Source organism: Spea bombifrons, chromosome 3, assembly GCF_027358695.1.
Source record: "Spea bombifrons isolate aSpeBom1 chromosome 3, aSpeBom1.2.pri, whole genome shotgun sequence".
NCBI classification, from domain to species: Eukaryota; Metazoa; Chordata; class Amphibia; order Anura; family Pelobatidae; genus Spea; species Spea bombifrons.
The window spans coordinates 98,827,166-98,971,344 of record NC_071089.1 but is presented as its reverse complement, the minus strand read 5'-3'; the positions used below and the strand labels follow the sequence as shown (position 1 = coordinate 98,971,344).

At 42.3% G+C, this 144,179-nt stretch overlaps 2 protein-coding genes and 1 long non-coding RNA gene across 5 annotated transcripts; all 3 read right to left on the bottom strand.

Annotated features, from left to right (window-relative positions):
* Positions 1-65,876: 65,876 nt before the first annotated feature.
* Positions 65,877-96,334, bottom strand: CUL3 (cullin 3). 2 transcript variants are annotated; one of them, XM_053460986.1, is made up of 16 exons: positions 95,980-96,334; positions 83,758-83,955; positions 81,096-81,209; positions 78,740-78,900; positions 78,275-78,389; positions 77,243-77,471; positions 75,527-75,672; positions 74,409-74,585; positions 72,542-72,712; positions 70,391-70,498; positions 70,175-70,299; positions 68,625-68,720; positions 67,736-67,877; positions 67,303-67,489; positions 66,825-66,970; positions 65,877-66,365 (listed from the first exon to the last, which is right to left on the bottom strand). In XM_053460986.1, exons 1-16 carry the CDS (start codon positions 96,043-96,045, stop codon positions 66,234-66,236), a joined length of 2,313 nt encoding a protein of 770 aa, XP_053316961.1. In that variant the 5' UTR covers positions 96,046-96,334; the 3' UTR covers positions 65,877-66,233. The 2 variants fall into 2 exon arrangements, with proteins under 2 accessions (XP_053316961.1, XP_053316962.1); XM_053460987.1 differs by having other exon boundaries at positions 67,736-67,870; positions 68,624-68,720; positions 95,980-96,332.
* A 9,263-nt stretch (positions 96,335-105,597) lies between these two features.
* Positions 105,598-106,475, bottom strand: LOC128484561 (uncharacterized). Its single transcript, XR_008351171.1, has 2 exons — positions 106,188-106,475; positions 105,598-106,130 (listed from the first exon to the last, which is right to left on the bottom strand). It is a non-coding gene; the product is annotated as an uncharacterized LOC128484561 (long non-coding RNA).
* Positions 106,476-108,253: 1,778 nt separating this feature from the next.
* PXYLP1 (2-phosphoxylose phosphatase 1) lies at positions 108,254-134,572 on the bottom strand. Of its 2 annotated transcripts, XM_053460988.1 has the most exons (7): positions 134,488-134,572; positions 119,586-119,718; positions 112,092-112,148; positions 111,260-111,430; positions 110,568-110,694; positions 110,291-110,433; positions 108,254-109,447 (listed from the first exon to the last, which is right to left on the bottom strand). In XM_053460988.1, the coding sequence occupies exons 2-7, from the start codon at positions 119,662-119,664 to the stop codon at positions 108,516-108,518; spliced, it is 1,509 nt and encodes a 502-aa protein (XP_053316963.1). In that variant the 5' UTR covers positions 119,665-119,718; positions 134,488-134,572; the 3' UTR covers positions 108,254-108,515. The 2 variants fall into 2 exon arrangements, with proteins under 2 accessions (XP_053316963.1, XP_053316964.1); XM_053460989.1 differs by lacking the exons at positions 119,586-119,718; positions 134,488-134,572 and adding an exon at positions 113,880-113,930.
* Between the last annotated feature and the right edge of the window lie 9,607 nt (positions 134,573-144,179).

Below are 144,179 nucleotides of genomic sequence, written 5' to 3'. Positions count from 1 at the left end.
CAAGGCACACCTGAGTTCTGAGTGCTCCAGAGGGCGGCCACTAGTGGTAGCAGATTTAAACACCACTTGTATAAAAAATGCCATGGTTCAGGCAGCGAAAAAGTGGTTCCTGCCACAGCATTAAACATGGACATAGCATTGCACATAGAGATAACATTAAACATGGAGATAGCATTAAACACTGACACTGCCTTACACATGGATAAAGCATTAAACATGGACATAGCATTTGTGACAGTGTAAACCCCAGGGAGATGCTTAGTGTGGCATTTGGGTACAGGTGCTATCCAGATCGTAAATATGGGTCCCTGGGGTGTGTGGTAACTTGTCTTGTCCCCATAAACAAAGGGATTAGGTTAAGGTGGGCGTTCTTAGAATCCTTCCCTCCCACAGTTCACTAAAGGAAGTGATGAAACAGGATGTGACGTCAAATGAAGGGTATATAATATAATACCACACATGGACTCTTTCAGTTCTTTTTCCTTTTCCTCCATGGTGGATGTGGTGAGAGTCAGCTCCCGGCAGTGAGCTATTATCGGATCTGGAGGCTTAACATTGGGTGAGATCAAATTGTGTTGAAGGGAATTGTTATATGTATAGAGAGAGAGATAAAAAGGGGGTTGTTGTCCTGTGGGGTTTGGCTATGCGTGTGTATATGAGATAAATGTGTTTGCTGTGTTGTTACCTTATAATAAATACCTTTTAATGTAGACGAACCTTTGTGAGATATATTTTTATATTTGGTTTAAACACCACAGGGTGGAGCAATTGGAGAGCAGGGTGGGCCAATGCTCCGTTTCCCCATGCTGTGGAAATTCCATGCCGAGTTTTCCAGGAGGCAAGAAATCTGCAGGATCCGGTCCGGGATTCCTATGGGGCCGGCATCAGACACAGGTGCTGGACATTAAAAGCCCCTGGAGCTTGATACTCAGAGAGACTGTTGGGGGAAGAGGAAGTTCCCTGTGCTCCTAGGGCAAGGAGAGGCCCTGAAGAAGACAATCCCTGAGCCAAGTGAGGCAATACCTGCCTGGACGTTTTGTGTGTTTTCTGGGGGAGGTTTTCCAGAGCCTGGCGTAGCTGGGTCTGGCTGGGAGGTTGAGGTAGTGGGTGATTAGGCTGGTCAGTCTGGACCAGCATAGTTCAGTTAGAGAGGGCTCCAATTGGGAGCTAGGTTTTCTTTTGCAGGTTTCACAAATATGCAATACTTTTATCCAGCAAAAAGAAACTTCACGTCCGGATCATCAATAAGTCAACACAAACACATCAAGGCCATCCTCCATAAGCATATGTATTTCAGCCAGCAATACACAAGGGCACATACCATGCAACAGTCAAACAGTGGTTTTTGGGGTTTAAGCGGTTAAAATAAAGCACATTTTTTTTTTCTCTCTCTCTTTTTTTTTTTTTTGGTTCCTGCTTTCTGCCCACAGACCATAGCAGTGCTTTGCCCGCATCCTCCACCATATGTGACAAACCCTATAGCATGAGGGCCATACATGTCACTTTTAGGGGTCCTAAGCACCTAAGTCCTCTAGGGCAATTAGAGCCAGGAACAGCAGCTCATTTTTTATTTTTGTTGGTTCCTGCTTTCTGCCCACAGACCATAGCAGTGCTTTGCCCGCATCCTCCACCATATGTGACAAACCCTATAGCATGAGGGCCATACATGTCACTTTTAGGGGTCCTAAGCACCTAAGTCCTCCAGGGCAATTAGAGCCAGGAACAGCAGCTCATTTTTTTTTTGTTTTTTTTTTTTTGTTTTTTTTTCCTCCTTATTTTAACCGCTTAAACCCCAAAAACCACTGTTTGACTGTTGCATGGTATGTGCCCTTGTGTATTGCTGGCTGAAATACATATGCTTATGGAGGATGGCCTTGATGTGTTTGTGACGACTTATTGATGATCCGGACGTGAAGTTTCTTTTTGCTGGATAAAAGTATTGCATATTTGTGAAACCTGCAAAAGAAAACCTAGCTCCCAATTGGAGCCCTCTCTAACTGAACTATGCTGGTGCAGACTGACCAGCCTAATCACCCACTACCTCAACCTCCCAGCCAGACCCAGCTACGCCAGGCTCTGGAAAACCTCCCCCAGACAACACACAAAACGTCCAGGCAGGGATTGTCTTCTTCAGGGCCTCTCCTTGCCCTGGGAGCACAGGGAACTTCCTCTTCCCCCAACAGTCTCTCTGAGTATCAAGCTCCAGGGGTTTTTAATGTCCAGCACCTGTGCCTGATGCCGGCCCCATTGGCATCCCGGACCGGATCCTGCAGATTTCTTGCCTCCTGGAAAACTCGGCATGGAATTTCCACAGCATGGGGAAACGGAGCATTGGCCCACCCTGCTCTCCAATTGCTCCACCCTAGGGACCCATATTTACGATCTGGCATGTCCTGAAGAGCGATGACATTTTAGGACCCCTCTTACCGGAAAAACCTCAAATCGTATACAAAAAAACAAATAATTTGAAAAAACGTTTTCCTCCCAACAAAGAAAACAGAAATTAATTTTAATACCTTTCTGGGCAAGAAACCCATTGTTTTTTTCCCATGCGGTAGGTGCAAGATGTGCACCTACCTACCAAGGAAAACAAACAGTTTTATCAGTAATAGGACAGGGACTACATACGAAATTAAGAAATTCATCACCTGCACCACCAAATCTGTAATTTATTTATTACAATGTCCATGTGGTGCACAGTATGGGGGAAGAACAACCAGACCACTTAAAGGAAGAATTTAGGAACATCTTGGGAGCATTATGAATTCAAGCATTAAACACGGTGTCCCGCGATACTGTAATTCATGTCCTGTTTTCTCAATTAATCAATTTTGAATCATGGGAATAGACATTGTACCCCCAAATTGGAGAGGAGGAAATAGTGCAGAAAACATTTCAAGAAAGGAAACTAAGTGGATCTTTAAATTAGGAACATATAAAAAAAGAAGGCTTGAACATAAACTTGGATATTCACGCTTTCACCTAAGGGATCCTAACCCCCATTTGAAATAAATAGACACAGACTACTTATTCATTCATGGCTTCTTCAATATTACTTTTTACTATACACAATTCCAATATTTCATATTTTGTATTATTGTTTGGCACTTTTCCACCCTTATTGCTCTCTTTTCCGTGGATTCATATAGACATTTATGTATAAACAAAACCCATAGTATGTTTAGTTATAGTTCATATATCCACGTTTAATGCAATCACATCCTTAAACGTTTACATCCTATAGCGTTTATACTTAGCGTTCATGTTAATCCGTCTTCAAATGTCATTTCTTAACATCTGCACTGCACAGCACAGCACAGCACAGCAGGACACTAGGAGCCGAAGCAACACCAAGAAAAGAAACAGCCCTACGGAGAAGGAGAAGCCGTTTCTATGGGGACGCGTATAAACAGAATGACGCCAGTACGCACATCCAGCCTCCAATACGTCCTCACGTATTGTGGAATGACGTAACAGCGCCACCTAGTGTACATGTGCGTACAACACGTCCTCATGTTCTGGGAAACAACGTTACACCGCCATCTAGCGTATATAGAAGAAAATACAACGAATTAACACATACAAAAAGAGTGGAAGAAGCGATCAAATCCATTTTTTTTCCTGAGGAAGCCATTAAAGCCGAAACGCGTTGAGGAAAGACTTTTTATTTAACTTAATCGTTTGACTTTTACATATTTATATTTTATATATCTTAAAGTACTTTTTTTAAAATTTAAATAACTATTTTAAAGGCATATTCCCATAATAAACCTATATTTTTAAATATAAGCAGCAGTTGTTTATTCTCTGGGGGTGGTTTTCCCGCTCCCTGGCTGGAAGAAGTTGCCGCACTGTATCACAGCGTTCGGGGGATTGGACCTGAAATTCCATGAGATTTGGAGAAGAGATCCTGGACACCGTGGTCTTCCCCTACCCCCCTCCCTGAGCGCACCTTGCACATAATTTTACGTGCATTGGATCCCGTGATTGCAACCATTTACTACCTTTTTCACAAGCTGCTATGAGAGGGGAATGAGAAACAGACACAAATCTTCAGCACTATTGTGAGTGCAACTAACGTAATATAATTAACACCGTATCGTCTGAACAGTCTACACTATTGTTGTTTCGTTTGTTTTTCTTACATGAGCGCCCCCTATTGAAATTGAACCTATACTTTACAACACCTGGAGAGAGTTGTTTTTAAGGAGGCAGCTGTGAGAAAACAAAAGGGAAGTATTTTTAAGAGATTTACTTATTTAGCACACACTATTTTTGGGGCACACCGGTTCTCCTCACAATCTTTTTACTAAAGCACACACACCCAGGGACTCACACTAACACAACCAGACAATCACCACTAATACACACACACCCAGACATTCACACTAACACAACCAGACCCATACATTAACACACACCCAGACACTAACACAACCAGACAATCAGCACTAATACACACACCCAGACATTCACACTAACACAACCAGACCCATACATTAACACACACCCTGACACTAACACAACCAATCAGCACTAATACACACACACTCACACTAACACAACCAGACCCATACATTAACACACACCCTGACACTAACACAACCAGACAATCAGCACTAATACACACACCCAGACATTCAGACTAACACAACCAGACCTATACATTAACACACACCCAGACACTAACACAACCAGACAATCAGCACTAATACACACACCCAGACATTCACACTAACACAACCAGACCCATACATTAACACACACCCAGACACTAACACAACCAGACAATCAGCACTAATACACACACCCAGACATTCACACTAACACACCCAGACCCATACATTAACACACACCCTGACACTAACACAACCAGACAATCAGCACTAATACACACACAGACACTCACACTAACACAACCAGACCCATACATTAACACACAGCCTGACACTAACACAACCAGACAATCAGCACTAATACACACACAGACACTCACACTAACACAACAAGGCCCATACATTAACACACATGCACAGACACTTAAACTAGCACAAATGCATGCTATCATACCCAGAGAGACACACATAGACAATATCATACCCAGACACACAGTAATAACATGCCTGCACACAAAGTCATAACATGCCTGCACACACACTAACATAAAACAATAGAAGAATTCCGCGCATATTCAGCGAATATCAATCACTGATCTGAGGAGTAAGTATTGGGGGTTGCATCACACTATATGGCTATATAACGCTCAGTTGCCACTACATCAAAATACCCCGAGTTGGACGTGTCTGTGCTCCTAGGGCAAGGAGAGGCCCTGAAGAAGACAATCCCTGAGCCAAGTGAGGCAATACCTGCCTGGACGTTTTGTGTGTTTTCTGGGGGAGGTTTTCCAGAGCCTGGCGTAGCTGGGTCTGGCTGGGAGGTTGAGGTAGTGGATGATTAGGCTGGTCAGTCTGGACCAGCATAGTTCAGTTAGAGAGGGCTCCAATTGGGAGCTAGGTTTTCTTTTGCAGGTTTCACAAATATGCAATACTTTTATCCAGCAAAAAGAAACTTCACGTCCGGATCATCAATAAGTCAACACAAACACATCAAGGCCATCCTCCATAAGCATATGTATTTCAGCCAGCAATACACAAGGGCACATACCATGCAACAGTCAAACAGTGGTTTTTGGGGTTTAAGCGGTTAAAATAAAGCACATTTTTTTTTCTCTCTCTTTTTTTTTTGGGTTCCTGCTTTCTGCCCACAGACCATAGCAGTGCTTTGCCCGCATCCTCCACCATATGTGACAAACCCTATAGCATGAGGGCCATACATGTCACTTTTAGGGGTCCTAAGCACCTAAGTCCTCTAGGGCAATTAGAGCCAGGAACAGCAGCTCATTTTTTATTTTTTTTGGTTCCTGCTTTCTGCCCACAGACCATAGCAGTGCTTTGCCCGCATCGTCCACCATATGTGACAAACCCTATAGCATGAGGGCCATACATGTCACTTTTAGGGGTCCTAAGCACCTAAGTCCTCCAGGGCAATTAGAGCCAGGAACAGAAGCTCATTTTTTTTTTGTTTTTTTTTTCGTTTTTTTTTTTCCTCCTTATTTTAACCGCTTAAACCCCAAAAAACACTGTTTGACTGTTGCATGGTATGTGCCCTTGTGTATTGCTGGCTGAAATACATATGCTTATGGAGGATGGCCTTGATGTGTTTGTGAGGACTTATTGATGATCCGGACGTGAAGTTTCTTTTTGCTGGATAAAAGTATTGCATATTTGTGAAACCTGCAAAAGAAAACCTAGCTCCCAATTGGAGCCCTCTCTAACTGAACTACGCTGGTGCAGACTGACCAGCCTAATCACCCACTACCTCAACCTCCCAGCCAGACCCAGCTACGCCAGGCTCTGGAAAACCTCCCCCAGAAAACACACAAAACGTCCAGGCAGGGATTGTCTTCTTCAGGGCCGCTCCTTGCCCTGGGAGCACAGGGAACTTCCTCTTCCCCCAACAGTCTCTCTGAGTATCAAGCTCCAGGGGCTTTTAATGTCCAGCACCTGTGCCTGATGCCGGCCCCATTGGCATCCCGGACCGGATCCTGCAGATTCAGTGCTTTCTCTTTCCATGTACCAGGGGTCACATAGCTGCCCTGTACCCAGGGCACTACTGGGGGCAGGGGGGTAGTAGCAGAACTGCACTGGTTCAAAACAGGAGAAGCAGACTTGGTATGGGAAGCACTGATGGAAGGTCCCTTCCTCCTCAGAGATGGAATAGGGTCATGTATCTTTGCTATCAGTCCAGAGGAGATATTAGGGGCTATGGTAGTCTCTGGTGTATCACACTTTGCTGAGGTAAGAGTGATAGGAGTTGCAATCATGGCTGAACAGAAAGCAATAGGAAGTTCATCCATATGGGAGCAACCCACACTGCCACAGACTGTAGAATCACAGAAGCTGCATTCCATCACAGAACAGTCATCAGGCTTCAGGCTTCAGCTGGACATACACTGGAGTTTGAGAAGCATTAGGAATCACCAGGGGTGGTATATACTCCCTGCGTTCACTGTCCTGGGGAATAAAGCTACTTCCCCTTTTAGGAGAGCTCTGTGCTTGTGACGTAGACTGTTCAATCAGTACAGAGGGTTTGGGAGGTTTCAGAGGACATTGGGTGATCCAGTGTCCCTTTTTGCCACAGTAAAAGCAAGCCTCATCATCACGCCTTTGTTGCAATTCGGTTGTGGTAAGGGGTTCACGTTTCCTAGAAGATTCCTTTTTCATACTGGTAACAGGCTTGTTGAATTTCTCAGGTGATGTAACAGATGTAGGTGAATGGTCTTCATGAGGACACAAAGCAGGGAGTCCGCTTGGAAGGACGCATAGCAGGGAGTCCGTTTGGAAGGACGCATAGCAGGGAGTCCGTTTGGAAGGACGCATAGCAGGGAGTCCGCTTGGAAGGACGCATAGCAGGGAGTCCGCTTGGAAGGACGCAAAGCAGGGAATCCGCTTGGAAGGACGCATAGCAGGGAGTCCGTTTGGAAGGACGCATAGCAGGGAGTCCGTTTGGAAGGACGCATAGCAGGGAGTCCGCTTGGAAGGACGCAAAGCAGGGAGTCCGCTTGGAAGGACGCAAAGCAGGGAGTCCGCTTGGAAGGACGCAAAGCAGGGAGTCCGCTTGGAAGGACGCAAAGCAGGGAGTCCGCTTGATCAGGACACAAAGCAGGGAGTCCGCTTGATCAGGACACAAAGCAGGGAGTCCGCTTGATCAGGACACAAAGCAGGGAGCCCGCTTGATCAGGACACAAAGCAGCGAGTCCGCTTGATCAGGACACAAAGCAGGGAGCCCGCTTGATCAGGACACAAAGCAGGGAGCCCGCTTGATCAGGACACAAAGCAGGGAGTCCGATTGATCAGGACACAAAACAGGGAGTCCGATTGATCAGGACACAAAACAGGGAGTCCGATTGATCAGGACACAAAACAGGGAGTCCGATTGATCAGGACACAAAGCAGGGAGTCCGCTTGATCAGCACACAAAGCAGGGAGTCCGCTTGATCAGCACACAAAGCAGGGAGTCCGCTTGATCAGCACACAAAGCAGGGAACCCGCTTGATCAGGACACAAAGCAGGGAGTCCGCTTGATCAGGACACAAAGCAGGGAACCAGGAACAGTACAGGTGCCGAGCCACAGCAGGAAGATCCATAGACTTCAATACAAAGGCCCTGACTGAAAGGCAGGGCAGGTTCATAAAGGCAGGGTAATCACAGGTAACAAGGGCCAGCTGGATGTATTGGCTAGGGCTCAACCCAGGTAACAAGGCACACCTGAGTTCTGAGTGCTCCAGAGGGCGGCCACTAGTGGTAGCAGATTTAAACACCACTTGTATAAAAAATGCCATGGTTCAGGCAGCGAAAAAGTGGTTCCTGCCACAGCATTAAACATGGACATAGCATTGCACATAGAGATAACATTAAACATGGAGATAGCATTAAACACTGACACTGCCTTACACATGGATAAAGCATTAAACATGGACATAGCATTTGTGACAGTGTAAACCCCAGGGAGATGCTTAGTGTGGCATTTGGGTACAGGTGCTATCCAGATCGTAAATATGGGTCCCTGGGGTGTGTGGTAACTTGTCTTGTCCCCATAAACAAAGGGATTAGGTTAAGGTGGGCGTTCTTAGAATCCTTCCCTCCCACAGTTCACTAAAGGAAGTGATGAAACAGGATGTGACGTCAAATGAAGGGTATATAATATAATACCACACATGGACTCTTTCAGTTCTTTTTCCTTTTCCTCCATGGTGGATGTGGTGAGAGTCAGCTCCCGGCAGTGAGCTATTATCGGATCTGGAGGCTTAACATTGGGTGAGATCAAATTGTGTTGAAGGGAATTGTTATATGTATAGAGAGAGAGATAAAAAGGGGGTTGTTGTCCTGTGGGGTTTGGCTATGCGTGTGTATATGAGATAAATGTGTTTGCTGTGTTGTTACCTTATAATAAATACCTTTTAATGTAGACGAACCTTTGTGAGATATATTTTTATATTTGGTTTAAACACCACAGGGTGGAGCAATTGGAGAGCAGGGTGGGCCAATGCTCCGTTTCCCCATGCTGTGGAAATTCCATGCCGAGTTTTCCAGGAGGCAAGAAATCTGCAGGATCCGGTCCGGGATTCCTATGGGGCCGGCGTCAGACACAGGTGCTGGACATTAAAAGCCCCTGGAGCTTGATACTCAGAGAGACTGTTGGGGGAAGAGGAAGTTCCCTGTGCTCCTAGGGCAAGGAGAGGCCCTGAAGAAGACAATCCCTGAGCCAAGTGAGGCAATACCTGCCTGGACGTTTTGTGTGTTTTCTGGGGGAGGTTTTCCAGAGCCTGGCGTAGCTGGGTCTGGCTGGGAGGTTGAGGTAGTGGGTGATTAGGCTGGTCAGTCTGGACCAGCATAGTTCAGTTAGAGAGGGCTCCAATTGGGAGCTAGGTTTTCTTTTGCAGGTTTCACAAATATGCAATACTTTTATCCAGCAAAAAGAAACTTCACGTCCGGATCATCAATAAGTCAACACAAACACATCAAGGCCATCCTCCATAAGCATATGTATTTCAGCCAGCAATACACAAGGGCACATACCATGCAACAGTCAAACAGTGGTTTTTGGGGTTTAAGCGGTTAAAATAAAGCACATTTTTTTTTTCTCTCTCTCTTTTTTTTTTTTTGGTTCCTGCTTTCTGCCCACAGACCATAGCAGTGCTTTGCCCGCATCCTCCACCATATGTGACAAACCCTATAGCATGAGGGCCATACATGTCACTTTTAGGGGTCCTAAGCACCTAAGTCCTCTAGGGCAATTAGAGCCAGGAACAGCAGCTCATTTTTTATTTTTGTTGGTTCCTGCTTTCTGCCCACAGACCATAGCAGTGCTTTGCCCGCATCCTCCACCATATGTGACAAACCCTATAGCATGAGGGCCATACATGTCACTTTTAGGGGTCCTAAGCACCTAAGTCCTCCAGGGCAATTAGAGCCAGGAACAGCAGCTCATTTTTTTTTTGTTTTTTTTTTTTTGTTTTTTTTTCCTCCTTATTTTAACCGCTTAAATCCCAAAAACCACTGTTTGACTGTTGCATGGTATGTGCCCTTGTGTATTGCTGGCTGAAATACATATGCTTATGGAGGATGGCCTTGATGTGTTTGTGACGACTTATTGATGATCCGGACGTGAAGTTTCTTTTTGCTGGATAAAAGTATTGCATATTTGTGAAACCTGCAAAAGAAAACCTAGCTCCCAATTGGAGCCCTCTCTAACTGAACTATGCTGGTGCAGACTGACCAGCCTAATCACCCACTACCTCAACCTCCCAGCCAGACCCAGCTACGCCAGGCTCTGGAAAACCTCCCCCAGACAACACACAAAACGTCCAGGCAGGGATTGTCTTCTTCAGGGCCTCTCCTTGCCCTGGGAGCACAGGGAACTTCCTCTTCCCCCAACAGTCTCTCTGAGTATCAAGCTCCAGGGGTTTTTAATGTCCAGCACCTGTGCCTGATGCCGGCCCCATTGGCATCCCGGACCGGATCCTGCAGATTTCTTGCCTCCTGGAAAACTCGGCATGGAATTTCCACAGCATGGGGAAACGGAGCATTGGCCCACCCTGCTCTCCAATTGCTCCACCCTAGGGACCCATATTTACGATCTGGCATGTCCTGAAGAGCGATGACATTTTAGGACCCCTCTTACCGGAAAAACCTCAAATCGTATACAAAAAAACAAATAATTTGAAAAAACGTTTTCCTCCCAACAAAGAAAACAGAAATTAATTTTAATACCTTTCTGGGCAAGAAACCCATTGTTTTTTTCCCATGCGGTAGGTGCAAGATGTGCACCTACCTACCAAGGAAAACAAACAGTTTTATCAGTAATAGGACAGGGACTACATACGAAATTAAGAAATTCATCACCTGCACCACCAAATCTGTAATTTATTTATTACAATGTCCATGTGGTGCACAGTATGGGGGAAGAACAACCAGACCACTTAAAGGAAGAATTTAGGAACATCTTGGGAGCATTATGAATTCAAGCATTAAACACGGTGTCCCGCGATACTGTAATTCATGTCCTGTTTTCTCAATTAATCAATTTTGAATCATGGGAATAGACATTGTACCCCCAAATTGGAGAGGAGGAAATAGTGCAGAAAACATTTCAAGAAAGGAAACTAAGTGGATCTTTAAATTAGGAACATATAAAAAAAGAAGGCTTGAACATAAACTTGGATATTCACGCTTTCACCTAAGGGATCCTAACCCCCATTTGAAATAAATAGACACAGACTACTTATTCATTCATGGCTTCTTCAATATTACTTTTTACTATACACAATTCCAATATTTCATATTTTGTATTATTGTTTGGCACTTTTCCACCCTTATTGCTCTCTTTTCCGTGGATTCATATAGACATTTATGTATAAACAAAACCCATAGTATGTTTAGTTATAGTTCATATATCCACGTTTAATGCAATCACATCCTTAAACGTTTACATCCTATAGCGTTTATACTTAGCGTTCATGTTAATCCGTCTTCAAATGTCATTTCTTAACATCTGCACTGCACAGCACAGCACAGCAGGACACTAGGAGCCGATGCAACACCAAGAAAAGAAACAGCCCTACGGAGAAGGAGAAGCCGTTTCTATGGGGACGCGTATAAACAGAATGACGCCAGTACGCACATCCAGCCTCCAATACGTCCTCACGTATTGTGGAATGACGTAACAGCGCCACCTAGTGTACATGTGCGTACAACACGTCCTCATGTTCTGGGAAACAACGTTACACCGCCATCTAGCGTATATAGAAGAAAATACAACGAATTAACACATACAAAAAGAGTGGAAGAAGCGATCAAATCCATTTTTTTTCCTGAGGAAGCCATTAAAGCCGAAACGCGTTGAGGAAAGACTTTTTATTTAACTTAATCGTTTGACTTTTACATATTTATATTTTATATATCTTAAAGTACTTTTTTTAAAATTTAAATAACTATTTTAAAGGCATATTCCCATAATAAACCTATATTTTTAAATATAAGCAGCAGTTGTTTATTCTCTGGGGGTGGTTTTCCCGCTCCCTGGCTGGAAGAAGTTGCCGCACTGTATCACAGCGTTCGGGGGATTGGACCTGAAATTCCATGAGATTTGGAGAAGAGATCCTGGACACCGTGGTCTTCCCCTACCCCCCTCCCTGAGCGCACCTTGCACATAATTTTACGTGCATTGGATCCCGTGATTGCAACCATTTACTACCTTTTTCACAAGCTGCTATGAGAGGGGAATGAGAAACAGACACAAATCTTCAGCACTATTGTGAGTGCAACTAACGTAATATAATTAACACCGTATCGTCTGAACAGTCTACACTATTGTTGTTTCGTTTGTTTTTCTTACATGAGCGCCCCCTATTGAAATTGAACCTATACTTTACAACACCTGGAGAGAGTTGTTTTTAAGGAGGCAGCTGTGAGAAAACAAAAGGGAAGTATTTTTAAGAGATTTACTTATTTAGCACACACTATTTTTGGGGCACACCGGTTCTCCTCACAATCTTTTTACTAAAGCACACACACCCAGGGACTCACACTAACACAACCAGACAATCACCACTAATACACACACACCCAGACATTCACACTAACACAACCAGACCCATACATTAACACACACCCAGACACTAACACAACCAGACAATCAGCACTAATACACACACCCAGACATTCACACTAACACAACCAGACCCATACATTAACACACACCCTGACACTAACACAACCAATCAGCACTAATACACACACACTCACACTAACACAACCAGACCCATACATTAACACACACCCTGACACTAACACAACCAGACAATCAGCACTAATACACACACCCAGACATTCAGACTAACACAACCAGACCTATACATTAACACACACCCAGACACTAACACAACCAGACAATCAGCACTAATACACACACCCAGACATTCACACTAACACAACCAGACCCATACATTAACACACACCCAGACACTAACACAACCAGACAATCAGCACTAATACACACACCCAGACATTCACACTAACACACCCAGACCCATACATTAACACACACCCTGACACTAACACAACCAGACAATCAGCACTAATACACACACAGACACTCACACTAACACAACCAGACCCATACATTAACACACAGCCTGACACTAACACAACCAGACAATCAGCACTAATACACACACAGACACTCACACTAACACAACAAGGCCCATACATTAACACACATGCACAGACACTTAAACTAGCACAAATGCATGCTATCATACCCAGAGAGACACACATAGACAATATCATACCCAGACACACAGTAATAACATGCCTGCACACAAAGTCATAACATGCCTGCACACACACTAACATAAAACAATAGAAGAATTCCGCGCATATTCAGCGAATATCAATCACTGATCTGAGGAGTAAGTATTGGGGGTTGCATCACACTATATGGCTATATAACGCTCAGTTGCCACTACATCAAAATACCCCGAGTTGGACGTGTCTGTGCTCCTAGGGCAAGGAGAGGCCCTGAAGAAGACAATCCCTGAGCCAAGTGAGGCAATACCTGCCTGGACGTTTTGTGTGTTTTCTGGGGGAGGTTTTCCAGAGCCTGGCGTAGCTGGGTCTGGCTGGGAGGTTGAGGTAGTGGATGATTAGGCTGGTCAGTCTGGACCAGCATAGTTCAGTTAGAGAGGGCTCCAATTGGGAGCTAGGTTTTCTTTTGCAGGTTTCACAAATATGCAATACTTTTATCCAGCAAAAAGAAACTTCACGTCCGGATCATCAATAAGTCAACACAAACACATCAAGGCCATCCTCCATAAGCATATGTATTTCAGCCAGCAATACACAAGGGCACATACCATGCAACAGTCAAACAGTGGTTTTTGGGGTTTAAGCGGTTAAAATAAAGCACTTTTTTTTTCTCTCTCTTTTTTTTTTGGGTTCCTGCTTTCTGCCCACAGACCATAGCAGTGCTTTGCCCGCATCCTCCACCATATGTGACAAACCCTATAGCATGAGGGCCATACATGTCACTTTTAGGGGTCCTAAGCACCTAAGTCCTCTAGGGCAATTAGAGCCAGGAACAGCAGCTCATTTTTTATTTTTTTTGGTTCCTGCTTTCTGCCCACAGACCATAGCAGTGCTTTGCCCGCATCGTCCACCATATGTGACAAACCCTATAGCATGAGGGCCATACATGTCACTTTTAGGGGTCCTAAGCACCTAAGTCCTCCAGGGCAATTAGAGCCAGGAACAGAAGCTCATTTTTTTTTTGTTTTTTTTTTTCCTCCTTATTTTAACCGCTTAAACCCCAAAAAACACTGTTTGACTGTTGCATGGTATGTGCCCTTGTGTATTGCTGGCTGAAATACATATGCTTATGGAGGATGGCCTTGATGTGTTTGTGAGGACTTATTGATGATCCGGACGTGAAGTTTCTTTTTGCTGGATAAAAGTATTGCATATTTGTGAAACCTGCAAAAGAAAACCTAGCTCCCAATTGGAGCCCTCTCTAACTGAACTACGCTGGTGCAGACTGACCAGCCTAATCACCCACTACCTCAACCTCCCAGCCAGACCCAGCTACGCCAGGCTCTGGAAAACCTCCCCCAGAAAACACACAAAACGTCCAGGCAGGGATTGTCTTCTTCAGGGCCGCTCCTTGCCATGGGAGCACAGGGAACTTCCTCTTCCCCCAACAGTCTCTCTGAGTATCAAGCTCCAGGGGCTTTTAATGTCCAGCACCTGTGCCTGATGCCGGCCCCATTGGCATCCCGGACCGGATCCTGCAGATTCAGTGCTTTCTCTTTCCATGTACCAGGGGTCACATAGCTGCCCTGTACCCAGGGCACTACTGGGGGCAGGGGGGTAGTAGCAGAACTGCACTGGTTCAAAACAGGAGAAGCAGACTTGGTATGGGAAGCACTGATGGAAAGTCCCTTCCTCCTCAGAGATGGAATAGGGTCATGTATCTTTGCTATCAGTCCAGAGGAGATATTAGGGGCTATGGTAGTCTCTGGTGTATCACACTTTGCTGAGGTAAGAGTGATAGGAGTTGCAATCATGGCTGAACAGAAAGCAATAGGAAGTTCATCCATATGGGAGCAACCCACACTGCCACAGACTGTAGAATCACAGAAGCTGCATTCCATCACAGAACAGTCATCAGGCTTCAGCTGGACATACACTGGAGTTTGAGAAGCATTAGGAATCACCAGGGGTGGTATATACTCCATGCGTTCACTGTCCTGGGGAATAAAGCTACTTCCCCTTTTAGGAGAGCTCTGTGCTTGTGACGTAGACTGCTCAATCAGTACAGAGGGTTTGGGAGGTTTCAGAGGACATTGGGTGATCCAGTGTCCCTTTTTGCCACAGTAAAAGCAAGCCTCATCATCACGCCTTTGTTGCAATTCGGTTGTGGTAAGGGGTTCACGTTTCCTAGAAGATTCCTTTTTCATACTGGTAACAGGCTTGTTGGATTTCTCAGGTGATGTAACAGATGTAGGTGAATGGTCTTCATGAGGACACAAAGCAGGGAGTCCGCTTGGAAGGACGCATAGCAGGGAGTCCGTTTGGAAGGACGCATAGCAGGGAGTCCGTTTGGAAGGACGCATAGCAGGGAGTCCGCTTGGAAGGACGCAAAGCAGGGAATCCGCTTGGAAGGACGCAAAGCAGGGAATCCGCTTGGAAGGACGCATAGCAGGGAGTCCGTTTGGAAGGACGCATAGCAGGGAGTCCGCTTGGAAGGACGCAAAGCAGGGAGTCCGCTTGATCAGGACACAAAGCAGGGAGTCCGCTTGATCAGGACACAAAGCAGGGAGTCCGCTTGATCAGGACACAAAGCAGGGAGCCCGCTTGATCAGGACACAAAGCAGCGAGTCCGCTTGATCAGGACACAAAGCAGGGAGCCCGCTTGATCAGGACACAAAGCAGGGAGCCCGCTTGATCAGGACACAAAGCAGGGAGTCCAATTGATCAGGACACAAAACAGGGAGTCCGATTGATCAGGACACAAAACAGGGAGTCCGATTGATCAGGACACAAAACAGGGAGTCCGCTTGATCAGCACACAAAGCAGGGAGTCCGCTTGATCAGCACACAAAGCAGGGAGTCCGCTTGATCAGCACACAAAGCAGGGAGTCCACTTGATCAGCACACAAAGCAGGGAGTCCGCTTGATCAGCACACAAAGCAGGGAGTCCGCTTGATCAGCACACAAAGCAGGGAACCCGCTTGATCAGGACACAAAGCAGGGAGTCCGCTTGATCAGGACACAAAGCAGGGAACCAGGAACAGTACAGGTGCCGAGCCACAGCAGGAAGATCCATAGACTTCAATACAAAGGCCCTGACTGAAGGGCAGGGCAGGTTCATAAAGGCAGGGTAATCACAGGTAACAAGGGCCAGCTGGATGTATTGGCTAGGGCTCAACCCAGGTAACAAGGCACACCTGAGTTCTGAGTGCTCCAGAGGGCGGCCACTAGTGGTAGCAGATTTAAACACCACTTGTATAAAAAATGCCATGGTTCAGGCAGCGAAAAAGTGGTTCCTGCCACAGCATTAAACATGGACATAGCATTGCACATAGAGATAACATTAAACATGGAGATAGCATTAAACACTGACACTGCCTTACACATGGATAAAGCATTAAACATGGACATAGCATTTGTGACAGTGTAAACCCCAGGGAGATGCTTAGTGTGGCATTTGGGTACAGGTGCTATCCAGATCGTAAATATGGGTCCCTGGGGTGTGTGGTAACTTGTCTTGTCCCCATAAACAAAGGGATTAGGTTAAGGTGGGCGTTCTTAGAATCCTTCCCTCCCACAGTTCACTAAAGGAAGTGATGAAACAGGATGTGACGTCAAATGAAGGGTATATAATATAATACCACACATGGACTCTTTCAGTTCTTTTTCCTTTTCCTCCATGGTGGATGTGGTGAGAGTCAGCTCCCGGCAGTGAGCTATTATCGGATCTGGAGGCTTAACATTGGGTGAGATCAAATTGTGTTGAAGGGAATTGTTATATGTATAGAGAGAGAGATAAAAAGGGGGTTGTTGTCCTGTGGGGTTTGGCTATGCGTGTGTATATGAGATAAATGTGTTTGCTGTGTTGTTACCTTATAATAAATACCTTTTAATGTAGACGAACCTTTGTGAGATATATTTTTATATTTGGTTTAAACACCACAGGGTGGAGCAATTGGAGAGCAGGGTGGGCCAATGCTCCGTTTCCCCATGCTGTGGAAATTCCATGCCGAGTTTTCCAGGAGGCAAGAAATCTGCAGGATCCGGTCCGGGATTCCTATGGGGCCGGCATCAGACACAGGTGCTGGACATTAAAAGCCCCTGGAGCTTGATACTCAGAGAGACTGTTGGGGGAAGAGGAAGTTCCCTGTGCTCCTAGGGCAAGGAGAGGCCCTGAAGAAGACAATCCCTGAGCCAAGTGAGGCAATACCTGCCTGGACGTTTTGTGTGTTTTCTGGGGGAGGTTTTCCAGAGCCTGGCGTAGCTGGGTCTGGCTGGGAGGTTGAGGTAGTGGGTGATTAGGCTGGTCAGTCTGGACCAGCATAGTTCAGTTAGAGAGGGCTCCAATTGGGAGCTAGGTTTTCTTTTGCAGGTTTCACAAATATGCAATACTTTTATCCAGCAAAAAGAAACTTCACGTCCGGATCATCAATAAGTCGTCACAAACACATCAAGGCCATCCTCCATAAGCATATGTATTTCAGCCAGCAATACACAAGGGCACATACCATGCAACAGTCAAACAGTGGTTTTTGGGGTTTAAGCGGTTAAAATAAAGCACATTTTTTTTTTCTCTCTCTCTTTTTTTTTTTTTGGTTCCTGCTTTCTGCCCACAGACCATAGCAGTGCTTTGCCCGCATCCTCCACCATATGTGACAAACCCTATAGCATGAGGGCCATACATGTCACTTTTAGGGGTCCTAAGCACCTAAGTCCTCTAGGGCAATTAGAGCCAGGAACAGCAGCTCATTTTTTATTTTTGTTGGTTCCTGCTTTCTGCCCACAGACCATAGCAGTGCTTTGCCCGCATCCTCCACCATATGTGACAAACCCTATAGCATGAGGGCCATACATGTCACTTTTAGGGGTCCTAAGCACCTAAGTCCTCCAGGGCAATTAGAGCCAGGAACAGCAGCTCATTTTTTTTTTGTTTTTTTTTCCTCCTTATTTTAACCGCTTAAACCCCAAAAACCACTGTTTGACTGTTGCATGGTATGTGCCCTTGTGTATTGCTGGCTGAAATACATATGCTTATGGAGGATGGCCTTGATGTGTTTGTGACGACTTATTGATGATCCGGACGTGAAGTTTCTTTTTGCTGGATAAAAGTATTGCATATTTGTGAAACCTGCAAAAGAAAACCTAGCTCCCAATTGGAGCCCTCTCTAACTGAACTATGCTGGTGCAGACTGACCAGCCTAATCACCCACTACCTCAACCTCCCAGCCAGACCCAGCTACGCCAGGCTCTGGAAAACCTCCCCCAGACAACACACAAAACGTCCAGGCAGGGATTGTCTTCTTCAGGGCCTCTCCTTGCCCTGGGAGCACAGGGAACTTCCTCTTCCCCCAACAGTCTCTCTGAGTATCAAGCTCCAGGGGTTTTTAATGTCCAGCACCTGTGCCTGATGCCGGCCCCATTGGCATCCCGGACCGGATCCTGCAGATTTCGTGCCTCCTGGAAAACTCGGCATGGAATTTCCACAGCATGGGGAAACGGAGCATTGGCCCACCCTGCTCTCCAATTGCTCCACCCTAGGGACCCATATTTACGATCTGGCATGTCCTGAAGAGCGATGACATTTTAGGACCCCTCTTACCGGAAAAACCTCAAATCGTATACAAAAAAACAAATAATTTGAAAAACGTTTTCCTCCCAACAAAGAAAACAGAAATTAATTTTAATACCTTTCTGGGCAAGAAACCCATTGTTTTTTTCCCATGCGGTAGGTGCAAGATGTGCACCTACCTACCAAGGAAAACAAACAGTTTTATCAGTAATAGGACAGGGACTACATACGAAATTAAGAAATTCATCACCTGCACCACCAAATCTGTAATTTATTTATTACAATGTCCATGTGGTGCACAGTATGGGGGAAGAACAACCAGACCACTTAAAGGAAGAATTTAGGGACATCTTGGGAACATTATGAATTCAAGCATTAAACACGGTATCCCGCGATACTGTAATTCATGTCCTGTTTTCTCAATTAATCAATTTTGAATCATGGGAATAGACATTGTACCCCCAAATTGGAGAGGAGGAAATAGTGCAGAAAACATTTCAAGAAAGGAAACTAAGTGGATCTTTAAATTAGGAACATATAAAAAAAGAAGGCTTGAACATAAACTTGGATATTCACGCTTTCACCTAAGGGATCCTAACCCCCATTTGAAATAAATAGACACAGACTACTTATTCATTCATGGCTTCTTCAATATTACTTTTTACTATACACAATTCCAATATTTCATATTTTGTATTATTGTTTGGCACTTTTCCACCCTTATTGCTCTCTTTTCCGTGGATTCATATAGACATTTATGTATAAACAAAACCCATAGTATGTTTAGTTATAGTTCATATATCCACGTTTAATGCAATCACATCCTTAAACGTTTACATCCTATAGCGTTTATACTTAGCGTTCATGTTAATCCGTCTTCAAATGTCATTTCTTAACATCTGCACTGCACAGCACAGCACAGCAGGACACTAGGAGCCGATGCAACACCAAGAAAAGAAACAGCCCTACGGAGAAGGAGAAGCCGTTTCTATGGGGACGCGTATAAACAGAATGACGCCAGTACGCACATCCAGCCTCCAATACGTCCTCACGTATTGTGGAATGACGTAACAGCGCCACCTAGTGTACATGTGCGTACAACACGTCCTCATGTTCTGGGAAACAACGTTACACCGCCATCTAGCGTATATAGAAGAAAATACAACGAATTAACACATACAAAAAGAGTGGAAGAAGCGATCAAATCCATTTTTTTTCCTGAGGAAGCCATTAAAGCCGAAACGCGTTGAGGAAAGACTTTTTATTTAACTTAATCGTTTGACTTTTACATATTTATATTTTATATATCTTAAAGTACTTTTTTTAAAATTTAAATAACTATTTTAAAGGCATATTCCCATAATAAACCTATATTTTTAAATATAAGCAGCAGTTGTTTATTCTCTGGGGGTGGTTTTCCCGCTCCCTGGCTGGAAGAAGTTGCCGCACTGTATCACAGCGTTCGGGGGATTGGACCTGAAATTCCATGAGATTTGGAGAAGAGATCCTGGACACCGTGGTCTTCCCCTACCCCCCTCCCTGAGCGCACCTTGCACATAATTTTACGTGCATTGGATCCCGTGATTGCAACCATTTACTACCTTTTTCACAAGCTGCTATGAGAGGGGAATGAGAAACAGACACAAATCTTCAGCACTATTGTGAGTGCAACTAACGTAATATAATTAACACCGTATCGTCTGAACAGTCTACACTATTGTTGTTTCGTTTGTTTTTCTTACATGAGCGCCCCCTATTGAAATTGAACCTATACTTTACAACACCTGGAGAGAGTTGTTTTTAAGGAGGCAGCTCTGAGAAAACAAAAGGGAAGTATTTTTAAGAGATTTACTTATTTAGCACACACTATTTTTGGGGCACACCGGTTCTCCTCACAATCTTTTTACTAAAGCACACACACCCAGGGACTCACACTAACACAACCAGACAATCACCACTAATACACACACACCCAGACATTCACACTAACACAACCAGACCCATACATTAACACACACCCAGACACTAACACAACCAGACAATCAGCACTAATACACACACCCAGACATTCACACTAACACAACCAGACCCATACATTAACACACACCCTGACACTAACACAACCAATCAGCACTAATACACACACACTCACACTAACACAACCAGACCCATACATTAACACACACCCTGACACTAACACAACCAGACAATCAGCACTAATACACACACCCAGACATTCAGACTAACACAACCAGACCTATACATTAACACACACCCAGACACTAACACAACCAATCAGCACTAATACACACACCCAGACATTCACACTAACACAACCAGACCCATACATTAACACACACCCAGACACTAACACAACCAGACAATCAGCACTAATACACACACCCAGACATTCACACTAACACACCCAGACCCATACATTAACACACACCCTGACACTAACACAACCAGACAATCAGCACTAATACACACACAGACACTCACACTAACACAACCAGACCCATACATTAACACACAGCCTGACACTAACACAACCAGACAATCAGCACTAATACACACACAGACACTCACACTAACACAACAAGGCCCATACATTAACACACATGCACAGACACTTAAACTAGCACAAATGCATGCTATCATACCCAGAGAGACACACATAGACAATATCATACCCAGACACACAGTAATAACATGCCTGCACACAAAGTCATAACATGCCTGCACACACACTAACATAAAACAATAGAAGAATTCCGCGCATATTCAGCGAATATCAATCACTGATCTGAGGAGTAAGTATTGGGGGTTGCATCACACTATATGGCTATATAACGCTCAGTTGCCACTACATCAAAATACCCCGAGTTGGACGTGTCTGTGCTCCTAGGGCAAGGAGAGGCCCTGAAGAAGACAATCCCTGAGCCAAGTGAGGCAATACCTGCCTGGACGTTTTGTGTGTTTTCTGGGGGTTTTCCAGAGCCTGGCGTAGCTGGGTCTGGCTGGGAGGTTGAGGTAGTGGATGATTAGGCTGGTCAGTCTGGACCAGCATAGTTCAGTTAGAGAGGGCTCCAATTGGGAGCTAGGTTTTCTTTTGCAGGTTTCACAAATATGCAATACTTTTATCCAGCAAAAAGAAACTTCACGTCCGGATCATCAATAAGTCAACACAAACACATCAAGGCCATCCTCCATAAGCATATGTATTTCAGCCAGCAATACACAAGGGCACATACCATGCAACAGTCAAACAGTGGTTTTTGGGGTTTAAGCGGTTAAAATAAAGCACATTTTTTTTTCTCTCTCTTTTTTTTTTGGGTTCCTGCTTTCTGCCCACAGACCATAGCAGTGCTTTGCCCGCATCCTCCACCATATGTGACAAACCCTATAGCATGAGGGTCATACATGTCACTTTTAGGGGTCCTAAGCACCTAAGTCCTCTAGGGCAATTAGAGCCAGGAACAGCAGCTCATTTTTTATTTTTTTTGGTTCCTGCTTTCTGCCCACAGACCATAGCAGTGCTTTGCCCGCATCGTCCACCATATGTGACAAACCCTATAGCATGAGGGCCATACATGTCACTTTTAGGGGTCCTAAGCACCTAAGTCCTCCAGGGCAATTAGAGCCAGGAACAGCAGCTCATTTTTTTTTTGTTTTTTTTTTTCCTCCTTATTTTAACCGCTTAAACCCCAAAAAACACTGTTTGACTGTTGCATGGTATGTGCCCTTGTGTATTGCTGGCTGAAATACATATGCTTATGGAGGATGGCCTTGATGTGTTTGTGAGGACTTATTGATGATCCGGACGTGAAGTTTCTTTTTGCTGGATAAACGTATTGCATATTTGTGAAACCTGCAAAAGAAAACCTAGCTCCCAATTGGAGCCCTCTCTAACTGAACTACGCTGGTGCAGACTGACCAGCCTAATCACCCACTACCTCAACCTCCCAGCCAGACCCAGCTACGCCAGGCTCTGGAAAACCTCCCCCAGAAAACACACAAAACGTCCAGGCAGGGATTGTCTTCTTCAGGGCCGCTCCTTGCCCTGGGAGCACAGGGAACTTCCTCTTCCCCCAACAGTCTCTCTGAGTATCAAGCTCCAGGGGCTTTTAATGTCCAGCACCTGTGCCTGATGCCGGCCCCATTGGCATCCCGGACCGGATCCTGCAGATTCAGTGCTTTCTCTTTCCATGTACCAGGGGTCACATAGCTGCCCTGTACCCAGGGCACTACTGGGGGCAGGGGGGTAGTAGCAGAACTGCACTGGTTCAAAACAGGAGAAGCAGACTTGGTATGGGAAGCACTGATGGAAGGTCCCTTCCTCCTCAGAGATGGAATAGGGTCATGTATCTTTGCTATCAGTCCAGAGGAGATATTAGGGGCTATGGTAGTCTCTGGTGTATCACACTTTGCTGAGGTAAGAGTGATAGGAGTTGCAATCATGGCTGAACAGAAAGCAATAGGAAGTTCATCCATATGGGAGCAACCCACACTGCCACAGACTGTAGAATCACAGAAGCTGCATTCCATCACAGAACAGTCATCAGGCTTCAGGCTTCAGCTGGACATACACTGGAGTTTGAGAAGCATTAGGAATCACCAGGGGTGGTATATACTCCATGCGTTCACTGTCCTGGGGAATAAAGCTACTTCCCCTTTTAGGAGAGCTCTGTGCTTGTGACGTAGACTGCTCAATCAGTACAGAGGGTTTGGGAGGTTTCAGAGGACATTGGGTGATCCAGTGTCCCTTTTTGCCACAGTAAAAGCAAGCCTCATCATCACGCCTTTGTTGCAATTCGGTTGTGGTAAGGGGTTCACGTTTCCTAGAAGATTCCTTTTTCATACTGGTAACAGGCTTGTTGGATTTCTCAGGTGATGTAACAGATGTAGGTGAATGGTCTTCATGAGGACACAAAGCAGGGAGTCCGCTTGGAAGGACGCATAGCAGGGAGTCCGTTTGGAAGGACGCATAGCAGGGAGTCCGTTTGGAAGGACGCATAGCAGGGAGTCCGTTTGGAAGGACGCATAGCAGGGAGTCCGTTTGGAAGGACGCATAGCAGGGAGTCCGCTTGGAAGGACGCAAAGCAGGGAGTCCGCTTGGAAGGACGCAAAGCAGGGAATCCGCTTGGAAGGACACATAGCAGGGAGTCCGCTTGGAAGGACGCATAGCAGGGAGTCCGCTTGGAAGGACGCAAAGCAGGGAGTCCGCTTGGAAGGACGCAAAGCAGGGAGTTCGCTTGGAAGGACGCAAAGCAGGGAGTCCGTTTGGAAGGACGCATAGCAGGGAGTCCGCTTGGAAGGACGCAAAGCAGCGAGTCCGCTTGATCAGGACGCAAAGCAGCGAGTCCGCTTGATCAGGACGCAAAGCAGCGAGTCCGCTTGATCAGGACGCAAAGCAGCGAGTCCGCTTGATCAGGACGCAAAGCAGCGAGTCCGCTTGATCAGGACGCACAGCAGCGAGTCCGCTTGATCAGGACGCAAAGCAGCGAGTCCGCTTGATCAGGACGCAAAGCAGCGAGTCCGCTTGATCAGGACGCAAAGCAGCGAGTCCGCTTGATCAGGACGCAAAGCAGCGAGTCCGCTTGATCAGGACGCAAAGCAGCGAGTCCGCTTGATCAGGACGCAAAGCAGCGAGTCCGCTTGATCAGGACGCAAAGCAGCGAGTCCGCTTGATCAGGACCCAAAGCAGCGAGTCCGCTTGATCAGGACCCAAAGCAGCGAGTCCGCTTGATCAGGACACAAAGCAGGGAGCCCGCTTGATCAGGACACAAAGCAGCGAGTCCGCTTGATCAGGACACAAAGCAGGGAGCCCGCTTGATCAGGACACAAAGCAGGGAGCCCGCTTGATCAGGACACAAAGCAGGGAGCCCGCTTGATCAGGACACAAAGCAGGGAGTCCGATTGATCAGGACACAAAACAGGGAGTCCGATTGATCAGGACACAAAACAGGGAGTCCGATTGATCAGGACACAAAGCAGGGAGTCCCCTTGATCAGCACACAAAGCAGGGAACCCGCTTGATCAGGACACAAAGCAGGGAGTCCGCTTGATCAGGACACAAAAGCAGGGAACCAGGAACAGTACAGGTGCCGAGCCACAGCAGGAAGATCCATAGACTTCAATACAAAGGCCCTGACTGAAGGGCAGGGCAGGTTCATAAAGGCAGGGTAATCACAGGTAACAAGGGCCAGCTGGATGTATTGGCTAGGGCTCAACCCAGGTAACAAGGCACACCTGAGTTCTGAGTGCTCCAGAGGGCGGCCACTAGTGGTAGCAGATTTAAACACCACTTGTATAAAAAATGCCATGGTTCAGGCAGCGAAAAAGTGGTTCCTGCCACAGCATTAAACATGGACATAGCATTGCACATAGAGATAACATTAAACATGGAGATAGCATTAAACACTGACACTGCCTTACACATGGATAAAGCATTAAACATGGACATAGCATTTGTGACAGTGTAAACCCCAGGGAGATGCTTAGTGTGGCATTTGGGTACAGGTGCTATCCAGATCGTAAATATGGGTCCCTGGGGTGTGTGGTAACTTGTCTTGTCCCCATAAACAAAGGGATTAGGTTAAGGTGGGCGTTCTTAGAATCCTTCCCTCCCACAGTTCACTAAAGGAAGTGATGAAACAGGATGTGACGTCAAATGAAGGGTATATAATATAATACCACACATGGACTCTTTCAGTTCTTTTTCCTTTTCCTCCATGGTGGATGTGGTGAGAGTCAGCTCCCGGCAGTGAGCTATTATCGGATCTGGAGGCTTAACATTGGGTGAGATCAAATTGTGTTGAAGGGAATTGTTATATGTATAGAGAGAGAGATAAAAAGGGGGTTGTTGTCCTGTGGGGTTTGGCTATGCGTGTGTATATGAGATAAATGTGTTTGCTGTGTTGTTACCTTATAATAAATACCTTTTAATGTAGACGAACCTTTGTGAGATATATTTTTATATTTGGTTTAAACACCACAGGGTGGAGCAATTGGAGAGCAGGGTGGGCCAATGCTCCGTTTCCCCATGCTGTGGAAATTCCATGCCGAGTTTTCCAGGAGGCAAGAAATCTGCAGGATCCGGTCCGGGATTCCTATGGGGCCGGCATCAGACACAGGTGCTGGACATTAAAAGCCCCTGGAGCTTGATACTCAGAGAGACTGTTGGGGGAAGAGGAAGTTCCCTGTGCTCCTAGGGCAAGGAGAGGCCCTGAAGAAGACAATCCCTGAGCCAAGTGAGGCAATACCTGCCTGGACGTTTTGTGTGTTTTCTGGGGGAGGTTTTCCAGAGCCTGGCGTAGCTGGGTCTGGCTGGGAGGTTGAGGTAGTGGGTGATTAGGCTGGTCAGTCTGGACCAGCATAGTTCAGTTAGAGAGGGCTCCAATTGGGAGCTAGGTTTTCTTTTGCAGGTTTCACAAATATGCAATACTTTTATCCAGCAAAAAGAAACTTCACGTCCGGATCATCAATAAGTCAACACAAACACATCAAGGCCATCCTCCATAAGCATATGTATTTCAGCCAGCAATACACAAGGGCACATACCATGCAACAGTCAAACAGTGGTTTTTGGGGTTTAAGCGGTTAAAATAAAGCACATTTTTTTTTTCTCTCTCTCTTTTTTTTTTTTTTGGTTCCTGCTTTCTGCCCACAGACCATAGCAGTGCTTTGCCCGCATCCTCCACCATATGTGACAAACCCTATAGCATGAGGGCCATACATGTCACTTTTAGGGGTCCTAAGCACCTAAGTCCTCTAGGGCAATTAGAGCCAGGAACAGCAGCTCATTTTTTATTTTTGTTGGTTCCTGCTTTCTGCCCACAGACCATAGCAGTGCTTTGCCCGCATCCTCCACCATATGTGACAAACCCTATAGCATGAGGGCCATACATGTCACTTTTAGGGGTCCTAAGCACCTAAGTCCTCCAGGGCAATTAGAGCCAGGAACAGCAGCTCATTTTTTTTTTGTTTTTTTTTTTCGTTTTTTTTTTCCTCCTTATTTTAACCGCTTAAACCCCAAAAACCACTGTTTGACTGTTGCATGGTATGTGCCCTTGTGTATTGCTGGCTGAAATACATATGCTTATGGAGGATGGCCTTGATGTGTTTGTGACGACTTATTGATGATCCGGACGTGAAGTTTCTTTTTGCTGGATAAAAGTATTGCATATTTGTGAAACCTGCAAAAGAAAACCTAGCTCCCAATTGGAGCCCCCTCTAACTGAACTATGCTGGTGCAGACTGACCAGCCTAATCACCCACTACCTCAACCTCCCAGCCAGACCCAGCTACGCCAGGCTCTGGAAAACCTCCCCCAGACAACACACAAAACGTCCAGGCAGGGATTGTCTTCTTCAGGGCCTCTCCTTGCCCTGGGAGCACAGGGAACTTCCTCTTCCCCCAACAGTCTCTCTGAGTATCAAGCTCCAGGGGTTTTTAATGTCCAGCACCTGTGCCTGATGCCGGCCCCATTGGCATCCCGGACCGGATCCTGCAGATTTCTTGCCTCCTGGAAAACTCGGCATGGAATTTCCACAGCATGGGGAAACGGAGCATTGGCCCACCCTGCTCTCCAATTGCTCCACCCTAGGGACCCATATTTACGATCTGGCATGTCCTGAAGAGCGATGACATTTTAGGACCCCTCTTACCGGAAAAACCTCAAATCGTATACAAAAAAACAAATAATTTGAAAAACGTTTTCCTCCCAACAAAGAAAACAGAAATTAATTTTAATACCTTTCTGGGCAAGAAACCCATTGTTTTTTTCCCATGCGGTAGGTGCAAGATGTGCACCTACCTACCAAGGAAAACAAACAGTTTTATCAGTAATAGGACAGGGACTACATACGAAATTAAGAAATTCATCACCTGCACCACCAAATCTGTAATTTATTTATTACAATGTCCATGTGGTGCACAGTATGGGGGAAGAACAACCAGACCACTTAAAGGAAGAATTTAGGAACATCTTGGGAACATTATGAATTCAAGCATTAAACACGGTGTCCCGCGATACTGTAATTCATGTCCTGTTTTCTCAATTAATCAATTTTGAATCATGGGAATAGACATTGTACCCCCAAATTGGAGAGGAGGAAATAGTGCAGAAAACATTTCAAGAAAGGAAACTAAGTGGATCTTTAAATTAGGAACATATAAAAAAAGAAGGCTTGAACATAAACTTGGATATTCACGCTTTCACCTAAGGGATCCTAACCCCCATTTGAAATAAATAGACACAGACTACTTATTCATTCATGGCTTCTTCAATATTACTTTTTACTATACACAATTCCAATATTTCATATTTTGTATTATTGTTTGGCACTTTTCCACCCTTATTGCTCTCTTTTCCGTGGATTCATATAGACATTTATGTATAAACAAAACCCATAGTATGTTTAGTTATAGTTCATATATCCACGTTTAATGCAATCACATCCTTAAACGTTTACATCCTATAGCGTTTATACTTAGCGTTCATGTTAATCCGTCTTCAAATGTCATTTCTTAACATCTGCACTGCACAGCACAGCACAGCAGGACACTAGGAGCCGATGCAACACCAAGAAAAGAAACAGCCCTACGGAGAAGGAGAAGCCGTTTCTATGGGGACGCGTATAAACAGAATGACGCCAGTACGCACATCCAGCCTCCAATACGTCCTCACGTATTGTGGAATGACGTAACAGCGCCACCTAGTGTACATGTGCGTACAACACGTCCTCATGTTCTGGGAAACAACGTTACACCGCCATCTAGCGTATATAGAAGAAAATACAACGAATTAACACATACAAAAAGAGTGGAAGAAGCGATCAAATCCATTTTTTTTCCTGAGGAAGCCATTAAAGCCGAAACGCGTTGAGGAAAGACTTTTTATTTAACTTAATCGTTTGACTTTTACATATTTATATTTTATATATCTTAAAGTACTTTTTTTAAAATTTAAATAACTATTTTAAAGGCATATTCCCATAATAAACCTATATTTTTAAATATAAGCAGCAGTTGTTTATTCTCTGGGGGTGGTTTTCCCGCTCCCTGGCTGGAAGAAGTTGCCGCACTGTATCACAGCGTTCGGGGGATTGGACCTGAAATTCCATGAGATTTGGAGAAGAGATCCTGGACACCGTGGTCTTCCCCTACCCCCCTCCCTGAGCGCACCTTGCACATAATTTTACGTGCATTGGATCCCGTGATTGCAACCATTTACTACCTTTTTCACAAGCTGCTATGAGAGGGGAATGAGAAACAGACACAAATCTTCAGCACTATTGTGAGTGCAACTAACGTAATATAATTAACACCGTATCGTCTGAACAGTCTACACTATTGTTGTTTCGTTTGTTTTTCTTACATGAGCGCCCCCTATTGAAATTGAACCTATACTTTACAACACCTGGAGAGAGTTGTTTTTAAGGAGGCAGCTGTGAGAAAACAAAAGGGAAGTATTTTTAAGAGATTTACTTATTTAGCACACACTATTTTTGGGGCACACCGGTTCTCCTCACAATCTTTTTACTAAAGCACACACACCCAGGGACTCACACTAACACAACCAGACAATCACCACTAATACACACACACCCAGACATTCACACTAACACAACCAGACCCATACATTAACACACACCCAGACACTAACACAACCAGACAATCAGCACTAATACACACACCCAGACATTCACACTAACACAACCAGACCCATACATTAACACACACCCTGACACTAACACAACCAATCAGCACTAATACACACACACTCACACTAACACAACCAGACCCATACATTAACACACACCCTGACACTAACACAACCAGACAATCAGCACTAATACACACACCCAGACATTCAGACTAACACAACCAGACCTATACATTAACACACACCCAGACACTAACACAACCAGACAATCAGCACTAATACACACACCCAGACATTCACACTAACACAACCAGACCCATACATTAACACACACCCAGACACTAACACAACCAGACAATCAGCACTAATACACACACCCAGACATTCACACTAACACACCCAGACCCATACATTAACACACACCCTGACACTAACACAACCAGACAATCAGCACTAATACACACACAGACACTCACACTAACACAACCAGACCCATACATTAACACACAGCCTGACACTAACACAACCAGACAATCAGCACTAATACACACACAGACACTCACACTAACACAACAAGGCCCATACATTAACACACATGCACAGACACTTAAACTAGCACAAATGCATGCTATCATACCCAGAGAGACACACATAGACAATATCATACCCAGACACACAGTAATAACATGCCTGCACACAAAGTCATAACATGCCTGCACACACACTAACATAAAACAATAGAAGAATTCCGCGCATATTCAGCGAATATCAATCACTGATCTGAGGAGTAAGTATTGGGGGTTGCATCACACTATATGGCTATATAACGCTCAGTTGCCACTACATCAAAATACCCCGAGTTGGACGTGTCTGTGCTCCTAGGGCAAGGAGAGGCCCTGAAGAAGACAATCCCTGAGCCAAGTGAGGCAATACCTGCCTGGACGTTTTGTGTGTTTTCTGGGGGAGGTTTTCCAGAGCCTGGCGTAGCTGGGTCTGGCTGGGAGGTTGAGGTAGTGGATGATTAGGCTGGTCAGTCTGGACCAGCATAGTTCAGTTAGAGAGGGCTCCAATTGGGAGCTAGGTTTTCTTTTGCAGGTTTCACAAATATGCAATACTTTTATCCAGCAAAAAGAAACTTCACGTCCGGATCATCAATAAGTCAACACAAACACATCAAGGCCATCCTCCATAAGCATATGTATTTCAGCCAGCAATACACAAGGGCACATACCATGCAACAGTCAAACAGTGGTTTTTGGGGTTTAAGCGGTTAAAATAAAGCACATTTTTTTTTCTCTCTCTTTTTTTTTTGGGTTCCTGCTTTCTGCCCACAGACCATAGCAGTGCTTTGCCCGCATCCTCCACCATATGTGACAAACCCTATAGCATGAGGGTCATACATGTCACTTTTAGGGGTCCTAAGCACCTAAGTCCTCTAGGGCAATTAGAGCCAGGAACAGCAGCTCATTTTTTATTTTTTTTGGTTCCTGCTTTCTGCCCACAGACCATAGCAGTGCTTTGCCCGCATCGTCCACCATATGTGACAAACCCTATAGCATGAGGGCCATACATGTCACTTTTAGGGGTCCTAAGCACCTAAGTCCTCCAGGGCAATTAGAGCCAGGAACAGCAGCTCATTTTTTTTTTGTTTTTTTTTTTCCTCCTTATTTTAACCGCTTAAACCCCAAAAAACACTGTTTGACTGTTGCATGGTATGTGCCCTTGTGTATTGCTGGCTGAAATACATATGCTTATGGAGGATGGCCTTGATGTGTTTGTGAGGACTTATTGATGATCCGGACGTGAAGTTTCTTTTTGCTGGATAAAAGTATTGCATATTTGTGAAACCTGCAAAAGAAAACCTAGCTCCCAATTGGAGCCCTCTCTAACTGAACTACGCTGGTGCAGACTGACCAGCCTAATCACCCACTACCTCAACCTCCCAGCCAGACCCAGCTACGCCAGGCTCTGGAAAACCTCCCCCAGAAAACACACAAAACGTCCAGGCAGGGATTGTCTTCTTCAGGGCCGCTCCTTGCCCTGGGAGCACAGGGAACTTCCTCTTCCCCCAACAGTCTCTCTGAGTATCAAGCTCCAGGGGCTTTTAATGTCCAGCACCTGTGCCTGATGCCGGCCCCATTGGCATCCCGGACCGGATCCTGCAGATTCAGTGCTTTCTCTTTCCATGTACCAGGGGTCACATAGCTGCCCTGTACCCAGGGCACTACTGGGGGCAGGGGGGTAGTAGCAGAACTGCACTGGTTCAAAACAGGAGAAGCAGACTTGGTATGGGAAGCACTGATGGAAGGTCCCTTCCTCCTCAGAGATGGAATAGGGTCATGTATCTTTGCTATCAGTCCAGAGGAGATATTAGGGGCTATGGTAGTCTCTGGTGTATCACACTTTGCTGAGGTAAGAGTGATAGGAGTTGCAATCATGGCTGAACAGAAAGCAATAGGAAGTTCATCCATATGGGAGCAACCCACACTGCCACAGACTGTAGAATCACAGAAGCTGCATTCCATCACAGAACAGTCATCAGGCTTCAGGCTTCAGCTGGACATACACTGGAGTTTGAGAAGCATTAGGAATCACCAGGGGTGGTATATACTCCATGCGTTCACTGTCCTGGGGAATAAAGCTACTTCCCCTTTTAGGAGAGCTCTGTGCTTGTGACGTAGACTGCTCAATCAGTACAGAGGGTTTGGGAGGTTTCAGAGGACATTGGGTGATCCAGTGTCCCTTTTTGCCACAGTAAAAGCAAGCCTCATCATCACGCCTTTGTTGCAATTCGGTTGTGGTAAGGGGTTCACGTTTCCTAGAAGATTCCTTTTTCATACTGGTAACAGGCTTGTTGGATTTCTCAGGTGATGTAACAGATGTAGGTGAATGGTCTTCATGAGGACACAAAGCAGGGAGTCCGCTTGGAAGGACGCATAGCAGGGAGTCCGTTTGGAAGGACGCATAGCAGGGAGTCCGTTTGGAAGGACGCATAGCAGGGAGTCCGTTTGGAAGGACGCATAGCAGGGAGTCCGTTTGGAAGGACGCATAGCAGGGAGTCCGCTTGGAAGGACGCAAAGCAGGGAGTCCGCTTGGAAGGACGCAAAGCAGGGAATCCGCTTGGAAGGACACATAGCAGGGAGTCCGCTTGGAAGGACGCATAGCAGGGAGTCCGCTTGGAAGGACGCAAAGCAGGGAGTCCGCTTGGAAGGACGCAAAGCAGGGAGTTCGCTTGGAAGGACGCAAAGCAGGGAGTCCGTTTGGAAGGACGCATAGCAGGGAGTCCGCTTGGAAGGACGCAAAGCAGCGAGTCCGCTTGATCAGGACGCAAAGCAGCGAGTCCGCTTGATCAGGACGCAAAGCAGCGAGTCCGCTTGATCAGGACGCAAAGCAGCGAGTCCGCTTGATCAGGACGCAAAGCAGCGAGTCCGCTTGATCAGGACGCAAAGCAGCGAGTCCGCTTGATCAGGACGCACAGCAGCGAGTCCGCTTGATCAGGACGCAAAGCAGCGAGTCCGCTTGATCAGGACGCAAAGCAGCGAGTCCGCTTGATCAGGACGCAAAGCAGCGAGTCCGCTTGATCAGGACGCAAAGCAGCGAGTCCGCTTGATCAGGACGCAAAGCAGCGAGTCCGCTTGATCAGGACGCAAAGCAGCGAGTCCGCTTGATCAGGACGCAAAGCAGCGAGTCCGCTTGATCAGGACGCAAAGCAGCGAGTCCGCTTGATCAGGACCCAAAGCAGCGAGTCCGCTTGATCAGGACCCAAAGCAGCGAGTCCGCTTGATCAGGACACAAAGCAGGGAGCCCGCTTGATCAGGACACAAAGCAGCGAGTCCGCTTGATCAGGACACAAAGCAGGGAGCCCGCTTGATCAGGACACAAAGCAGGGAGCCCGCTTGATCAGGACACAAAGCAGGGAGCCCGCTTGATCAGGACACAAAGCAGGGAGTCCGATTGATCAGGACACAAAACAGGGAGTCCGATTGATCAGGACAAAAAACAGGGAGTCCGATTGATCAGGACACAAAGCAGGGAGTCCGCTTGATCAGCACACAAAGCAGGGAACCCGCTTGATCAGGACACAAAGCAGGGAGTCCGCTTGATCAGGACACAAAAGCAGGGAACCAGGAACAGTACAGGTGCCGAGCCACAGCAGGAAGATCCATAGACTTCAATACAAAGGCCCTGACTGAAGGGCAGGGCAGGTTCATAAAGGCAGGGTAATCACAGGTAACAAGGGCCAGCTGGATGTATTGGCTAGGGCTCAACCCAGGTAACAAGGCACACCTGAGTTCTGAGTGCTCCAGAGGGCGGCCACTAGTGGTAGCAGATTTAAACACCACTTGTATAAAAAATGCCATGGTTCAGGCAGCGAAAAAGTGGTTCCTGCCACAGCATTAAACATGGACATAGCATTGCACATAGAGATAACATTAAACATGGAGATAGCATTAAACACTGACACTGCCTTACACATGGATAAAGCATTAAACATGGACATAGCATTTGTGACAGTGTAAACCCCAGGGAGATGCTTAGTGTGGCATTTGGGTACAGGTGCTATCCAGATCGTAAATATGGGTCCCTGGGGTGTGTGGTAACTTGTCTTGTCCCCATAAACAAAGGGATTAGGTTAAGGTGGGCGTTCTTAGAATCCTTCCCTCCCACAGTTCACTAAAGGAAGTGATGAAACAGGATGTGACGTCAAATGAAGGGTATATAATATAATACCACACATGGACTCTTTCAGTTCTTTTTCCTTTTCCTCCATGGTGGATGTGGTGAGAGTCAGCTCCCGGCAGTGAGCTATTATCGGATCTGGAGGCTTAACATTGGGTGAGATCAAATTGTGTTGAAGGGAATTGTTATATGTATAGAGAGAGAGATAAAAAGGGGGTTGTTGTCCTGTGGGGTTTGGCTATGCGTGTGTATATGAGATAAATGTGTTTGCTGTGTTGTTACCTTATAATAAATACCTTTTAATGTAGACAAACCTTTGTGAGATATATTTTTATATTTGGTTTAAACACCACAGGGTGGAGCAATTGGAGAGCAGGGTGGGCCAATGCTCCGTTTCCCCATGCTGTGGAAATTCCATGCCGAGTTTTCCAGGAGGCAAGAAATCTGCAGGATCCGGTCCGGGATTCCTATGGGGCCGGCATCAGACACAGGTGCTGGACATTAAAAGCCCCTGGAGCTTGATACTCAGAGAGACTGTTGGGGGAAGAGGAAGTTCCCTGTGCTCCTAGGGCAAGGAGAGGCCCTGAAGAAGACAATCCCTGAGCCAAGTGAGGCAATACCTGCCTGGACGTTTTGTGTGTTTTCTGGGGGAGGTTTTCCAGAGCCTGGCGTAGCTGGGTCTGGCTGGGAGGTTGAGGTAGTGGGTGATTAGGCTGGTCAGTCTGGACCAGCATAGTTCAGTTAGAGAGGGCTCCAATTGGGAGCTAGGTTTTCTTTTGCAGGTTTCACAAATATGCAATACTTTTATCCAGCAAAAAGAAACTTCACGTCCGGATCATCAATAAGTCAACACAAACACATCAAGGCCATCCTCCATAAGCATATGTATTTCAGCCAGCAATACACAAGGGCACATACCATGCAACAGTCAAACAGTGGTTTTTGGGGTTTAAGCGGTTAAAATAAAGCACATTTTTTTTTTCTCTCTCTCTTTTTTTTTTTTTGGTTCCTGCTTTCTGCCCACAGACCATAGCAGTGCTTTGCCCGCATCCTCCACCATATGTGACAAACCCTATAGCATGAGGGCCATACATGTCACTTTTAGGGGTCCTAAGCACCTAAGTCCTCTAGGGCAATTAGAGCCAGGAACAGCAGCTCATTTTTTATTTTTGTTGGTTCCTGCTTTCTGCCCACAGACCATAGCAGTGCTTTGCCCGCATCCTCCACCATATGTGACAAACCCTATAGCATGAGGGCCATACATGTCACTTTTAGGGGTCCTAAGCACCTAAGTCCTCCAGGGCAATTAGAGCCAGGAACAGCAGCTCATTTTTTTTTTGTTTTTTTTTTTCGTTTTTTTTTTCCTCCTTATTTTAACCGCTTAAACCCCAAAAACCACTGTTTGACTGTTGCATGGTATGTGCCCTTGTGTATTGCTGGCTGAAATACATATGCTTATGGAGGATGGCCTTGATGTGTTTGTGACGACTTATTGATGATCCGGACGTGAAGTTTCTTTTTGCTGGATAAAAGTATTGCATATTTGTGAAACCTGCAAAAGAAAACCTAGCTCCCAATTGGAGCCCCCTCTAACTGAACTATGCTGGTGCAGACTGACCAGCCTAATCACCCACTACCTCAACCTCCCAGCCAGACCCAGCTACGCCAGGCTCTGGAAAACCTCCCCCAGACAACACACAAAACGTCCAGGCAGGGATTGTCTTCTTCAGGGCCTCTCCTTGCCCTGGGAGCACAGGGAACTTCCTCTTCCCCCAACAGTCTCTCTGAGTATCAAGCTCCAGGGGTTTTTAATGTCCAGCACCTGTGCCTGATGCCGGCCCCATTGGCATCCCGGACCGGATCCTGCAGATTTCTTGCCTCCTGGAAAACTCGGCATGGAATTTCCACAGCATGGGGAAACGGAGCATTGGCCCACCCTGCTCTCCAATTGCTCCACCCTAGGGACCCATATTTACGATCTGGCATGTCCTGAAGAGCGATGACATTTTAGGACCCCTCTTACCGGAAAAACCTCAAATCGTATACAAAAAAACAAATAATTTGAAAAACGTTTTCCTCCCAACAAAGAAAACAGAAATTAATTTTAATACCTTTCTGGGCAAGAAACCCATTGTTTTTTTCCCATGCGGTAGGTGCAAGATGTGCACCTACCTACCAAGGAAAACAAACAGTTTTATCAGTAATAGGACAGGGACTACATACGAAATTAAGAAATTCATCACCTGCACCACCAAATCTGTAATTTATTTATTACAATGTCCATGTGGTGCACAGTATGGGGGAAGAACAACCAGACCACTTAAAGGAAGAATTTAGGAACATCTTGGGAACATTATGAATTCAAGCATTAAACACGGTGTCCCGCGATACTGTAATTCATGTCCTGTTTTCTCAATTAATCAATTTTGAATCATGGGAATAGACATTGTACCCCCAAATTGGAGAGGAGGAAATAGTGCAGAAAACATTTCAAGAAAGGAAACTAAGTGGATCTTTAAATTAGGAACATATAAAAAAAGAAGGCTTGAACATAAACTTGGATATTCACGCTTTCACCTAAGGGATCCTAACCCCCATTTGAAATAAATAGACACAGACTACTTATTCATTCATGGCTTCTTCAATATTACTTTTTACTATACACAATTCCAATATTTCATATTTTGTATTATTGTTTGGCACTTTTCCACCCTTATTGCTCTCTTTTCCGTGGATTCATATAGACATTTATGTATAAACAAAACCCATAGTATGTTTAGTTATAGTTCATATATCCACGTTTAATGCAATCACATCCTTAAACGTTTACATCCTATAGCGTTTATACTTAGCGTTCATGTTAATCCGTCTTCAAATGTCATTTCTTAACATCTGCACTGCACAGCACAGCACAGCAGGACACTAGGAGCCGATGCAACACCAAGAAAAGAAACAGCCCTACGGAGAAGGAGAAGCCGTTTCTATGGGGACGCGTATAAACAGAATGACGCCAGTACGCACATCCAGCCTCCAATACGTCCTCACGTATTGTGGAATGACGTAACAGCGCCACCTAGTGTACATGTGCGTACAACACGTCCTCATGTTCTGGGAAACAACGTTACACCGCCATCTAGCGTATATAGAAGAAAATACAACGAATTAACACATACAAAAAGAGTGGAAGAAGCGATCAAATCCATTTTTTTTCCTGAGGAAGCCATTAAAGCCGAAACGCGTTGAGGAAAGACTTTTTATTTAACTTAATCGTTTGACTTTTACATATTTATATTTTATATATCTTAAAGTACTTTTTTTAAAATTTAAATAACTATTTTAAAGGCATATTCCCATAATAAACCTATATTTTTAAATATAAGCAGCAGTTGTTTATTCTCTGGGGGTGGTTTTCCCGCTCCCTGGCTGGAAGAAGTTGCCGCACTGTATCACAGCGTTCGGGGGATTGGACCTGAAATTCCATGAGATTTGGAGAAGAGATCCTGGACACCGTGGTCTTCCCCTACCCCCCTCCCTGAGCGCACCTTGCACATAATTTTACGTGCATTGGATCCCGTGATTGCAACCATTTACTACCTTTTTCACAAGCTGCTATGAGAGGGGAATGAGAAACAGACACAAATCTTCAGCACTATTGTGAGTGCAACTAACGTAATATAATTAACACCGTATCGTCTGAACAGTCTACACTATTGTTGTTTCGTTTGTTTTTCTTACATGAGCGCCCCCTATTGAAATTGAACCTATACTTTACAACACCTGGAGAGAGTTGTTTTTAAGGAGGCAGCTGTGAGAAAACAAAAGGGAAGTATTTTTAAGAGATTTACTTATTTAGCACACACTATTTTTGGGGCACACCGGTTCTCCTCACAATCTTTTTACTAAAGCACACACACCCAGGGACTCACACTAACACAACCAGACAATCACCACTAATACACACACACCCAGACATTCACACTAACACAACCAGACCCATACATTAACACACACCCAGACACTAACACAACCAGACAATCAGCACTAATACACACACCCAGACATTCACACTAACACAACCAGACCCATACATTAACACACACCCTGACACTAACACAACCAATCAGCACTAATACACACACACTCACACTAACACAACCAGACCCATACATTAACACACACCCTGACACTAACACAACCAGACAATCAGCACTAATACACACACCCAGACATTCAGACTAACACAACCAGACCTATACATTAACACACACCCAGACACTAACACAACCAGACAATCAGCACTAATACACACACCCAGACATTCACACTAACACAACCAGACCCATACATTAACACACACCCAGACACTAACACAACCAGACAATCAGCACTAATACACACACCCAGACATTCACACTAACACACCCAGACCCATACATTAACACACACCCTGACACTAACACAACCAGACAATCAGCACTAATACACACACAGACACTCACACTAACACAACCAGACCCATACATTAACACACAGCCTGACACTAACACAACCAGACAATCAGCACTAATACACACACAGACACTCACACTAACACAACAAGGCCCATACATTAACACACATGCACAGACACTTAAACTAGCACAAATGCATGCTATCATACCCAGAGAGACACACATAGACAATATCATACCCAGACACACAGTAATAACATGCCTGCACACAAAGTCATAACATGCCTGCACACACACTAACATAAAACAATAGAAGAATTCCGCGCATATTCAGCGAATATCAATCACTGATCTGAGGAGTAAGTATTGGGGGTTGCATCACACTATATGGCTATATAACGCTCAGTTGCCACTACATCAAAATACCCCGAGTTGGACGTGTCTGTGCTCCTAGGGCAAGGAGAGGCCCTGAAGAAGACAATCCCTGAGCCAAGTGAGGCAATACCTGCCTGGACGTTTTGTGTGTTTTCTGGGGGAGGTTTTCCAGAGCCTGGCGTAGCTGGGTCTGGCTGGGAGGTTGAGGTAGTGGATGATTAGGCTGGTCAGTCTGGACCAGCATAGTTCAGTTAGAGAGGGCTCCAATTGGGAGCTAGGTTTTCTTTTGCAGGTTTCACAAATATGCAATACTTTTATCCAGCAAAAAGAAACTTCACGTCCGGATCATCAATAAGTCAACACAAACACATCAAGGCCATCCTCCATAAGCATATGTATTTCAGCCAGCAATACACAAGGGCACATACCATGCAACAGTCAAACAGTGGTTTTTGGGGTTTAAGCGGTTAAAATAAAGCACATTTTTTTTTCTCTCTCTTTTTTTTTTGGGTTCCTGCTTTCTGCCCACAGACCATAGCAGTGCTTTGCCCGCATCCTCCACCATATGTGACAAACCCTATAGCATGAGGGTCATACATGTCACTTTTAGGGGTCCTAAGCACCTAAGTCCTCTAGGGCAATTAGAGCCAGGAACAGCAGCTCATTTTTTATTTTTTTTGGTTCCTGCTTTCTGCCCACAGACCATAGCAGTGCTTTGCCCGCATCGTCCACCATATGTGACAAACCCTATAGCATGAGGGCCATACATGTCACTTTTAGGGGTCCTAAGCACCTAAGTCCTCCAGGGCAATTAGAGCCAGGAACAGCAGCTCATTTTTTTTTTGTTTTTTTTTTTCCTCCTTATTTTAACCGCTTAAACCCCAAAAAACACTGTTTGACTGTTGCATGGTATGTGCCCTTGTGTATTGCTGGCTGAAATACATATGCTTATGGAGGATGGCCTTGATGTGTTTGTGAGGACTTATTGATGATCCGGACGTGAAGTTTCTTTTTGCTGGATAAAAGTATTGCATATTTGTGAAACCTGCAAAAGAAAACCTAGCTCCCAATTGGAGCCCTCTCTAACTGAACTACGCTGGTGCAGACTGACCAGCCTAATCACCCACTACCTCAACCTCCCAGCCAGACCCAGCTACGCCAGGCTCTGGAAAACCTCCCCCAGAAAACACACAAAACGTCCAGGCAGGGATTGTCTTCTTCAGGGCCGCTCCTTGCCCTGGGAGCACAGGGAACTTCCTCTTCCCCCAACAGTCTCTCTGAGTATCAAGCTCCAGGGGCTTTTAATGTCCAGCACCTGTGCCTGATGCCGGCCCCATTGGCATCCCGGACCGGATCCTGCAGATTCAGTGCTTTCTCTTTCCATGTACCAGGGGTCACATAGCTGCCCTGTACCCAGGGCACTACTGGGGGCAGGGGGGTAGTAGCAGAACTGCACTGGTTCAAAACAGGAGAAGCAGACTTGGTATGGGAAGCACTGATGGAAGGTCCCTTCCTCCTCAGAGATGGAATAGGGTCATGTATCTTTGCTATCAGTCCAGAGGAGATATTAGGGGCTATGGTAGTCTCTGGTGTATCACACTTTGCTGAGGTAAGAGTGATAGGAGTTGCAATCATGGCTGAACAGAAAGCAATAGGAAGTTCATCCATATGGGAGCAACCCACACTGCCACAGACTGTAGAATCACAGAAGCTGCATTCCATCACAGAACAGTCATCAGGCTTCAGGCTTCAGCTGGACATACACTGGAGTTTGAGAAGCATTAGGAATCACCAGGGGTGGTATATACTCCATGCGTTCACTGTCCTGGGGAATAAAGCTACTTCCCCTTTTAGGAGAGCTCTGTGCTTGTGACGTAGACTGCTCAATCAGTACAGAGGGTTTGGGAGGTTTCAGAGGACATTGGGTGATCCAGTGTCCCTTTTTGCCACAGTAAAAGCAAGCCTCATCATCACGCCTTTGTTGCAATTCGGTTGTGGTAAGGGGTTCACGTTTCCTAGAAGATTCCTTTTTCATACTGGTAACAGGCTTGTTGGATTTCTCAGGTGATGTAACAGATGTAGGTGAATGGTCTTCATGAGGACACAAAGCAGGGAGTCCGCTTGGAAGGACGCATAGCAGGGAGTCCGTTTGGAAGGACGCATAGCAGGGAGTCCGTTTGGAAGGACGCATAGCAGGGAGTCCGTTTGGAAGGACGCATAGCAGGGAGTCCGTTTGGAAGGACGCATAGCAGGGAGTCCGCTTGGAAGGACGCAAAGCAGGGAGTCCGCTTGGAAGGACGCAAAGCAGGGAATCCGCTTGGAAGGACACATAGCAGGGAGTCCGCTTGGAAGGACGCATAGCAGGGAGTCCGCTTGGAAGGACGCAAAGCAGGGAGTCCGCTTGGAAGGACGCAAAGCAGGGAGTTCGCTTGGAAGGACGCAAAGCAGGGAGTCCGTTTGGAAGGACGCATAGCAGGGAGTCCGCTTGGAAGGACGCAAAGCAGCGAGTCCGCTTGATCAGGACGCAAAGCAGCGAGTCCGCTTGATCAGGACGCAAAGCAGCGAGTCCGCTTGATCAGGACGCAAAGCAGCGAGTCCGCTTGATCAGGACGCAAAGCAGCGAGTCCGCTTGATCAGGACGCACAGCAGCGAGTCCGCTTGATCAGGACGCAAAGCAGCGAGTCCGCTTGATCAGGACGCAAAGCAGCGAGTCCGCTTGATCAGGACGCAAAGCAGCGAGTCCGCTTGATCAGGACGCAAAGCAGCGAGTCCGCTTGATCAGGACGCAAAGCAGCGAGTCCGCTTGATCAGGACGCAAAGCAGCGAGTCCGCTTGATCAGGACGCAAAGCAGCGAGTCCGCTTGATCAGGACCCAAAGCAGCGAGTCCGCTTGATCAGGACACAAAGCAGCGAGTCCGCTTGATCAGGACACAAAGCAGGGAGCCCGCTTGATCAGGACACAAAGCAGCGAGTCCGCTTGATCAGGACACAAAGCAGGGAGCCCGCTTGATCAGGACACAAAGCAGGGAGCCCGCTTGATCAGGACACAAAGCAGGGAGCCCGCTTGATCAGGACACAAAGCAGGGAGTCCGATTGATCAGGACACAAAACAGGGAGTCCGATTGATCAGGACACAAAACAGGGAGTCCGATTGATCAGGACACAAAGCAGGGAGTCCGCTTGATCAGCACACAAAGCAGGGAACCCGCTTGATCAGGACACAAAGCAGGGAGTCCGCTTGATCAGGACACAAAAGCAGGGAACCAGGAACAGTACAGGTGCCGAGCCACAGCAGGAAGATCCATAGACTTCAATACAAAGGCCCTGACTGAAGGGCAGGGCAGGTTCATAAAGGCAGGGTAATCACAGGTAACAAGGGCCAGCTGGATGTATTGGCTAGGGCTCAACCCAGGTAACAAGGCACACCTGAGTTCTGAGTGCTCCAGAGGGCGGCCACTAGTGGTAGCAGATTTAAACACCACTTGTATAAAAAATGCCATGGTTCAGGCAGCGAAAAAGTGGTTCCTGCCACAGCATTAAACATGGACATAGCATTGCACATAGAGATAACATTAAACATGGAGATAGCATTAAACACTGACACTGCCTTACACATGGATAAAGCATTAAACATGGACATAGCATTTGTGACAGTGTAAACCCCAGGGAGATGCTTAGTGTGGCATTTGGGTACAGGTGCTATCCAGATCGTAAATATGGGTCCCTGGGGTGTGTGGTAACTTGTCTTGTCCCCATAAACAAAGGGATTAGGTTAAGGTGGGCGTTCTTAGAATCCTTCCCTCCCACAGTTCACTAAAGGAAGTGATGAAACAGGATGTGACGTCAAATGAAGGGTATATAATATAATACCACACATGGACTCTTTCAGTTCTTTTTCCTTTTCCTCCATGGTGGATGTGGTGAGAGTCAGCTCCCGGCAGTGAGCTATTATCGGATCTGGAGGCTTAACATTGGGTGAGATCAAATTGTGTTGAAGGGAATTGTTATATGTATAGAGAGAGAGATAAAAAGGGGGTTGTTGTCCTGTGGGGTTTGGCTATGCGTGTGTATATGAGATAAATGTGTTTGCTGTGTTGTTACCTTATAATAAATACCTTTTAATGTAGACAAACCTTTGTGAGATATATTTTTATATTTGGTTTAAACACCACAGGGTGGAGCAATTGGAGAGCAGGGTGGGCCAATGCTCCGTTTCCCCATGCTGTGGAAATTCCATGCCGAGTTTTCCAGGAGGCAAGAAATCTGCAGGATCCGGTCCGGGATTCCTATGGGGCCGGCATCAGACACAGGTGCTGGACATTAAAAGCCCCTGGAGCTTGATACTCAGAGAGACTGTTGGGGGAAGAGGAAGTTCCCTGTGCTCCTAGGGCAAGGAGAGGCCCTGAAGAAGACAATCCCTGAGCCAAGTGAGGCAATACCTGCCTGGACGTTTTGTGTGTTTTCTGGGGGAGGTTTTCCAGAGCCTGGCGTAGCTGGGTCTGGCTGGGAGGTTGAGGTAGTGGGTGATTAGGCTGGTCAGTCTGGACCAGCATAGTTCAGTTAGAGAGGGCTCCAATTGGGAGCTAGGTTTTCTTTTGCAGGTTTCACAAATATGCAATACTTTTATCCAGCAAAAAGAAACTTCACGTCCGGATCATCAATAAGTCAACACAAACACATCAAGGCCATCCTCCATAAGCATATGTATTTCAGCCAGCAATACACAAGGGCACATACCATGCAACAGTCAAACAGTGGTTTTTGGGGTTTAAGCGGTTAAAATAAAGCACATTTTTTTTTCTCTCTCTTTTTTTTTTGGGTTCCTGCTTTCTGCCCACAGACCATAGCAGTGCTTTGCCCGCATCCTCCACCATATGTGACAAACCCTATAGCATGAGGGTCATACATGTCACTTTTAGGGGTCCTAAGCACCTAAGTCCTCTAGGGCAATTAGAGCCAGGAACAGCAGCTCATTTTTTATTTTTTTTGGTTCCTGCTTTCTGCCCACAGACCATAGCAGTGCTTTGCCCGCATCGTCCACCATATGTGACAAACCCTATAGCATGAGGGCCATACATGTCACTTTTAGGGGTCCTAAGCACCTAAGTCCTCTAGGGCAATTAGAGCCAGGAACAGCAGCTCATTTTTTTTTTGTTTTTTTTTTCCTCCTTATTTTAACCGCTTAAACCCCAAAAAACACTGTTTGACTGTTGCATGGTATGTGCCCTTGTGTATTGCTGGCTGAAATACATATGCTTATGGAGGATGGCCTTGATGTGTTTGTGAGGACTTATTGATGATCCGGACGTGAAGTTTCTTTTTGCTGGATAAAAGTATTGCATATTTGTGAAACCTGCAAAAGAAAACCTAGCTCCCAATTGGAGCCCTCTCTAACTGAACTACGCTGGTGCAGACTGACCAGCCTAATCACCCACTACCTCAACCTCCCAGCCAGACCCAGCTACGCCAGGCTCTGGAAAACCTCCCCCAGAAAACACACAAAACGTCCAGGCAGGGATTGTCTTCTTCAGGGCCGCTCCTTGCCCTGGGAGCACAGGGAACTTCCTCTTCCCCCAACAGTCTCTCTGAGTATCAAGCTCCAGGGGCTTTTAATGTCCAGCACCTGTGCCTGATGCCGGCCCCATTGGCATCCCGGACCGGATCCTGCAGATTCAGTGCTTTCTCTTTCCATGTACCAGGGGTCACATAGCTGCCCTGTACCCAGGGCACTACTGGGGGCAGGGGGGTAGTAGCAGAACTGCACTGGTTCAAAACAGGAGAAGCAGACTTGGTATGGGAAGCACTGATGGAAGGTCCCTTCCTCCTCAGAGATGGAATAGGGTCATGTATCTTTGCTATCAGTCCAGAGGAGATATTAGGGGCTATGGTAGTCTCTGGTGTATCACACTTTGCTGAGGTAAGAGTGATAGGAGTTGCAATCATGGCTGAACAGAAAGCAATAGGAAGTTCATCCATATGGGAGCAACCCACACTGCCACAGACTGTAGAATCACAGAAGCTGCATTCCATCACAGAACAGTCATCAGGCTTCAGGCTTCAGCTGGACATACACTGGAGTTTGAGAAGCATTAGGAATCACCAGGGGTGGTATATACTCCATGCGTTCACTGTCCTGGGGAATAAAGCTACTTCCCCTTTTAGGAGAGCTCTGTGCTTGTGACGTAGACTGCTCAATCAGTACAGAGGGTTTGGGAGGTTTCAGAGGACATTGGGTGATCCAGTGTCCCTTTTTGCCACAGTAAAAGCAAGCCTCATCATCACGCCTTTGTTGCAATTCGGTTGTGGTAAGGGGTTCACGTTTCCTAGAAGATTCCTTTTTCATACTGGTAACAGGCTTGTTGGATTTCTCAGGTGATGTAACAGATGTAGGTGAATGGTCTTCATGAGGACACAAAGCAGGGAGTCCGCTTGGAAGGACGCATAGCAGGGAGTCCGTTTGGAAGGACGCATAGCAGGGAGTCCGTTTGGAAGGACGCATAGCAGGGAGTCCGTTTGGAAGGACGCATAGCAGGGAGTCCGTTTGGAAGGACGCATAGCAGGGAGTCCGCTTGGAAGGACGCAAAGCAGGGAGTCCGCTTGGAAGGACGCAAAGCAGGGAATCCGCTTGGAAGGACACATAGCAGGGAGTCCGTTTGGAAGGACGCATAGCAGGGAGTCCGTTTGGAAGGACGCATAGCAGGGAGTCCGCTTGGAAGGACGCAAAGCAGGGAGTCCGCTTGGAAGGACGCAAAGCAGGGAGTTCGCTTGGAAGGACGCAAAGCAGGGAGTCCGTTTGGAAGGACGCATAGCAGGGAGTCCGCTTGGAAGGACGCAAAGCAGCGAGTCCGCTTGATCAGGACGCAAAGCAGCGAGTCCGCTTGATCAGGACGCAAAGCAGCGAGTCCGCTTGATCAGGACGCAAAGCAGCGAGTCCGCTTGATCAGGACGCAAAGCAGCGAGTCCGCTTGATCAGGACGCAAAGCAGCGAGTCCGCTTGATCAGGACGCAAAGCAGCGAGTCCGCTTGATCAGGACGCAAAGCAGCGAGTCCGCTTGATCAGGACGCAAAGCAGCGAGTCCGCTTGATCAGGACGCAAAGCAGCGAGTCCGCTTGATCAGGACGCAAAGCAGCGAGTCCGCTTGATCAGGACGCAAAGCAGCGAGTCCGCTTGATCAGGACGCAAAGCAGCGAGTCCGCTTGATCAGGACGCAAAGCAGCGAGTCCGCTTGATCAGGACGCAAAGCAGCGAGTCCGCTTGATCAGGACGCAAAGCAGCGAGTCCGCTTGATCAGGACGCAAAGCAGCGAGTCCGCTTGATCAGGACGCAAAGCAGCGAGTCCGCTTGATCAGGACGGAAAGCAGCGAGTCCGCTTGATCAGGACACAAAGCAGCGAGTCCGCTTGATCAGGACACAAAGCAGCGAGTCCGCTTGATCAGGACACAAAGCAGGGAGCCCGCTTGATCAGGACACAAAGCAGGGAGCCCGCTTGATCAGGACACAAAGCAGGGAGCCCGCTTGATCAGGACACAAAGCAGGGAGCCCGCTTGATCAGGACACAAAGCAGGGAGTCCGATTGATCAGGACACAAAACAGGGAGTCCGATTGATCAGGACACAAAACAGGGAGTCCGATTGATCAGGACACAAAACAGGGAGTCCGATTGATCAGGACACAAAGCAGGGAGTCCGCTTGATCAGCACACAAAGCAGGGAACCCGCTTGATCAGGACACAAAGCAGGGAGTCCGCTTGATCAGGACACAAAGCAGGGAACCAGGAACAGTACAGGTGCCGAGCCACAGCAGGAAGATCCATAGACTTCAATACAAAGGCCCTGACTGAAGGGCAGGGCAGGTTCATAAAGGCAGGGTAATCACAGGTAACAAGGGCCAGCTGGATGTATTGGCTAGGGCTCAACCCAGGTAACAAGGCACACCTGAGTTCTGAGTGCTCCAGAGGGCGGCCACTAGTGGTAGCAGATTTAAACACCACTTGTATAAAAAATGCCATGGTTCAGGCAGCGAAAAAGTGGTTCCTGCCACAGCATTAAACATGGACATAGAATTGCACATAGAGATAACATTAAACATGGAGATAGCATTAAACACTGACACTGCCTTACACATGGATAAAGCATTAAACATGGACATAGCATTTGTGACAGTGTAAACCCCAGGGAGATGCTTAGTGTGGCATTTGGGTACAGGTGCTATCCAGATCGTAAATATGGGTCCCTGGGGTGTGTGGTAACTTGTCTTGTCCCCATAAACAAAGGGATTAGGTTAAGGTGGGCGTTCTTAGAATCCTTCCCTCCCACAGTTCACTAAAGGAAGTGATGAAACAGGATGTGACGTCAAATGAAGGGTATATAATATAATACCACACATGGACTCTTTCAGTTCTTTTTCCTTTTCCTCCATGGTGGATGTGGTGAGAGTCAGCTCCCGGCAGTGAGCTATTATCGGATCTGGAGGCTTAACATTGGGTGAGATCAAATTGTGTTGAAGGGAATTGTTATATGTATAGAGAGAGAGATAAAAAGGGGGTTGTTGTCCTGTGGGGTTTGGCTATGCGTGTGTATATGAGATAAATGTGTTTGCTGTGTTGTTACCTTATAATAAATACCTTTTAATGTAGACGAACCTTTGTGAGATATATTTTTATATTTGGTTTAAACACCACAGGGTGGAGCAATTGGAGAGCAGGGTGGGCCAATGCTCCGTTTCCCCATGCTGTGGAAATTCCATGCCGAGTTTTCCAGGAGGCAAGAAATCTGCAGGATCCGGTCCGGGATTCCTATGGGGCCGGCATCAGACACAGGTGCTGGACATTAAAAGCCCCTGGAGCGTGATACTCAGAGAGACTGTTGGGGGAAGAGGAAGTTCCCTGTGCTCCTAGGGCAAGGAGAGGCCCTGAAGAAGACAATCCCTGAGCCAAGTGAGGCAATACCTGCCTGGACGTTTTGTGTGTTGTCTGGGGGAGGTTTTCCAGAGCCTGGCGTAGCTGGGTCTGGCTGGGAGGTTGAGGTAGTGGGTGATTAGGCTGGTCAGTCTGGACCAGCATAGTTCAGTTAGAGAGGGCTCCAATTGGGAGCTAGGTTTTCTTTTGCAGGTTTCACAAATATGCAATACTTTTATCCAGCAAAAAGAAACTTCACGTCCGGATCATCAATAAGTCAACACAAACACATCAAGGCCATCCTCCATAAGCATATGTATTTCAGCCAGCAATACACAAGGGCACATACCATGCAACAGTCAAACAGTGTTTTTTGGGGTTTAAGCGGTTAAAATAAAGCACATTTTTTTTTTCTCTCTCTCTTTTTTTTTTTGGTTCCTGCTTTCTGCCCACAGACCATAGCAGTGCTTTGCCCGCATCCTCCACCATATGTGACAAACCCTATAGCATGAGGGCCATACATGTCACTTTTAGGGGTCCTAAGCACCTAAGTCCTCTAGGGCAATTAGAGCCAGGAACAGCAGCTCATTTTTTATTTTTGTTGGTTCCTGCTTTCTGCCCACAGACCATAGCAGTGCTTTGCCCGCATCCTCCACCATATGTGACAAACCCTATAGCATGAGGGCCATACATGTCACTTTTAGGGGTCCTAAGCACCTAAGTCCTCCAGGGCAATTAGAGCCAGGAACAGCAGCTCATTTTTTTTTTGTTTTTTTTTTTCGTTTTTTTTTTCCTCCTTATTTTAACCGCTTAAACCCCAAAAACCACTGTTTGACTGTTGCATGGTATGTGCCCTTGTGTATTGCTGGCTGAAATACATATGCTTATGGAGGATGGCCTTGATGTGTTTGTGACGACTTATTGATGATCCGGACGTGAAGTTTCTTTTTGCTGGATAAAAGTATTGCATATTTGTGAAACCTGCAAAAGAAAACCTAGCTCCCAATTGGAGCCCCCTCTAACTGAACTATGCTGGTGCAGACTGACCAGCCTAATCACCCACTACCTCAACCTCCCAGCCAGACCCAGCTACGCCAGGCTCTGGAAAACCTCCCCCAGACAACACACAAAACGTCCAGGCAGGGATTGTCTTCTTCAGGGCCTCTCCTTGCCCTGGGAGCACAGGGAACTTCCTCTTCCCCCAACAGTCTCTCTGAGTATCAAGCTCCAGGGGTTTTTAATGTCCAGCACCTGTGCCTGATGCCGGCCCCATTGGCATCCCGGACCGGATCCTGCAGATTTCTTGCCTCCTGGAAAACTCGGCATGGAATTTCCACAGCATGGGGAAACGGAGCATTGGCCCACCCTGCTCTCCAATTGCTCCACCCTAGGGACCCATATTTACGATCTGGCATGTCCTGAAGAGCGATGACATTTTAGGACCCCTCTTACCGGAAAAACCTCAAATCGTATACAAAAAAACAAATAATTTGAAAAACGTTTTCCTCCCAACAAAGAAAACAGAAATTAATTTTAATACCTTTCTGGGCAAGAAACCCATTGTTTTTTTCCCATGCGGTAGGTGCAAGATGTGCACCTACCTACCAAGGAAAACAAACAGTTTTATCAGTAATAGGACAGGGACTACATACGAAATTAAGAAATTCATCACCTGCACCACCAAATCTGTAATTTATTTATTACAATGTCCATGTGGTGCACAGTATGGGGGAAGAACAACCAGACCACTTAAAGGAAGAATTTAGGAACATCTTGGGAACATTATGAATTCAAGCATTAAACACGGTGTCCCGCGATACTGTAATTCATGTCCTGTTTTCTCAATTAATCAATTTTGAATCATGGGAATAGACATTGTACCCCCAAATTGGAGAGGAGGAAATAGTGCAGAAAACATTTCAAGAAAGGAAACTAAGTGGATCTTTAAATTAGGAACATATAAAAAAAGAAGGCTTGAACATAAACTTGGATATTCACGCTTTCACCTAAGGGATCCTAACCCCCATTTGAAATAAATAGACACAGACTACTTATTCATTCATGGCTTCTTCAATATTACTTTTTACTATACACAATTCCAATATTTCATATTTTGTATTATTGTTTGGCACTTTTCCACCCTTATTGCTCTCTTTTCCGTGGATTCATATAGACATTTATGTATAAACAAAACCCATAGTATGTTTAGTTATAGTTCATATATCCACGTTTAATGCAATCACATCCTTAAACGTTTACATCCTATAGCGTTTATACTTAGCGTTCATGTTAATCCGTCTTCAAATGTCATTTCTTAACATCTGCACTGCACAGCACAGCACAGCACAGCACAGCAGGACACTAGGAGCCGATGCAACACCAAGAAAAGAGACAGCCCTACGGAGAAGGAGAAGCCGTTTCTATGGGGACGCGTATAAACAGAATGACGCCAGTACGCACATCCAGCCTCCAATACGTCCTCACGTATTGTGGAATGACGTAACAGCGCCACCTAGTGTACATGTGCGTACAACACGTCCTCATGTTCTGGGAAACAACGTTACACCGCCATCTAGCGTATATAGAAGAAAATACAACGAATTAACACATACAAAAAGAGTGGAAGAAGCGATCAAATCCATTTTTTTTCCTGAGGAAGCCATTAAAGCCGAAACGCGTTGAGGAAAGACTTTTTATTTAACTTAATCGTTTGACTTTTACATATTTATATTTTATATATCTTAAAGTACTTTTTTTAAAATTTAAATAACTATTTTAAAGGCATATTCCCATAATAAACCTATATTTTTAAATATAAGCAGCAGTTGTTTATTCTCTGGGGGTGGTTTTCCCGCTCCCTGGCTGGAAGAAGTTGCCGCACTGTATCACAGCGTTCGGGGGATTGGACCTGAAATTCCATGACATTTGGAGAAGAGATCCTGGACACCGTGGGCTTCCCCTACCCCCCTCCCTGAGCGCACCTTGCACATAATTTTACGTGCATTGGATCCCGTGATTGCAACCATTTACTACCTTTTTCACAAGCTGCTATGAGAGGGGAATGAGAAACAGACACAAATCTTCAGCACTATTGTGAGTGCAACTAACGTAATATAATTAACACCGTATCGTCTGAACAGTCTACACTATTGTTGTTTCGTTTGTTTTTCTTACATGAGCGCCCCCTATTGAAATTGAACCTATACTTTACAACACCTGGAGAGAGTTGTTTTTAAGGAGGCAGCTGTGAGAAAACAAAAGGGAAGTATTTTTAAGAGATTTACTTATTTAGCACACACTATTTTTGGGGCACACCGGTTCTCCTCACAATCTTTTTACTAAAGCACACACACCCAGGGACTCACACTAACACAACCAGACAATCACCACTAATACACACACACCCAGACATTCACACTAACACAACCAGACCCATACATTAACACACACCCAGACACTAACACAACCAGACAATCAGCACTAATACACACACCCAGACATTCACACTAACACAACCAGACCCATACATTAACACACACCCTGACACTAACACAACCAATCAGCGCTAATACACACACACTCACACTAACACAACCAGACCCATACATTAACACACACCCTGACACTAACACAACCAGACAATCAGCACTAATACACACACCCAGACATTCAGACTAACACAACCAGACCTATACATTAACACACACCCAGACACTAACACAACCAGACAATCAGCACTAATACACACACCCAGACATTCACACTAACACAACCAGACCCATACATTAACACACACCCAGACACTAACACAACCAGACAATCAGCACTAATACACACACCCAGACATTCACACTAACACACCCAGACCCATACATTAACACACACCCTGACACTAACACAACCAGACAATCAGCACTAATACACACACAGACACTCACACTAACACAACCAGACCCATACATTAACACACAGCCTGACACTAACACAACCAGACAATCAGCACTAATACACACACAGACACTCACACTAACACAACAAGGCCCATACATTAACACACATGCACAGACACTTAAACTAGCACAAATGCATGCTATCATACCCAGAGAGACACACATAGGCAATATCATACCCAGACACACACAGTAATAACATGCCTGCACACAAAGTCATAACATGCCTGCACACACACTAACATAAAACAATAGAAGAATTCCGCGCATATTCAGCGAATATCAATCACTGATCTGAGGAGTAAGTATTGGGGGTTGCATCACACTATATGGCTATATAACGCTCAGTTGCCACTACATCAAAATACCCCGAGTTGGACGTGTCTGTCTAAGGAGCCTTAGATATAGCCATATAGTATAAAGAAATCCCCAATATATATTCTTTAGGTTTTTTTGAATGATATTTACTGGGTATGCGCTGAATTCTTGCTTTGTTTTGTGTATAGCAGATAGCATTAAACATGTTGATAGCATTAATCATGGACATAGCATTACACATGGAGATAGCGTTAAAAATGGAAATAGCATTAAGCATGGGCATAGCATTACACATGGGCATAGCATTGCACATGGACACAGCATTACGCAAGGAGATAACATTACACACGGACATAGCACTACACACAGAGACAGAGCCGGCCTTAAGTGTTCTGGCGCCCTGTGCGGACTACTCCTCTGGCGCCCCCCATCCCCCAAAATAAGAAAGGAAAAAAATCTCCCCCCTCTGCCCCTTCTTACTATCTACCACCTCTGCCCCTTCTCACTGCCTTCCCCCCTCTGCCCCTTTTCACTATCTAGCCCCCTCTCCCTATCCTTAATTACCTTGTTGCCGGAGTCCTGCGATGGGAGCCGTCTTCCCGCTCTGCCGCGGTGTGGCATAATTCCAGCGCTCAGCATGAAACGCCGGCACCCCGACGGAGTCTCGGAGAGTGAAGGGCGCCAAGCGGTCGCTGAAAACTTCACGAGCGACCCGGGACTTAAATTAAAACACCGTTTTTTTTTTGTTTTAACTTTATTTAACATCCTCTTAAGAAAAAAACTTTATTTAACATGAAGGATTTTAAATAAAGTAAAAAAAAAACAACCCCCCCCGATGTTTTAATTTAAACCCTGTGCGGACGCACACCTGTAAGGCCGGCCCTGGCGGGGGCTTCCCGGCCCCTTTGAGTGGCGGACCCGGTCGCAGTTGCGGCGGGCTTAAGGGGCAGGTGCATTTTTCGGTGCACAAGTTTATAGCAAGATGCACAAAACATTTCATAAAAGCCAAAATACACCTACATTTCCATTCCGACATGTCATGTTTGGGACAGTCTATTTTAGTAGTATTAATTTTAATTCCAACTATGTACCACATGAGAGATACAAAAATAAAATACCTGTATTAACACCAATATAGGCTATGCAATGTTATACTTCAAGTGTAAAAAAGGAACTATTATTTATTAACTCTAGTTACCTGGGGAAAGAAATATATTTTTGCGAGCAGTTGATAGGAAAGCTACAGGTTGCAGGTGCAACTTATAACCGTTACATAAATAAAAATGCCCTGGTCCCCAAACCTTAATAGAATTTAAGATACTGGAAACGGCATGTGATGTAATTCTCTGCACTAAGGGAATGGCATCCGTAGTTCCCGCTGGTCTCTAATATTTTGTTCGGAGCTTGGAAGACACTGACCCCGGCATATAACAGCCCTCTGCCATAGTGACCGTCGAACCAGATGCCTCAGATTCTGGTATTGTTCTGTAGGCAGAGTAGTGGTGTAGCAGGAGAGGATGACCCGCAGCAGCCCCTGGAATTCTGATACCACATCCATGTGTTCGTCAAGGCGACCGAAGTCTGTCGTCCTGTCGGTTAATCCCGGTAGAAAGTAAGTGTCCCTCAGACTAAGAAGCAATCCCGCCGCTTGCCACCAATGTCACGGGGCTGGCTGGTCCGACCGACTACCTCCGCTGTCTTGTGCTCCCTTAGCCTGGGACAACACTTTCCCCAGTCACTCGCCGAGACTCAGTGTAGGGTAAAACCAAACGAAGACTGATTTATTTTGGACACACAGGGCTGGATATATCCATCAAAACACACATTTACATAAAATAAGATATTGGGACACAAACCGCCCCCCTTAATCTGCCTCCCAGAGACAACAGGGGCAGTAACGAGATTAACAATACAATGGGGGGGAGACTGATTTATACAACATTAAACTGAAACAATGGCAGTCACTCCCTGGTTGCAGATCCTGGCTGTCTGCTGGAGATAATCCCCTCAGCAAGTGATGAGATGATACTGCTGGGGGTAGCCACAGAAGTCTTTACAAACCCAGGGCCCATAGTCAATAGGGAGGAGGGTGGCAGTCAGGCTTCTCCAGTGGTCCCAGTGATGGAGGGTTCCGTCACAGCATTAAACATAGAGATAACATTATCCTATGGGCATTCCATCAATACTGTCATTCACCTGTCATTCCATAGAACACAGCTATAATTCCACTTAATATGAGGTTTAGAACCTATAACTCTACTAGGGGAGTATACATGACAAAGATCTATATGATATTTAAGATGGTTTTCTCTAAAAAACAAGTTTAATTTTTCTCCCATTATATCCTATGGGCATTCACTCAAAACTGTCATTCACCTGTCATTCCATAGAAAGTAGCTATAATCCCACATAATCTGAGTTTTAGATCCTGTGTCTGTGCTAGAGGAGAATGTGTGCCACAGATCTAAATGATATGTTTTAAATTCAAAATCAATTATTTTTTTACCTTCCATTATAGTCTATGGGCATTCCTCCCCATTATAGTCTATGGGCATTTCTCCCCATTATAGTCTATGGGCATTCCTCCCCATTATAGTCTATGGGCATTCCTCCCCATTATAGTCTATGGGCATTCCTCCCCATTATAGTCTATGGGCATTCCTCCCCATTATAGTCTATGGGCATTTCTCCCCATTATAGTCTATGGGCATTCCTCCCCATTATAGTCTATGGGCATTCCTCCCCATTATAGTCTATGGGCATTCCTCCCCATTATAGTCTATGGGCATTCCTCCCCATTATAGTCTATGGGCATTCCTCCCCATTATAGTCTATGGGCATTTCTCCCCATTATAGTCTATGGGCATTCCTCCCCATTATAGTCTATGGGCATTCCTCCCCATTATAGTCTATGGGCATTCCTCCCCATTATAGTCTATGGGCATTCCTCCCCATTATAGTCTATGGGCATTTCTCCCCATTATAGTCTATGGGCATTCCTCCCCATTATAGTCTATGGGCATTCCTCCCCATTATAGTCTATGGGCATTCCTCCCCATTAAAGTCTATGGGCATTCCATTTTGTCATTCGTTTTAGTATGTCCCAAAAAAGGATATTTTTAATAACATGGTGCAAGTCTAACCAATATACCTTTATTGACCCATTGTACAGCGCTACAGAATATCATGGCGCTATATAAAACAATAATAATAATAGGAGGCACCTTTCACTCAAGCAGGTTGCACCTTGGGGGAAGAAGACTTCTGACCAGTCTTAATTTCTTTTTTTTATAATTGTTACCAAAACTGCAATTTTAATACATCTTTACTACAAGTGTCCTTCGGAGATAAGAATCTTCCTGTCAGTTGCATCACCCAGGAGCCGCTTATACACGTTTCTGCTTATTGCCGCCATTTTGTTTTGTGGTTCTTTAGTTGCACATGTGTGCATTGCCTTTTCTTTCAATTTAGCTCACAGATGCGGGCAGTGTCGCATTCATTGATCTAGTCGAACAATCTTGCTCTCATGGTTTCTTTGGTTTAGGAGATGAACTACCTTTCGGAGGACTTTAATAATTGGCTGTCTACATCATTTCCAATATTAGAGCTTCAGGTACCAAAAGTAATAACAGAGCAACTCAAAATCATTGGAACTGTTAGAACTGGATCCCATTTGAGATTATGTAACTTCAGTGGCAAACTGTTTGGCCTTTTTCTTTGATCAGGGTAAAGCATACAGGAATATCAATGTTTATCATTCTGCCAGCCAGGGGCGGGCTGGGCAGGGGGGCAATTGCCCCCCAGGCCGCCCTAAATCCAGGCTGGTGGGCCGGACGGACGACCGGCAGACAGGCATTCAATGCGGCTGCGGCCGCAAAGTTAAAAACTAAGCGGCCGCGAGCAGGATTGAATGCGGCCGTCATGCGTCATGCGTACCTGGCTGTCCGCCCCCGGCTGCCGCTCATCTGAGGGCTGCCACCATGCCGGCACGCCTCCAGAAACGGTGCGCGCGGCAACTGTGGCTTTGCGCCGGGACTTGATGTCAAATCCCGGCGCACAACACTGAAGCCACGCCCACCGTCTTCCGCGCTCAGTGCACAGGACAGGAAGAAGAAGTAGAAGAGGAAGAGGAAAAGTGAGAGTGAAAGAAGAAAAGGTAGGAGAGAGTGGATTAGTAAGTGTGTGAGATTGATGGGTGTTATGCTGAATGTAAGTTTGTGAGAGTGATGGGTGTTATGCTGAATGTAAGTGTGTGAGAGTGATGGGTGTTATGCTAAATGTAAGTGTGAGAGTGATGGGTGTTATGCTGAATGTAAGTGTGAGAGTGATGGGTGTTATGCTAAATGTAAGTGTGTGAGAGTGATGGGTGTTATGCTAAATGTAAGTGTGTGAGAGTGATATGTGTTATGCTGAATGTAAGTGTGCGAGAGTAATGGGTGTTATGCTGAATGTAGGTGTGTGAGAGTGATGGGTGTTATGCTGAATGTTTGTGAATGAGGGTTTCAGATAGCATGGATGTGTAAGTGTTGGGGGATAGCTTGGCATAGGGAGTCCGTAATCACATTCCTTTCATGCCCAGATTCCAGCATGTAGTGGCTGCCTAGGCATGATAGGAGTGTGATTGCTGTTATAAATTATTTTTTGGTCCAACTTCGGTGTGTTAACACTTTTATTGGACAGAATAATTCAATGACAGTATTAATATATATATATATATATTTATATATATAATTGCAAACAGCAATCACACTCCTATCATGCTAAGTCAGCCAGCACATGCTAGAACCTGGACATGATAGGATTGTGATTGTTGTTATATATATGTGTGTTAATATTATTGTTGATTTTTTTGTCTAATTTTGGTGTTACTTTTAATAAAGTATTTTAAAGTTTTTTTTTTTTTTTCAGTTTTGGCCAAGTGAATGCTGAATTTTTAGTTTCAGTCCAGAATTTTGATTTCGGTGCATCCCTACTATATACTATGCCAGTCACTAAAGTGGTAAGCCTACACCACATCAATGTTTGGCTTAGTATATAGTGATAGGGGTTGTCAGTGTCTGGCTCAGTGTATAGGCACACATTGACGGTGGTACCGCGTAATCCCTAAGCATATAATGTAACAAATATGCTGTACCCCTGTCAATGTTTGCCTAACCATAGAAACTATGCAGTTTTAAAGTGTGTGTGGGGGGGGTGCCACATACAGGGTCTGCCACAGGTGCCAAATACTCTAGGTACGCCCCTGCATCATGCGGCTGTCAGACCCAATGGCCATGCCTCAGCTCCTCTTCCCACATCTTAAAAGTGGTGTGATGAAGAGCTGAGGCATGCGGTGCGTGCACGCCGGCCACTTTAATTTCATTAATGAAATGGTGGAGTGACTGCCGCACGACGGCCGCTTTCAATGTCGCTCGCAGCCGCTTTGATGGTGCAATGGGCCAGTTGACTAGACTTGCCCCCCAGGCCTTAGGCTGCCAGCCCTCCCCTGCTGCCAGCTCAGTGGCATACCTGGGAACTCTCTGGGTTCGACCCGGAGATCTCCAGCTCGCAACTTTCTGAACCTGCTTAATGACCAATTTATGTCACAATTAGTAGAGACCCCAACCAGAATGGATGCTTGTCTGGATCTGGTAATAACTAGCAATGAGGAACTAATCGCAAACATCAAGTAAGAGAACACTTGGGGAATAGTGACCATGACATGGTTTCATTTGAGATTAATTGCAAAAAGCAAATGGGTAACTACCAAAACACTTAATTTCAGAAGCGCAAACTTTGACAGGCAAAGGTCAACCATGGAATGTATAGACTGGGCTAAACACAGAGGACAAATGGAATACCTTTAAGCACACATTGCAAAATTACACATCTTAATATATACCTATGGGGAATAAATACAAAAGAAGCAAGTCAAAACCAATGTGGTTTACCAGGAAAGTAAAACAGGAAATAAAAAATAAATGACTGGCAATTAAGCATTATAAACGTGAGGGTTCAGTAGTATCATTTATGGCGTACAAAGATGCCAACAAAGCCAGGAAAAAGGCGATTAAAATGGCTAAACTAGAAAATGAGAAACCTATTGCCAAGGAGAGTAAAACCAATCCCAAGAAATTTTTTAAATATGTAAAAAAAATGAAAAAAGTTCAAGGTAAAGAATGTTGGTCCTTTATTTTCTGAAACAGGAAACTTGGTTAGACAGAGAAAAAACTGAAAAAACAAGAAAAAGTGCAATTAAATACTGTTAAGGTAGACAAGGCCCCTGGACCGGATGGCATACACCCTAGGGTACTTAAGGAGCTAAGCCTAATTCTGGCCCAACCATTATAACTGATCTTTAGGGATTCTTTCAGTTTAGGCATAGTTCCATTAGATTGGCGCAAGGCAGATGTTGTGCCCATATTTAAAAAGGGATCAAAATCTCAACTAGGCAACTACCGGCCAGTAAGCTTAACATCAGTAGTGGGTAAATTATTTGAAGGGTTGCAAAAGGTATACATTCAAGAACATATCTTGATCCATAATCCAATTAGTAGAAGCCAACATGGATTTGTGAAAGACAGGTCTTGTCAAACCAACCTGTTAGCATTCTGTTAAGATCTGGGTGTGGCTGTAGATGTGATTTATCTGGACTTTGCCAAGGCATTTGATACAGTCCCACATAAAAGGCTACTCTACAAATTAACAGAAACAGGCTTAGGGGCAAATGTCTGTATTTGGATTGGAAATTGGCTAAAAGAATGCAGAGAGTTGTTGCGAATGGATGTTTCTGTCCTGGGTCCTCTTCTTTTTAATTTATTTTTAAATGATATCCCAGGCTGCATTGAGAGCCATGTCACAGTTTTTGCTGATGACACAAAATTAGGCAGGGTAATTCAGACTAATCTGGATGTTTCTTCTTTGCAGGAGGATTTAGACAGAGTTGGGGACTGGGCGTACAAGAGGCAGATGATGTTCAAAATAGATAAATGCAAAGTTATGCATTATGGTAAAAATAATAAAAATTCAAACTATACTATAACTGGAATATTGATAATGATTTAGGAATAGTGGTAGACAATAGACTTGACAACAGTGCGCAATGCCAGCAAGCAGCTGCAAGGGCCAATAAGGTTTTGGCATGCATAAAAACAGGTATTGATTCACAGGAGAAGGATATCATCCTGCCTCTTTACATATCAATGGTAAGACCTCACCTTGAGTATGCGGTACACTTCTGGACACCAGTCCTTAAAAAGGACATTATGGAACTGGAAAAAGTGCAAAGGAGGGCTACACAATTAACAAGGGGATTGGGAGATACTAGTTATGAAGAGAGACTAAAAAAGTTATATACGCTGGAAAAACGTTGTCTTAAAGGGGATATTGTAACATTATATAAATATATGCAGGGCCAATATAAAGAGCTCTTCAGTGACCTGTTAATTAACAGAAATGTACAAAGAACAAGAGGTCACCCTCTGAGACTGGAAGAGCGGAGATTTCATAGACCACAAAGGAAGGGATTCTTTACAGTATGGACAATCATGGTATGGAATTCACTGGCCAGGGAGGTGGTGGTATCCAATACATTAGATGCCTTCAAATGGGGTCTCGATATTTTCTTAGAAGAAATTTTTCCCCTGATTGCAGAATACGAAGTAGCTTAATTAGGGGGGTTTTTTTTGCCTTCTTTTGGATCAAGAGTTGGAAGGTTAGGTAGAAGGGTTGAACTTGGACTTTTTCAACCTTATGTACTATGTAACACCCAACTCCACTGGGTCACGGGAGCACACACCCCCCTCACCCCCATTTCAAGTCCAATTGGCGGGATTTCTCACTGACATCAGTAAGTTCCGATTTGATGGCCAAACTAGCCACAGTATTGTGTTTAGTTTCTTGTAAACAAGTTTCAGGTATCTGTGCACTAGAAAGCCTTCAGCAGCGGATATCCTATATAATGCATTCAGGTGTGGCTATTACTACTTTATAGTAGCTTTATATAGCTCATTCTGTGAGAGAAGCAGTTGTTTCAAAAGCCTTTCGCTCACGGGATAGACTGCCGCCTGCACCTAAAAAACATCTCTCGTACCCGCCCATTCCTCACCCAAGAATCCACAAAAACTCTGGTTCATTCACTTATCATTTCCCGTCTTGACTACTGCAACACTCTTCTGGTTGGCATTCCACTGTCTCGACTCTCTCCTCTACAGTCTATCCTAAATGCCGCTGCTAGGCTCATCTTCCTTGCACGTCGCTCCTCTTCTGCTTCCCCCCTCTGTGAAACCCTCCACTGGCTCCCGATTATCTTTAGAATTAAATTTAAGATCCTGGTACTGACATATAAGGCCATCCACAATACTGCTCCTCCGTACATTTCTGACCTCATTAGCAAATACTCTCCTACTCGATCCCTACGTTCCTCCCATGGGCTAAGGCTCTCCACCTCACTCGTCACCTCTTCCTTTTCCCGTCTACAAGATTTCACTCGAGCTGCCCCATATCTCTGGAATCTGCTCCCAAGGAACCTTCATTCAAGAAACATCTAAAAACCCACTTCTTCAGAGAAGCATACCATCTTAGCTGCTAGAACATCCTTGTCATCGATACTCCCACCACAATACCTTTCACCCTTTCTCTATGCCTTATGTTTATCACCCCATTTTCCCTCTAGATTGTAAGCTTGCGAGCAGGGCTCTCTCCACCAAATGTATCGGTTTGTCTTAGTCTGTCAATTCTTGTCTTGTCATATCCCTTGAATTTATGTATTGTATTAAGCGCTGCGTAAACCGTTGGCGCTATATAAATAAAAGATAATAATAATAATAATAGAGGACATTCTAGAGGCTGCACATTGGTCCAGACACACAGGTTAAAATGGTAATTTAAGGTTAATTTCCCACACCGGTGGCTTTTTAAATTGCAATTAGCCTGTATATAAAAAGTCAATGAGTTTGTTAGCTCTCACGTGGATGCATTGAGAAGGCTAAATACTAAGCCATGGGAAGCAGAAAAGAACTGTCAAAAGATCTGTGTAACAAGGTAATGGAACTTTATAAAGATGGAAAATTATATAGATATCCAAAGCCTTGAAAATACCAGTCAGTATTGTTCAGTCACTTATGAAGAAGTGGAAAATGGGGGATCTCTTGCTACCAAGACAAGGTCAGGTACACCAAGAAACATTTCAGCCACAATTGCCAAAAGAATTGTTTGGGATACAAAGAAAAACCCACAGGCAGGGGCGGGCTGGAGGGCAATTGCCCCCAGGCCGCCCTGAATCTAAGTGAAACGGCCCTGCAGCCCCCCCCCCGCATCTGTGATGCGCGGCAAAAGCCTGCAGCACCCAGGGTGTGCCAGCACACCGAGATGCCACTGCAGCCGATGCGAGTTTTAAAGCGGCCGTAAGACATGCCGGCCACTTTAAAATCATTAGGCGGCCGGCATGCCTGCACCATGCCGCTCTGTGTCTCAGTAAGGCTCTTTGTCCCGCCCCTTTGAAGACGCTCAAGGGGGCAGGCTCACCCAGAACAGCTGCCCGTGACAGGCAGAAGTGCACGTTGGAGGAGAGCGGTCCGCAGGGAAGGAAGGCAGCAAAAAAGCATTAAAAAAATAGTTGGGGTAGGTGGAAGGGGCTGCCTTGGGACAATTAAATCCAAAAAGGGGGTAGCCGGGAGGTATAAGTACACAACAGGGTGGTTGGGGCATCACATAAATCAATACACAAAGGGGGTGGGTGGCTGGGGGCAATACACAAGGGGACATTAACCAGTACAAAAGGGGGCATCAGTACACGAGAGAGGGCTGGCTGGGGACATCACATAAATCAATACACAAGGGTCTTTGGGCAAAAATGCACAAAAGGGGCAATACACAAGGGTGTGGGGGGGAATATATTAAAACCAAAGGGGGGTCCTGGCTTGGGCATTAATACACAAGAGGGGAAATACGCAAAAAACAAACCAGTATGGAAAGCATTTTTATATGCTTTGTGCAGATTAACCCATACTGATGTGAGTGTCCGCGTGGCAGAGCCCGTCCTGGTGTGTTTGGGTGTCGGTGTTGTAGAGCCTGTACTGGTGAGTGTGTTTGGTGTAGCATAGCCTGTCCTGGTGTGTGGGTGGGTGTCGGTGTGACACAGCCTGTCCCGGTGTGTGTGTGTTTGGCTGTTGGTGTGGCAGAGTCTGTCCTGGTGTGTGTGTGTTTGGTGTGTCGGTGTTGCAGAGCCTACCCCCTGGTGTGTGTGTGTCAGAACCTGTCCTGGTGTGTGTATTTGGTCATCTGTTTCCTGGCACTTTAATTTCGGTAGGAATAAGTATCGTATTGATACAAGGAACAAGGAACTTTAGGTAAGATTCTAGGGCTGATTCTGGAGATGGCTTTAACAAACCTAGCAATCCAATGCATTGCCAATCTTTTATTCACAAAGGCCGACAAAGTGGGTATTTGGTCCTTCAGTGTGAATGGACAGAAGCCCTTGTTTAATCCTTCCTGAAGAAATTCAAGGATCAGATGAACTAACATCCAAATCTTGAGATATCTGCATGTTTCCTACTCCGCAGTAGAGACAACTTTACCCGAGAGACCTTGCTGGACTAAAAGGTCCCCTTCAGAAACCATGCCATCAGTTTCAGGCTTTGTGGGTCGGGTACAACACTGGCCCCCTAGGCAGAGGAAAAGGTGGACCTGAGCCATCCTAACCAACTCGAAATACCAAATCCTTCTGGGCTAATCCAGTGCGGTCATAATCACTGATGCCCCTTCCCTTCAGATCTTCTGTAGTAATATTGTAAGCAAAGGCAGTGGATGAAATATATTGTTGTCCGAGCATTTTCTTTTTTCCCCACTTATTCCTTTCCTGGCAAAACTGCCGAGTTCTCAAGACTGCTAGGTCTGATGAGTCTTGATTCCAGCCGCGACATTCAGATGGCAGGGTCAGACTTTGGTGTAAACATAGAAGCATGTGTCTCGCATCCACGGTTCATGCTGTTGGTGTAATAGTGTTGGTGACATTTTCTTCGCAAACTTTTGGCCCCTTAGTACCAATTGAGCATCATTTAAACAGGACAGCCTACCCGAGTATTGTTGCTGACCATGTCCATCCTCATATGACCACCGTGTACCCATCTTCCGATGCTACTTCCAGCAGGATAATGCACCATATCACAAAGCTCACACCCTCTCAAACTGGTTTCTTGAACATGACAATGAGGTCACTGTACTCCGATGGCCTCCACAGTCACAAGATCTCAATCCAATAGAGCACCTTTGGGATGTGGTGGAACGGGAAATTTGCATCATGGATGTGCAGCCAACTGCGTGATGCCATCATGTCCATACGGACGAAAATCTCTGAGGAATGTTTCCAGGACCTTATAGAAAGTATGCCCCAAAGAATGAAGGCATGAAATGCAAGGGGGTCCAACCTGGTATTTATTTTTTTTTGTATTTCAGTGCCTTTTAGGATGTAGTTAGCAGAAAAAGCTAACACAATCTCACCTTTACCGATATACCTGAAAGAATCCTGGAAAACCTTTATAAAGAAAAATAAACTTTAAATTATTCACATAACAGGATACTTTATTATTTTTCAATTACTTTAAGGCTATATAAAAATCTGATCCATGTGAAATGACAAATTAATAGCAAATTAACTAGGAGGGGAAGAAAACATTATTGCAGACAAAAATATACCCAGAAGTCATACACAATAACCAGAGTAATTACAGTCAGTGTCCTAAAGAACAGCAGGTATGTCCAGTTGACGAAGAGCCATAGACTAAAGTGAACACTGGTAAACGCATGACGTGAACAAAATAAATTAAAACCCATTTTCCGTTTGACGCCATTTTTTATATAATCATAATCACAATAAAAAGCGCAGACATTCTTTTAAAGAGCCACTACACCATTATCAGTGTTTTGTATCTTACAGAAAGAAAACAATATTTTAAAAAGATGTGCTGAGAATTTTAGCCAACACTGCATACTTTAATGTTACCTATATTGCATTTTCTCCCAATGCAGTCTCACAGTAGGGAAGGGCGATGTCAATGGCTCTCTCTACAATTAAAGCAACACACACATCTTGTCTATGGATTCACACTGAAATGTCTAACCAATGAAGGCCCATCAACAAGCATCTGTAGCTTGACTGTAATAGGATAAAAAAAAGGATAGAAATCTAAAAACATCTGCTTTTATTAAACAAAATCTATATTAAAGCTTACAAATTTTTGAAGGGACACTCCAGCCACCACTTTAAAGGTATATACTAGCCGATATGTCCCTTTGAATTTATCTGGTGTTCCTTTGGCAAATGCATCCTGCTAAATCGCCCCACTTGCATTTTTGAGACATCTATTGAACGATGAACCTAAATACACAGTGGCATCTGTGGGAGAGTAACACATGGGGTTCCTGAAACGACACCATCAGTATATGCCTTGTGAGATAGCAGTCTCATATGATAAACCTGGAAGATAAAAACTAATTTATTCCAGAGCCTCAGGATTTTGTTTTTAATCATGAATGCGTAAGCGCACACAGTGGTGGTCCACACAAATAAAAAAAAAACACTAATCTGAAACAATTATTGGACAACTCGTCACAGAATGTTTAGACAATTCGGGATTCCTACACATCCCAAGTAAGGTTCCTTTTTTTCTTATATCTGCAGTACGTCTTCAGAAGGGTTACAATCACGACTTGCTCAATGAACAGGCAACCGCAGAATTTAAACATACATTATATGATTCAGGAAAGGGCCATCTGGCACAGATGCAATGGAAGCTTTTATAACATGATCTGTATTCACATAACCAAAGTAATAGGTTATGGGAAAAGAATGAAAGAAAAAACCCCAATTGCTGAAAACAGACATTATAATGTCATAATCTGGAAGAGGGACCTGGCACCGAGACATCCCGTTTAAACTAAAATGATGAGAAGCTGGCACATACATGCTTTACATTTTGCCATTTTGATTGTTTTCATTTATTTTATTTTTATTTTTTTTAAAGTGACCCATAACCTTTTATAAATATTATCTATACGCGAGCATTCATATGGCAAATAATCGTAAATGCAATTTACCTAGTTGGTTTAAATATTTAAAAAAAACACAATTGAAAGAGTGAACTTCACAAGAGAGTGATCTTTTCAAATTGAATCGTACAATCCAAATTTAATAAGGTAACCTTAATTAAAAAGATAAGATATTTAGATGGGTCTGCATGGCTCCACCTCTGCTTTTGTACAACCTGAATTTGTATAAATTTATTACTTCAACATGTTAGAGCCCATCTTCCTCCCACATGATGGGAGTAAATGTACAGTAAATGAGACCCAACAACTCTATAGCAAACATCAAATTGCCACACTTTCTGCTGTGGACCATAGGTAGGCACAGAACGCACCGGTGAGTTGTTATATTTATGCATACTATCGTATTGAAAGCTCATTGATGAAGCTAGCACTCTGTAAAAAATCTTATATCAAATCAAGCAACACTCTAAATAAAGAAAACCATTTCAAAACATGTTTTTTGCCCTCCAAAGAAAAAACAAAAACAAATCAACCCTAGCACATACACATAAACAGACGTACACCACCACTAACATTTGGGAGCAGGGAGTAAAATGCAAACAATTTTATTAACTTGACAGGTTTTCTAAATTTTTATTTATTTTTTTGGGGTGTTTATTCTCTCAGTACAGTATTCAGAGGGAAACAAAATCTGCGCGTTAACAAATCCCCAAAGGAACTGTATATATGATATCTACAAAAGTAATGGTTCAGATGCAGGAGCGTTTCGGCTGTTGACTTTTCTCGTAGGCCCTTTGTGCACGTTCTAGAACACGTACTGTAATTTAATAGGAGATGGCGTTCATATGTTCGTGTAATGATTTAAAAGAACTTCCCAGTTCATGCGAAGGGTATGAAGTCCAAGAGTAAATCAATTTGCAGGACACAATTTCTATGCTACATAGGTGTATACTTTGCGATCTTCAGGTGTTCGTGCTAAATATTCCCGTTCAATAAGTCCTTCAATGCGCTTTTTAATAACAACCGGACTTGGAAGGAACCGGGCCTTCAGCTGCTGTGTTACCTACATTAGAACAAAAAAAAATTTACATTAAAGAAAAAAAAATGCCTATTTATCCAAATTTACAAACTATGTCAATAGCATGAAATATATCAGCATTTAGAAAGAGGTATTTTCTTTTCTGTATTTCCGATTTCCTGCCGATCCCAGCACGTAGTCACGGCATGCTACGCAAATGAAATGCACTCTCCCCAGAAAGAGTTTTAGCTATTAAAAAAACACCCCAAAAAAGTGCAATGTCCCCACACGTCGGAGTGGGCATGGGGACACAGAAGTTTTACAATAGCAGGCAGCCATGGGGGTCTACATTTGCTTATATGACCAATTAAAAATACACATTTCCATACAAAATGTTCCTTCATATAAAAGAATAATTAAACCTTTCCCAGTGACATCTTTAAAGTACGCAATACAGTAAAAATACATAAGTGCAGTAACCACAAAAAATATCCGTTTTATTACCTCTGCTACCAGTACATTGTGCTGCATTTTCTTTCTAGATTTCATAATCCGAACTATAGCAGCTTCTATTTCGTGCTTTCGGTCATCATCAACCTTTTGTCGTGTTTCTTTCCGTTCCGGGTCAGATTCCCCTTGTTTGGCAGCCACTGGAAAACATGAGCATCCAATGTAACAGGCAGTCCATACAGAGGCTCCAGTTCAATTTATGTAAAGCGGTGGCAGATTTCAACAATGAGAAAGAAAGGTTTTGGTACTGGACAACGTTCAGCAAATAGAAATGGAAGTGAAAACTTCTGGTTTTACCATTTACTATGTATAATACTGTTTATATATAACTCCTCATCATATGCATTTCCATTATGCAGAATTTGACATAATGTCCAGTAATAATGGACATTCTCATCAGAACCAGTAGCTACAAAATTCTTCTCTTTTGTATTTCTCTTTAGATTCTCATGCCTGCATTCAAACTACACACCTGTCTGGATCTTAACTCTGTGTAATTTGGAAGTGAACTGGTCATTCACAGTGAACATGTGACCACTCTCGATTTCCTTGGATTTGGGCTCTTTCGTGAGAACTCGTTGGGTGGGTTTGCCACAGGCTAGGGACTGCAGTGCCCTCACTAGCTCTCGCTCTGGGATGTCCGTCTCCTGTTGTATTTCCTGCAGAGAGAATAGAATTTCAGTGTATTCAGTGTACACATCAGTCACACACCTATATGCTTAATGTAAGGAAGCTTCACTTTTCTGATGTATATAAGTGGAACAGACAAGAACAAGGACTGATTTAAAATTCAGGAAAACCAACATGTCTTCGGTTTCAGATAAAATATCCGAAATGTATTCATTTTGTTATATTGTACTGTGAATGCTGCAAATAAGCAAGAGTTTTTTTTTGTTTTTTTTTACCTCAAACGTGTACTTTTCTCTGTTGTTGAAAAGCATTAATATTGTCATTTGAAAGGTGGAGACTTGCAAAATGTGCTTCCGTGTGTTTGAGCCCGTGACCTGGGCACCTCCTACGCCGACCTCTGAGCCATCCTCCTGGTCCAAGAGAGGGAAAACAAACACTCACATTAAACCGCTTCTCTCTCGTTTCACTTTGATCTCCACTGCTGCTGAGTATAAAACCAGAAGATAATGCAGTAAATTATATTAAGTGTAAGTATCCAAATAGTCAATAGTTCACCAGAGCACGATATCGCTCTAAAAGAAGCGAGTGCTCATTTAGGAGCTGGATACTTACCCCCACTTAATATAATTGAATACACGACTTTCTGTTTCTATAGTTTTTTTTTCTCTTTCATATCCTGGAAACATTCATCCCCTGTACTCCCGTGGATAAACTGAGACGTTTTCGTTAACATTCTGTGTGGTTTTAGCGCACCTTCCTATCTGTTTATCTAGTTCTGAGACACTAGAATGTTGGGAGCTGTTGTATTGTCATCTGACTGGGCGCAGCATACATCCTTGGCACTTCATGCAAATATTTTTTATTAACTTACGCAAGAACCATTTATTGATTTAGTTACCTACTTAAGTGTGTTTATACTACTGTAGTCTTAAGTTACAGGTGCTTTTTATCGCCATTACACTCATTTTATTTAGAAAGACAGCATTTTCTGCTCACACCTGTCTAAAACCCAGAGGAAACGGAAGTAGACAGGTTTTGAATCATTATGAATCCCGTGTTATTGCTAAGAAATACTAAGGAATCATCTGGGATCTAAATCTCAGACTGCAATCAACTTAGTATTACATTCGAGAGAAAAAGTTTACACAGAAAAACAAAACTACCTTTTTAATAGGTCCATAAAACGTGGCATTAAGATCAGCTGAGCCCATGTGGTGCTGCAATGTTAGCTGTCGACCACTGTGTTTAGCAAGATAAAACCTATGAGAAAGAAAAGCATGTTTTCACTTAAACTGTATCACCGATAACTACCGCAAGGGCACGCTTAACACACGATCCCGGTAAATAGCAATCTTTAAAAGAACTAAATCTTGTATTAGACATCTCATTTACTGTAGAGCAAATACATAAGCTTATGTTACATACTGAGTTATAAAGATTGAATAGGTATACATATGACTGATCAGCCATAACATTATGACCACCAGCCTAATATTGTGTAGGTTCACCTTTGCCACCAAAACAGCCCTGACCCGTCAAGGCATGGACTCCACTAGACCACTGAAGGTGTGCTGTGGTATCTGGCACCAAGACGTTAGCAGCAAATCCTTTAAGTCCCGTAAGCTGCGAGGTGGGGCCTCCACAGATGCATCTTGGTGCCTTGCATTCTCCAGGTAAGCGACGCACCCGGCCATCCACATGATGTAAAAGGAAATGCGATTCATCATTCCTCCGTGGTCCAGTTCTTCTGCTCACATGCCCACCCTAGGCGCTTTTGGTAGTGGACACGGGTCAGCCGACTGGTCTGCGGCCACGAAGCCCCATATGCGACAAACTGCAATGCACTTTGTGTTCTGACACCTTTCTATCAGAACCAGCATTAACTTTTTTAGCAATCTGAGCTACAGTAGGTTGTCTGCTGGATTTGACCACACTTGCTAGCCTTCGCCCCCCATGTGCATCAATGAGCCTTTGGTGCCCATGACCCTGTCGCCGGTTCAAAGCTTTTCCTTCTTTGGACCACTTTTGATAGGTACTGACCACCGCAAACCAGGAACACCCAAGAAGAGCTGCAGTTTTGGAGATGCTCTTACCCGTTTGTCTAGCCATCAGAGATTGGCCATTGTCAAAGTCACTCAGATCCTTACTCTTGCCCATTTTTCCTGCTTCTAACATCAACTTTGAGGACCAAATGCTCCCTTACTGCCTAATATATCCCACCCGCTGACAGGTGCCCTGATAAGAAGATTATCAGTGTTATTCACTTCACCTGCCAGTGGTCATAACCTTATGGCTGATTGGTGTATATCAATACCACAAACATGACTTCCATGCAGCCATCTTAACTCCAAAAGTTTTACTCTTTTGCCATAATATCTGCCCTATTGTAAGTAGCTGATTGTTGATAATAGGTTCAGGCAGCTTTTGTAAGGTTGGGGAGAGGGGGGAAAAAAGGGATAATATGAGAATAGCTGAATCAGATTCTGCCATATGTTTCAGCACACCCAGGGTAAAAAAAAAATAAAAAAAAAAAAAAAAAAAAAATCAATGATCGCCGAACCAAAAGCACAAACTATAGGTAGTCTTAATAAATTTAGTTCTGCTAAAAGTTGAAAATGCTTACCCGTTTTTTTTTTTACTAGAAACATTTAGCTATATGCATTTCATCACAACGTTCCAGTGACTTACAAATCTATATAAGCTTTGCACAATACCTTCTAAATATTTCAAATGCATGTCTAGGAGCTGGTGGGATGTTACATTTTGGTGTGGCCGACTGCGTAGGCCAATAGCCAGTGGTAAGTACTCTGACAGTGAGATCAACGCCTCCTAAAGCAACCTAAAAATGTAAAGTCAGAGAAACAAATTTTGTGTTGTTTTGAGTAGTGACAAGGTAAAAATGTGTAATGAAGCAAGTAAATAATAAGCACCCCTGTGGTCTGTAAATGCTGCCTGAATTCATCCATAGTGGTGTTTGAGATGCTCATGTCTCTGAACATGCCTTCCAGCTTTGATGTGAACTGACACCCACACTCCGTCTGTAAAAAGAGAATAAACTGTGTTAAAGACACATACTTTTTCATATAAAGATTAATGCTGCTGTCAGTGTACTCAATACTGATATTGTATAACAGGGCTTTGATTTTTATTACCGTATTTGCTCGATTATAAGACAAGGTTTTTTTCCAGAGCAAATGCTCTGAAAAATACCCCTCGTCTTCTAATCGGGGTCGTCTTCTAATCAGACCTCAAATAGAGGTCTGATTATGAGACTAAGATCCAGATCCCCTGCACCGCTGCAGGGGACCTGGATCCTCCTGTCCCCTCCCCCCCATTTAACACCCCCACACACACACACTTACTGGTGCTTCCTGGGCAGCGGGTTGACTTCTACGCGATCCGCGTAGACAACGTCCGCTGCAGCCGGAAGGAGGTGTGGCTAGCAGCGGGGGTTGTCTGCGTCTGTCTCGCATGCCTTCCCCGACTGTCACGGACGCAGACAAACCCCCCGCTGCCAACTCCACCTCCTTCCGGCTGCAGCGGAAGGAGACGTCAACCCGCTGCCCCGGCAATACAGCAGGAAATTGGAAGCACCGGTAAGTAAGTAAGCGTGTGTGTGTGTGTGTGTGTGTGTGTTAAATGGGGGCATAGGGCATTTCTGGAATGCCTTATACCCCTATATGCCACTCTGCCAATAAGGCATTTCAGGAGGCAGAGTGGCGTTAAGGGGGCATTTAATATAGCACTATGCCTCCTGAAATGCCTTATACCTCCCTATATGCCACTCTGCCCCATAATATGCCTTTTAACCCCCTAAATGCCAGAGTGGCATATAGGGGTATAAGGCATTTCTGGAGGCAGAGTGCTCTATACAATGCCATTTAACTCCCTTAATGCCACTCTGCCTCCTGGAATGCCTTATACCTCCCTATATGCCACTCTGCCCCATAATATGCATTTTAACCCCCTAAATGCCAGAATGGGATATAGGGGTATAAGGCATTTCTGGAGGCAGAGTGGCACATAGGGGGTCAAAAGGCATACCATGGGGCACAGTGGCATATAGAGGGTTAAAAGGCATATCATGGGCCACAGTGCCATATTGGTGTGGCAAGCCTGGGGCAGATGTGCGTAACTGGGGGACAGGTTGGAAAATACAAGGAAATAAAAACAAAAAAAAATATTTTTCTCAATCATAGCTTTTATTAAAAAAAAATAGTTTACATGAATAAACATTTACTGGTAAAACTTTTTTCCTTTAGGGTCGTCTTATATTCAGGCTTTTTCTTTTTTTCCTAAGTTAATATTCAGATCTTGGGGGGTCGTCTTATAATCAGGGTCGTCTTATAATCGAGCAAATACGGTATATAGCATTAAACTAGATTAGTGTGCGGGGATCCGGTTAGAACGTTCCCATTTTACGGTCTTTACAGAATCCGGACAACGTGGGTAGCAAATACATAATTCTTTTTCCCGCTGTGACATCCTGGATTTTTGACAATGTCCGCAAGATCATTTAAACACCAGGCACCGCAGGGGTTAATTCCCCCCATGTACTTTTTAGAATGCGTCGCTATAGTAAACCCTTTAAAAAAACTGTCCCCAAACATTCTGTGTGGCTCAGGGGAGAATATCTGATGTGGCATTATTAATTTATAATGAATGTAATCATCCATTCAATATTTAACAGTACAAGGAATTAAGAATATTAATATATGACATACTGCTGTTAATTTGGGTGTCCTGATGGATATTATATCACAGGAAAGGCATAATGTATTTGTTTTATAAACAAATCACTCTGTGTTCTAGAGTTTCCCCCCTGATTTCGTTAAGCTTCAAATAAATGAAAATAAAAACGTTTTGGGAGAAAAAAATGGTTCCTACATTCAAAGAAAATTTGTCGACCCCTGGTGGAGGCCGAATACTTACGAAAGCAATACTTTACATGTTAAAATTAAATTTACAGGATGATGGGCCAATGTATCATTAGTAAGTCAGTTATACTATAGAATTGGTAAGGGGTCTGAATACTTTTTCAAGGCACTGTGTATACACACTAGAGTTTCCACAGGCCTTACCTTCAACTTAGAGATCATATTCTTTTCCGAGTCGTCAGAAACACTTTTATTGGTGAGGAGCCGCCTGGCTAAATGTTGCTTGTAGTAGCGTTCAAACACATCTTTTTCTTGCATGAATCTGAAGAGGACCATTGCCTTATCTAGGATAGATTCAACTTCTTGTTCTGTGAGCTTGAGAACAAAAACAAAAAGAAAAAAAAAACGGTAAAATCAAGTTTATAGGACAGAAAGTTTACAGCTGAAGCTAGAAGATGGCGATACAGCAGGAGCCACGGAGAGCCAGAGCATGGGCCCTCGGGCAGACACGCAGCAGAGGTGTTTATTCACTAAATGATGTATTGGAAGAGCTTTGATATTTTGACTTCCTCACTTCACTTCTCATTATGAAGGACCAACACTGGCAAGTTTCTCCAACAAGATGGGCTGAGTTGGAGAAATGTTTAATGAATTAAATGGCTGAAGACACATTCTATTACGTATAATAAAATTGGGCATATTCCTCCAGAGTCCAGCCAAATTCTTCTTACAGCAGAAGCTCATTGGGGGGTTGGACATCAATATAACATACAGCGACGTTAAATCCACAACTCTCCCTTTAGTTCGGCATCTTAGTTCGGCTCTCCAGCGCATGCTTATGCCCTAGCAATTAGACAACTTGTGAAATCTGTCTTTGCCCATCGGACACATTAGCGAACAGCTTGTTTGGGCTACATAACTAGCTTATCCAGTAGGTTGAATGATAATGGCAAGATACATAATGGGGGGGTGTTATTAACAAATAATGCAGTAAAGCCTCCAATGAGAATTCTGTAAGTCATCATCATTTCTCTTTTCCGTGCTGTTCCATGTAAAATACGCTGAAGAACTCTTAACTGCTGCCGTTATGCCACACGGCAATTAAGTATACCACACATAGGCAAAACATATAAATAAGGATTATTTCTGGATGTAAATGGATTGCATGATCAGAAACAGCATGGGTTTACTACAGGTATATCTTGTAAAACCAACAATTTTTCTTGACTGGTTGACTAAAATAGACCAGGGAGGACGTGTTGATAAATGCCTTACTGAAATATAGTACAGGCTATGACACTGTCTCTCAATCTTTGGATGCCAAAATATTTGAATGGATAAGACAACGGTTGGATGACAGGAGTCTTGTTACTAATGGGGTTCCTCAGGGATCAGTACTGGCATGTCTTCTTACAGATGATACAAAGGTCTGGAACAAGGTGGCAAGTGATTTCGGTAAATTAGAAGAATGGTCGAGCGTGTGGCTGCTGCAGTTTAATGTAAAATAATGCACTTGGGACGTACAAATCCCGCAGCAGAATATGGAGATGGGCAGACTGCTCTGCTAGTGACAACTGAAGACAGGGACTAAGTAATTGTTTCCGACGACTTTAAGGTAAGTAGATAAAGAAATAGAGTGTTGGAAAAAGCAAGCAGGGTGCTAGGTTCCATAGCAATAGGTATTGGTAGCAGGAAGAGGGAGGTCGTCAAGCCAATCTACAGATCTCTGGGTGTAAATGTATGTACTTGGCCACTTGGTAAGGGAGTCATCTCAGGTCAATGTAGAGCAAAGCATCAGCACAAAACATCTTCATTACAGATTACTTTTTATCTTTAAACCATCAGCAGATGCTAAAGCTACGAAGACAAGTAATAGCATGCACTGACAGATGCATTTCTTTTAATTTACTATTGCTCAGATTTACTTTTCTCTTTCAACAGGTACAACGTAAACATATGCCCCCCCATCCAGTCCGTATAAGTGTCTACATCATTTTTACACCTCCCAGCATCAGCAAAAAACATTTTGTATAATAAACTAAACCAATGTAGTTACTGCTCTGATACTTACCCCTTTGACTCCCTTTTTAAGCTTATCATCGATAAATAAAGAAAGGTATTCAGGGGACCTAGAGTTGAGATTAAGAAAGTACTCAAAATCGCCGGCAATTGTTTGCTTGAAAAGGCGATCGTTGCTGAACGATTCCTGAAGAAAGCGGTCAAATCGGCTTTTTAAGTCGAGAAGCCCCTAAGGAATAGGAGGGAACAGCAAGAGATCTTAGTTAATATTTTCAATCCATAAAAGTAATCAACTGTTTAAAATGTGTGAAACTGAGCTTTGTTTCACATTTTAATGTTTGTCATATATGCTTTTTAGAATATTTTCCAATCTGTGTTTATACTGCTAACACACTTTAATTCAGAACTTCCGAGCTTCTACTAAGTATAGACTAGTATCTTTTCTAAGGTACTTGCAATGAAAAATATTACATGGGATAACGTAGAAGACGAATCCCCTGGGAAATATACTATTAGGGCTAAACATGTCAAATAAGCATTTCATAGATTTTCACACTGCTGTGATAAATACACAAAAACGGTGCTTGCGCATCTTTTCATGAACACATTTAAAGATTTGCCTTTTCCCTACATTAATTCAGGTGATGAAATGTAAGCTTACTGGCCAATCACAATGTGTTTATTTAAGCAGGTAAAGGGACAGTATACTGACAGCACAACTAAAGAAGTAAACGTGTTAAAGTACTCCGAGTACTTTAATATGCATTCTTGAATGAGGGAAATGCGCACCTTCCCGAGGTAGAAGCGGCCTTCCTTCTATGTGGGCCAACAATATCTTCTGCCAAACAGTCAATGGGACTGCTTTCTGCGCATGCACACAGGGATCTAAACAGATGCCCACCTGCAGTATTTGCTAAGCCAGTGCTGGAGCTGACCGGAGGCAGCAAGTGCATGGAGTACCTTCACGGAATATAGCTGGTGGAGCGGAGTGGGGAAAATACATATGGGGGTATTCTGCAAAATCCCCCAGGCGTTTGCAAGCGAGACACTGTGAAAATCTAAAGGGAGTACTGAGCTATCAGCGTTAAAGTGAATATGATAGCTGGAGTGCCCCTTTAATTGCAAAAACACCAATACACGGAAAGCACAATGAACATAACTTTAGCCTACCTGGATATAGTCGACTGGGTTCTTGCCTTCACCCTCTTCAGAAACCAGGGCTTTGCCTTGTTCTCTAAGATACAAACTCATACACTCACACATTGTCTTCAAGCCATTGGGAACTCGACTGAACAACTTGTACATGCAGGCGAGATCTGTTAAAAATAAAATGGTATATTAAAATATGTTGAAACTGAAACAAAATATGCTTGGCACGAAAGAAAATTGAATGGGTTATCTAAATGAAGAATACCTAAAAATAATAAACACGAAATGAAAGGTTGTAATAATAAAAATTTCCCAAATCTATTAAAACATTTTTTGAGTGATCAGTTGTCCCTCTGCAGCATGTAACCCAACCTTTATACAACTGGGTAAACAATCATTAGCTCCCCAGCCATAGCGTTATACCCTTTAATTATTGTAAAGACACCGACTAGATTATAACCTCGCAAGAGCAGGACCCTCTTCTCCTTTGCACCAGTTTGTCACTGTATGTGTTTATAAATTGTTCTAATGAATGTAACAGTGCTGCGGAACCGGACGGCGCTTTATAAATAAATGTAATGTAAGGAATAAATATGCAACCTGTTGCTAGACGTCCGATAAGAACCATTTGGCCCATCTAGTCTGCTGACTATGTAAACAAAGAAAAAAGGTGCAAGTTCCCCTTTTAACACAATTCAATCTCTAAATATCTATGTGGCAAAATATGGCTTCATCTGCATGGTTTGAATGTTGTGTCAATCATAACAAATGTCTTGTATGGTTTTACATACACTCACTGGCCACTTTATTAGGTGCACCTTGCTAGTATCAGGTTGAACCCCCTTTTGCCTTCAGAACTGCCTTCATTTGCTGCAGATTTCTTGGCTGTGCATCCATGATGCGAATCTCCCCTTGCACCACAGCCCAAAGGTGCTCTATTGGATTGAGATCTGGTGTCTGTGGAGATCATTGGAGTTCAGTGACCTCATTCTCATGTTCAAGAAACCAGTTTGAGATGATGTGAGCTTTGTGACATTTTTCTGCTGGAAGTAGCCATCAGAAGATGGGTGCACTGTGGTCATAAAGGGATGGACATGGTCAGCAACAATACTCAGGTAGGCTGTCGTTTTTAAATGATGCTCAATTGGTGCCAAGGGGCCCAAAGTGTGCCAAGAAAATGTCCTCGGTTTCCTGTTCTTAGCTGACATGAGTGGCACTCGGTGTGGTCTTCTGCTGCTGTAGCCCATCTGCTTCAAGGTTCAACGTGTTGTATGTTCAGAGATGGTATTCTGCATACCTTGGTTGTAACGAGTGGTTTAGTTACTTTTGCCTATCTGTCATCTCGAACCAGTCTGCCCATTCTCCGCAACTCCCGCTCACTGTATAGTTTCTCTTTTTTAGGCCATTCTCTGTAAACCCTAGAGATGGTTGTGTGTGAAAATCACAGTAGATAAGCAGTTTCTGAAATACTCAGACCAGCCTGTCCAGCACCAACAACCATGCCACGTTCAAAGTCACTACAATCCCCTTCCTTCTCCATTCTGATGCTCGTTTTGAACTTCAAGTTGTCTTGACCACGTCCACATGCCTAAATGCATTGAGTTGCTGCCATGTGATTGGCTGATTAGCTATTTGTGTTAACAAGCAATTCAACAGGAGTACCTAATAAAGTGCCCAGTGAGGGTATATATGAAGTCAAAAAGCATGTGTGTATGTGTTTAACATGTGCAAGCCTACCTTCTGTCTTCCCATTTTTTAGCATATGAACTAGCCCAGAGTTCTCCATCTCCACTATGGTTTTCATGTGTTTAGAGATGAGTTCCCTTTCTACGACCTTTACAATGGGCTCCTCTGTAGACTTGTCTAAACAGTGCATCACTCTTTCAATTTCTTCATTTATTCTAGCTTCTACTTTCTTTATATACACGGATGCACTATTTTCAGCTAAAAACTTCTGGCTCTCCATCTGTGAGGAAGCAAATAGCAAAAGCCTTCATGAGATAAAACCTACAAGCAATGAAATCTAACAATCTTACAAGAAAACAGACTAAGAAGCCTTCCCAGACTATACTTCAGGGCGTCTAGTTTTAATAATAATATTGACCATATCCGCCAACGACAATACCACGTGTGTGCAAATAGCTTTTTTTTAATTGAAATGTCTAACATAATACATAGGCCCAAAGCATTAAATAAAAAGGGTTGCACTGCTATATAGTGGTCTCCCAGATCATAAGTATAATCATATTATTGATATTCATATTTTTATTAGTAGTATTAATATCAATACTATATTAATATTCTTAATATTAGAATCAATATTCATAATAGTGGCATTTTAATTGGGAAATATTTAGGTTATACAAGTTGTCTCGCCAGTAAAAAAAAATTAAAAAAAAACACATATAACACATACACACTATATACACACATATATACACAAATATGGCCAGTTACTGTTCATTTAAATGGGTAGCTGGATCACTATAGAATGCATAATTAGTGAGAATATCTTAAGAATCATTTTTTGCAGCACTGAAAAGATCAACATAAATGTTATACATAACATAGTAACATAGTTTGTAAGGTTGAAAAAAGACCTAAGTCCATCAAGTATGGACTTAGATAACTTACATAAGTTATACATATACACTGTTCCATTACTACCACTACAAAAACACTAAAAACACTACAAAAACATGTACACGTTGCACTTAGCAACACTGTTCTCGAAAATTACTTATTTCAATATCCTGAAACAGGTCTTACCTGGAAGAACTCCGCTGACATTTCCAAAAACGGAGCCTCAAAATCTTCTTCGTAGACTGACCTTCCTTCCAGCCCAAGAATCATTAACATCTGGCAAGCGTTTCTTATAGCACCTCTGTCACACAAAAAATAAAAATAAAAAAGTTTAGGAGCCAGACAGATTATTTTAGGAATCAGAAAGGGACTCCATAATACAGATCAGTATAAAATAGTATTGAAACGTAGCTCAACTTTTGGGACCCATGGCTCCCGGGACCCTGAGATTTGTCTATTCGTTTACACTTGATAATATTTCAGTAACCTTGTAGATCACTACGAGGCAGAACTGACGTTTTACATGAGCTTTGCCAGACAGGACGCGGAAGCAATTCTCCTGAGCAGCGGAAAATCATGACAAAAGAAATTTGCTTCACCCAGAGAGCTGAAAAAGACACAGAGACATTCAGATCTGAAGGACATACTCACCTGTCCACCACTTCTCCTTTCCGTTCCCTCGCAATCATGTCCAACAAGGTCTGCCTCAGGTGGTCTCTTATACAGCCATAGCGCACGACCTGATCACGGAATATTATCAGTCCCAAATTGTAGACATTTTCAACATTGTTCTGCTGAACATATACCCGATCCTGGAAACAAAGAAAGAGAAGCTCAGTGAGTACACAAAATCAAGTGCTATGGCAGACTAACAATTTTGGCCATACCCAGACAGACATTTACACGGTGGAACAGATCCAATCTACCAGCGTTTGTTTAGGCCAGGACTAAGTGAATATGTATGGTAGTACATAGTGTTTTTGTGAATTATGTGCATATTAATCAAACTCATATAATACTAAAAAAGTTATCCGTATAGGCATTTCGTACTTTTGATTATACTTTTCAAAATGTTTTTATGTGGTATTCATTCTTCGAGCCTAATTCTGGAGGTCTTGACTTCTGTTTATGGAAGTAGTCACGTTATTAGAATTTAAATGGAGCCAAAAAAGTCTAAGCATGGTAAATAATGGGGGATAAACAGATTGTGGTCATGCTTATCACACTATAAAATGTTTTATATACAGACACTCGCATCCTAGGGCTATATATAAAGCATTGGATTATGGGCTCGACAAATCCCAGGCGCCAGGTCGCCATGGCAAATAGAAATAACTTTCTGGTGCCTGGGATGTATGCCTGGTACTGGTGTATGAGGCCCGGTCTGGCCCCCTGCTTGGTCAGTGAGTGTGTGTGTTGTGTTATAGCATGTGTGTATATTTTATGTATAGTGTTTGTGTGTCAGTGTATGTTGTTGGATAATATGGTCACGTGTATAAGAGTGTGGTAACGTGTAAGAGCGTAATGGTGTTGTGTGTGTTACTGTGCGTATGTCAGCATATAGTGTTAGAATGTTTGTGCATTAGTGTCTGTTAACGTATGGTGTTAGAGTGTGTGTCAGAGAGAGTACGTTTGTTACAATGTAGTTAGCGATTCATATTTATCAGCTAATATACTATCAGTTAATATATTGATTTAAGTTTATGAATATACATTTGCCAAATATTGATCAATACTTTATTTAAAGCTTTTTTCTACTTGTTACATATATGTTGTGAGAGTTTTATCACTGTGCAGGTCATGGTATAGGACCACCACAATACAGATGATCTTTTAGGTGTTGTGTCTGTGCCAAGCAATAGCCCCAGGCATCACTAAGTATCACAAGCTGTGCACATAAGAGAATGCTCTGCCCATCTTTTCTTTACTTACAACTTGCTTACATTATATATTCTATAAGGCCACAGCATTCGCTTATTTAGATCATCTGGAATTATATGAATGATATAAATTACTACAGGGAGTAGAATGAGCCCCCAGGGACTAAGACAGCAATAAGCAGTCAATGAGGAGCAGGAAAATGATCCTTCCACTAACTGCATGCAGCGTTCGGCAGAGCCAGGTCCAGAGCCGACTGCAGGAGAGTTCCTCACGCACAGGGACATTAATTCTCCTGCAGGGCATTTAGTTGGGGGATACTGCAGAATCCTCTGTGCATTTGCAAACCACACCACACAAAAATGAAAAGGGACCACAAAGAAACTCATATGAATTAAAGTGCATAGGATGACTGAAGTGTCCCTCTGTATGTAGCCTCCAAGACAGGTCTACGAGCGCCATAACTGAAACCAGATATATCCCCCAACTGCAGCTTTGTGCAATTTTAGGATACCAGTAGGGCCAGACAAGTAGTCTTGATGTAGAAGATGGTCTGTGGGGAGCATTGCAGCCTTGACTCCATATATTATCACACTTGTGTCCAGTTCTATAATGTTTCTGTTATGCATTCTCCAAGCTTTACACTTTTTGTCCCCTTTGCATTTCAACGTTTACTGCGTTCTTCATAGGAAAACCCCTTCAGGGTACGCCATCCAACGAATAATATATCTGGGCTCATTAATGTTTCATACAGAGCATTTGGATGACAAAAAGGACTTAATTGACCTTCAGTATAAAGTCCAAAAGATTATGAAGCCATAGCAGAAAGCAGCTGGTGCATTCAAGGCATCCCCATGCAACTGCAGCAGCTATGCAGAAACAGTAACCCTTTAACAGCTAGACAATATCCTACACGATTATTTCTCATCAGTTTATGTTTGGTAACGGACAGATTTCACAAGAAATCAAGACGTTTGAGGGTGTATGCAACGATAATGCTTGGTCAGTAAGGTTCTTTCACTAAAGCCTCGGAAAAGGTTTGTAAAGGAAATATGTTCTAACAGACAGATATAAAGGTAAGTTCTGTGACACTCATACTTCCAGAAAGCAGGTACTTGGAAAAACTCACCATATACATGAGAATGTCTCTAATCATCACCATGGCCGTTTGGTGGTCATTCCAAGCTTGATTGAGGGTCTGCAAGAAGTTGTTGTTGAGAGAATTTAACACATCTTCCCGGACCTGTTCCACAAAAAAGGAAAAAAGAAAATACGTGGACATTGAGTAAATGCAAACTCATGAGTGGACTAACTAAGAAGTACATAAAAGTGGCGTTCCATCAAAAAATACATTTTTTAAAAACAGTTTTTACATTTACAAGTTCACTGTAAATGGCTGTCCAGCTGTCTGTTGTCACTACACGCTACTTATATGCATGCAAATAAGCATCAGATCTTATATAAAAAGTAGTGACGTTTCAAAAGGACTGCATTATAATCTTGCTCAGCCTTCCTCAATTGTACAGTTTAAAAAAGATATATAGATATATATACACAGACACATTGAACACACTAAATGAGGTGTATTTCTTCACCTTCCCACTGGGAAAGACATTGAAATAGTACGGCTACAAGTTACTATTACGTCTTTTCTAAATTAATGTAGAGAAGGAGAAAAGTTGTTTTCTTTGATTAAATGATAAATGCAATTTTAACAAAAGCCATCATTTACCCCACAGCAATCCAGCGAACTGTACAATAAGATTATTGGGTTGGTATGGAGTGAGCCACAGATATGTTAAAAGGGGATCTCCCACCAGTCATTTTTATCGCTAGCATCAAATTAGCACATTTTCAGATTTCGCTTTTTTTTTTAAATCCATTTTTTTGCATATTATGTTTTCAGGCAACTGCACACTAGTCACTTGTGTGTTTTTTAGCTCTGTTATCATTGCCCAGTCTACTTAGACAAATAGCCACAGGCAGCATGATGAGCCAGGGTAAGAGAATGGCTTGGTCTTAATCACCAAGTTGCACACTCTAATCAATGGAAGACTATGGCAGAATGGACTACATTAGCATTGCCATAAATAATCAACCAAAAGTGACAACATGGGCAGCAAAGAGGTGTGATTAAGGAAGTTTATTGGAACATTGTGTCCCTGACAGCACTACTAAAGAAGAACGCAGGTTAAAGTAGTCAAAGAGCAGCCTGGAGGTAAGCATATCACGTGAAGTCATATCTGTTCGCCTGACATATCGCGCACAGAAAATAGCTGGGGAAGAGACCAAATGTATATGGGGATGCTGGAAAATCCCTGATGCGTTGGCATAGTGAAGAATTCAATGAAATGTTCATTTAAAGCAGGGCTCGACAAACCCCATGCGCCAGAACACCATGGCAACTAGAAACAACTTCCAGAGTTTTGCAGCAGGGCTACCATCCTGAACCTGGCACCCTATGCTTTCCTGTGGGGGGCGTAGAGTAGTGGCTACCGTGAGGCTCCCAGCACGGTCCCATAGGGGGGTCTCACACCAGTTGCCTCGCCATGCCCCTGCAGGAGAGCATAGGGTGCCGGGTTCATGATGGCAGAAGATAGACAGCAGCGAGGCTGGTCTCCACGAGGAGAGGGAGGGTGAGTGTGTATACTATAGTGTCAGTTCAGCTTCCTCACTGTAGAACCAGATTCTGTGTGTGTCCATAGTGTTTGACTGTGTATTTTTATGTATGTGTAGCGCTAGCCGGTGTGTGTGTATAAGAGTGTGGTGCTAGAGTGTATGGTGTTTATGTTACAGTATGACATTAGCACGAGTATGTATGTCAGCATTTAGTGTTAGCGTGTGTGTGTGTATTAATGTGTATGTACATGAACATAGAATGTTAGCGTGTGTGTTACTGTAAGGTGTTAAGTGTAATGCATGGTGTTATGTAAATGTATGTTAGTGTATAGCAAGGCTTGACAAACTCTGGGCACCAGGAAAATAAAAATATGATTAGGAAAGAAAGAAAACTTTTTTGGTTGGCTTCTAGATGCAAATCAAATTTGGCGACCCCTGAGACCATAATACATAAAGCTTTCTCGTCCTTTCACCCATAATCATATGCTGCACACTAATCTCAGCAACTTTGTTGATTTCTTCTGCTCCCAGTCTGCATTCTATTACACTATACATTACTTACCTTTACAACAGTTTGGATTTTCATCTGGTGTATACATTTCTAAGCACCAGGCTCCTTTAGAAGATATTTCCGTTGACTAGTTCTGTCCTTGGATCAAGCCACATTTACTCAAATAAGGTATACACAATTATTTACAAAGCTCACACTAAAAGGCTGGTGGGAAAGCAAACCTTAGCGGTAAGTAAGAAGAATCTGACACATGTATGACCAGGCCTGTCAAGGACGCGTTTCAAACACCGGTCACCCAGGTTAATAATCAGCATAATGCTCATGGCCTAAACCAAAAGCACAACAGGAACGCCTAATGGTAATCTACTGAAGTCTCGAATTGCTCGCAAAGGCATGAGGCTCAGAATTAGAAATGAGCTGAGCCATACACACTCATTCTGTTTATTTACATGTAATAAAAAAGCAATTAATAGAAATAGAACATAAGTGTAAAACTAACAATTTTGGATGTCACTTTGTAAAATCCATATATATAGTACTAGCCAGTTTGCATAAAGAACAGTTTTCCAGATGAATAAAATGTAAGAAGCTGTATGACAACTGTTGTAGGTGTTCCTCAGACACACAAATCATGGGAATAACAGAGGCCCTTTACATTTACCTTGTTAATGAGGTGTTCCGTCACCACTTCTCGTAAGCCGGTATATAGTTTCTCCCCGTGTTTGTGGAGCACCATAGTGTATGCGTTCCTATACAGTTCTTCGAAGCTGAGCCCGCTGTTGTTCTTCCGCTGAATCTCTTGTATTGCATTTTTGAGCAGATCCCAAATGCTGTTCACGTATTTCTCATCCATGGTCATCTGGAACACAGAAAAATATTACGACATAGCATCTGAATATAAACAAAAGAAACTGCTAAATAATCACACACCATATACTTAAAATGTGCTGGCTTGTTGTCAATCTTAAGCTTCTGCACAGAATCACAAAGGTCATAATAATCTTAGGTGTAATCAGTCAAAATTAAGCCAACAGGGAGAAATGGCATTTTGGATAAATACATGGATGAAATAAACATAAATGGTCTTTATTATTCTTTTTAAATCAATGCAGCAGCTTACACCGTCAGTCACATCACGTGTAGTTATTTTACACAGAATACGGATATATATTATATTATACACATGCATTCTCACAGTATATTTCCAGTTTACAAGTCCTGTCGCTCCTCTTATGTCATCAAAATGCAGCCTCTGGAATTCTAACAATACAATGAACCGGTTTTTACATTTTAAGCTCCTCAGCCTTTTTAGCTTATTTTGACAATATGACCACTTTAAGTTGCTGCCACCAATTCAATCCTTAAAATAACAGGCAAATTTCTAATACAAGATCGTTTTAGGGGAGTCCAAATTTCCTTCATACCAAAACCATATAAACCGGATGGGCAGTTCCATCCCGTTCTACATTTGCTGCCACTTTTGAGAAATCCACCAGCATCCATTGAGTCTCCAGTGACTGACACACGCTTCCAAATCAAGTCAATGCATGGAGACGCAACCAGAAGCAGCCATGTACACAGTCATGAAAATACATGTGTTTTTACATCTAACATAATACCGCTGTATACAGCTTGTGAAAAATTTCTATGTGAAACCCTAGAGGGCTGCTTGATTCTGCCCCTTTGCAACTGACCCATCCCAACCATGCCACTATGGGGGGGGGGATGGATGCCAATGCCTGTGCATACAAACACATGCGCTTCTTTGTACTTCTTTGTACATTGCTGCTGTATCTGACGGTGCTTTGCGATCAGAAAGAAAACGAAAGCATCTAACACTCAATTGCACCAGAAGCCTAGACATCGCAGATGAGCTGCTGAATCCACCATAAGGAGCCAGCAAATAACCTCATAGCGGTCAGCAGCTACTATACACTGACCACAAAGCTGCTCACGGAAACCCTGAAATGAAAACATCACCAAGTAAACAATAAGTCTCTCGTGATGCAGGCGCACTGCATTTTATTAAACAGTGACCTACCAACCAGATTCTTAATGTGTGACAGAGATCAGACGGTAGCGAGCTGCTCCGTGAGCACCGTTAAGGGGAGATGTATCGGCGCCAGCAGAGATTGCTTTCTCCAAACAATGCTCTGCTAAGCAATTTCTGTAACTCGTCTGAACAGATGGCTTGTTCCCATTCATATTCAGGTCTGAGCGAGAACGGAATCTTGGGGGAAAAACGAGAAAAAAAAAACAAACAAGAATTTGAGACAAGCTGTACAAATCAGAGCTGGCAAAAAGTTGCTTTCCGTTGCCCTCAAATAACTGGCCATTCAAACCCAATCTGATATGAAAGAGAAGAGAAAATCCCATCAGCGAGTATTATTGTGAAGACAATGAATCTAATCAGACAGCGCTTTATGCGTCGTGCTGCCGGCCTGATCATCGTGCTGCAGGATGGCTGCTGGAGTGCGCTACAGCGATGAACGACTTCCAAACTGCGCTGTAACCAGCGATGAACGGCTTCCAAACTGCACTATAACGGGCATTAAAGAGGCTTTGCAGATTCATCGCATGGAAAGAGTTGAACGTGAAAAGAAAACTAAAAGCACATCATCCCAGATGAGACAGACATTTCCATGGCTCCTTACCATGAATATTACATATCAAAACAAATATAAACAAAAAATAAAGACTGCACTAGTCTTAGGAGGTTCTAAAAAGTAGTAAAACAAACCAGTTTGGTTGTGAAAAGAGCTGTTGGGGGAAGGGGGGCTGACACCGGTACTCATCATCATGTCCCGTTGGCCGCACTAGCAAATTCCATCTACGTATGGTACAATGCGATTAAAGAGAAACGCGTGTCCATGTATGTAGGAAGTTAATAATTATTAGAAAGACTTTGTCATCTTACGGACCCACCTGCAATGATGGAACTACAAGGTCACCGTTACCAATCAGCGTTCACACATGGCCAGAAATGCCGTTTGTGACAGGACTTCCTTTAAATAATTTTTTTTTAGATCCCAGAGTGTCTTCCAATTTTTAGCAATTTTGCTGTGATGGCAAGTGGGCCTGCGTGGCTAGTTAAGGTGGCACTGACACGGAGAGATACCAACAGGTTCAATCCTGACCATGCTTGTGCCCATGAAATATTTGTGGGCTTTTGTTGGAACAGTTTACTTATGCAGTCCATCCATATCCTCTTTATTATATTGGATACTGTTTGCCCGTCTTGACAAACTGAGTACAGTAATTTCGAGTGGTTTGCCCCCTACAGCTTGGGGAAAAAGCATTAGCAGGCAATAAATCGCTGGGAGCGCAACTTAACCAGCGGTGCTACCTGCCGGGAAGAACCAAGTGAACCAACAGTGAATGACGCCATCGGTGACACAAACTTCACAACTCTTATCTGTCCCGACATTCATCCTTCTCCTAAACCACCTTCCAAAGGCAACTAGAACCAAATGGCTTGACCAGAGAGGAGCAAGTAACTGTACATAAAGGGAGAAAGAAATATTAAAATCCTGAAAACAAAGTGAACATGTCTGCTTTCAGTGATAAACATATAAAGTGGTTTAATAAGTATAGAGAACTGTAAAAACAGAGCAGTGACAGACCCACTTCTATTGTGTTCTCAAAAAGCCATATTATCAGATGTAAAAAAAAAAGGATTAACTTCATGAGAGATCTTTGACAATGAAGTTCAATCAAGATAGAATGAACTCCCTACTTTTTATGGAAGTTGGATTCCCCGGTTCCGAGACAAGAAGGGTGCCAGTTTTACTGAAAATGATCTCACAATTATGTTGTTACAGGATAGTAGCAGTAAAAAACACCATGCTCATCGTTGTCTGTTATTCCTCGCCTAGTCGCTGCTGTCGCACATGGAGAATCATTTCTTGGCTAGATATCAGACCATCATAGAGAAAACTCTGGCAAATGTACTAAGAGTTTTTTTTTATTGTAGGCCAACTAGCTCATGGCTCAGAAAAGCCAGTTTACAAAAGTGATACTATTGGCATAAAACTAAGAAATGTAAGCAAGTAAAAATCTGTCAGAACTTAATTGCTCTGAAAATCGAATGAAAATGACCTTGGTCGCATCATCTTATGTCTGATGCAGCCCGCTGTCCCCTAAAAACCAAAACAATCAAAATCAACGCTGCCATTACGAAGAATAAATGTACTGCTCTAATTCTTGATACAACATGTAAGCACGGGTCTATCTGAAAAACATCGATGTCTTTAACCGCGCCATTTTCTTTGGGCCACGAACTGTGATTTGCTTAGTTCAACAGACGGCTTCAGATTTTACTAATATCACGTTTTGCAATCTATATGTAGCTGAAAGTCACCCTGTGTGGGAGCAGCCAATGTAACTTTTTCTCAGTATCCGCACAATAGTCTTCTATGTTTATGTCACTGATTGGTTCGTGTAGCCTTTACAGGAGTAGGCGATGAATGTGGAGAGGATCAGAGGATGCCGGTCTGAGACACAGATCTCAGCTTCAATGATTAGTCCCCCTTCTGCACAGGAAGGCTCTTACCGGCCGAACACGAGGAGATACACTACATATTGTATGGTGTCTATGCATTAAATATAAATGGTGGTATTCTGAGGAAAACTGCATCTGCGGTTACTTTGTGTGTGGAAGCACGTATCGCCCTGATTCACAAGGACAAGATGCAGACGCTGTCAAAGTCAAATGTCCCCAATTAAACCAAGTACACCGTTTTCCATCGTCTCTTAACATGTAAAGACGCAGCCAAGCTTCCACACACAAAAAAAAATGAGCAAAACATCTGTGTATTAGCTGGAGGTAAAACGTCCTCTCTGGGAAAGCAGAACGGGGAGTGAGAATTGTTGGATGATGCAAAGTGAATTTTAGCCTGCAGCTCTGTATGTGAGCGGTTACACGCCGTATAACACCTTATCAACTCAGGGCCTAACTACGGAGACCTGAAAACACTCTACAACACAATACTAAACGCTTGGCGAATAACAGCTCTCATACATATTAATTGTATTTACTAACCCATACGTTTGAAGAAGGGTTTCAGCACCCTGATTGAGTATGTTATAACGGACCACTGCAGTCAGTGTCTCATTAGAAGGAGAATGACTATATAATGAATAGTCAAAGAAGGGAGATTTCATTAACTTCATGCCTGTTTCACCCCGCATTATGGTTGACACACTGGGGATAGTCCTGTGAAATGCACTGCGAGGACAGGTAAATTACATTGTCAACTTTCCTGCACGTGGCGTCTACATCATGCCCCGGCGGCAGTTTATTCATAAAACTAGAAGTCTGCTCGCCAGTTTGCAGTTTCAAGTCACCAACCCAACTGGCTGCTCCCACGAGAAGTTTGCCTCATATAGCGCAGATGAAGCTCTTTTATCAGAGTAAAGGAGGGGGGCTCTACATTGTGTTCAACAAAATATCGCTGTAGAGAAACCTGAAAAATAAACCCTAAAACAAATCTTTACCTGCTTTGTTCAGGCCCATTCTGAATGATTGAACGCTCCTTTAACATGAATCAGCAGCACATGGAGAATATTTAAATATATTTTACAAAACAGTCATTAGTAATCCCCACAAACAAGTCCGGCTAGTTTTTTTTCACCTCCTGTTGTGAAATCAGCAAAAATGAATAGGAACATTTTACACCACTATAAAATCCCCAAAAAAGAGAGACTGCGAAAGAGACAGAATTCACATACGAAAGGCTCCGTGACGCCTTTCTTTACATGTAACATATGTGCAAGTGTGAGGGATGTGGTGTCCCTTCTGCAAAAAGGGGGTATTCTGCAGAACGCCCCATATGCATTTGCCCCGTTTCATACATTATAAAAAACATACACTCAGGATGCTCTCCATAGTACTCAGGCATTTCCAAAACGTAACACGTACGATAACTGAGGTTTAGAAGTTACTATTACAGATTTCTCTATTTTTAGCACTTCAAGGTACATCAGCCCATCTTGAGCAGACTTAATAACCACCGGCTTCACTTCAGAACAGTGCAGTCCTTAAGCACACCAATGCAAACACAAAAATGATGATCCATACATAGCCGACTATTCACAAAAGACGTTCTCCAAACATTTTCATCCCTACTGCTTGTGGATTATTATTATGAGGAAAATTAGAAACATTGATTAGAAAATGGATTCGTATAAAGCTCTCTTAGCGAGTTCATGCCTTTAAGATCGGAAACAATACAATTTAAAAATAGATTTAAGGTAAATTAGGTCTAAATTGACAATGCCAAACACTTTGCATAGTTTGATCAGTCAGCTGTTTAGTATAAACCAACACAGTTAATTTCTTGCTGCGGTTTATAGATCGCTACAGAGACAGTCTGTGAAGAACCGGGCGCTATAATCTGATCCGGTTAATATCACATGCCGACATGATCAAAACACACAATCCCAACTCCCTGATTACCACTGATTGAGTAGAACAGTCGCCAGCACAGTCAACTGGTTGATATGGCAAGTCCATGATTTATTGCTATTTATCCAAATAAACCCAAACTACCGAGTCATTTTCCAGGCCAAAGCTGCCCGATTCATAGCCACTGGTTTACTCAGTCCTTTTCGGGCATGTTCCTCTACGCTTGGAATTTCAAAGGTAGTGAAGAAGCCAACAGGACTTGCACGTTAGGAGTAAGGTGTAAAGACACCTGTACCTCCCTAAAATCTAATGGGAAAATATTACACCAAGCCCAGGCTTTTTCCCGAGGCAGGGTGATAAACCAAAAATTAACAACTCCAACATCAAGAAGCAACTGGGAATTCATTAAATAGACTCTTAAACTTCACTGGTCCATAGAAAAGGGGATAGAAGAAGCTCTGCTCTTCCACTGCTGGAAGAGGCCTGTCCGCCTATGGAATATATATACATACATACACACAGTGAGGCGTTTTGTTTCCGCTTTAACAGAGCATATGAAACACAGGCATTCATTAAAAATAAAACTGTATAGGATTGTTATGAAACAACGAGGTTTTACCAAAAGGTTTAATTACTTGGAATATGCGGAGATTACTTACATCATTGCGATTAGGAAACATTTTCCTTTTATGAAAATTCTCAACTACTGCAATCTTAAATCTGGTCGAGGGTTATAATTATTTCCATAACACAATAAATAGCACAAGCACAATTCTTCCGTCTCGCAAAGTGTGGTGTCATTGCTAGCGATGCTCTAGCTGGCTGTTAATAACACCGAGTCGCGTATTAAAACATTTATGGCTTCTGCTTCAATCATCCTGCACCTGCGATTTTAACTTGGGAGAATACAAAACCGAACCCAAAGTCCTGGTGTGTGCGAGAGAGAGATAGAGATATATATATATATATATATATAAATACACATACACCCCTGCCCTCTGGTATACTATAAACCATGCTGTGCAAAGTATATATATATTGTTGCCGAGTTCAAATTTTAATACATTTATAATATACCTGTATTTATTTTGATACGAAAATACTTAGCCGTAAATGGGAAAAACAACAAAGTTATTATTACATCTCGTGCTACAAAAGAATAAGGTAAAGCTGAGCGGTCACAATGGGGTATGTCAACGTGTCACAGAACTTCACATCCGTGTAACACCTGCTATACTCTATGCTAGAATGAACAGGGCCCTTCATCTTACATGCTAATCCAAAGTGTCCAGAATTGTGTGGGGATTCGAACGACATCATCTACACCCATCCTAATGCATAAACCGAGTCTTAAGTGATGTTTTTCTAATAAATAAACCAGTCCTTTTGTGTGATAAGGTCTGCGGTTTATCCCACCCGCTATATCGAATGTCTTTTCAAACTCCGTCCAGTTCATTAGTGACAGAATCTGCCCTATTCTTGTTAGGGAATACCTGCAGCTAGGTACAGTCACGTGACACGAGGAGAAGACTTCATGGATAAGGTTTTAGAGGTTTTTTTTTTTTATGTGATACTTACGCATCTAAAGAGACAAACATCTGTCACAGGGTTTAGATCTAAGATTATAGCAGCTGACATTTTCATACAACCCGACATTCATGGAAGATGAATGTTTAGGACACTAGTTATGGACGCATTAAAGGGAGACAAAAATCACCATATTGACACATTCCTATTAAACATACTTATTTAATAAAATGTGCCCAGCGCAGTCCAATAATATATAAATCTGCTCGATCTTTTTTCATTTCTAAGCGCTTATTAATGAATTTTGCCCCTTGTAGAACTGGATGAAACAAACAGAAAAAAGGCAACCGCTTCAAAATGATTTCATTCTTCTCTTTACAATGAGACAGAGATAAGACTAAAGTAGCAAAGTATAGTCCATCGTCGTCATCATCATCGTGTTTACACACCATGTAATACAAGCTTAAAACTCCTCATGATGCATAAAACTAGTTTTGTTTGAAAGCAGAGACTTCATCAATAACTTACAACTCTCGGGAAATGGTGAACACAGTGAGGTTTATTAAATGAGTCCTTTAGCCTGTGAAGAGTTTTCTGGTGTGAGTTTTCTATAGCATGTGTCTGAAACGTCTAGTGTAAGAGAGGGGGCCAGTATGGTCACTGAATTAGGGAACTAAGAAGCAGCAGTCTATGATGTTTTGGGCACCGATTATGAAGCAAATGTCTTATTATTGATCCTATGAAGAAATGTAGGCATTAATCCTGACGCGCGCAGCTATCCTGGGGCATCTCCAACGTGGTTTAAGAAGTATTTCTGTGTGTGGATGTGCGAGTATACACCACTAGCTGCTCCAGTGTGCACTTGCACAGGAGCTCTAGAGGGTTTAAGGGTCTAGAGACCCAGTTCTATCCTGAAAACTATCGGTTGCTTAAAGTGGCTAAAGCTGGCACAAACAGAGCGTGGAGGGGGTGGTGCGCTGAAGGATCTTCCAACGATAAGCATCTTTTTTTCCCCTACTACAAGTAGAAAATGCACATTAATGCATATCGAAGTACATACAAAGTTCTTTAACATATATGCTTCATTAGTGCTGCTGCCTGAATACATTTGTCCCTTTTGAAAAGCGTATGTACATATTTTTTATGTGGATTTCCCATATTGCTTTCTAAATTATTCTAAAAATATTTCAAATACTTAAAAAATGCAAGAGGAACAAACACACAAAGTGTGAGGTCATTGTTATGGCACTTTTTATAGCGTGCAAACCGCTAGGATGTCACAGAAGGTGACACACATGGACGATTTATGTAGAAGATAAAAACCACATTTTAGAGCTCAAGAGGGATTTAGCCAGAAAAAAAGAAAAAAAAAAGGTTGTGTCAAATGAGATCTAATCAGATGACAGCATTTCCCTGACACAGAATTAGCAGCCATTCTTCCTCCATGATCGACATTTCTTGCCACCGATTGGCTGCTTGAAGCTCCCAATCAGCTGCAGGGAAAAACTTCCACTGAAATGTGTGTTATGCATGCAGCACTCACAAGAGCCAGAGCTTAGTGGAGGAGAGAGTACATCATTTTTAGGGATATACATTCAGCATGTATGGGGGGTCTGCGATATGCCCCCCCCCCATGGATTTACAAAACAGCACACAAAAATTTACAGTGACCACAAACCATATGCATTGAAGTGCACATAACCGCTGGAGTGAGCCTTTAAAGTTTAAAAAAAAGCGGCAGACAGTCTAGGAATCAGAGAACTCAAAAAAGCAATGTGTGAAATCCTGGGCATTTAATTACTTAGCCACGGCGTGAGTGCCATTATGGCTGGAACTGCAGAAGTTAAAATAGAAGCCTATAAATAAATGTAACGGCTCGTCTCGAAGCACACAAAATCATCCTGGGGCACTTCCAATACAGTTCAGAAAATCCAGAAACCCGTATGGATAGAAGAATTCTACCGACTCCCTGTACGGCATCTATAAAGAGCGCTGCCACAGAGTGATTTGGTTGTGGTGTACGAAGCCATCATATAACAGAGGAATACCTTTTACAATCCCTTCGCATAATATAGAAAAGCAGATATAAAAACAAGTGAGGATGTACATACACCTGTGTAATCTATACGATGCAGATCATATACACTGCATTCTGTCATACCCCAGGTGCAAAGGAGTCACATGTGTCTCAATGCAGCCCCCCCCAGCATGGAATGAAAGCTTAATGTAGGTAAACATTTTTAGCTCTATAATGTGCTTTAATCTGAACGTGTTTGAAGAGCTGTATATTCTACATGAAGAGGACTCGTCTCATGTAATCTCAGGATCTGTACTGGGCCTGTTCGAAATGTAACACTGTTAGTAGCATCCAGATTTAAAGAGATAACAGCAGCCAGGGAAAGGCATTGTTACGACGCACCACATTCTCAATGCTGTTAAGAGCCTATAATTTACAGAAACCCTGAGTGAGCATCGGGGATACACTAGATTATTTTTACAGATGTCACTTGTAAAAAAGCAAAGCAGAAAGGGGCAATGTTATCTATTGATTCCTTACAGATAGGACAGGGAAACATAAATAACTGGAGTTGTCATAATATAGTAAACAGAGCCATTATGTGAACACTATATTATTATATAGAAATAATGCATTTAATTCCCCTGTTAACATATTAAAATAAACGGAGAGCAGCTACGGAGCTACTGTATACAAGGTAAAAATCTAAATGTTCATTCGGACATAACCTAACCTTAACCGGGGAGTATATAGAACAATGTTTAGTCGATGTGTGCCGCTTGCGAGGTTCTCCAGAGTGTCGGGCTGTCAGACATGCAAACACGAGCAGACAATAAATGCTCGTTACCACGTCATAAAGGACAACACCTCAGAGAATTAAAGGAATTATGAATCAGATCTGCTTTCAAAGGGGTTCGGAATCTATTCATTTTTAATTCAGACTTCTCCCAGCATTACGTTATTGTATCTAAACACAAATTAACAGCGAGGGACCAGTAACACCTCCACCAACGGCTCGGTGACACGTTTGCTTGTAAGGCTGCAATTATTAAATGGAACTTAGGGAAAATATATCTAAATTAAATAAGAACAATACTATTACTGAATAGAAACATTTTCTATTAAACAAATAAACAGCTATTTATGTCTGTCTTCCCATCAACATGTACCCAGGTAGCACAAGGATAAGAAGAGCCTACAGACTAGAACATCATGATTCTCCTACAACGCTAAGAAAGATTATAGTCTTTCCAGAAGCCAGTATTTTAGCATCCGTACAGAAGCAATCTACCTTTATCTGGTACCAAAACGTTAGGAGGACCAACTGCTGCTTTCTAGTAGGATACTTAAGGTATTTTGGAATTATGGTGCTTAATAAGTGATGCATTAACAGCAATTCTGAAACCCGGGCAATAAAAAGAAACGGCTGCACCCAGATCTTCCTACCTGCCTGTGTTATATGAACGTTATTTGATGTGTTCAAATAACCGGCAACGTCAAGAAGACCAAAGGTATGCTTCGGCATTAACGTATTGTTTCTGCTATCTCCGAGTTACACTTTGAGCACTAGAAGGTAGTCAGCAGATACGTGCGGCTAAGCCAGTGATCCATAGTTCAGAAACCTCAGACTACAAGTACCTGCGGCATTCACTGGAAAAGGACAGAACTAGACTGAACTACTTGTGTCAATACGACAGAACGTATGTAAACCAGAGCGCCGGCTCTCTCTCTCTGCTTATTATTTACATTGAGCACAAACTTCCTCAAAGTAATGAAATATACACACAGTGTGCTCACCAACACAAAAACAGCTACTATTTGCATAAAAATCTGCTCCGTTAGCTCCTCACACACTAATCCTCATCACAAATAGATCCTTGTAAAGATCAGTTCTGATGTAACGGTAAATGGGTCACAATAAGCATAAGAACCACAGAATATTCCCGATAACCGCGCGATTTAATCATTTTGTACAGGAGCTGCATGCGTTTCTTCGCTGAACCCAACGTAAAGTCCACAGACTACCGTTTATTTTCGGAGTGGCTTACACCAAAAGTTCAAAAGTTTGGGGTCACTTACATGTTTTCGTGGACAACATAAATGCAGAAGGGTCCTCTAACGATCAATTAGCCTTTTAAACTCAAACTTGGATTAACAAACACAACGTGTCATTGGAACCCAGGAGTGATGGGAGTGATAAAAAGCCTTTGCGCGGCTATAAAGATATTTCCAGCTACGATAATCGTTTACAACATTAACACCGTCTGCGTTGGATTTCTGATTCATGTTATTTTAATGGACAAGATGAGCTTTTCTTTCAAAAACTAGGACATTTCTAAGTGACCCAAACTTTGGAATACATCATTGTAACGCCATCCTGACACCTGCGTTATCTTTTATCTGTAATTTACGCAGCACGTCATCCAATGTATACATCCCACATGATTGACATACTATATACATTAGGTATCGCAGTCTTACACACTGGGATTCACTACTCGCTTTATCATCTAGCTGGGAGATAACGCGATAAAACAACTCAACCCCCAGCCCTTATTAATGTAGCTTAATTGTCATTTGTTGGGCAATTGTACTTTGTTTACATCATGAGAGCGAACAAAAGGCAGATCATCCACTGCTGTTGAGCAACTCGCTTCAGTCCCGTCCTTTAGGTGGCTGAGAATGACAGGAGTTGCAGTCACACAGCTGTTGACAAAGTGCATTACATACAATTTGAAAATGTATAGGAAAATCTAGATATTGTGGCGCCATCTGTCAGCACTGCCTACGTCATATCTACCCCAAACACACAGTGTGTACCTTATTCGAGTGTTTATCTACCCCCACCCTGTGCTATTACCCCGCCTCTCCGTTTTGCCCCCGCCCCGCCTGCCCCCAGGCTGTTCCCCCCTGCCACTCCGTGCGTCTCTTACCGGGAAAGCCCGGATCCTCATCTTGGTATCCTTACGGCTCCCGGGGGCTTTGTTTAGGTTCGACATGTCGGCGGCCGCTCGTCCTCTTTCGGCCCCGGGGCCCCTCCTTATCTCCCCCCGGTGGGTGTAGGTGTGAGGAGGCCCCGGGCCCGGCCTGTCAGCGACCTGGGGGCTCCTCTACCGACCTATGGATCTCTTCTATTCCGTGAGCTCCGATGTTTTTTTGTGCAGCACAATGCTGGAGGCCAATATACTCAGCGCTGACTAAACTCCTCCGCGATGGCGGACAAACATCCCTCTGAGCTCGCAGGGCCGGTGGGAGGAGCGCGGTGGATCACGCGAGACTTCAACCCTTCCGTTCCCTGTCAGACCTTCTTCAACATCTTTATTAACACGCTGAAGAATTGACAAAGGGAGCAGAGCAGTAGCTAGACACGTTCTCCTTACGCTGATTGTAAGACTATCCTGGGCAATAAGCGTGAACCGGTCCTCACGTAGAGTCAGATGCACCAACTCACTAATAGTGACAACCAATTGCTCCAAACTATCACAAATTCGTTAAGATATAATGGTCTTGTCTATTAAAGGCGCTGTTTGATTAACCAAACAAATCAACCTTTGCGGATGTTATTTTCAGGTGAAGGTTTAGTTACGCAGAAGCAGCACAAGAGCTTTTTGAGTTTTCAGGCGGCACCCGCCATCACCGATACACCCCACATACTGAAGAGCCATGTGACGTGTATATGTGCCCTGGAAGCAAGGCTGGTGGCCCTAGTATGGGACAGAGTGTTACCCGACCACACATCCCTACTGATTTTACAATCAAATAGTGTGTGATGGGGGTGACATGCAAAATTGGGGGCCCCTATTACCTTTTATTTATATAGCGCCAACAATTTACACAGCGCTTCTTACAGGCCATACATTCTGGCAAAACTAGAACTGACAGACTAAGACAAACCCACACATTAGGTAAAGAGAGCCCTGCTCGCAAGAGGGGATGGGTGTAGAAAGATACAAGATATGGAGAATGAGGGACAGATAGTGCTGTAGATCAATATGGGATTAGTGGCAGATAAGATAACCTAAATGCCGTGGGTGAGGTACCACTGGGTACATTTTTGCATGTAGCCGCAAAAGTGAAAGAAGCTGCTGAAAATGAATGCATAAATTGCGTTGCAAGCTGTTGGGAGCTCCTCTTATGCAGTCAATGTTGGCAGCTATTGGACAGAACAGAGTTGTAGCATTATTGCAATCTAGGGGATGTTGGAGTGTATTGCACAAGAGGTAAAAGTGCCGTTGTTAGAGATGGACCAGCCACACTAGTATAAATGGTAGGAAGGGCGTTAAGGCGTAAGTTCGTAGACGTCCTTAAAGAAGTGAGTCTTGAGGGATTTTTTTAAGGACCGACAGAAGGAGGAAAGATGGATAGGCCGGGAGGAGGGCATTACAGAGAATGGGGCAGTCCTTGAGAAATCTTGTAAGTGCGAATGAGAGCTAGAAATCATAGGAGAGGGCAAAAGGAGATCATTGGATGAATGGAGAGACCATTTAGGAGTGGGGAGATGTAAGGTGGGGAAGAGCTGTGAAGGGCTTTGTGCTTTTGCACACGGGCAGCAAGTGAAGAGACTGACAGAAGGGAGTGGTGTAAGTAAAGTGATGGGAGAGGAAGACAAGTCTGGCAGCAGCACTTATGGTGGATTGTGGAGGGGCGAGATTGGTTCAAGGCAGGAGATAATGAGGGCATGGACAATAGCCTAAGTGGCATCTTGTGTTAGGAAGGAACGAATGCCGGTAATGTTTTTAAGACGGGTCAAGGGTGACACCAAGGCAGTGAGTGTGAGGGGATGGGTAGATGATTGCATCACTGACATTAAGAGAAACTCTTGAGAGAATCTTAGCATTGGCGGGAAGGAAGAAATGAAGAGAAGTGTCACGAAGACCAAGATTTTGAAGCGTTTAAAGGAGAAGAGGATGGTCCACAGTGTCAAAAGCAGCAGAAAGCTCCAGTAGGATTAGAGTAGTGGTCCTTTGATTTAGCAGTGAGGAGGTTATTAGTAATTTTAGTAAGAGTGGTCTCAGTAGAATGTTGAGAGCATAATCCAGATTGATGAGGGTCAAGTAAGGAGTTGGAGTCAAGAAACTTAGTTAGTTGGGTATAAACAATTCTTTCAAGAAGCTTGGAGGTGAGAGGAAGGAGAGAAATGGGAAAGCAGTTGGATAGATCAGTCGAGTCCAGTGCTTTTTGAAGATAGATGTTATGGTAGCATCCTTGAAGGAGAATGGAATGGAAACAGTAGAGAGCGAGAGATTGAAGATAAGAGTAGATGAGAGAGACTGGGTAAAATGAGAGGGAATTGGATCAAGGGGACACGTGGTTGGACAACAGGAAAGAAGAAGAGCATGAACCTCATCTTCAGTGACAAGAGTTTTTATTTTTATTATTAAAGTATGTGGCAAAGTCAGAAGCAGAAAGGTTCCGGAAGAGTTGTTTAGGATTATTAGCAGATTTTAATTTCTGTTCCGGGGTATTTGACACTTCCTATTAACTGCTAACCTGACCTATGTGCAATTGAATGACTGGGAATTCTCTGATGTTTCTTCTTAAATGCTCTTTATAAAAACATAAAGACACCTCCACTTTTTTTATGAAATCCATTTAGCAGGAAACAAACTTTAAAGAAAAGGATAATCTTTCAGGCAACGATGCTATTTATTAATAAGTAGGCTACACAATGATTATTGAGCTCCTGTGTCTCAACATGTTTACCGTTTGATGATACCCTGTACAGACAAGTTAAGAGATGACTTGCCATATTACATATTAGGATTTATACAGAGGTGGAGACTTGCACTGAAACTTTCATTAAATTTCATTGTAGATGCTAATTGCAAGTCACCTGAGTAAGCCCGGCATAAGGTTTAATGAGTCACAATTGAAACGAGTCAGTTGTAGGTTGGGCATGTAATATGAAGTTCAGTGCTTAGAGTTTATAGGGGTTAATGCACTGATTGCTGCTGACTAATGTCTCTTTAGGAAATTGTTACATGTGCACCCTAATTCAGTAAGCTCAAAGAACGTAATAAGGAATAATTTCCAATATAAGGTTTAAAAAAGACCCCCGGTCGTTATTTGCACTTTAATGGATATGATAGGTGAGTCTTCCTTTTAAGTTTACACTTTGTCCTTCTTGCAAATGAATACGTGTGGGGGGGGATTCCACAAATTTTGCTCCTCACCATACACACACTGCCGTCCAGGAAATGTGTTTGACTCAACAAACCTCTTGATACATAGTCCACTTACTACCAGTCAGCTCCAGGGCTCTCTAACAAGACCCCCCAGCCAATCAGTGGCACAGATTGTCAGACCAATGAGAAAACGGGGAGCTGTAGCTTATCCATAAGGAAAGTGTTATCGTTTTAACCATTTAAAAGTAAAGTACTTGCAGAGTCAGATTTAATGGTCCTTTCTTTCAGTGCCTCTCATTCTTAGAACATTTAAGGATACCATTTAATGTAGCTTATAAAGATGCTGGAATAACCACTACAGACCAAGGGCAGAGGGAATACCTTTTTACTTTATTGATGGGATGCCGCTGATGAACTGTGTACCTTTTTAAACTGATCAAAACTTAAAATCTGAATTCCACAGCAAAGGCATGCCAGAGCAAGCACTAGAATCTGTAAAAGTTTAAATATTCTGCTATCCCATCTGTTCTGAATATAATATAATGTATCATTACATCATACCCTTTACTTCCTAATGCCCCAAACAATGTCCTGCGATAGTTTTTTAATCATGTCATATTTTATCAAAATTATATGTTTGGTAAACCTAAGTAAAAAAAAAAAAAAAATCCAGGGACACTTTGCAGCACCGCTATTAATTACTTACTTGAAAATTTATCAGACCCACTGCCATAAAGCTTTGCCCACTCTGCCCAACCCACATAATTGGCATAATTTAGCGCCTCCTGTTTATTATGGTGCAGATTAACAGACACAATTGTATCTCCCACATGCACTAATTTACCTGAGACAATGTTTACACACTAACATACACACACTTTCACTAACCTACCCAGACACACACCCGTACATACACAGAGGCCCATACTAACATGCCCAAAACATGTTCACATACTAACATACCCAGACACACACTAACATTCCCAGACATACACACGATAACATACCCAGACATACACTAACATACCCAAAGAGGGTTAATATACATGTGTTATCTCATAATATGTGATGCTCCTATATAAACATAAGCTGAAGACATACATTTGCTTGCAGCCAAGTATGCATTAATGTAGGTAGGTGCAGAAGATTGCAAAAAAAACCTATTCTCTGCATCTTCTACCACCTTCTCACTATGATCGACCCCCCCTTTTTTATGATATACCCTTATTTTTCCCTATAATGTACCCCCTTTCTTCCATCTCTTACATCTTTTCCTTTCGTTTTTCATTCTTTAAATCCTGTGGACCGCAAGGTTTCTTTAGTGCTGTGCACCCTCGCTGTGTGCGCGGCTTCCATGCGAAGCACCAGGATATGACGTTATATCACGGCACTCAGCATCAATAGCTGGCAAACCGTGCTTGGCAGCACTGAAGCAGAGTTCTAAAGAAAAAGACCTTGCGCTCGCTCAATTTTGGGCCAGTTAGAGGGAGATCCATGATCTCCCCAATCGGCCCTGCACCCGCAACTGGCGACAGTAGGCAACCATAATAAGGCCTACTTTATTCTATTATGTTGTCATGTGACACAAGGAAGCGGTATTTAAGGGTGCTTTGTTGCCACCACAGCAGAAGTGTGCTGCTTTTATTTGTCACTAGACCAGTTGTGGTCTAGAAATCATATGAGCTGGATAAGCTGTTCTGCAGTTAGATACTAGTGTTTCTAAATGTACATTTTTTGCTAGATCTTGTCAAAAGATACGTTTGTGGAAAGTCATTACAAAATGAGAGCAAATCGTGCCAGAATTCCCAACTAAGAATGGTGCATTTGCAAGCCAAGGAAGAGAATGGTTATAGCGAGCAGCTCAATGTCTGTAGTGAAAGTGAAAGGAGCTTATGTACGTTTCTCTCCTCCTGGTGGCTGGCTTGCAGAAGTCCATCGTCTTGCATCATGTAAGAGCCAATAAAGAGTCTTAATGATGTATCAACTTGTTTATAGCCTCAGATACTGTATACCGCCACCCTTTGGGCTAGATGAAGATAAATTCCATGTTGCTTTGCAATAAATATTTGCATAATCCTGATTCCTACATGTTGAAGTGCATCCCATGAATATTCAGTAACGAGCACCTTGCTGTAGGCAGGAAGCTCAGCAGCCAAAGCCATGCATTCTGGCAACCGTCTTGTTGAAGAACATTATATATTCCTTCCACCAGCTCTCATTGGCAATAAGAAAGAAATCGACCATATTACATTGTAAAATAAATATACAAATTAGAAAATAGCCTCCAACAATCTACAGACATTCTTTCCTTTCTGACTGGTCAATGAGAGGCACTAATCAGACTCGTTTTAAAATTGCCACGCTGGAAATTTTGCCCATGGGAGTTTAAGGGTTAAGGTACTGTATGTATGTATATATACAGTATATAATCTATATAATTTGTTATATAGTCAACCCAAAGGTCTTAATTTCTTATATTTGAAAAATATATTACATTAGAATAGTATTTACTGTGTATGTTATTATTATTTATTGTTTTATATAGCACCACCAGATTCCACAGCGCTGTACAAAGGGTAGACAGGACATAACAATTAGTATATAATATGATATACAGAAACAACATGTGAGGAGGGCCCTGCTCAAATGAGCTTCCAATCTATGTCTTTAATAATTAGAAATATCCGAAGATCTCTGTTCCAAAATATTTTTATTGATATAAATTATTACAGCTTTAGAAAACATATAGATTTTTAAGGACATTTTGAGCCTCCAGCAGTATACAAGTTCTTGCTCATTCCTAAATATATTACACACTAAGAAAAATGAGAAAACAGACTCAAAATCTGACATCCTGGCTACATACCTTTTGAGGACATGTTTGCATTATGATCATTCTGACTTAACAGACGCTTTCAACAAATATGTACTTTTTTTTAGGCTTGTTCACGATTAAATGCCAATTACCTAAGCAACAGTTAATAAACACAGATATAAACAATAATGTGGTCTTTGTATACTTTCCAGTTTTTATATTTTCCAGTCTCTCAGACATTAGCAAACAATTCTAAATGTTGGGGTCCTGATTTATTAAAATGCATAAAAAGTACAATAATAAAAATCATAACTATTCCTTGTAAAACTTTTTTTTTAATAAAAACTCATCTGTATAAACAGGTTCTTTTGGTCTCTTATTTTTTTCATTGATTTGTGTAAGATTTTTGTTCAATGTGTATGTGGCTCTTTAAATGTCACAATCAAAGCTAGTTACATATATATGTAAATTATTTTATTGAATCTACCTATAGCGTGCACCATTTTGTGTCAATCCGTATAATTTATCCGATAAGTAGGTTTTAAGGAATGCAATACCTAAAAACTAATAATAGTTTTATCCATAAAGAGAATGGAATGACTATTAGTTCTTAATTACCACTATAGGGAGGTTGCCATATGGTATTGATGCATCCAGTGATGATGTAATATACTTCCTTATGATTCGTAGCAGCTTTGTACGCCTTTAATTTAGTAGAGATTACAGTGTTTTACTTTAGTGTGTCTTTGTCTTAGGTGGTATCTTGTTTCGGTTTGTGTCTCTCTCCTCGGCATACCTGGGAACTTTCTGGCTCTGGCCACCTGAAGCCCACCCTTGTGGGATGCGGGTAGGAGGTTCAGGTGACATCAGTGGACGACCCCACTAACGTTGTGGGAGCTCCCACTAGTATCGTGGTACACACCCAATTGTTGGTTGGGGAGTAGGGTGTGACACCAGTCCTGCAACTCGGAAAAAGCAGCGTTTCACCTGGAGACTCCAGGCAAAATCCGAAGAGGTCCCAGGTATGCTCCTGGGTTATGTTTTGTTAGATTGTGTATCTGTTGTGTTGCAGTGTTTCGTTTTGGTGCAGGGTGTGTTTGAGTTGTCTTTTGGGGCAGTGTGGAAGCCAAGGACTGAACAAGGACACTCTTTTGAATACAAGGTATAAAATAAAAATTGCAGTACAACATTCCTATGTAAGTTGTTGCACTGCCAGTCTCTCTGGTTCTGTGAAATTATTTTTACATATTAATCTTTAGAATTTATGTTAACACCTGATGATGAGTCACATTGCCAGTAGACAAAAAGTCAGCGCATGGGTTGGTGTCTGATGAGTATGTGCATCATTCACACGCTCTCAGTGCTCTGGTTTGAATGGAAGTGCTACAAGAGCTTTAATGACATTCAGTCCTGGGGTTTTCACAAACAATGGACCATATGTTTGTTAAATCATGATTCCCCTTTTGCATATTTGATGTGCACACAAATTATACATGACTTTGTTCAGTTGAAGTAGGGCTTCAACTGAACAAAGTAGGGAAATACATAGAACATAATTATTAGTGATAATAGATATAAAAAAAAATAGGTAGAAGCATTAGATACATAAATGTGCTGATGCCATGTTAACTTGTAAGTAGCAGCAGTTACCGACTGATGGGAGTTGGAGTGTGAGTGTCAGTCACTGTTAGTAGCAACTGGGACTGATGCCCAATCATTGTTCATCTACCATACTGCAAGTCAATTTAATAGTGTAGTGCAGAAATTTACTGGGGTGGGGTTGATTGGAGAAGCTGTAGTGTACGGTATTATTGATATACACTTAAAAAAATTAACTGGGTAGAGTTATACATTTTTCTTAACCGCTTAACGACAATGGGCGGTCCCTAAACCCATTGAAAACAATGCATTTTGAGCCCGTACATGTACGGGCTTTGTCATTAAGGGGTTAAATTTTAACCAGTGAGTACAAAAGATTTAGAAACTTCTGTGAGAAGGAGTGATTCCAGTTTTCATGTGTTTGGCCAGAACTGCTGTCAGGTGACCTGTGGTATACCAGTTCTTGCTTAAAGTCAGAAGCTAAAGTACCACAAGCCACAGTACAGAACATCCGTGTTCTAGTAGTGCTAACATCTTGTCCAACCCACCTACCAAAGTAAGGTGCAATTTAATTACCAAGACCAAAACTAAGGACTCACTGAGGAGTCATGTGCTGGTGACTTGGTGGGATCCAGGGCTAAGACACACTATGTGGGCAAAATTATTGGAACGCCTGACCATTATAACAACAGGGACTGTTATGACATTACATTCTAAATACATAGACATTAATATGTAGTTGTCCCCCTTTGTAGCTATAAAAGCTTCCACTCTTCTTGGAAGGTTTCCACAAGATTTTGGAGAGTTTGTGCTGGAATTTTTGCCCATTTATCCAGTAGAGCATTTGTGAGGTCAGGCACTGATGGTGGACGAGAAAGCCCAGCTAGCAATCTCCGTTCCAGTTCATCCCAAAGGTGTTTGATGGGGTAGAGGTCAGGGCTCTGTGCAGGCCAAGTTCTTCCACACAAAACTCATTTTTAAGGGCCTTGTTTTGCGCACTGGGGCCCAGTCATGCCGGAATAGAAAAGGGCCTTCCCAAACTGTTCCCACAGTGTTGGAAGCATAGCATTCTCCAAAATGTCTTGGTATGCTGAAGAAGACTGCTTAACAGAAGGATGTTATAGACATAGAAACAGAAATAAGGCATAAAATCTTTCTTTATTTCATATGAAAAAGGAAAAGGGGTATAGCTGTAATAATGAGCCATCTTAGAAAAAGATGTAAAGTTACATCATTGGGACACATCAAGTATTATTTATTGATCTATATAATGGCTAATAACAAATAGTACATCACATAACTATCTGGATCACAAAAACAAAAGATGAGGAGGGCCAGAGAGGTCTGTGGTCCCAAAAGCTCATAATGTTATTTTTTATTTATTTTTTTTGTTTACAGGGGTCCAATAACAGGTATTAACTTTGACAAAAGACTCCACCATGTTTTAGGTTATTAGATATAACGAGAAAAATAAAATGACAGGTCAGCATAGTTTATTTGCTTAACAAGCACAAGTGGCCGGTTACCTTTGGTTAGTTTGTACATCTAATGTACTGCAAGTATATATGTGCTGGCCATGTACTTGCTGTATCCAGTGACGTATTTACCTTGGGCACTGCCCCTATGGCTGCCCCCTCCATGACCACATCCTCACTACAGGGCACTGGGACATGACTGCATATCCTGGCTCTCCATGACTTAAAGGCACACATTTTTAAGCAGTGTAAATGGCCTAGTTTGGGAGATCAGAAATCGGAAAACTGGCCACTGAATAGCACTTGATCTGAAGACCCCCCAGTTTTGCTGTGAAGAGACTGTGAAGAGACTGCTGCTTTAGGCCTGGGCCTAGTCCAGAATACATAAAAGGCTCTATCCACTAGTTTATGTTTACCAGAAATCAAGGACGACACATATCTTATGCAGCTGCTACCAGTAGCTTAACTTCCATTTAAAACAAAAGCCCCATAATTGTAATTATTGTTTGCTTTATTAAAAAAAAAATTACAGAACACTTGTACGCAGATGCCTTTATTTGACCATCTTTGATGTTGGTCACTATACATTACACAGACATTTAAAGATGAGGATATTTGTTAAATCGTACAGTTTGAGCAGACCATATACATAGCACCATGAAAACGAACAAGTTAATTCTCTTCCGGTATGTACTATACTGTATATCACAGGACGGGTTAGTCGGATTTCACAGCACAATAATGTGGGTACGCTGCCCTCTGCTGGTAGAGAGGTGTGTGACAGATACAAACTAACATTCAATGTGACATTTAATGGCATCAGTTTGTTGCAGACATGAGGTGAACTAAAGAGGTCATTGAAATACTTGGCGATACAAAGGCTAATGTAAGGTATTACAGAATTATCCTGCAACACACTCAAGATTCCAGAATGTTTAAAAAATTGCCTGCCCAATTAACTGCAAGGTGTGGGGTGTAAACTAGGACAGCTGGGCCTAGGATGGCAGACCCTCTGCTGCAAAACGGGGGCCAGATCTCCCAACTGGGCGATTAATGTCACAAGTGTGGCACTGCTCCATGTGCCATTTGCGAGGGAGACCTTTCATCTGCGCGACTGGCTCGTTTACACTACAGAGGTACCTATTCAAGTGGAGTGACAGGATATGATGTCATATGCCGGCACTCAGCAGAGAGAGCTGAGGTAGATCTTGGGGGACAGCTAGGGGCACTGCCCTGGGTCCAGCCTAAGGTTAGCGTTCCAACCGTAATGCGTTGCTGACGGTCAGCATTCCATCAGTGGAAAATGTAAAGATTTATCATAAAAATTCTAGTGTGTAGGGCTGCATTGTTTTCCAGTTTGATACATACTCCTTCCATAACATTCATGTTTGGTACAACCATATAGGCAACCTATAGAAGTCTGTGCAGGACAAATGCTTTTCGTACAATCTTTACAGAAACATGGATTGTGCTAGTCCGACAAATCTCCCAAAAACATACATTTCAAAACACAACGATGGACAATAACTGCACATAATCTCTATGCAACGTTAATGCTAATTTTTACTAAAATATGAACTGTTTATTACACTTCAGTGTTTAGCAAGTATATCTAAACCTTTCATTAAAACCTAAGCTTAGCACAGACAAGAGTCAGAATTTATAATAAACAGGAGAGATCTTGAAGAATAATCTCTAGAAAGCATAAGACGGCATGGACCGTGAAGGCAATAATAAAGTGATTATCCTTAAAAGAAATGTTGCCCACTCAGGACAGACTCTTTGTTATATAATTTCTACATGTTAAAGTGCTTTGCATGGATGAAATTCGTCCGGATAGCTTTATGTGTGTGCGTGTGTGCAACAATAATGGTTGTTTATGACAGATCTGTAAAAATAAAGCAAAATAAATGGTAAATGGTCAAAGCACTCGCAGGCCTAGTAAAAAAAATAAATTAAAAAAATGGCTTTTATATGGGCCAGTTTGGATCCTCCTTGTTCTTGGCTGTTTCAGGAAGCATTGAAACAGAAGCAATGACTACCTTATTTTACTCAAATTAATTTTTTTGGTGTATTTAAATTATGTGTTTATATTTCATATTTATATATTTATAGATACACACATATATAAGGCACTATTGAATTAAGAACATTGGAAAGGAAAAAAAAAAATTAAAGCTGCTATGAAACGCATCCAGTTTTAAACAACATTTACCAGCATACAGTAGCCAAGTATTTCACGAAACAGAAAAATCGCTACAAAAGGTTTTCTTCAGATTCTAGCACACAGAGTTCACGAATTACACACTTTGTTATACGACTGAGGACAAAACATGAAAAATTATTCCGCTTAAATAAGAAATACTAATAAAAAGTATGTGTATGTATAAAACCATAACTATGGGCATCGTCCCAAGTACCATGACCTGAATGCATTACAGCATTACATGAATTAGCTGTAAACTATTCACAAACAGTACCATTAGCTGTATTTGTTGACCAGCAATCACTTAATGGGATACATTGGACATTGCTTATAATGTGTAGGGTCTCCTGTGCGGCAACAGTCTTCTGACGTTAATCGTGAGAGCTGGAGAACTCCGTATTGAACTCATTGACTTCCCTATACATATCGAATATTGGAGCGTCTTCTGAAAAAAATGAGCTTGGTTTAACCAGTATAAAGGTATCCATAAATCAGTTAGACTTTCTTTATAGTCAGCTCTCTGATTGAGCTATGCATCACACAGGGTCAGATCAGCCCTTCATGCAGAAGAAACTTCCCCAATGATGGCCATTCATAATAAACAATTATATTGGCAACCTGAAAATACAACTTTCCTGGAAACCCTTGCTTTAGTAAAGTACCCCCCCCCCTTGTATAGGATCAGGTTTCTGAATATTGTACTCCCAGCCTGCCCCTTGCCATGAGACATGGTGCCTCCATCAAACATACTAATTTTAATGTTTTTTAATAAAAAATATAGCTGACATAAGTTTTGTTTTGTTGTCGTTGGTTGGAAACCAAACCCCCTAAAACAACATGTACCATATTTGAACTGCATTTCAAGTGAGCAGCCGGTGGATAAGAAAGGACTGAAAACAGGTGTGATGTATTAATACACAGCCTCACCACAATGTTTTGGGTTTGTTTTTTGGACTAAAAATATAGTATTTACAATCTTTACACCTATTGTCATCAATTGATTTTTATTATTACCGTCTCTTTAAGCAACACTATGTTGTCAACATTACACCGAAATTACACGGCAGTCACATTGCCAACGTGGCAGCCTAGTTGAGCTTTGTGCGGTCAACACAGTATCGATGTTTAACCCGGTTAGGCTTGGTATTGGCGCAATCACATTTTTTTTGCATTACAGAATCTATTAAATTATCCTCTGTTATGATAAATACCGCATTAGTAATTTGCTGTTGTTCCCTACCAATTGAATTTAAAATAACCTTTGGCGACATGCGTCGTAATAGCCTGTGCTATTTAAAGCAACAAACATTCCTTTTTGTACAAAGCTGACAAATTTGTCAAGGGGACACAGAGGCTGGTTTGAACGCCTTTCTTGACCTCTGCAAAAAGATGTCTGAAAAGTGACATCCTCCCCGTTATAAAGAATTCTGATATAATGCTCCTTCTTTTTCTCTGGGTTACTCCATAGTTCAAAGACCAACCTAGCAGCAAATCGGGGGAACCTGGCTTCGGTGAGGCCAATGGAGCTGAGGACGGGTGACAGAGTCACATCATGGGCGGAATATAAGGCAAACAACTCTTCTTTTTTACCGTTGGCAATACGCAGCATTCTGTTAACAGTCTGGTTTAAAAGGGGGTGAGTCGCCAGCATCGCATACCTGGAATAGATTTGTTTTTCGTGCCGTTCTTTTTCGTCTTCTATCTGATGAGACTTGATAACTTTAAAGTGTTCTAGGTCAATGCATCCATCCTTAGTACATGGGAAGCTAACATTGTGACAAAAATGACATAATAAGGAGTCAATGGGGTTAGATGCTCTTAACTGCCGGGTGGGTACACCCACTACCTTTGCCATACTTATATACGTCTTCTCCAGGTTGATGTTTTTCACCCGGAGGCTGTATTGACGGCGCTGCTCCTCCTCCAGGAAGTGGTTCCTCATCGGGCAGTCACAGTGGCCAGAGCAAAATATGGTGCTCCACTGATGTTTTATGTTTATCTTCTTCCAGTCAAAGTCAGGCAGAAAGCCATAGAGCAGGGCCAGCCCGCTTTGTAATGTTCGACTTTTTCCAGTGGATTCAAAATAGAGCTGCTTTGCAGTCCAGTCCTTTGTCAGCAGTTTGTGCTTCTTTAAGTAGACTTCCCTTAATAGCTGACCGTTCCTTAGTTGCTGCACAACACCTACAACAAAAGTGTATATTTTTTAATTCATACCCAAACTATCTCCTTAAGATAATTTAAGTGGATATAAAAGTTTGTTCCATAGAAGTCTGAATTTTTTTTTTATACAAAAACCACTATACTTCAAATAAAAGAAATCTTCCTATAGTTTTAGACATACACATAAAATTTGAAGGCCCATCTAGTCTTCCCATTTTTCCTGATGTATAGATTTGGACCTTGTTCAGTCCTTGGTCTTGGCCATATGCCTACCCAAGCATCCATTATTTTTCCGTGAAACTGCTACCTAACAGTAGTTTATTTACATTGTATCACATGTTAAACTGGTTTATCTAGCTCTAAAAATATCAGAGGCTTATTTTTCTCTAGACTTTAATGTCATCATTATTATATTACATAAAGGTAAGATGAAAAAAAAAAAACACACCAAGTTGCCTTTTAACTTCTATACCTTACTGGAAGCCAGATCATGCCCAAGGCAAGCTAGGTTTCTGTCTGAGGTGCTTGGGGGGGGTTGTCTACACATTTTAATGGATGTTTTGGAGCCATTGCTATTGTATGTGTAAGGAGCAAGGTTGGATTACCAAAGCAGGTTCCGTGTGTCTGATCCACTGATGGTGTGGGCCACATACATTGAAAGGTCTGGCCATAGACTACAGCCCAAAAGCCAAAGCTTAAAGTAATGGGTCTTGTGCATCAGAGATACATTGCCCCATTTGTAAAGTGATTGGGATGAGCAAACTACACAAACTACCTTGTGTAGAACCTTGTTAATCTGGTTCTGATGGACGCTGGTACACAGTGTGAATGTCTGTCTTGATGATAGGCTTGATGAGTTTGTACCTGTTTGTGTGAGTTCTCCCATCTCACAATATGAATGGCTTGGGAAACGAGGCAGACTGCTTAGGATTCCATCCATTTGTGCTTCATTTGAGCCTTTTGTCATGTGGCTTATAAAATCTGTTAAATATTGGTGAGATGGCTTCCTGTATCAAGATAAAGTACATTAATCAAGACAAGAAGGCAATTTATTAGGAGATTTTAAATACATCTTTGGTTAATAATCCCAAAGGGTTTCCCCCCCGAGAATTACTGACCTAGCATTGGACCATATTTTTACCTGTTTGAGTCCAGCACACAATCAATGTCGGGTCTCTTTGTTTTTGGGATTGCATACAAAGGATATCGGTCTCCATGCCGGATCAACACTTGGACGGACAGCAATTTCAAGTTGTGAGGAGCATGACCTGTACGTAGAAGAAAATGCATTTATTAAATGAATGGCGTATAGAAATATTTTTGTTTTTTTCTGGCAATCTAGAATGATGTTAATGCAAAAGGCCATTCTTTCCCATCAGGTTGATATACTGAACTTCTCCGATCTGTAGAGAATCCTCCACCAAGCTAGAATAACTAAGACAATAATAGCAATCAAATATATTTTATACAGACTAAACTGTCACTAGCAAGACTCCACACATAAGTAGCGTACACACATTTCCTTTTGGGCTTTAAAAATGAAGGAAGCTAAAGATTCCATTGTGTGCATGGGTTCTTAGCAGATTTACAAAATGAGGCTCCAGTAGAAGCAGTCAGTAGTCAATCAATGGGGGTTGACCCATAACAACTTTCAAGTATGTGAGCAGAACCCCCATAGACATCAGTAGGCCTAAACCTGCATATGTGTGTAGGCAGAGTACTTACTATAATTGAATCACGAAGAGGAAAACAAGACTTATGTGCGCTTGAGGCTGGAGATGCCCGTAGATTTTAGCAATCATGTTTGCTTTCTATATTCATGGGGTACCATACCTTCCATGCTTCTTTCTTTTATACCCGGAATATTACAGTAGAGCGTTGCTTCATACAGTGGATCTATTGCAGGGGGTTCTGTAAGTGGATCAGGCATTATCCTTTTCCGATTTTTAGCATTTAGACCATCTACTTTGCCCATGGCATTCGCAATCAAGTGCACCGGAAACTCTAAAGCAAAAATAAAAGTAAAGACAAAGAACCATTTAACATGCGTGAAAACACATTTTTTTTTCTCCAGAACCGTTTAGGCTTTCATACATATTTAAATTTGATAAGTGCTGTTCCTAAATGCTTTACATGAATCATACAGGGATGCAGGGACACGTCAATCATCATTCAATTTTCTGAGATTTAATGAAACCTTTAAATAAAACAACATCCCTAAAAACCGAAGCAAAACCTGATTTATTTATACCCCAAAGGTTCAATTAGATTGCTCATTTTTTTAGTATACACTACAATTCTCTAACCTCAAGGAGCCTGCTCTGCATCATTGCCTACAACTTAATATGTAAGGCAAGATCTTGTGGTACAGGACAAACTTGGGAGCTGAATAAGTAAAGGGAAGAAATACACAATTACTATAATTAAAACATACAGATGAGGCACATTTATAGAAGCGCTATGTAATACCGCTAGTCTGGAATGTAACATTTTAAAGCCACAAAATGACCCTTTTTACAGTTTTTCATATACATTTTTATTGGAAGATTTAACCCTGTAGGAGTTAGAGTAATGGGCAAGACATAGCATAGCACTGCTCGTCTCTTTGGCACCTAATAGGTTAATGTAGGGCTTCATGCAGCATCACGCTAAGGTTTAGTTTTACCTGCATGTATGTGAGTTTCTGTCTTTAGCTGCATGCTTACAGGCAACCATCTGGAGACTGAAGGAAAAGAAGAGAATTAGATTAAGTTAGCCAGTGCCATAGCCTGCGTCGATACAAACTAACCACAGTTACAGGCATACCAATAAAAAGATGTGAAACGTGTCAAAGTCAAAAAACGTGAGGCTCTCACTGTAGCGAAGGCTATCAAGACACCATATGTTCTTGGTTGAGAAAGTCTCATACCCTTTTAAACACATAAAAGTCAAGGTTTGCAACGATTTCCTAAATGTCAGAATTTAAAGTATCCTTCATATTTACTGATTTCACTGATTTTACTGACTTGATGGAGACTATACTATGTTTTTATATGACAGGCAATGAGGGGATATTTACTGTAAGGGTATTGAGAGCCTGAGATACCCCATAAACAGTCATTCTGTACGCTCTGTAGAATGACCTCCTCAAGGTCAGCAATGGTCACGCTAAAAAAAAATGAACTTATTGTTCCATTCTAAATACTTGTCTATTACATTATTAAATATTAAGCAACAAACAGGAGCTAAAAGGAAAGGTAATACAATCTAGAACAATCGAACATGAACATGTTGTTACCATAAAATACTTCTTATATGTTGTTTTTATGTGCTTGAAACTATAATGGAAAGGGTAAAATGATAGATCTTATTACTATTATTTAACAAACTAGAATGAGGAATACATAATTTGTGTAAGGGGATCTATACCTTTAAAATATAAATGAATACTTACAGTAGTGATTATGTTCATTTTGTAAGAACCAGGGTTTTGTGTTCCAGCATGTAATTTAATACATAATCATATAAACACATTACTCTTTTTCTTTTCATACTTTGCCTAAAGTCTTAAATAACTTACAACAGGGCTTGGAAATGCGTCACTAAAGTTTACCAGCCAGCTGCAAAATTAAGCAGTCAGAAGGATAATGTTACTAGTATACCAGAGGTTATAAATAGTGAAAGAAATTATTAATTATAATACATACATATTATATATACATACACACACACACATATATATATATACATATATATATATATATATATATATACATATATATATATACACATATATACACACACACACACACTATATACAGTATACACACACATCATATAAATACTGCACGTAAGACAAATATGGAACCATTCCAATTTCATAACTGCTCTGTTTTATAATAAATCATAGGTAAAGTCAGATTAATGGATAATATTGCCATTTGGATTTAGTCTGTTTGTATTATGTCTGTGATATTCGGTACCTTCAGTATGCAAAGTAGGTGGAACACAGAAACCACCTAAAAGTGTTGCTTATTCTTTTAATAAACAGTAATACGTCCACATTTTGGATTTCAGAGTACTAAGTGGCTTTTAATTAATTCAACCAACCGAACAAAAATAATTTAAACAAATTATATTTGCTTCTGAAAACACTGTTATAAAAAATTAAAAACAAAGGATTTGTAGACGTGTTAGTAAATACTAAAACTTTAGATACTGACACTACTAGGAAAAAACAGGCACAAAATCCATGGAAATAAATAACCATACTTACACTAAACAGAACCACAGTTGATAATGAGGAAAATGCCAAATTGATGCATCTTTACTGTTAAAAATGAACCCTATCGTAGTCTAAAATGTATCTAAGAAATCATTCCTAATCTACTTTTTTTCATATGAGAAACATGTTATGACGTAATTACAGGTAAAACGCCGTATTACAGACATTTAAAGAATGATTGATAAGTACCGATAATCAGGAGAACCGGGAGCATGATTCCGAGGCAGAGCTGGAGCCTTTCAGAAGCCGCTCACCATGCATAGCCTTCTTCCAGCACACTGCATATTTTTAGTCCTTGGCACAACGCCTCTTTAAGACGTGGTACCCTTCTAGGACAGACCTCCTTTCAGAGCCACACACCTAACAGTTTTTTCCACTTCCTTGTTAGTGCAAATAGACAGCCATGGACCACAAGGAGAACAAAGGAGCTCTTTTCTCTCACGGCCAAGACATATCTTTAACTGTTTTATGTAGTCTGTTAGCTAATACGTTTCATATTATGCCCCTTCTTCGTTTATCATGTTGAAATGTGTTGGTAAAAGAATACCTAGAAGGTCTAGGTTTATAAACACATAATACTCATAAAAATAACAAAAATAAATGGGCGAGTAACAGTAGAACATGAGTAGGAAAGGAACGAGGGTATTATAAAGGGAAGTATCACAAAATGGTGTTTCTTAACCTTTTTTCCAAGTATATGGAATAAATAACCTCATATTAAATGTTTGTTTACTAATTAAACCGTATTCTGTTTCCTACCAATTACCATAATATTGAGACATTAAAGGACTATGAGTCCGGCCCTTGGCCTGGCTTGTTGGAAGGAATGTATGGGCATGATATGACTTAAACCCCTTCTAGATGTGATGTAAGGAAGTTTTAGATTAAAACCCCTTTTAGATGTAATGTAAAGAAGTTTACTGAGAGGGTTGTAGCTAAGCTAACAGTCTCCCAGCAGAAGTAGTAGAGGCTAAACCGTGAGGGAATTTAATCATAGATTGGACAAGCATATGTCTATCCTGAATCTAAGGTGAGCCCAAGGTCTGATTAAGGTCTGGATCTTTACATCGGGCAGAATTGAACTGCTGTTAAATCCAAAATTTCTGTCTTTGGGTCCTCACTTGCGTCCAGAGGACTCTTCATATTTGGTGGAAGAACTTATCTAAGATTGTACAGAGGTATCATCCCACAGAGAAACTCTCTGAGATTTTTGCTAGTCCTTTGCCTTGGACAAGGAAGGAAAGTTTTGCTTAAAACACTAGCCAGTGACTGGCCCACCAAAGCATATGGAGAGCTAATTTGATCTACGCCTGTATTCACGTTTTAAAGAAAATGTCAACACAATTACTGATCTCTATAAAAAGAAAAAACAAAAACAACTGTCCAATTTTGTTTAGCGCATTAAAATGTCTCTGATTCTGACAGATGGCATAGTTATGCCAGGTAATGTACTGGGGGCAGAATGTTTTTGGATTTATTTTCTTTTCATAAGACATTATACAAATACTGGGCAGGTAAATAATAGTTGCAATTCAGCATATAAGAACGTACAGAAACGTGCTAATGTGCACTGGATGTTTGTTCTTTAAAGATATTGTTTATGGATAATGGGTGTACTGGTTGACAAATCTATCAAATGGCCAGTGGAGATCTAATTTGTAACCGTCCCATTGATCAGTAGGACATCAAGATGCCTAATTGGCCAACGCGGTGATCTGCTTTCGTTGCAATTGGCCCTGCATAATGTATAGATAGTGATCTAGTTCGGTACTACACAGGGCTAAGTCACTGGACCTTACCCTCCATACCCACTGTACAGGGCTACGGAATATGATGGCACTATAGAAAACAATTGTAACTATATCCTTTGCTGTTGATGACGGTCTCCTGTTCTTGAGAACAGATTGGGATATGTACCAGAGGCTTCATCTCATGCCTGCATTTTGTTTATTTCCTGCTGAAATGTACATGGATTAAACTAAGGGCTGTGGGTCATGTCTCATGTCACACTTGAGTGTCCTGATATGTACGCAAACACATCTCTCTCTCTCGGTGTGTATAATTTCTGTTCATTGTCAATATGTATGTATTTGCTATGTGTGTGAAGATAGAAATCCTTCTTACATTGTGATGTTGTATAAAGCACAGTGGGAGTCTGGGTTAGAAAGAAAGGATACCTGGAGAGGCTTGCTATTAAATCTAGCCTTCAGAAATCCAATTACAGCACAAAGAGAATATAATGGATGAATTGCAGAAAACACAGTCCACTAGTTTGGTAACGTTAATACACTCAAATTAAAAACATTATTATACCCCTTAGTCGTTCCCTTTGATTTATTGTTTTAGAGTGTACTTCAGGAGTTGTCGTGTTGCTTAAAAGGGACGCTAGCCTTTATATACACGTTAATGCATAGGATATCCAAGCTTTTCCTTTGAATTACTATTCAAATGCATGGAGGTATTCGGCCTCTCTCCTGTCCTCCAGCTCTTTGGCTTGCAGGAGATAAGCAAGCTCAAACTGTGTTATTCCCACCAAGAGAGTTCCAAAGGGTCCAAAGAGACCTCCATGCAGAAAGCAATCCTATTCATTTTATAGGGTGTTCATTCCTGCCGCCAATTAGCTAAAGCGGCACAAAACTCATACGTTAGCTTCTTGTAAATGTAAGTGACTTTAATATACATTGTTTGTCAGGGATGCTGCATTGGACATTAAACTGTCCCTTTAAGATGAGGTTGCTGCAGTTGAAACACTTGCCAAGTACATGATAATTATGTTTCCTAAGTAACTGGTGATGTGTGAATTTATGTCTCAGTGGATTTCCTATAAATGTTCACGGTCTGATGGAATCTGCTGTTGTGGTTCCACAGATACTATTAGGGCAAGAAGTGAATCAATATTTCTACTGTTTTCTACCGATTCCATCATTTATTCTAATTATCTCACCAGGAGAAGGGTATTTGTGTTAACAGAAGTGTTTTTTTTTTTTACTCTATCTTCTAGTTTTGAGACACGGGTAGACTTCATTATGGGCATCATCAGTGATAGAAACATCAATACCATCAATACATCCCTAACGTATTAGACAATTCTTTCTCTACCCTTTGTAAACAACCATGTCAGTCATTTTACCCATAGTGCAGCTGTTACGTGCGCACCCCCTACCCCTTCACAGCCAATATCAGCCTATGGTGGCTGGAAGAGGTTCATTCCCTGTTCTTTTACAAGGACTTGTAGTCTTCCTAGCATTTCTCAGCAAGCAACTGCTAAGATTTCTACCGAAGAATAAATCAGAAAGCACCCAAGAACTATAGAATGCCTCCCACTCTCATTGCTGATTTCTAATCTGGAATTCATGCACTACTCACACACTGCATTTATCATTGGATTACTGGTTTAGTGAAATTATTAGCATGAACTGCTCCGGGGGGCGCACAGATTTCCTATTCTGTGCACACATTACTCTGCTAATCAGCCACAGGAACACTTGTTAGAATACAGATTACGGTTCAAACTCTGCCGACAAAAGAGAAAAGCAACAATTATGTAGGAAGGTGCTACATGCGCAGATTTGGTCAAGTGGTAAAAAAAAGTGTTCTTGCATGCAGGTCTGGATAAATCGCAGGAGCCAGGCAGCAATGACGCCAATATTTTTATATCTGGCTCCAGTTTTTTTCCAGTCCTGACTGTATATGTGTAATCCTTACATTTCACATACAGAAAGGAAGTCTCCCTCTTACACTTAGCTAAATGAAGACTATTGTTAGCCATGTCTCATACATGGCTAGCCCTGCCTCCACAGCCACTCTCTAGGTAGCCCTGGAAAGCTGTGTGTATATATGTATTATATATATATATATATATATATATATATATATATATATATATATATATATATATATATCTATATATATATCTATCTCGCTATATCCTTTGAATATTGTATACCAAATATAAAGGAGTGTAGTTCTCCTGCTAGGAGTAGGGCTGCAGCATCTATATGGTGTAATGGCTTTTTCGATGTAGCCAGAGGTGGAATTAATGACAAATAAACATAGGTTGCTCTATTTTTAACTGCTATCTCTGGATAATACTCTTCTTACTTCTGGGAAAGATAATAAACATGCAAGTTTTATCACACATTCCCTGGGAATACATGTGTTTTACAAGTGCCATTCGGCAAATTACTTGAAGCCGCAACAACAATTGGCTATGACTTCACATTATTCTTGAAAGTGCATTTTGTTAGTAGAATTCTACCGTAAAATGAAAGTGAGCACTTTGAAATCGTTTTGCACCCATTAAGAACAGTGCCTGATAGCTTAAAAAAAATAACATATTGCTATACAAATATTTAGCTTATGATTAACCTAAAAGATAACGTCATTTATTTGTTATATCAAAAACAAACTGACTGGAGTTAACGTGGATATGGGACTTTTCCAAATTCTACATTACAATGTTCGGTTCACTAAATTATCCCATGTAATGGTGTTTACAGATTAAAATATGCATTCTAATATTAGACGCACATCTTACATGAATAACATGATAACAATAACTCCCGTGGTCTGCGTGAATATTATTCCCCTTTAGAGTTATCTGCACCTTTTTTTAAATTACGAATGCTCTTTGGCGGCAGTTCCAGGAAACCTTGTAACATTTGGTCAAGAGAAAGGAAGTCGATTTAAAACAAATGATAATCTGCCGCCCACTGCCACAGATCTAATCTTCGCCATGCAAAACAGTCCCTCGAACAAAGTCTACAAAGCAATTATACAGGGGGGGGGTTAAGTAATTTTTATACATGATTTACAAAGTGAAACATTGTTTTGTTTTTAAAGATTGTAGGAAAACGCATGTAGGGATGCTTCTTCCACAACTATTCTATTTGGAAAAGAAACATAGGTTTTGAGATTTTATTGTGGATTATGAAGAGGGAATAAAACCACTTTTTACTCTTTTGCGTAGTCTTACAGTATACAACACAGATAGAAATCAAACTTCTTACCTACCATAAGACAGAAGATGCATGACCATGCTGCACAAATTCTCCTTTAGATATGGTTACCCTATATACCCTACATAAGTTTATGTATGTTCTGTCCGCAAGACAAGAAATTCTACAAAGCCACCCTGGGTGACAGCAATATCCGTTATCCAGGTCATTCTAAAACAATACAACCATTTGCACCCTACAGTCACACAGTATAACATAGATCTTTAATGAACAGAATGTTCAACATCGAGATCAGCCAACCATTTTTCCAGAAACCAAAAACAAAATTATAAGGTTCTATATACTAAACACACAAATCCAATGATTTGCATTTATATATATATATATATATACATACATACATATTATACCCATCTAATAGTTATACCATGGGGACGGGTATCTGAGCTTCCTTTTCTCAGAGTATTCTTGTCATTAAGTAATCTCCCTCCTATTTTTTATGTTGCTGATCCTAAAAGAAAAACTGTCATCGCAGTTCCAGTTCCATAACTGCTAAAGAGCTGTTTGCTAACCCTGCAAATATTAACAGGACAGTAGCTGTCCTTTGGCCCCCTGAGCAGTTGTCATAGTCCAGGGGAGGTCTCTGCAGCTCCCAGACACTCCTTTTGCTTCCTCCCTTGTATTCTGTACATGTCAGATCCCAGCACCCGGCTTAATGAAGGCCACAGAGGTAGCGTTATCGGAGAGGTCTGTTGTGGTAGCTGGTGAAGCCCACAAGGGGAGGCCTGCAACAGGCCTTGCCATGTTTAAAGAGCACTATGGGGTGGCACAGTTAAAACGCAACTAGGACTATAAAGGTTCTGCATACATCTACTTAGAAATGTAACAACGCTCCTTTAGCAGGAAGGGTAAGTAAGGACATTGTAGTTATACTTACAGAATTGGAGACTTAGGCTTAAAAAAGCCAGAAGCGCAGCCAAGGCCAACAGTAAAAGAAATCTGTTTCGGAGAAGCATTCTTCAATTCCTTCTACTTTCTCGTCATGATTTCATATTCATATCTCCACGTTCCTATTAAATCAACACATAAAACAAATATTTCACGATGTGTGTTTATTTAGAGTTACACCTCCTTCCCAGAGCATACTGAGCGAATGAACCCACGGAACACGATTATCTATATTGAGTACATTTCAGATGAGAGGTAGTATCATATTTTTAAGAGATGAAGAGGTGTTATGACAGTTGTGAAAAAATTTTAAATATAAAGAGACATTTCTGGATTACTGAATTGTAAAACCATGGACACTCCTTCATAAACCATGGACTCTCCAGTGCCAGTGATTAAACAATTGGATTATGTTTCCACATGTCCTTTAACTATTGTATAGTCTTTGTAGGAAATTTAACACAGGGCTCCTAAACCCGTCCCTTGTGCGCCAGACATATTTTGTAAGCGATTTCCCTGTGCTTGTACATGCATGCACAAGCAAACATGAAGAGATGAGCTGTCCCAGCATAATGCGTAGGTAAACTAATTATTTTTCTAAAACCACACTTAACAGAGCTGTTACTCATGGAAATCATACTTGGATGTCTGCTATCAGGAGAAGTGTTTGTTTTACTGATCCCTCAAAAAAAGAACTGTCCTGGTGAAACCCATTTGTTAGACAAGTCATATTGAAAAACTGTAGTGGAAAGAGGGCTGAGAAAGGAGGGAGATTTCAAAATAGTAAACTAAACTACATTTCCTTGCAGGGCCATTTAATCAATGTGGACTGTGCTACTAATGCCAGGCACTCTTTTGGTAAGCCAAACATTACTACAGAGCAGTGTAGATGTGTTCCAAGGCCCTGAACAGTCTGAATGAGATGGTGTGTGCCAAGGCTCCTATCCCAGCAGAAGGCAGTAGTTGAACATCTCAGCTCCAGTGATATTAAACAACTTTATTTTTACTCAAAAGTAAATGTTCCAATTACTGTAAAATTAGATAAGACACCGTGCTTCTGTGTCTTCTGGTGTTCATTTGGTCAAACATCATGGCCATCACGGTCAAGGTGCTAGATCTAAATGTTATGGAGTTCCAGAGGTCATTTACCTGTGTTCATTCAACCATCAGTGATGAGTTGAGGTTGACCTCTTATGGAAAAAGTACAGCTAAGTGGGTATTCCATTCTCTGATAAATGAGCTGCAATAATAAATAGTTAATGTGTGGCTAAACATATCACAGGTAGAATTTTACTGTTTTATCCAACTACAGTTTATAAATATGTATATGTTATCGCTTAAAAGTATACAACACGCCATACAACACAATCTGAAGAAGCTGTTGAAGTCAGCACTCCACAATGTTTCTTTTCTAAAAAACCCTAATTGTAAAGACACTTAGAGGTGTAAAATGCTTATTTACCAGCAAAGATGTGCTTTTTTGTGAGATTTGAGGTTTCCCGGGAAAGTACAAGACACAGAAAACCAAACAAGCTACATACACAGAGAGCCAGATTCTGGATTTGGTTTTATCTCAGCGAGGAACATTATTACACCACATGACAAAATGCAGACAATTTGCTGCCACACAAAGCACTCAGCAGCTTTAACGTTGCCGACACGCATAAAAGAAACAACAGGATACATTACAGAACATAACGAAAAACGTACAAATCTGTTGAATGAGCTTTTTGTATTTCTGCTATCCCCCACACCCTTTGACACCAGATGCAATAGTTATACAATGAAAACATGTTCTGTCTTTACAGTCACAAAAATTACATTTCACAATACCAAAAGCAAATATTACAATATAACGCAATATCACTGATTGTAGTAGTTTTTGTAATTTTATAAAGAACATATCTTTTACCAATATTGTCCATTTTATAACAAAAATTATAAAACAAAATAAATATTTTACTAAAGCCTTTAAGTGGGTCACTCGTATTATTATTTTAAAAAGGCTATAAAATGTAGCAGTGTGTTTTAACAAAAAAGTTAATTAACTGTGGCTATCCATCTATATACTACAAAATAAAATGTTCAAATTTATATATATATATATATATATATATATACACACATATATACACATATATATATATATATAAGGGGCAGTAGAAGTATTGTTAAACACTCATCTACACACACCAGACAAGCCAGAAGGCTTGCTTTTCCCTCAGATATCTCATGGTGCTTTTGCATGTGCCTACCCAGAATCCCTTGTGGTTGTGAAAGCACCATGAGATATCTGAGGGAAAAGCAAGCCTTCTGGCTTGTCTGGTGTGTGTAGATGAGTGTTTAACAATACTTCTACTGCCCCTTAAATTGAAGTGGAAGGGTTTCTATTACCTTTTACCCACCACAACTTATGTAATGATATATATATATACATATATATATATATATATATATATATATATATATATATATATATATATATATATATATATATATATATATATATATATATATACATACATACATACATACACACACACACACATTAAGACTCATTATGTCAGTGATATACAAAGAGGGGTTATTCACTAAAGTGGGAATTTGCAGAGGAGCTTGAAGGAGATTTGTTCAAAATTTGTGGCACTTCTGAATAATTTCTCTGCAAGAAGGGCAGAGCTGGCCCTGCATTATATATTGTTCAGTGAAAAGGATGACTCAAGAAATCTCTCTGATTAAATGTGCTTTATACAGGGCCATTCAAGATGGAGCAGAAACTCACTGGGTTTGCCCTTTCATAATAAAGAGTAGAGTCAGCAAGATGAAAGTGCAAACCCTTGTGGCTTTAGTCAATAAAATCACAATCCTAGAATAGGAACTACTATATAGTGACCTATAAGTTGTGTTTTGTTATATCTGAACAAAAATACGGGATAATGATCAAGAATAATATTGATCACCAAAGCTCGAATGCAGTGCTGTTGGGAGATCAATTGAATGACTTGGACAAGATGTTGACTTCACCATTCAACTGCACATAAAAGCAATTCATTGGAGAGAAAGAGGAAACAAAATCAGCACATTGGGTATTCATGATACCAAAAGTTGATGTTCAGTTTAAAATGAGAAGTGGTTATAACTGATTTTTTATAGTCTAAAACAATACCAGTCTCCATTTCTGTTATTTTGTAAAGCAGAGTACACTCAGGCTATTTAACATCAGATAACACATGATACAAGACCATTGCCAATGTATGTTCCTGGGCAACTTATTATCTTTCTTACGTAGTGCAATTAGTTTCTGTTAGTGAGTTTTTCAGCTTTTATTAAATAGCTCTTTCTTACGGAATGTATTGGTTTGTCTTAGTCTGCCAATTCTAGTTTTGTCAAACCCATAAAATATATGTATTGTAAGAAGTGCTGCAGAAATTGTTGGTGCTATATAAATAAAAGATACATACCGTATATTTCGGGTATAAGACGACTGGGCGTATAAGACGACCCACAACTTTTCCAGTTAAAATATAGAGTTTGGGCTATACTCGCCGTATAAGACTACCCCTCTACCCAGTATACAACAACCAGCCAATCACGGCAAGCAATGTACCTTACCAGTGATTGGCTGGTTGTTATACAGACATATACATACATACACTGCCCTTACACACACACACACACATATATATCACACACACCAGCTTAGAAACACACAAATACCTACACTGCTCTTACACACACCTGACCATACACATACACTGACCATCTCACACCAACATATAGACACATACAATGCACTCACACTCCTTTCTCCCCATCCCGTCTTCTTTCTTCCATCCAGTTGTGGGAACGTGAGGTCTGTCATTTCACTACGCGCCGGCAATTGATGCCGAGCACCGGGACATGACGTGATTAGGGAGCACGGAAGCCGAGGTCTGAAGTGCCAGACCTCGAGCTCCCTAATGTTGGGCTAGCTAGAGGGAGGTTGTGATCTCCCCAACCAGCCCTGCTGATCAGTTTTCTCTATTTTTTACTTTTCTAGTGCACATTAGTCCCACTAATCATTGTTTTTTTCTACAGTTTCTGTTAATGATGACTTTTCACATATTCATTTGTTCTAATTTAGCATTAGCCTTAAAAAACCCAATATAATCATGCAAATAAGCATTTTGGATAGTGAGAAGATGAATGGTGATCAAATATATTCTTCATGTGTAATTAAGGCAAATACGACACAAACAAATTTATGATATGAATTCTCCAAAGATATGCCCTTATGCTATGTGTTATTCAATTTACACAATCTCACTAATGGCATACCAAGACCTTAGATAGATATCTTTTCACATGATCAACTGGAAAAATTTGACAAAAGGTCTATTTTATTTTTCCTTTTACTTTATATTCAAAAGAGAGGAATCATCAGTTAAAAAAGATTAGGGTTGAGTCAAACAGCTGGCTCCAACAACAATCAATAGCAGGACTTGGTGTCTGCCTCCAGTAAAGTACGGTATAGTTTTAATTCTATCAGATGGCTCCAGACACTGACCATTAAAACAAAGGCTGTGTTTGCTGAACACTCAAACGAATATTGAAGAAGCTTTTCAATCAGTAATTCATAAATCCATTATGTAACCCTCCACACAATAACTCTTGTGGAATGTTAGTGATGAGGATAATGAAGTGTAGATTAGTTGATTGCGTATGCAAAAATGTAATGGAAATACACAAAAACCTACTGTAAACAATGGCGACTAATGCAATTTTATACAAGATTAATTAAAATTAAAAAATAAATGCAAGAATATAAAAATAAACCATGTGTTCCTAATGAACCTCTAAATAAACATCATAAGTCACCGCTATGGCTATTTAATGTCATCCACCAGAAGGTTTAAATCAGCTGGCTTACTTTATTTATTTATTTTTTTTAATAATTTTGAAAATCTTAATGGGCTGAGAATATCTGCAAATACGCCTGCTGCTCCAGTTAAACATCCTTCTATACACTTGGAGGACTAGAACAAAAATTACATTATGTCCTTCATAATGAAGTTCTGCGAGATTCTCAATATATTCTGTAGGCCTCTGTTACAAATGTGATATTGAGAAGATAGAAAGGCTGGGGGGGTGAGTGATGAGGATATAAAAAAAAATGGAAGCAGTGAGGTAAGAAATGACAGAGAAGAAACTGAAAGATGTAAAGTCTATACAGAAATGAAATCATTAGCCAAAACTAGAACTCCTATATATCTTACGCCTCCTCCTTCCCAAACATAGAACTTTCAGATGTATTATACAAGGTTTTTCTGGCTCATTACACAAAACACGTTTGTAAAAGAGAGGGGGTAGTTAGTATGCTGCTCCTGTGATGCAGGTGTAACCACAAGAGTAAAATAGAACACCAAGATGGTTTGACACACTAGGAAATATGCAACTAGTTTTTGCATCCTTCTAAGATTTTTGACCCAGGTAGCTTGTCTTGGGAAATATTTGTTGCTTGCCTCTTGACTCTCTTCCTTAATGTTTCAAAAACAATTTTGTTTAAAGGACAAGATATGTGGTTGAACGTAGCTGCATGGGTGTTATTTAGGTTTCCCTAAATAACTTTCAGTCACTCGAAATATCCAAAGGAGACAACAGGCATTGTCTAAGGAGAGGTTAAAGAGATTCTACTGAAATCCAATGGACAAGTGCAGGTTGGGACCAGGTTACTGCTCCTTCAGGCTGAACTAATCATATAAAGCTTGAATCTATATATTACAGTTTTGGGAGGGACAGCGTTAGCGTTCTTGCTGGGTCGTAGATCAGTAGTAGTGGCACTGAGCTGGTATAATACTAATAGAGGTGGTTCTTATCCTGCTTATATCCCGGTGGAGTAGATGCTTCAGCTTCCCCTAGTTTAATTAAGGACACTGACGAAGAGGAACATAAGAGAAGTTAGGACTTTCAGTGAAATTGTATTAATTACGTAGAATTATTTTTGTAGTGAAAAACATGCAAACGAGTCAGCAGGTCGATTACAGGTTGTTAGATACATCCCGGAAAACATGTTCCAAGCACAGCAGACAGACTTTTTTTTGTTTAACCATTTTAAAATTTTTAATATTAGGTTCTAGGTCACCCTCTCCTAGAGTGTGGCCAGTGATGGTTTATAGAAGCATTGTACCCTCAAGTTTGTACTACAGTACCCAGAGGTGTAACACTGTTTGTCTAGAGAAATAAGGATGAGAGGAATCACAGTGTGAAGCTGAAGGTGGATTTGCTGCTGTGGGTTATGGCGATATAAAATGTTCCATCTTACCTTGTTAACTATACATTTTACATTTCTCCTGTGAGGAGGGCTGATGAGGACACAATAAAAAGCAAGCAGCAGGATAAGAGGTGGAAAGAATATTAAAATGACAGACAGGGAACTGATGTGTATTTTTAGACATTGCCTTTCATAGTGCCTAATGAAACTGGTGGGATAAAATGTTTGATCTGAACACAGACTCAATGCACTCACAGGCTGGTTAGAGCCAGGTGTGTATTCTGGCCTAGGGGGAATAGACCTAGGGCAGCAGGGCTGGGATACAGTTGTAACAGCCTCTCAGGTACAAGAGGTAAAAAGCCCTATTGGGAGATCAGGTTCCCCAGTGTGACGCCGCTAAACAGGCCCATTTGCACCATGGAGAATTGTGCTGAGCTGCCATACAGTGGCACCTCCTATGTAGAGCACTGATATCTGATAGCATATCCCTGCACTTGATACAATGAACGACAGCTGCCAAGATGCATGCAGGGATGCTACCCAGGGACAGGCTCCAGCTCAGACAAATGTAATGATACTGTCATTGACACCATAAAGTGTTTTTTAAGAACACTCTGAAGATGTATTGTCCTGCCATGTCAAAACTGCTTTTATTTAATTCACCTAATTAAGAAAGCTAAGGCTATTATGATATACATACAATTTATTGTGATTGTTCCCTTTTTGTGATTTTAAAAAGTTAATGATACCATGAATGTTGCATTGCAAAGCTTATTTAGTTCAATGAAAACAACCATTTTGCATTGACAAAAAAAAATGTGCACAGAATACCGGTAAATTATAGGAATGTGCATGTGCCTGCCATTACAAAATGTAATTTTTTTCTCTCACTTTCTTTGGCTTTTTCTCATTTCCCCTTTTCTTTCTCTAGTTTTTTTTTTTTTTTTTTTTTATCTTCCCTCTCCCCAAACAAAACTCTAGCCAACAGCCTCTCCCCCACCATATACACAACGCTATATGATAGCTCTTGCCGCACATCGCACTATCCGGCAGTCTCTCCTCCATAAACCAATAACTATCCAGCAGCCCCACACACGCACAACACTATCCAGCAGCCTCTCTCCACAAAGCACTTATACAGAGAGGTTGGATCCTTAGTGTGAACTGTCAAGCTGGGTAGGCCTTTTACAGAGAAGCTCGAACTAGAACGCACTTCACTTTAAGCCTCGCGTAGCGTGACCGAAAATTCCCAAGGCATTTATATTATGGAGAGACTAGGAGATATGAACTGTTCTTGCTGCATGGCAATTTCGTTTATGGTTTCTCTAAATTACCTCCTGAAAGGTCACAGAAGAACAGAAACACTGAAAAGGCTTTATTTATCAAAAAAAGAGAGAGATAAAATGAGCATCTGAATTTTTTATGTTATTCTGTAAAGTATAATAACAGACTTAAAATGTTTTATGTAATGTTTGTATCCAAAATAAACTAAGAAACAGAAGATATACACATACATATGCTGCATTTGTTAAGAAAGAATAAGTTACTGTCATATGTAAGGAGGAATCTATATAGGTAGTTTCTTAATCTATTGATGTGGCAAAGTCAACACTAATCCTCATTTTTAAGAAAAGGTACTACTTCATGACCATACGTTGTCAAAACCTCTGCAAAAATGGTAACTACTGATTTGTTTACTTTGAAAATACCGATGTATTTTAACCCCTTCAGGACCGGGATTTTTAAGCTAGGGTGTCGCTAAAGGACCGGAGCCGTTTTTGTGTTTTTGCAATGTCTTTCTTCAACTGTAATTTTTCTCTTATCAAGTGGTGCACCCACACAAATCATATATTGTTTTTTTCAGCACAAGTAGGGCTTTCATTTGAAACCATATTAAGCTGGGTAGTACATTGTTTTATTTGAAATAAACTGGAAAAAGTGGGGAAAAAATGAAAAAAATGCATTTTTTTACAGTTTTGTATACATACAAATTGTACACACATTGAACCAATGGGAAAAAATTATCCCAAATATATTCATTAAGTTGTCCTGATTTGGAAACCACCCAACATGGCCAGGATTTTTATCTATTTTGACCAGTATAGGGGAAAATATTGCAAGGCATGCATTACGTTTTTGAAATGTAATTTTTTTCAAATTTGGCATGGTAGTCTAATAACTGCAATAGTTGTCACAGATACTGATTATCCCCCCAAAATTATATGTTTATGAACAGTAGATAAATCAAGGTGTACAACTAGGGTCATTTTGACACTTTTCAAACAGGGATTTTATCGGCAATTGCTGCCAAATTTTGAGGTATTTTTATTTGTTTTGTTTTTTTTTTGCATATGTTGCAATGTTGCTTTAGATTTTATATTATATTTTGTATAGAATATGTGCAACTGCAGAAAAAAACACCAAATTGTGTTCACCAACATCCCCCGGTTCCAACAAGGCCTCACATGCATGGTTCATGCAATTTTTGAGGAAGCTATGAGGGCAAAACTGGAACATGCGCATTTTCGTTTTCACATTTGGAATTTTCAGAAATTGGTTTCCTGGGCCCATATCCCATTTGGGAGATTTTGGAAGCCCCCCAATGTAAATTACCCCATAAAAGTATACATTTATGAACAGTAGACAAGTGAAGGTGTTCAACTAGGGTAGTTTTGACAGTTTTCAGTTAGCCATTTCTTCACTGATGTCTGCCAAACTTCACAGGGAAATTATTTTATTGCGTTTTTAACGCATACATTTCAATGTTGCACTGAATTTCTTGCACACCATAAGTGCAACAGTGGAAGAAAACACCACATTTTGTTCACCAACATCCCATGAGTCCAACAAGGCCTCACATGCATGGTTCATGCATTATTTGAGGAAGCTATGAGGGCAAAACTGGAACATGTGCATCTACATTTTTTTAAATATTTTTTATCAGATTACTTGTAAGTGACAGGTTTAGGCCGCTGACATCAATCAGGGAGACCGATCAATAATCAGCGACTTAAAATGTCACCGACAAGTGATCAGGTAATAATTATGATTTTTTCATTTATTAATAATTTGTTTTTTCATAATTACCCTAGATGACCCCTCTCTCTTTGTAGAGCAGGGTCATCCGTGGGCTGCCATAATGATCCGATCACTCCTATTGGCCAGGAGCGATCTGATCAGCCCAGCATTTGACCTGGAAGCACCCTGGACTTTCAGGTCAGTGCTGTTATTTTTTTTATTATTATTATTATTTTATTAATTTTTTTAAATTAATTTATTTTTTAAATTTTTTTTATTATTATTTTTTACATTTTTTTTTTGTAACTCTTTCAATGCTGATGCTCCATTGAAGCACAGCATTGACTGGTATTTAGTCCCCACAAGCTTGTGGGGACTAATATTAACCCTTGCAATGCTGCGATGGGGGTCATACACAATCGCAGCATTGAAGGGGTTAATTGAGGAAGAGGAGGGTAGGGGTTAACTGAGGAAGGGTGAGGGTGGGGGGGCTGGTCTCCACACTCATGTGGAGACCAAAGAACCCTGTCTCCCTGTCCCTGAAGCTGCCTCTGGCAGCTGGGACACAATCTCCAACAGACTGGAGATTGTAGGGGAGGAGTCTCTCTGATCAGTCCTACAGGACTGATCAGAGGACTTCTGGGGGCTCGTTTTTGCTGTTGCTGGTCTGCCTGGGTTTCCAGGCAGACCACCAGCAGCAGAGCCCCCTACAAAACGGGAATTAACCCCTTCAATGCCGCGATCGCGGCATTCAATGCCGCGATTGCGGCATTGAAGGGGTTAACGCTGCACTGACGCTCTCATGGAGCGATCAGGCAGCAGGGGGGTGTTGGGTCAGGTCCCCACACTTGTGTGGGGACCCATTCAACACCCCCACCCCTTCCCTGAAGCTGCCTGTGGCAGCTGAAACCGCGATTGCAGATCTTTCTGCAATCGCTGTTTCTGCCTACAAAATCACTCCGTGGGAGTGATCGTAGGCATGGGGGCGGGCTTAGACAGACTGTGCTGTCTGCCCAGGAGTCCTGGGCAGACAGTAGCAGCAGCGCCTCCACGATCACCGCGATCGTGGTGATGTGGGGGCGTTTTTTGGAGGAGACGTACCTGGTACGTCCCGGTCTACCGGTGACCAGTAACCAGGAAGTACCAGGTACGTCCCGGTGCTGAAGGGGTTAAATTAATTTAATCCAAGCAGAATTTAGTACTGGGGTCTGAGGTACGCAGTCATAATAATTGATCCATACTTTGCAACTAAACACAATGTTGTTAACAGTTTCTGGCAATTACACACAAACGTACTCTGATTCTTATTTTAAGATGTTTTTACAAGCACGGTCTATCATTCCTTGATAAGCATACAATTTCCCCGTGGCAATTATGCATTCCTCACAATTGGAAACGCTACAGAGGGAAGTTAAATTACAACATAATTCGAATGATACAAGGGAAACGCTGTAATCAGAGCAAATGTATCGGAAAACCGTAAACTAAATAAATAATCAATAAGACGTTCCGAGGCTTGAAAACAAAGTGGGCAGAATGAATTATTAAACTCCCACGTGCTTTCAGTAATAACTATTAAAAGCCTTTTCGTAGTAATCACTATATATGCACATAGGGATTAGAAAGAGACAGGCAATTGATTTTAAATTGTGCCAGGTCTATGGGAGTTATTTCTAATGATCTGTGGCTTTGAGAATGATCACAGCCTAATAGTTACAGGACTAAAATAAGTTACTGTAGAAATACATGACCTATAAACCTATTTTGCCCCACAGGTCCAATTAGCAGTTAAACATGCACAAAAAGATCTCAATTTCAAATCATACCCTAAAAAAGGCGGTGGATGGCTCTAGTTCAGGGTGTGTTTGGACAGACTTTAAAAATAGATCCATAGAATTTGATAACAACCATTAGGCCCATCTAGTATGGCCATGTTTCCTGTTGTAAAGATGGAACCCTTAATCAGTACTTCCATTTTTGTCTTTGACACAAGATAGCTGTATGCTTGCCCCATGCATGTTTACATCCCCCCACTAGATTAGCCTCTACCACATCTGCAAGGTGGCTGTTCCCCTTAACTACTGTCTCAGTAAAGTAAAACTTCCTTAAATTACATCTGACCCCTTCTGTACTTTGTTTTTTGTATTTAAATGTTTTATACGAGATCTCCTACCCTTCATGTTATACATAAAGATCCCAATCTCTTTGCAGTGCAACAATACTAATCTTCAAAAACATATTTCTTAAATATAAAATTAATAAACATATATTACTTAATTTCCAACTTTAAATTATATTTACAGCTTACCGTGGCTAGGACACAAAAGTCTGATCCAATTTTTGCTACATACAAAGGATTAGAAACCTACCGTTTTACACAATAGCATTTCAACTAATCCACACAAAACAACTTTGAAAACTGATACTCTAGTTACATCTCTACCATTTTTCCTAGGATACTAACCTTCAATAACAACGGGAATATGGGAACCACATATAATGGAGACCCAGATAATATCAGTATACAGGTATAGCATTTTCGCTGAGGTAGAAATAATTGACGTTATAAGAAGAATTTTCTACCAACATATGGATACAAGAGACGCTACCAGGAAATATAAAATGCAGACTGTGTAAGACGACAAGCAACTTAAATAATAAAGAAAGTCCACAAAGTTCATGCGCTGTGAATCTTGTGACATGTAAATGCAGTTTCACAAGCCTGACAGAGCTAATAATTGCTAAGGAGCATTTAACGTACAGGATGCAGCATGTGGTACCCAAGGGTACAAATTCTTAGGAATCTTTAATCTTGAGAAATTACGCTAAAAGGTGCTGTCCTGCCTACTCTGCTGCTTAACATTTTCATAACTAAATTCAGAACTAGAAAGAAAATTATTCACAGTACTATTACAATATCCAAATCCTACCCAGTAATAATTCTTTCATCATGTAAAGTGTTGATTAATAAATTTTAAGGGAATGTTTACTTTTCATGTGACACAAAGGTTGTTGCAACAGGAACTAAAAAAAAAAAAAAAAAATTGAGCAAAGGTAAACAATATAAGACAAGCCTGCAGTTCATAGATTTTATGCGTTAAATTCTGAGAAAACATCTCACAACCAGTTGGTGGCGAGTCCAACATCACCAGTGCATTATTCTGCATTAACCTTGGCATAGTACAAAATATTTTAGTAGGCACTGGATTTGGAAATCGACCTAAAATGTATCATCTTCTTCTTCGAGTCATGACAACTTTTAACATACTGTGGGGTTTGACAAACCAGTGTAGAATTTAGAAGCAATTTAAGGAGGCAATTCATTATTCTTGTGGTTGAAAGCAAAGAAGAAGCACTTCTATTGAGATAATGTTAATAAGCGCCAACAGTAGAATTTCAGAGGCCCTACCTACTTTCCACCAAGTTAATCATATTTAAACATAGCCTTGTGTAACGATTAAATACTAAGTTGTTTATACCTGATGAAAGATGGGTGTTGAGAAAGTTTAAATGCATGGAGAAATCTACAAGAGAGGCATAATTAATTTAAAAAATATGGTGTATCTATGCAAGAGGAGAACAGAACACAATAAAAAACTATTTGGCTAGAATTTATCAGGTAAAATGATGGTATGTTAGAATGGGAAAATAAAAGCAATGTAAAGTGGGAATCTAATTAGGGGAAAAATGAGTAAGTAACATAAACTACATTAGCAATAAATGTCAAATATATTTTCAAAGGCTTTCTTTGCTGATCTGTTGTAAGTGTGTGCCACTACTAACATACAATAAAATACACAACCATAAAAAACAATGTGAACAGCAATGCATGTCCCCAAGCATAGCCTGAGATGAATTGATCCTCTCCTGCCATATCTTCAGTCTAGATACAAACAGCATACTTTAGCAGCCATTGTCACACGTTAGGACTACCGGGGGATCGCGCACAACTAGGTAAACTACGTGCCTTCACAATTTAACCCAGGTCAAAATTAAAACCTCTGCATTCAATTACCCCTGACAACATAGAGAATTAACTTTCTCCCCTTTGACCTTATGCGTTTGCGTCGTATTCTTTACATAAGAGATGAACAAGAGCCAAAACCATTTTATAGTCATGGTGGGTGATGAGATGACCGTATAAGAACGGCCCCTCAGAATAAGGTACTTAAAGCACCCATCTATTCCTATCAAGCAGAGAGTAAAGTATATAATTCAGCTAGCTGCATTTTGACGTAAAGGAGTCAATAGAAGGAATTATTAACCAGGAGAAAAGGTCCAATTACAAAAAATTAAATACGTTTATACTAATTTAAGCTGTCAGCTTTTAACTTCAGAGAGGATAAGTATTTTTAAGCACAGTTGACAGGAAACCTGTGGAGACCGAATTTCTGATCTTAGAAGTTAGAATTCAACAATTTTATTACAATACTCAAAAGAAAATGTAGACATTAAACACATAGAATAAGTGTATATAAAAATTAGATAAAAGATTGAGGCTTTTAAATTGAGACCAAAATAATTGTCCTTACTACAGCCTTCAATTCCAAATATGAAAAATGCACCTCTGTATAACACACATGTATATTTCACCGAGACTTCTGTTAGGCTTTATAAATAAATACGGAAAGTAAAAAATGTATCTTCGGTGATAAAAATGCATTATGCCGAATCTACATTACACATGTATCTATTTGGTCCTAAAAAAAAGTATATTCCAGAAAAAAGCACAATGCAAAATAAAAATAGAAACAAAATAACAGCATCATGTAATGGAATATGAATTATTTAATCATTTGTAATGGATGTAGGGCTCCAAATGACTCCCATATTACTGTAATTTAAAATTACCTCTGAAAGGAAGAGATAATAGAAACAAGTTTGCTCTGATTGATCACACTATAATAATAGTCTAAAAAAAGGAGAATGCCAATGAATACAGTTTCATTTTGTTCTGATCAGATACAACATCAGGAAGGATCATAGAGTTGTCATCTTCAGGCAAACCGTACAGTTGTAGCTCTTCTCGCAGATGGAGCCAGTTGTAAACCTTTAAATCGCCCATATTCCTTGGAGATTCTACCTTAATCCCCGACTCTGGGAATACCAGCATCCTTATAGAGAGTATAGGAAGAGATTCCCAATATCACAGCACGAGAAGAGCTTTCCTGTATCTGCATAGGGTGCAGTTTTAGGTCGCATTGTATCCCTTGCTCGGTCAGCTGTTTCAGTGGTGGACTTTGTTACTTTAATTAAAGAACGAAACTAAATGGTGAACCCAACCCAAAAGAACACAACATACACACGGGCATCGTGCTAGTTCCCGGTCCAAGCCCTGCACTCCTAACACCGATCGCATGCAGTACTTTCTTTTTGTGGAGACAGGAGGGACTTTTTGTATGGAGTCTCCCATGCTTTTAATAACTCTGCCGAATGCAGCCTCTAAACCTGGAAAGGTTTGTCATTGCAATACCCTTTAGGATTCTACACTGATGAGGGGGTACAAGCCTGCTGCTAAAAAGAGGCATGCAAAGGCATGGCACAAGGGTGGGGGTCGCAATGAGGTGGAATGCAGGCTACCTGGTATAATTGGAAGGGGGCAGATTACAAAAGGATTGCCTACCTGGCAGTCTGATCACTGAGGCAGATGATCCCAGAGAGAGCAGAACAGGGCGGAGGGGAATAGACGAGTGAATAAAGGGAGGGAGTGGAACAAAAAGGAGGAGACATCAGAGGGATGAATGAGAGCGGTGAAAAAGAAGAGGAGCGGAGTAGAGGAAGAGGAGGAGACATTTTAAGGGGGAAAAAGGAATGAGAAAGGGGAGGAGAGGAATATAAAATGGGGAAAGGGGAAGTGGGCACATTAAACCTGGTTATTATAGGGGAGGTGGGATAGTTTACGTATTAAGTGTCTAAGTGAAGCCTCATATGTAATATATGATGCAGAAGGGTTACTAAACACGTATAGTATCCGTTACTACAATATTGCGCCCCCACGGGCTCTTATATAGCGGAATCCTGCAAACACGACAACTGCTTAGCAACTGTTGCTATGGAGCGTCACTCTAGCGTCGTACAGGGAGTGCGTTCTGATGCGTGTCACCAAGTGGCAACGTGCGCCGGTCCGTACGCAGCTGCGCGCGAAAGCTTCAGCGTCGCCATGTTTGTTGTGGCTGCGCGGGAGACGTATGTTCTCTTTATTAGTCGTTATTTGTGTGATTGGTTATTCCATATTGTGTGAGTTAAAAGACAGGAGTATGTGGCAAAGAGATTTAAAAGTGAATTTAATGTGTGACCCTAAATGATAGAAAAATGGAATGTGTGCACGTTACAGGCTAGGTTAGGACTAGTACACGTGTACGTTTGGTTTTGTATATTGAATGTTGGAATGTGTGAGAGGCCTGTTAAGATTCAAAAGTTTTTTCCCCTAGACTCCGGTTAAATAGTTAATCATTATGTAAAATATAGGTGGCCCTGTAAACACTGCTACACATTTTGTTAACTTAGAGCCCTTTGTACATCATTGCAGAATATGGTGGTGCTATTTAAAGCAATAAATAAAAATAGCGCTAGTGGCTTATCTTGTACGCCTAGTGCACATAAGCTTAGATACTTTTACAACAGAAGAAAGATTTAGCTTTATAATATAGTGATATACACGATTTTCCCAGTTAGCAAATTTTAGTTTTAAACTTTTTTTTTTTTTTTTTACTCGTACCTACGGGTTCAAGAAAAGATGGCCCATTGAGCCCTATTGGAAAGCCAATTAGTTGACACCAGGAAGATTCATTATATTTCTGGAAGTGCGCAGGCATACACGCTATCCAGTTAAGGCTGCCGTATCGGCCATGTTTTCGTAGACACATCTAATATTCACAGGCTGCTGACCGCTTTGTGTGGTTCTACTCTGCAGAATGCTGGGTGTATAAAGTCACTGAAGGAATTACTTAATCAAGTTTATAGGTCCCCAATAATACAGGGCAGCACTTATCATGGGATGGTCAGCAAGATAAAAGTGAGCTGTCCAGTAAAATGTATGAAATGGAAATTGTACTTCTAACGCTCTCTGCATGGAGAACTGGCAAGGCAGTGCTTATAGTTGTCAAGAGTTCCAATTTGAGCAGGACTTACCGTATTGGCTCGGATATAGGCCGCCCCCGTATATAGGCCGCACCCTAAAAGTTTGGTGCTTTTTTAAAGAAAAAGTTTTTTTTCTTTAAAAAAGCACCAAAAAAAACATGCTGCCACTGTCCTCCCCCCCGAGATATGCTGCCACTGTCCTCCCTCCCCGAGATATGCTGCCACTGTCCTCCCTCCCCGAGATATGCTACCATTGTCCTCCCCCCCGCGATACGCTGCCGCTGTCCTCCCTCCCCGCGATACGCTGCCGCTGTCCTCCCTCCCCGCGATCCGCTGCGCTCCCTCCCCGAGATCCGCTGCCCTCCCTCCCCGAGATCCGCTGCCCTCCCTCCCCGAGATCCGCTGCCCTCCCTCCCCGAGATCCGCTGCCCTCCCTCCCCGAGATCCGCTGCCCTCCCTCCCCGAGATCCGCTGCCCTCCCTCCCCGAGATCCGCTGCCGCTGTCCTCCCTCCCCGCGATACGCTGCCGCTGTCCTCCTCTGCCCCCCCTCCTCGACTTACCGGAGCAGACTCCCGGGTGTCTTCAGGGCCGGCGAGGGACATCTACGCAATACGCGTATGCAACTTCCGGTACCGTTACCGGAAGTTGCATTTGCGTATTGCGTAAATGTCTCCCGCCGGCCCCGCAAGACACCCGGGAGTCTGCTCCGGTAAGTCGGGGGTGGGCAGAGGTAAAACGCTTAGACAACCTCCCGTGCCGGTACTCCCCCCGTGGGAAGTGCTGGCAGGGGAGGCTGTCTGAGCGTATCGGGGAGTAGGATGCAGGTCCCCTGCACCGCTGCGGGGGACCTGTATCCTAACCCCGCTGCCTGCCCGGCGCCCGGGACTGCATGTCCCGGGCGTCGGGCGCTAGACCCCGAATATAGGCCGCACCCCCACTTTAAAAACTTAAAGTGGGGGAAAAAAGTGCGGCCTATATTCGAGCCAATACGGTATATCCCAACTGCCTGCTATCTCACCTCATGCCCCAATATGCTATATATTCCCCATGTTTTTTACTTAGAACTGTCACTGGTGAAAGTGACTCTCGTGTCATTTCTACTATAATAGATCAGCATGTTTGCTTATGGTATATGCTAAACTTAATAAACACAGAAGCCCGGTAGAAACTGTATAGATACATTCCTCACTGACTTCTAGGGAAGAGTCCTTTGTTTGACATAAAACAGGTACCCAGGTAGCCTACAGAAATAGAAGGGTTAACAATGCAATTGTCTTTAGTACTCTGTTGAATAAGGAGGCTGTAGACCCCATGTAAGATAATGATACCAAGTTGGTATCTGGTGTGTTCTATCCCAGACCTCTTTTTTGGGAGGGTTTTTTTTGCTGCGTATCCAGGGGCTGGGAGCAAACTGCTGAAACTTTGGCTGTATTTACCTAATTTTCAGACCTGCTAAGGAACGGAAAATTGTTATAATGTCCTGATATGTAAAATCATAGAATTCAAAGAGAGTGTACTTTTTTTTTTTTCACACGACTGTACGCACACACATGAACACACTCTCATAAACATACTCTCATAAACAGACTTACCTTCATGATTCATGTTTCTCAGTATTTCTGGTAATCCTGATTGTACACATAACCTTAAAATTTCCTGGTAAACAGGTAGAAACTTGATTGATAATATAAAAGTGAAGTAAGCTGTTGAAAATGATTACAATTCTAGCATTTTCCCTTTTTTCTTTAGATCTTAAAATCTACTAGACTTTTTGTTTTTGCAGGACAGACTCGTTATTATTCACACTGTAGTGCAACAGGACAAAACAAAACTTTGCTCCCTACTTATCAGCTAAGCACTGATACCTCCCAACTTTTCAAGTAAGCCCTTGTTTTAGGGGTGTGGTGAGATGTGTAGCACTGATAATACATATATATATATATATATAAATATATAACACAGTGCTTAACCCTTAAAAAATGATTAATAAAACTAGTATTTGTAAAAATAGAAAATACAATGAATTAATAAGCAAGTTAAAATATAACGTGTAGCAGTAGTAATACTGTAACAATGAATGAATGAATGCCTGCAATACGCACAGATGTTAATGTTCTTGAATGGATAAGGCAAGGGTTGATTTACATCTGGCATCTATTTTCTAAAGAGAGAGTTGGAAGGAAAGTCCAAAGGAGACAAGACTATTATGAAGGGCCAACACTGGCATGTTTTCCCAGCACAAAGGACTGAGCTGGCCCAGTATAATGCATAATGAAGGTATAAAGAGACTTTCAAAAAATCAGGAATCATGCGCTCTCTGAATGTCTCCCTACTTCTTCTGCTGACCACTTCTGATTCAGTCTCGCAGCTCTACTTTCGTGTTTTGCATCTTCTTGTTCACCTCTCTTATTTCTTCGTCCTCATCGTCGTGAACATAACCTCTCAGCAAACTTCTGCCAAAATCATGTAACTTCCAGTAACATCCTCCCCCTATCCTCCAATCAGAGGGGAGAGAACATCACTGGAAGCTCCCCCATTTTGGCGGACGTTTACACACGGTTACCTTAGGGCAAAATGGCAGTGTAATTCTCTACCACAACCCTCCAATCAGGGTAGAGGGCGTCCCCAGAAGCGCTGCCATTTTGGCGGAAGTTTGCCATGAGGTAATTTCCGCAGAGAAGGGAGAAGAACAAAAGAAAAACATCAACATACGAGACACAGTAGTGGTAGTGGCAGAGAAGGTAGGGAGACATGAGAAAGAGTGATAGAGCCTGGAAATTTCAGATGAAATTTCAGAGTGTTTGTTTCTCGCCTGAGGATTTTCTCTTTTATGAAAAAAAGTGAAAACAGTGTTCATTGCTTATTTGCTTTTTGCCATTTTGGCACAGGGAAGGTTTCATAAGAACTCTACTTTTGGAAAGGGGGCTAAACCTGTATAGGACTTATTTTTAACTCAAATATTTTAATCAAATATATATACCGATCAGCCATAACTTTATGACCACCTGCCTACTATTGTGTAGGTCCTCCTTTTGCCACCAAAACAGCATTATCTTGTTGAGTCCATGAAAGGGGTGTACATGGTCTGTAACAATGCTTAGGTAGGTGTTACGTGTCACAGTAACATCCACATGAGTGGCTGGACCCAAGGTTTCCCAGCAGAACATCGTGGATCCTGGTGTCATGTGTTCTCCAAGTAAGTGACACACGCACCCGGCCATCCATGTGATGTAAAAAAACCACGTGATTCATCAGTCCAAGACGCTTTCCTACATTGCTCTGTGGTCCACTTATGCTCCCGTGCCCATTGTAGGTGCTTTCGGCAGTGGACAGGGGTCAGCATAGGCATTCTCACTGGTCTGCTGGACACAACTCTTTCTATCAGACCCAGCATTAGCTTTCTCAGCAGTTTGAGCTACAGTAGCTCATCTGTTAGGTTTGGCCACACAGACCAGCCTTCGCTCCCCCACATAAGTCATTGAGCCTTGGCTGCTCTTTACTGGTTCACTGCTTTTCCTTCCTTGGACTACTTGACTGACCGCTGCAGACTGAACACCCCTACAGGAGCTGCAGTTTTGGAGATGCTCTGACCTAGTTTTCTAGCCATCACAATTTGGCCCTTGTCAAAGTGTCTCAGATACTTATCTTGCCCATTTTTCCTGCTTCTAACACATCAACTTTGAAGAGGAAATGTTAATTTGCTGCCTAATATATCCCACCCACTGACATGTGCCATGATAACAAGATTATCAGTATTATTCACTTCACCTGTCAGTGGTCATAATGTTATGGCTGATCGGTGTGTGTATTGTGAGCTGGGATCCTATGGCCATACAGCCTTAGGGTTTAAAATACCACACAAGGTTGTATCTTTTAGAAATTATAGTCATTTTTATTAAAAGCTCTGGCAAACAAAACATAAAATATAAAACAAACAAAAAGAGAAGCCATGCTCTCAGAGCACTAACATTTGTAACTGATTATTGTTGGACCACTTACCAACTGCCAACAAAACACAAAGAACCACAGACCTTTTTCTTTCTTAAGGAATAGTTCAGCAGACTTTTGGAGTGACATGCAATCTCACTCACTGCTTGTGTCTTTCTCACCTGAATCCCTCACAGGGCAATTTTTGTAGCAGCCCCCTGCTGCTTATTGCAGGTATGCAGAATACCATCTCTGAACGCACAACACGTCGAACCTTGAAGCAGATGAGCTACAGCAGCAGAAGACCACACCGGGTACCATTCTTGTCCGCTAAGAACAGGAAACTGACGCTACATTTCGCACTAGTTCACCTAAATTGGACAATGGAAGACTGGAAGAACGTTGGGACATTCAGATGGCAGGGTCAGACTTTGGTAAACAACATGAAAGCATGGATTAATCTGCCCTGTATCAATGGTTTAGTCTGGTGGTGTAATGGTGTTGGTCCATAGTGACCAAAATCTCTGAGGAATGTTTCCAGCACCTTGTAGAAAGTATGCCACGAAGAATGATGACTTACTAGCCCAGTACTAGCAAGGTGTACCTAATAAAGTGGCCAGTGAGTGTTTACACACAGACACACCAACAATTGTCCCCCCTCGCCACTCTAAAATTCTCATGGTGGAGTCGTGTAACGTGATATAATGTGACTCTGCGCTCTTCTCTGGACTTGCTAAACCATAGCAAGGCATGTACTTAACGAAGGTGAGGGAGTGAAGGGAGGCGGTAAGAAATGGTACTAAGTGGGGGGTGTAGGGAATGAGAGAGATGAGTATGTGTGTGTTCTCAGTGTGTGTGTATTAGCATGAAAAAAAAGTCTGAAAGTGTGTGTCTTGGCATGATGGTATATGTGTGTCATGCAATGTATGTATGTCAGGATAAGGATTCTCAATGCATAGCTGGTATCATATGATGGGCAAAACACAGCATAGGAACAGTAGGAATGTAGTACAGGAGAGGAAGGAAGAATCGTAGTCAAGGCACATTGAGGTCTGGTATACCAAAGCAGGATTCGAATACAGCGATAAGGCAGGAATGAAGGTCAAGCAGAGGTTGGCACAGTTCAGGATCCAATGATGACAGTACACTGAAATAAGATAACTCGTGCTCCAGCCAAGGAACTAGAAACCGATGCAGGACTCAAGACAATTCAAGAATAATGGATTAACACCAACAGACTAAAGGTAGCTCTTGCATGAGCAAGTGCTACAAGGAGAGTGAGGGTATATATAGTTATAAGGAAAGAATTGCACACTCAGCAACTTTTATTCCTATTTATTATTATTTTTATTATTTATTGTTTTATATAACGCCATCAAATTCCATAGTGCTGTACAATGGGTGGACAGGACAAAACAAGTAGTATGTAACAACAATTTGACTTACAGAGACAACAGCCTTTAAAAAGATAGGGTATGTTTTGCCCTTTAAATCTTTACTGAGTCGCGCATGCATGTAGGGCTACAACTAACGATTGTTTTCATAATGGATTAATTGGCCGATTAATATGATATGCCACTATGCCCTCTGATATGCCTTATGCCCCCTGATATGCCACTGTGCTCTCTAATATGCATTATACCCCCTGTATGACTTATATCCCCCTATATGCCACTGTGCTCTCTGATATGCCTTATACCCCCTGATATGCCTTATACCCCTATATGTCACTGTGCCCCCTGATATGCCTCATACCCCTATATGCCACACTGCCTACCAGATATGCCCTATACCCCCATATATGCCTTATATCCTCTATATGCCTTATGGCCCCTGAAATGCCTTATACACCCAGATATGCCATAGTGCCCTCTGATATGCCTTATACCCTAGATATGCCACTCTGCCCCCCTATATGCCACTCTGCACCCCCCCGACTACCCCCCGTGCCCCAGACTCCTTCTATGACTGAGCACCGGAAGGTCACGTCACGCCGGTGCTCCCTCATAGAAGCCCTAGCGGAAGTGCATCATGCAGTCGCCCACCGGCTTCCAGAGAGAAAGATCCAGGTCCCCTGCAGCGCTGCGGCGAATCCTTCTCTCGGGCAATGTACGCAGACAACCTCCGCCGCTGCTGGCTGGTACTTCCGCTGGGGCTTCTATGGTGGAACACCAGAAGGTCATGTCACGCTGGTGCACCATCATAGAAGCCCCGGTGCAAGTGGAGGACAGTAACGCAGCCAGAGAGGAGGATCTAGGTCCCGTGCGGATCTGGATCTTAGTGTTATTATCCGACCTCTATTTGCTCTGAAAAAACCCTCATACTTTATTTGATAAAATTGATTTAGCTAATCAATAATGAAATTCGTTGGCAACAATTTTCATTATAAAAGAAATAAAGTGCTGCGCAAGATTTACAAACAACACCACAATATGAGATTTTCATTACGATTCTCGATTTTATCTATTAGTTGTTGCAGCCCTACATGCATGCAAGCTACTGACAACTACATGTCGAGGGTCACCCGTAAGGTGATTCTCCCTCATGAACCAGCTGCACGGGGCAGGGTATAAACAACCCTACCTTGTATTGCTTCACGACAGGAACAGCCAGACCATGCCCCCAGGGTACTTACCAGGAGTATTCCTGCAAGCTAGACTGGCGCAATGGGGACCCTAAGGTAACATAGTAACATAGTAACATAGTAACATAGTTCATAAGGTTGAAAAAAGACCAAAGTCCATCAAGTTCAACCTATATACATATTGTGTCCCTACCGTGTTGATCCAGAGGAAGGCAAAAAACCCTTATGAAGCAGATGCCAATTGCCCCATACCAGGGGGAAAATTCCTTCCCGACTCCAAATATGGCAATCAGAATAAATCCCTGGATCAACGTTCTGTCCCTATTAATCTACTATCCATAACTTGTAATATTATTGCTTTCAAGAAACACGTCCAGGCTCCTTTTAAACTCTTTTAGGCATGACAATGTGTAAGTGTGTGTTTGTGTGTGTGGTAATGTATGTATTGTGCCTATCCTTATAACATGAGGGCCAGAAATTTCACTTTTATGGATCTTAACCATGGTCCTCTAGGGCCATAAGGCCCAGGAACACTGATTTGAAGCAAACTTTGATTTATTTGCTGGTGTATAAAACAAAATATCCACAGAACAAAATCCTAGCTCCCAGTTGGAGCCCTTTCTGGCTATAATTTGCTGGTCCAGACTGACCAGCCAAAACACCCACTAACTATATCTCCCTGCTAGACCCAGCTAAGCAAAGCTCTGGAAACCTCCCCCAGACACCAGGCAGGTGATGCCACACTTGGCTCAAGAGTTGTCTTCAGGGCCTCTTCTTGCCCTTGGAGCACAGGAGAATTCTTCAACCTTTCCCCTTCACGGTCTCTCTGATTGTCAGGCTTCAGGGAGTTTTAATGCCAAGTACTTGTGCCTGATAAACCTTCATCATAGTCCCAGACTGGATCCTGCAAACCAAGTTTGGGCATCCACTCTGCTAAAATACTGGAGATTCACTCTGCTCTCCAAATGCTTCACCCCAGGGACCCAGACATATAAGTTGCACAAGATCTGTGCATAAAAACTCAACAAAACACATCCTGGACTGTACAGTATCACTATGTTTGCAGAATGTGTGCCAGCGTGCGTACTTTAGTAGCTTATGGGGAATCTTGACTTTTCCTGTCTCTGGGCTAAAAGGTACTAGCATTATATATTTGAAAGCACTTAAACACCCAGAACCCTTTTATTCCCATGTATGTGATGACAGAATAACAGATTTTGCTCTTACTGCTGTACTGGAAGCCAGTTGGAGGTAAATCTCCTGTTTCATGGTAGCCTACCTGGCAGTTAAGCAATTGTTACTACAGGGTGCACCACTTTATGGTTTTATATCTTGTGACCTGGGACCATATAACAATACTGTCTTACGCTTCAAACGCCACACAAGTTTGTATTTCTAATGAGATCTCTAGTATTTTTATTAATAGGTCCGGCAAATAAAACAATTTAAATAAAACAAAAGAAAAGCCTGGTTCTTTTTCAACACTAACTAACAGTTTCCCCTGACTATAGTTGGGCGGCTTATCCACTGCCAACAAAAACAAACCAAACCACACCAAAGCACAGACCTTTGTCTTCTCAGCACACTTTTGGTAGAGAAATGCAGTCTCACTCACTGCTTGTGCTCTCTCACTCCCTCTCCCTCCCTTGTTTTCATTTAATGAGATTACTGTACTGATACTGTTACAGAGCTGTCACATAAGTTATATCAGATGTAATATCTA

What these genes read in the sequence shown, in the direction of transcription:
- CUL3 (XM_053460986.1), bottom strand. Translation starts at nt 96,045, where the DNA reads ATGTCGAACCTAAACAAAGCCCCCGGGAGCCGTAAGGATACCAAGATG. An exon ending in TGAGGATCCGGGCTTTCCCG is followed by an intron (nt 83,956 to 95,979) that starts GTAAGAGACGCA and finishes TCTGTGTTCCAG; the next exon opens with ATGACCATGGATGAGAAATA. An exon ending in CAGAGTTAAGATCCAGACAG is followed by an intron (nt 66,971 to 67,302) that starts GTGTGTAGTTTG and finishes CATGTTTTCCAG; the next exon opens with TGGCTGCCAAACAAGGGGAA.
- PXYLP1 (XM_053460988.1), bottom strand. Translation starts at nt 119,664, where the DNA reads ATGCTTCTCCGAAACAGATTTCTTTTACTGTTGGCCTTGGCTGCGCTT. An exon ending in AAGCCTAAGTCTCCAATTCT is followed by an intron (nt 112,149 to 119,585) that starts GTAAGTATAACT and finishes CTTTTCCTTCAG; the next exon opens with TCTCCAGATGGTTGCCTGTA. An exon ending in TGTGTGCTGGACTCAAACAG is followed by an intron (nt 110,434 to 110,567) that starts GTAAAAATATGG and finishes ATCTTGATACAG; the next exon opens with GAAGCCATCTCACCAATATT.